This window comes from Lissotriton vulgaris, chromosome 12 (genome assembly GCF_964263255.1).
Source record: "Lissotriton vulgaris chromosome 12, aLisVul1.2, whole genome shotgun sequence".
Taxonomy (NCBI): domain Eukaryota; kingdom Metazoa; phylum Chordata; class Amphibia; order Caudata; family Salamandridae; genus Lissotriton; species Lissotriton vulgaris.
The window spans coordinates 26,724,445-26,841,220 of NC_141700.1; the positions used below are offsets into that span (position 1 = coordinate 26,724,445).

The 116,776-nt window shown below is 46.5% G+C and overlaps 2 protein-coding genes across 7 annotated transcripts; one reads left to right on the top strand and one right to left on the bottom strand.

Annotated features, from left to right (window-relative positions):
- Positions 1-36,152: 36,152 nt before the first annotated feature.
- On the bottom strand, positions 36,153-50,598 carry LOC147673110 (uncharacterized). Of its 3 annotated transcripts, none has more exons than XM_086946825.1 (4): positions 50,490-50,598; positions 48,115-48,313; positions 47,491-47,628; positions 36,153-36,358 (listed from the first exon to the last, which is right to left on the bottom strand). In XM_086946825.1, the coding sequence occupies exons 2-4, from the start codon at positions 48,302-48,304 to the stop codon at positions 36,255-36,257; spliced, it is 432 nt and encodes a 143-aa protein (XP_086802951.1). In that variant the 5' UTR covers positions 48,305-48,313; positions 50,490-50,598; the 3' UTR covers positions 36,153-36,254. The 3 variants fall into 3 exon arrangements, with proteins under 3 accessions (XP_086802951.1, XP_086802950.1, XP_086802952.1); XM_086946824.1 differs by having other exon boundaries at positions 48,115-48,316; XM_086946826.1 differs by lacking the exon at positions 48,115-48,313 and having other exon boundaries at positions 50,490-50,571.
- A 27-nt stretch (positions 50,599-50,625) lies between these two features.
- Positions 50,626-98,084, top strand: BABAM1 (BRISC and BRCA1 A complex member 1). 4 transcript variants are annotated; one of them, XM_086946820.1, is made up of 9 exons: positions 50,626-50,760; positions 64,915-65,239; positions 65,960-66,018; positions 76,119-76,239; positions 80,694-80,772; positions 84,882-84,906; positions 85,347-85,476; positions 92,806-92,892; positions 96,683-98,084. In XM_086946820.1, the coding sequence occupies exons 2-9, from the start codon at positions 64,967-64,969 to the stop codon at positions 96,881-96,883; spliced, it is 975 nt and encodes a 324-aa protein (XP_086802946.1). In that variant the 5' UTR covers positions 50,626-50,760; positions 64,915-64,966; the 3' UTR covers positions 96,884-98,084. The 4 variants fall into 4 exon arrangements, with proteins under 4 accessions (XP_086802946.1, XP_086802947.1, XP_086802949.1 ...); XM_086946821.1 differs by having other exon boundaries at positions 50,628-50,760; positions 64,932-65,239; XM_086946823.1 differs by having other exon boundaries at positions 50,635-50,672.
- Positions 98,085-116,776: the final 18,692 nt, after the last annotated feature.

Here is a 116,776-nt window from a genome sequence, read left to right on the forward strand (position 1 = left end):
CTTTTTCTCTGAAACTGACCATTTGCCGCTTATTTGTAATTCCTGCAGGAAGGCTCCCCAACCGTCCAAGGAGGCGTCCGTTGTTATGACATGAGGAGCTGCCGGAAGGAGGAACGTCAACCCTTGAGATAGATTCCGCGGCGACATCCACCAGCGTGAGGCCTTGACCATTTGCACTGTTACCCTTATGCGGTCGTCGAACGACCCCGTGCTTTGTGTACACTGTTTTGACAGTGCTTCTTGCAGAGGACGCATCCTCAGGCGGCAATTTGGGTATTAGCAGGATGCACAATGACATCATCCCTAAAAGGGACTTGAAGAGACGAACTGTAAGCACTGTTTTCGAGGCCACTGTCGAGGCTAGAGAAAGGAGATTGTGCTTTCTCTCCTGAGATGGGAATGCTTTTGCGGAACCTGTGTCCAGGGTTGCCCCTAGAAAGGTGATGGATTGGGAAGGCTGCAGAGTTGACTTCTCTCGATTGAGCGTAAGGCCTAGATAGTCGAAGAGACTGAGACAGGTGTTGGAGGATCTGGAAGCGCCTGTGAAGGATGGTGCCTTTACCAGCCAGTCGTCCAGATATGGGAAGACTTGGTGACCGTTTTGCCTGAAGTATGCTGCCACTGGGGAAAGACATTTGGTGAGTATGCGTGGCGCCGATTTGAGACCAAAAGGCAGGACACGAAACTGGAAGTGCCTGCCCGCTACTGCAAACCTCAGGTATTTTTTGTGAGTTTTGTGAATTGGGATATGAAAATACGCCTCCTGTCAATCCAGTGACGCCATGAAATCCCCCTCCTCCAGAAGATGTAAGACTTCTTGGATCGTGACTGTGAGAAGTTGGCCTGATATATGATGCTCACTAGTTCTAGTGATCACCTTGTATCAGTCCAAACAACCCTTATGGTGATTGGTTGTAAACTCAACCTTATAAACCAGCTATCCTAATGGTAGCCTGGACAAAGCAGTCTTTAGGCTAAACTCTTTTGGCATGTGAAGCCAGCTGTTTTACCACATATAACCCCTTGAATACCAAGTGAAAGGACACCACACAGGTTGTTATGAAAATAAACAATATATTTATTAACTAACATACACCTCTGAACTCTTTATGAGATCAGAGGGCTAAGCACATGACAATCTCTTAGGAAAAATACGTTTAAGTTGCACAAATTACAATGGTGCCCTAGGGGCACGACAAACCATATACTAAGTAAGTGGAATGTGAAAGTCGATAGGAGTAATGGAGCTGTCCAGAGGCTGTAGGATCGCTGGGACCACGCTACACTGACTTGAGGTAAGTAATAGGAGGCCCACGGAACGCGTGTGCAGAGTGTGAACTCCCACACAAGATGCGTAACAACGTCTATGGACAGTATAGTTCAAGAAAAAGGTGAGTACGGACAATCCTGACTAGGTAGGACTAAAACGACAATGGAACTGGACACTAGGAGAGTCAAGCTACCCTTGAGCACAGAAATGCTCGTGTTACCTCACCCACGGGCTGCGGGTGCATAGGTGTCAAAGTGTGTCGGGTTTCCGCGTCGAAGTCTATGGAGCCTTGAAGAAAGATGCTGCAGACGACCAGGAGGAAGATGTCCGGTGCGATCCAAGGGTGGATCGGTGAAGAGGAGAACCTGAAAGCAGAGGGGACAATGTTCAAAGTCACTAGCCAGTGACTGGAGTGGAACCAGGAAGGAACCAGATGTCGTTGTTGCGATCAGGTGAAGAGTGGACGCTTGTCTCTGCAGCCACGTGGACCAGGAGGTGTCTTCGATGACCAGGATGGAGGCACGAGCTGTCCCACGCAGGCTCTCACTGTCGGCGGTGTCGGATCCGGCTTTGGAGTCAACAGGCCCTGGCAAGGCAACCCACGCGGTGAGTGGAAACGGCATCTGGAGTGGACCAGGAGGGTCCGGGGTGCTCCTCTTTTGGAAGGGAGCAAGGGCCAGTCTGGAGCAACCAGACCAGCAGTGAAGATTTCAGGGTTCGTCGTCTAGGAGGCCACTAGCCAGCCGGTGTGAGAAGTTGGCCTGATATATAATGTTCACTATTCTAGTGAGCACTTTGTATCAGTCCAAACAACCCTTATTGATGATTGGTTGTAAGTCAACCTTATAGACCAGCTATCCTAGTAGCATGGATACGAGCAGTCTTCGGGCTAAACTCTAGAGGGCGTGTTAAGCCAGCTGTTATACCATCACATATACCCCTTGAACACCAAGTGAAAGGACACCACACAAGTGTTATGAAAATAAACAGTGTATTTATTTAGATCACAACAGCCCTGTACTCTTTATGAGGACAGGGTACTAAGCACACAACAAAACTCTTACGAAAATACTTTAAGTTGCACAATTTACACAAATGCCCGAGGGGCACGAAAAACCATATACTATGAAAGTGGAATGCGAAATACTAGCAGGTAAGTAACTATTCTCAGAGGCTTTGGGATCGCTAGGACTGGACTACTGAACCTTTAGATTACGAGCAGGAGGCCTAGGGAACTCGGGTGCAGAGTGTGCACTCTCACGCGGGATGCGGGACAAAGTCTGTGGATGCTAGGAAATGCAAAAGTTAGTGTTCTCGGGCGAACCCGACTAGGTAGGTCAAAAACGAAAGTGGATCTAGACACTTAGAGAGTGGATCTACGCTGGAGCACCGTGGTACTCGGTTTACCTAGCCCAGGGGCTGCGGCTGCATAGGGTTCAAGTGTCGTCGGGAATCCGCGTTGATGAACCAGGAGCCTGAAAGAAGAAGTTGCTGGCAGGCGACCAGTGAAGATTGTTCGATGGATCCAAGCCTGGATCGATGAAGATGGATACCTGTAAGCAGAGGAGACCAAGTTCTGAATCACTAGCCAGTGATTAGATGGGCACCAGGATGGCACCGGATGGAGTCACCTCGACCAGGTGAGTGGGCGACGCTGGGCTCTGCAGTCTCACGGACCAGGAGGCGTTGTCGGCGACCAGGATGGAGGTGCGAGCTGTCCCACGATGGTTGATGCTGTCGACGTCGCTGGACCCAGGATTGGGGCAACAAGTCTTGGCAAATTCAAGCCCACGCGGTGGACCTAAAATGGCGTCTGGAGTGGACCAGGAGGGTCCGGGGTGCTCCTCTTTTGGAAGGGAGCAAGGGCCATCCTGGAGCAACCAGACCAGCGGCGGAAGAGTCGAAGTTCGTCGTCAAACAGGCCAGTAGCCAACGGGCCAGTGACCTGGACAACGCGGTGAGCAGCAAAGAGCAGAAGGGCCCCACGCAGATCTCGTGGATGCTGGGGGGCTGGACTTCAGTGCTGGAGCTGCTCAGGGTCGGGGCTTCTCGGACCCCAAAGCACTCACCAGAGGATCCCTCGGCGGTCGTGCTGGTTAGAAGTCGTGCAGTTCTGATGATGGCCGGTCCCTCGAGGTCTCGTCGCACCTACGGTTCTCAGCTTAGCTGTAGAGGTAGGTAGAGGTCAGAGGTGCCAGGGAAGCCGGGTCTCACCGTGCTGGTCGGTCGGATTCCGGAGGAAGGACGTGCAGCAAACCGCAGTGTTTCTGGATGGTGCCCGCGGATGCAGGGTGACTACTCCTTAGTCACAAGGGAGAAATCTTAAGAAGAGTCTTGAGTTCCTTTCGTCGAAAGTTGGTTCAGGATTCAAAGATGATCTAGTTTGGAAGGGGGCCTGCTCCTACCTTTATCCTGCAAAAGGGGGCAGGCACGCGACTAGGTCCTGCCCATGGGTGGGACCAGGAAGGGGGGTGGTTACATCCCTCTCCCATGCCGGACTTCCCCCAGCTCAGGGGCTGGTGTGCCCCTAGAACTGGTTTCAGCCGGCCTATGCATAGTGAGCACCGGTGTGCCACTTGCAGTCACCTTCCTCTAAAGCCCTGCCTACCCAGGATACACAAAACCCTGTCTGGGATGGTGCTAGCACCGCCCCGGACAGGAAACCCTTTGTCCAAGCTCTCCTCGCTGGAAGGACTCCCAGCAGCAGGAGGTCAGACTCGTGTCTGTGGTGGCAGCGTCCATTTTGTGGAGCTGAGGCTTGAGTTAACTTTAACCGGGGTTCACAGTTACATCCATGCCGTGTCCCTCTAGAAGGGTGGAATGCTAACCCCGTCGCCAGAATTGGCGAGGGGTTAGTATTCCAATTCGTATAACACCTTACTCGACATGTTTTGATAAAGCGATACCAGAGTTGGCATATTACCGCGAGGATTATAATGCACTTAAGAGTATATGGTACGCGTTATCATGGAACAGCTATTAGGACTTGGTTCCGCAAGCTGCAGACAGGCTCAGCTCATGCCAGAGCACCATCTCACATGATTCCAAGCACTCTGCCTTCAGGATTGTCAAGGCCTGCCATAGGAGTGACTGATAGGAATCTATGTGTCCATTTTAGGGTTAGATATAGGTATACTATATCTACAGCAACGGGTGATTACACCACCTTGCCCCAGCTGTCAGCCAGTTGTGTCAGATTTAGATGGCCAGCCAGGGGTGGCATAATACATGCTGCAGCCCCTGGTAGGCCCTGGGTACACCTATGCCCTGAGTTACAGGGTCTGATAAGGTGGCCCAGTACCAATTAGATATGTACTTAGGGTACATGGAATCCATTTTACAGAGAGAGCAGTAGGCCTGGGGTCCTGATTAGCAGGGTCCCAGGTCAACTAAGTCAGAAAACCAGCAAAACACCAGGAAAAAAGTTGGGGGTAACCATAGTCAGGTACCTACCTTCCTACAGCCGGCAAGTGACCAGACAACGCGTTGAGCAGCAGGCAAGCAGAAGGGCCCCACGCAGATCTCGTGGAGGCTGGAGGGCTGATCTTCGGCGCAGGAGCTGCTCGGGGCTGGGGCTTCTCAATCCCCAAAGCACTTCGTCGAGGTTACCTCAGAAGTCGTGCTGGAAGCGAAGTGCAGTTTCTTTCAAGATGGCCGGTCCCACGTGTCTCGTAGAGGTCAGAGAGGTCTGGGAATCCGGGTCTCGTCGGGCTCTGAAGTCTGGATCCTTGAGGGAAGACGACAAAGGGAAGCCGCTGGACGCTTGATGGTGCCTGCAGTTGCAGTTGCAGGGTGGACACTCCTTGCCCACAAGGGAGATTCTTCAATCTTCTGGGGAGCAGAACGGCGAAGTCCAGAGTTTCTTCTTGTAAAGTTGTTCAGGATAATATAATTTGGAATGGGACCAGCTCCTACCTTTATCCGGCTAAAGGGGGCTGTACTACGACTAGGTCCCTCCTCTGGGTGGGACCAGGAAGGGGGGTGGTTACACCCCCTATCCTTTGTCCGGTCTTGCGCCAGAGCTGGGTCTGGGGAGCCCCAGGAACTGGTTTAGACCGGTGTATGCACAGGGACACCTTGTGTGCCCCAGGCACGTCTCATTCCTTTCAGCCCTGTCCTACCCAATACACAAAATCCTGTCTGGGGTGGTGCTAGCACCTCCCAAGGCAGGAAACCCTTTGTCCAAGCCTCCCTCACTGGAAGGACTCCCAGCAGCAGGAGGTCAGACCTGTGTCTGTGGTGGCAGCATCCATTTTGTGATGCTGAGGCTCGAGTTAACTTTAACCGGGGTTCACAGTTACATACATGTCGTGTCCCTCTAGAAGGGTGGAATGCTACCCCCGTCGCCAGAATTGGCGAGGGGGTAGTATTCCAATTCGTATGACACCTTACTCGACATGTTTTGATAATGCTATACCAAAGTTAGCAAATAACCGCAAGGATTATAATGCACTTAAGAGTATATGGTATAGCGTTATCATGGAAACAGCTAAAGGACTTGGTTCTGAAAGCTGCAGACAGGCTCAGCTCATGCTAGAGCACCATCTCACATAATTCCAAGCACTCTGCCTTCAGGATTGATAAGGCCTGCCATAGGAGTGACTGATAGGAGGATATATGTCCATTTTAGGGTTAGATATAGGTATACTATATCTATAGCAAAGGGTGATTACACCACCTTGCCCCAGTTGACTGATCAGCCAGTTGTGTCAGATTTGGATGGCCCGCCAGGGGTGGCATAATACATGCTGCAGCCCCTGGTAGGCCCTGAGTGCACCTATGCCCTGGGTACCTAAGGTACACTGTACAAGGACTGATAAGGTGACCCAGTATCCAATTAGATATGCACCTAAGGTACATGGATGTCAATTTAGAGAGAGACAGCTAGGCTGTGGGTCTGATTAGCAGGCCCACAGCCAGGGAAAGTCGTAAACCAATCAATCAGTGACACTTATAAAGCGCGCTACATACCCGTAGGGTCTCAAGGCGCTGGGGAGGGGGGGTGCCGCTACTGCTCGAACAGCCAGGTCTTCAGCTTCTTCCTGAAGGAGAGGTGGTCTTGGGTCAGGCGCAGGTCGGACGGGAGGGAGTTCCAGGTCTTGGCGGCCAGGTAGGAGAAGGACCTTCCTCCTGTAGTCGCTCTTCGGATGCGGGGGACGGCGGCGAGGGCGTGGTTGGCTGATCGGAGGTGGCGTTTGGGCGCGTAGAAGTTGACTCGGCTGTTGAGGTAGCTCGGGCCTTGGTCGTGTAGGGCTTTGTGTGCGTGGGTGAGGAGGCGGAAGGTTATTCTCTTGTTGATGGGGAGCCAGTGAAGGTCTCTCAGATGTCCGGAGATGTGGCTGGATCGTGGGATGTCGAGGATGAGTCTGGCTGAGGCGTTTTGGATCCGCTGGAGTCTCTTCTGGAGCTTGGCGGTGGTCCCGGCGTAGAGGGCGTTGCCGTAGTCCAGTCGGCTGGTGACGAGGGCCTGGGTGACGGTCTTCCTGGTCTCTGAGGGGATCCACCAGAAGATCTTCCGTAGCATGCGTAGGATGTTGAAGCACGCCGAGGAGACGCTGTTGACTTGCCTGGTCATGGAGAGGGAGGAGTCCAGGATGAAGCCCAGGTTTCGTGCATGGTCTGTCGGTTTGGGTGCGGTGCCCAGGGCGGGAGGCCACCAGGAGTCGTCCCAGGCGGAGGGTGAAGAGCCCAGGATGAGGACCTCCGTCTTGTCCGAGTTCAGTTTCAGGCGGCTGGTCGTCATCCACTCGGCTACCTCTTTCATCCCTTCGTGCAGGTTGGCTCTGGCGGCGGCGGGGTTGTTGGTCAGGGAGAGGATCAGCTGGGTGTCGTCGGCGTAGGAGATGATGCTGAGGTGGTGTTTGCGTACGATGGCCGCGAGGGGGCTCATGTAGACGTTGAAGAGGGTGGGGCTCAGTGATGATCCTTGGGGGACGCCGCAGATGACTTCAGAGGCCTCTGACTTGTACGGTGGTAGGCGGACTCGCTGTGTTCTTCCGTCGAGGAAGGAGATGATCCATTCCAGCGCCTTGTCCTGGATACCGATGTTGCTGAGGCGCCGTGTTAGGGTGCGGTGGCAGACCGTGTCGAATGCCGCGGAGAGGTCTAGGAGGATGAGGGCCGCTGTTTCTCCATTGTCCATCAGGGCTCGGATGTCATCGGTGGCGGCGATGAGGGCGGTCTCGGTGCTGTGTTTGGCTCGGAAGCCGGACTGTGAGGGGTCGAGGGATCCGTTCGTCTCGAGGAAGGCGGCCATCTGCTTGTTGACGGTCTTCTCGATGACTTTGGCTGGAAACGGGAGGAGCGAGATGGGGCGGTAATTCTTGAGGTCGGTGGGGTCTGCTGTTGGTTTCTTGAGTAGAGCGCTGAGTTCGGCGTGTTTCCAGCTTTCGGGGAAGATGGCGGTGTCGAAGGATGTGTTGATGATGTCTCGCAGGTGGGGTGCGATGACAGCGTCGGCCTTGTTGAAGACGTGGTGAGGGCAGGGGTCGGTTGGTGATCCGGAGTGGATGGAGTTCATCGTGCGGATGGTGTCTTCTGTGCTGATCGGGGTCCAGGCGTGGAGGGTGGTGGTGGGGGGGGGTGGCAGGTCGGTCGTGGTGTGCGTTGGTTGGTTGTTGAAACTGCTGTGTATGTCCGTGATCTTGTTGTGGAAGTATGAGGCGAGGGAGTTGCAGAGGTCTTGCGATGGGGTGATGTCGTTGTTTCCTGCGCTGGGGTTGGAAAGCTCTTTCACGATGTTGAAGAGTTCCTTGCTGTTGTGTGCGTTGTTGTCCAACCGGTCCTTGAATGCTGTTCTCTTGGCGGCGCGGATCAGCTGGTGGTGTTTCCGGGTGGCCAGTTTGTAGGAGGTCCTGTTGTCCGGTGTCGGGTTCCTTTTCCAGACTTTCTCGAGGGCTCGGCAGTTCTTCTTGGAGCTCTTGAGTTCGTCGGTGAACCATGGGGCCTTCTTGCTGCCGGGTCTGCTGGGCGGGGTCCTCAGCGGGGCGAGTTCGTCTGCGCAGTTGCTGATCCACTTCGTGATGTTATCGGCGGCCTGGCTGGGGTTCGCTGAGCTGGCAGGAGGGTGTTGGCTCAGGGAGGTGGCGAGCTGGTCTGCTGTGATCTTGTTCCAGCTTCTGCGGGCGGTGTGTTGCTGGTGTTGGTGGGTCGTTGTTCTCTTGAAGGTGAAGTGGACGCAGCTGTGGTCCGTCCATTGAAGCTCTGTGGCGTGGCTGAAGTTGATGTCTGTGCTGGATGAGAAGACGGCGTCGAGTGTGTGTCCGGCGAGGTGGGAAACCAGTGAAGCAAAAAGCAAAAATCGGGGGTGACCACTCTCCTACAGTGACCATGCGAAACGACTGCTTTCTTAAGAATTTGTTTAATGCCCTGAGGTCTAGTATGGGCCTCCATTTCTTTTTCTTTTTCTGTATGAGAAAGAAGCAGGAATAAAATCCCTGTCCCTTCTGCACTGATGGTACCCTCTCTATTGCTCCCTTCCTGAGCATAACAGAGATTTCTCGCAGAAGCAGTCGCAGGTTCTTGTGGTGCATTGGGCGAGGAGGAGTCTTTGGAGGAGTACTCTCGAATTCCATGGAATGGAATGGCCAAATTGTATCAATGAAGGACCCAACGGTCCGTAGTAATTTTCTTCCAATTTTGTAGAAAGTGGGTTAAATTTCCTCCAATTTTTAATGATTGAGATAAGGTTTGGACTGGCTGGGTAAACAAGTCATTGTCGTCCCTCGTTGTTCCTCTTTTGACCCCTTACTCTAAAGGATGACTTTCCGTAAGAGGATTGACGGCCCTGTTGTTGTTGCCGCTGCTGGTATTGAGGTCTACTCTGATTGGAAGAGTAGGATGACTTATTCTGGTAACTACCTCTGTACGAGGGTTGTCCTCGTCCTCTGTTCCCTCGAAAGGACTGATTCCTATACTGGAGCGTGCCCAGCACTCTTGCAGTGTCAGTGTCTTTCTTAATATTTTGGAGTGCCTCATCAATTTTTGATCCAAACAAAAGTTCGCCGTCATATGGCATATCCAAAACTTTAGACTGCACTTCTGGTCTGAATGAGGTCGCTTTGAGCCATCCTTGCCGCCTTAAAACCGCTGCCCCGGCTAGTTGGCGGAATCCTGTCATTTCCACATCCATTGCGCAATCTATGATCTCTGAAGCTGAAGTCTGACCCTCCAGAAGGATACCTTTTACTTCCTCCTTGGAGGCATCCGGTAGTTCAGACAGGTATGGGGCTATATCCGCCCATAGTTGTCTGTTATAGCGCCCAAGAAGCGCTAGGGCATTTGCCGCTTTTACAGTCATCGCTGACATAGTGGAAAACCGTTTGCCTATGTTATCCAATTTCCTTCCCTCGTTATCCGGTGGTGCCGATAAGGGTGACGAGGGATTTCTGGAGTTCTTTTGTGCTGCCTGCGTTACCACTGAATCAGGCTTGGTATGCCCTGTCAGACAGGCTGGTGCAGAATTTGGGGCTTTGTATTTTTTATCCAAATGCGGGACCACTGGGGAAACTGATGCTGGATTTTGCATCACTTGAACTCCCTGCGTCCACAGATAATCTATAATTGGAATAGATATTGACGATTTCTTCATAGGTTCTTTAAAATCGTACAGGAAGCATTCCTGCTCTGGGATTCCATGGTAATCTGAAAGCGTTTAGCGGCCCTTTCCAACACATTGTGGAACCCACCGATGTCCACCGGCGGAGAATCTGAGGTGGCGGGTACTGGCGAAGCTGGCAAAGGTATAACATAATTGTCCCAGTCTTCATGTACAGATTGATCATCCTGTACCTCACCTTCCTCTTGTTGTTCTTCCTCTTCTTCGTCCGAAGATTGAGGTATCGGCAACTGTACTCTCTCCTGCTGGATAACCAAGGGCGGCGGTCGTGGTCTTGGCGACGGAGCTGCCGTGGTTGACGTAGGAGCTGGAGATTCTGGGAATCTCTTGTAGTCTTGGATAAGAAATCTTAAATCCGACACCAAGAATGCTGGTAGGCAGACCATAGGTGTAATATGTGGTTGAACTACGTGTTCTTGTACTTCCTCCTCATCTGAACTTTGACATTTCACATTTAGGTCTGAGGGGCTCGTTGCCTGAAACATATCCCCTTCGTCCGACTCCTCATCTTGAAGGAGACATGCTGGTGGTAAACTCTGCACACGGCTAGGAGAAGTTAACTCCGGCGTCAGTGTCCTCTTGGAGATTTTAAGGCGCACAGAAGCTGCCTGAAAGCCAGAATCACCCAATGTCGATTGGGTGATGTAGTGTCGCCAGTTGTTATAATCTGGGCGTCTGTCGTTGACGGGATTGGCGTTGTCGACTGTATAAAAGGATTCGTCGATGATGTTGTCGTCGATGGTATTGATGCAGCCGTCGACGGTACTTTCGTCGACGGGGTCGTCGTCGTCAGTGTTCTCGTCGACTGTGTCTTCGTCGACGATGCTTTCGTCAACGGTGTCTTCGTCGACGGTGTCTTCGACGACGAGGTCTTCGTGGATGGGGCCTTCGTCGACGGTACCGATGTCGACGGTGATGATCTCGTCGGCGAGGTAATCGTCGACAGGATCTTGGGTGTCGACGTCGACTTCTTATTGGTAATCGTCGACGATAAAGTCTTACCCGCTGTCGACGATGGAGTAGTCGTCGTCGATGATGAGAATGACGACACTGCTGTCGTCTTCGAGACTGTCGTCGTCGACGTGGAGACATGCACAGGAGACACAGCTTTCCTGGACGCTGATGAAGTCGTCGACGAGGTCGTCGTCGTCGACGGCGCAGGCTTCTTGAAGGTGTGAACCTCCTTGTCAGAAGCTGAGTTTGACATAGCCTCTGAAGACTTTCTTGATGTCTTCTTTGGAGGAGCGTCCAGAGGGTTAGGGGAAGCTACCCTTGGCCTTTTAAGAGACATTTTTGAGAAGACTGAAGAGCCCTCATCAGATGATTCCAAATTGTCTCTGTCCTTAAGCCTTTGGAGCCAGATCAAAAGGCGTCCTTCACGGTCTTTAACCACATGGATGCTGCACTTATTCCTCTGCTGTGCTGGGCAGCAATAAAAACGGATCTGGTCATGACGAGGAGCACCTGAGAGGTGTACCTCATGATGAGCTGAGCTCGTCATGAGCATCGAAGGGGTTAAAGGTTTTTGTTGAGAATGTCCGACATACCTTGCAGTCCTTAGCTGAATGATCAGGGTACAGGCAGTACAGGCAGTCCTTGTGCTGGTCATCTATGTGGAGCCTTTTCTTTCCAAAGGAGCTGCAAGCTTTAAAAAGACCCTTCTTAGGAGTGTCAGCCATAGTATACAGCTTTCACTTGACTGGAAAAAATCCAAAAGGTTGAAGAAAAGCTTTGAATAAACAATCCTGAGCAGAACTCAGGTGGAGACTCCCTTAGCACAACGTGCAGTAGAAAATCTGAGGGACTGAGGCTCCTGACAGGAAGGTTCTAGAGGGAGGTGGCAGCTGATTGACTGTTCTCTACAATTTGGTCCTTTTTACAAAAGGACATGGATATGTTACTAAGGTGAGGCCTCTAGGCCTACTTTTCTACATATAGGTCTATAGGACATTACTATTTTATGTACCGGGGACTCCCATCCCGACCACGGGGAATGATTCAGGCATGTGAATCTATGAAAGACACCCATAATACTGGATAATGCCATTTATTTATCTGTTTTCAAAACCAACACATAAATAAAAATGTTGTCATTTACAATGCCAATAGCTCTAACTTTTGCAAAGGCGAGACCGTTGCATTGTAAATACTTGTTCAAGACCTAGTTACCTAGTTACCTTTGTAGCACTTTTATCACTTTTTAATATCAATGTTCTTCACATATTTTTGCACATAGTCAATTTATAGTGGGATGTGTATGTAAATGTAAATGTACATGTATTTATATAGCGCAAATCACCGAACCGGTATCTAAGCGCTTGCTTAGGGAACCCGTCCTGGTATTCCCCTGTGAGATACCCCGGCAGGGTATCCACAAGGTGAAAGCCAGGCATCCCGCCGCGAGGGGCCGTAGTGGAGATTAAGCAAGCTATTGCCCAGAGTCGCAGAGTGTGACCCCGTGAGTCGAGTAGGCACCGGCGCGAGAATTGTCGAGTCCGTGGAATGTTTTTTTTTAGCTCAAGACCCGCCGAGGCGGGGAATCGAACCCTGGTCCACGGCCGATCTCAGCTTCCGGGTCTGCCGCCTCTAACCACTGAGCCACGCTTGGGCAACATGGATTCTAACTGAATAACACAGAGTATCCCACGGAGCTCAGGCCCATGCAGAGTTTGAATGAAGACAATCTAAATATAGAATCAATTATAGACTAGCTCATACAGGGTCCTATGGAAATAGGAGGTATCTCACATATGATTTATTAATCATTGGGGGAAAAGGGGAGGAAATGAGGAAAAAAGGTAACTGGGAAAATGCATTTGACATAAAATGTAATGACAGGCGCCTGTTGTAAATACCAAACATTGGGAAATAACGTGGTCATTACATGATGTACACAAGCACAAACTGTCTTTTTAAATCTCTTAAATGTGAATTAATAAAGTATATATTTATGTATTTATATATTTATTGAACTAATTTTAGATACTTTTAGATACATTTAACAATAATGTATACAGACTGGTTCATTAAATAACAGCATTTGGGATAAAATCAGGCATCAAGTAATTTCTTTTGGACCATTATGCTAGCTTAAAATGGCAGTCAACTTCATGTAATTTTTCATAACTGGTTTGACTGACTCCATCGTTGGTTTACCATGTCAAAACATTCCGCCCAATGATATCACAAATTGCTTTTAAAGGGGGTGATGATGTGACTACATTGACAAAAGCCAGGGGACCGAAACGCGACTGTTGGTTTTTAAAAGCTTTGTAGCAATAATAAATTAAATGAATAATTACTGTCCCTGGAGTGCGCAACACTTTTTGAAAGAAAGACAATATGGCAAAGTGACTGGAAAAGAGCCATTTAACTGGTTAAATCTCTTTCACAAACCCTTTTTTAAACAGAAAAAAATGAGGAAGGGAGGTAAGTGTAGCCCTTTAGGCTGCCATTATGTAAATATGAAAAGAGTGTCTGTGCCTTTAAGTAATCAAAGACAACCATTAACCCATCATGCCATGCAGGTGGCTGTTGCTTCAGTTCTTTTTGCCGAGACAGTGGCAGAACTAGGTAGGAAAATTGTCCAATAATCGTCTCTGTTTGTGAGGAAATCAGGAGAGTTGCGGCAGAGAGCAGTACGTTACCTGGGCAGAGGGAAAACAGTAGGGAGGGGAATAGAGGGAGGCTCATTCTCGCGGGTGGCTTTTCTGTATCCATTTGCCTTCACAAACGGCATGCCCTACACCAGACTATCCCCACTCAAGTAGAGTGAGCCGAAGAACGGGGCGTTACTGGTCACCCTACTGAAGAACTGTTGGTCGCCTGACCCTCCTTCCTTTTTAGGTCTCGCCTATCCCATTCCGCAAGGAATGGATAGGGGAGAATTTTGGTGGGCAAAATAGGTTCTCAAACCATCGGGCGGATTTTCAACAGTTCACGTGAACACAAGCACGCGCTTTTCCCTCGCTCCCGAGCCGCCTGCCTCCGAGAGCTTCACTTCAAAGTGCCCCGCTCCCCCGCCCACTGCTTCACACTTCACGGCCGCCAGGCCGTGTCTTCCATTTCTCCTTAAATTAGTTAGTTTCTTTTTAACCGACCACACACCTTTCTTTAGCTTTGCACAGTGCTGCACACCTGCACGCACTATGCTGCTTCACAGCCGGCCCACGTGCTTCATACTTGCTCACACTTTTACATTAGTTTCTTTAAGGGACCACACGTTTTCTTTTCTTTTATTTGCAGCCAGTACAAGTCATCTGGCTTATCAACATACCCGTCCTATTTTCCAGACTCAAGTGCGGCGATCAATGATAGACGTAGCCACACTTTCTCTTTTAACCCCTTCCATGCTCATGACGAGCTCAGCTCGTCATGAAGCACACTGGAGCTGTGCTTATGACGAGCTGACCTTGTCATGAACAATGGGTTTTTGCATATTTCAGCACAGGAGGAGAATTCCATCAGCAGGGATGTGGTTAAAGACACTCCCTCCCTGCTTTACGGCCGACCGCTGCGCTTCATGCTTGGTAAAAGTTTGACATTACTTGCTTTATCTTTAAGCAACTGCAACCCTTAAATTTTAATCGCTAACACAGTCTAAGTGCGAGACGCTGTGCTTTCTTTTTTATAAACACATCCTCCCTGCTTTACGGCCAGCCGCTGCACTACATGCTTGGTGAGTGATTAAAGTGATATGCACTACACTGATCGGTATTACCTGCAGATTCAGCAGATACATGGGGAACAAGTTGCTGTAGCAACGTTATCACAAACTGTCCCACATTTAATGTGCTGGCATGTGCCTTTGTTTTTTGTTTTGCATGGCGCGGCACTCATGCATGCTCTCTAGGGTATGGACGTTACTCCAGTATCACCCAATCACCGCCTGTAGTCTTGCAACTGCAACCGCTCCAAAAAGTGAGATCAGTGCTTACACAGCCGTACCCATACGCTCTACGCACCAGGGTCTTCTTCTTTTTTTTGCTGCTGAAGGAAGCGAGCAACTGCTCCCTCACCGCAGAGCTTTAGGAGTGGGACATGGGGAAGATACTGCGCTCCTCAGCCAGTCCCATATGGGTTAGCTCATCTCCACTATACTCGGCTGCTCAAGGCTTCCCCTGGCGTCATCATAGCTCCTCATCCCGGCCACCAGCTGTCCTTTGATATTTCCGCATTCGATGTCTGCAGGCTGGCTGCTATCCCCGTGCAACACACAGCCTGGTAGAGATGCCCTTCCTTCTAGATGTTGTGTGACGTGTTGTGGTGTTTTGGTGATTAGGGTAACTTAAAGGTTTTGTACAGCACTATGAGGGAGTTTAAAAAAAAATCTATATACATAAAGTACATTCTTCAAAGCACTTTGAGTGCGTGCGTTTGCTCCACATGTGTATCAGTAGCTGCCACTGCGGACGCACTGTGACATATCTGCCCGTCAGACCCCGCCCATGTACTTTTTGTATATGTCAGTTTTTGTTGACTCTATTAGCGTGTTCTGGGTGTGCATCAAGTGCACTTATGTATTTTTGAGGGGCCAGAATCTGTGTATGTGCTCCTTATGCTTGCGCGTCTCAGTGCATTTTATTTGTGAGAGCGCATCGGAGTTCCCATTTTTATGTCGAGACTATTAAATCCCGCAGGGATTAATAGCTCGACCTATTGCAAGGGAAACTAACTCTCTTGAACACTATGGAATCCATGCAGTTCACGTGAAATGCGCGTGCACAGAAATCCGCTCCCCCACCAAGCAAGACAAGCCAAGAACATCAAAGCGACCAGCACTTTGAGTCCATTTGCCACCAGCCACTTCACGCCTCCGCAGGTCATAAACAGAACCATCTGCTGCTTGCCCAGCCCCCTCACAGCACTCGTGGCACATGCATTCCTTGATTGAGGACTTTTGTGAAGAAACACTGCCCCCAAGCGGTTACTGCTATAAACAAGCCTAATCCTCGTCTGTGTCCTTCATAGAACTTGTTTTCTTTATTATTGCCATCTTATCAATTGTGTGGAGCTTGTTCCTTCCTGCGTTTTTTTTTTTGCTTTGCATACAGGAGCGGGCTTGATGACTTCTGCACGGCATTTCTTCACCCACCGGGTGGCTGTGTGATCCTCTTTGTTATTTTAATTGTAAAACAAATGCAGCTGTTGCCTCCTTCACTCTCATGAGCGGGAGAATGGAGGCTTTCGCGCTAGAACTAATACGAAGGACACACAAAAACCTCTTTGAAGTGGGTGTACTCTTCCTTATCTTTTTGGAAGGTTCCCTTCTGTAAACCGGTCTGCAATTATTGGTGTAATATCGTCTGAATGCGTATTTTATCCACATTTTTGAAAGCCAATAAAGCTCGGATATATTCTGAAATCGAGCTGAACTTTTTCTGAGGAACTTCTGCAAAATCGTTTAAATATACATTTTATCTCAAATGAATCACGCCGCGTGCTGTCATCAGTGTTATCTAGCGTGTTTTTTGATTTGCTCGATTATATACATTTTACCGCTTTGCAGATGTGCTCTATTGACTCTCCTTCCACTTTTTCGATTTCACTCGTCTTTTTGAGACATTTTTATTGGCATGACGTTATTTTCGGAAGGCGCCTGTACTGTCCTCGGTCTCCCAACACCCTCCCGCTTTGCAGCTTAACCCCCCCCCCCCTTCCTGATCGCTGCTTCACCTTTCCTGGTTTTAGGCGATTGCTATGACACACCACGGCACTCTAGCAGCACAGTTGCCTTGCTGCATGATAACAAGGAGGCCGTGCACACTACTAAAAAGCCAGTGGTCTCTTACTAATTCTGACGTAACGAAAATGTATACTCTCATAACTGAATGTCAGGGTACCGCACCTCGGGGAATGTTATTGACTCCACTGACAATGTACATGTACGTTTTAACCAAATCTTAAAGAGCTTAGCTAGTGAATTAAAAGTTATATTAGCTTTAGCTTAAGGTTTGCAGTTATCAAAGTGAGTTTTAAAACATGAAGCCTCCATCTCAGGGGGACCGGCAATGAATTCTACATGCATTATCGTCCTTTTGTTTTTTTGTTTTTAAATCAATGGGCTAAAGTAATGTTTTGGAGTTTCTGTTGTGGCTTTAAACCCTAAATCACGTATCAGAATGTCCGACAGTGATATGTCAAATTTAAAACCATTGACGTGTTTGTACTTATTCTAAATTTGGCCCTTCTTCCCTAATATTCCCAGTGAAGCACAGCTTTTCTGAGTGCTTTAGCAATAATCACTCAAACACTTTCGCTGGTGCACCCTGGAGATGCCTACAGCAGTCTGCGCATGCTCGAGTGACTTCAGCATACAGGCGATCTACTTAAGTGTTCTCTAAAGAAGCTCCACATCACTCCTGAAATGCTTCAGACATCTCTTCGTTTGTTCGGAGGTGAAACGTCCCCTGAGTCAAAGAGGACTTTTGTCCCATTATAATGCCCCAGACTAGCGTGAAATGACTTGCAGTAAATCTAAAGTAAACTGGTCATTCAGGTATTCTTCTCTCTGTCAGAGTAGTTCAGTGGCTGCATGCATTAACAAAACTCAATTACTAGTCATGTGGCCAGGGCTTTAAGTGGGATGAAAAAACTGGGGGTCTCTCAAAGGGCGTGGCCAATGTAATTAGGGGTGTGGCTAAAAACGCATGAGCTAAAATCTGTGCTCAGCATAGTGTGCCGCCTGACTTGTATTTTGCTGTTTCTGTCATTGCATCCAGATATATAATACAACAAGTGCATCATAACGACAAGTCAGGACTATTGGCGTTGTCAGCTGCCTGTGTTTGTAATTTACTGAAAGGTTGCTTGGAGAGTGTGTCTGCCTGCTCTATTGAGGTCTGCTCTCCACCCACAGCATCAGAAGAAAAAAGCTGCAGATTGGGGTCTGGCAAAAAGAAGGTGAAACTGGGGACAAGTGATCGGCTTTACAGCGCACATGTACAACATAGTGGGCAAAAGCCATTGGTTGTTCAGGTAGTTCCAAAATTTTCCAAAATATCCGGGTCTGGCACAGCACCAAGGAGCTTCATTTCTCTGCAGCAGCAAATCTTATTTATGGGTGTCTATTTTCAATGTAGATTTGGAATTGACATTTTCACTCCCAGCGCTACCACACTATTGCAAGTGTACTACATAAAAATAAACCAAAATGTTAGACTCGTTTTTTGTGCCTTTCTGCCCTCTGCATCACCACATCATCACTCAGCACTACCCCAGCATCACTCAGCACCACCACATTATCACTCAGCACCACCACATTATCACTCAGCACCACCACAGCACCACTCAGCACCACCACATTATCACTCAGCCCCACCACATTATCACTCAGCACCACCACAGCACCACTCAGAACCACCACAGCACCACTCAGAACCACAACAGCACTCAGCAGCACCACTCAGCACCACCACAGTACCACTTAGCACCACCACATTATCACTCAGCACCACCACATTATCACTCAGCACCACCACATTATCACTCAGCACCACCACATTATCACTCAGCACCACCACATTAACACTCAGCACCGCCACATTATCACTCAGCACCACCACAGCATCACTCAGCACCACCACAGCATCACTCAGCACCACCACAGCACCACTCAGCACCACTCAGCGCAACCACAGCATCACTCAGCGCAACCACAGCACCACTCAGCGCAACCACAGCACCACTCAGCGCAACCACAGCACCACTCAGCACAACTACAGCATCACTCAGCGCAACCACAGCATCACTCAGCGCCACCACAGCATCACTGGTTCAAATATGTTCTCTCAATGTTTCAAGCTTTATTCCAAATGTCACAAAAAGATGTTAATATTTCACTTCTGTTCTTGGATTTTCGTCACAATAAAATACACTGAACATAATCTTCACAAAAGTTATTTACAAAAGTTTAAGCTGTTGACATTATAAATTACAATCACTTTTATTTAAGTATTAATTATTTAAAAAAATTAAAAACCATTGTTATTTGTAATATCAATACATCTAAGTCATGTAAATACAAAACATGTTGCATTACAAATGCTATAGGTGTCACATTTGCGAACGTTATAACTATTGGCATTGTAAATGACAAAGCTATTAATTTAGCTATTTTCAAAAACAAAACATAAATAAAAAAATTGTCATTTACAAGACCAATAGCTCAAACTTTCCTAATGCGAGACCTATTGCATTGCAAATGCTTTTTTAGTTGATAATCTTCCCCTATGCTTTTGTTCCCATGTTTCCTCAACCTTTTGGCCGGTTCTTCACGTGGTGTGGTGGAAGTTGTAAAGGTCTGGTAGGACCTGTGTGCTGACCGCTGCTTTTTGCTTTCTTTTGAGAGAGAGCGCTGGAACTTCGGGAGCCAACCAGACTTCCTCAAGAAGCGACAAGGAATCCCTCCCATGTCCCGGACCACAGATCCAGGGTGGACCCCGTCCAAAGGATAATATATTACATTTGCCTGTGCTGACTCAACTGGACACTTTGTTTTTTAGGTCTCGCCTATTCTATCCCGTAGGGATTGATAGGCGAGATTATAGAAAGCAGTCCGAAAAGTCTACCTAGCTACGGAATGCGTACAGTTGATGTGAGGCAGGCGCGTGCACATCATCGCCAGCCACATCCCACACCATGCCTCGGCATCAGACTTCAAAGGAAGCCACTCGCACACCACCATTTGTCTGAGCCTCGGCATCAGACTTCAAAGGAATCCGTTCCCAAGCCGCTCCCCCCCCCCATCAGACTTCAAAGGAATGGGCACCCCCGCCCCGCCACAGCAAACACAGTCTCAACCTTACTTTCCCATTTGGTGTACTCTAACACTGTTCTCATGAAGATGTACCATGATGTTTCTGGTGTTGTGATGTGGTGGTGTATGCACCGAACAGTCTTGGTTGCTGCAATGCCCGTTCGTATATTGCTCCAACTCGCTTTTCTGTGAACCATCCCTTTTAAGATCTGTCATAGTGCATCCCTACTCTATTGCGTCCCAAGCCGCTCCCCCTCCCCCCTCCGAGAGCTTCAAATGCACAACAATTGTCGTGCTTTCACTCGCTCCCTTTCTCCTCCCACCGAGCATGTCTCTGTCTTGCTGCCCCCGCCCCACACCCCTCCATACCGTCACCACTGGACCCTACCTACAAGCTTTTCCAGCCTAAAGCTCCGAAGCTGCGCCGCGTTGCATGACCCACTCTATGCCAGTCCTATCTCAATTCAAATGCTTGTTTTTTTAGGTTATGGTAGTCGCAGATGAACGGATGCCTTCAAGCATGCAGCGTCAGTTTGAGGCAAAGCTGCTGAAGGTGTGCTGCAGGCTACAGTGAAACAAAAACATCACAGAGACTTCTGTCTGCTTAGCTTGCAGAAGCAGCAGCCAAAAGCTTAAGGTTTCATGTGACACCTCAGCCCTGAAGACAGTCGGGATGGAGTCCGACACAAAAGAGGGTCCAGTCCAACAACCACCAGCACTGACACTAGTTGTCACCGGGAATTATTATTGAGGGATGTGTCATGACACACAGGGAGCAGAGCAGTAGTGTTTCCCTGTGTGTTTGGTATTACGGACATGGCAGCGCTGCTCGGCGCACCGCTGCGTGGCTGCTGTACATTTACAATTTTTTATCATGATGACCGTCCAAGCCGCTCCCCCGCCCCCCCCATCAGTCTTCAAAGGAAGCCGCTCTCCTGCCCCCCTCCGAGAGCTTCAAATGCACAACAATTGTCGTGCTTTCACTCTCTCCCTTTCTCCTCCCACCCAGCATGTCTCCGTCTTGCTGCCCCCGCCCCACACCCCTCCATACCGTCACCACTGAACCCTACCCACAAGCTTTTGCAGCCTAAAGCTCCGAAGCTGCGCCTTGTTGCATGACCCTCTCTATGCCAGTCCTATCGCAATTCAAATGCTTGTTTTTTTAGGTTATGGCAGTCGCAGATGAACGGATGCCTTCAAGCATGCAGCGTCAGTTTGAGGCAAAGCTGCTGAAGGTGTGCTGCTGGCTACAGTGAAACAAAAACATCATGGAGACTTCTGTCTGCTTAGCTTGTTTTGTTTGCTTCCCTCCATCCTGACGTCGCCCAACTGAACTCTGTTTTGCCTAAGTTCTTAAACCCCTATTTGTGTCTCATATCAACAATAAACACCACAGTATTGATCCCATACTGCCTCCTCGCTTCTGTTTCCGACCGACCCTCCAACACAGTTATTTCTACCGAGAAAGGGGCAGGGTTCTTATGAATTGAATGGAGACTCCCCTGAGATGGAACTGGGATTACATGTAAGAAACCATTCCTTCTCTCTCTCTCTCTCTCTCTCTCTCTCTCTCTCTCTCTCTCTCAATAGAGTAGCAAGCCTCTCCCTACAAAATTGTGGGGGAAAGGGAAGAGACACAATTGACAGACCAGATTAAGCAAATAGATTCCTCAAGAAGGCCTGTCCTACTTGAGCATCTGTTCTAGCATCTGAGTTCAAACAATAGTATTTGATAAAAATGTGAACAGATCTCCATATTGCAGCTTTACAGATCTCAGTGATGGGTATATTTCTCATTAAAGCTGTAGCTGCTTTCCCTCTAATGGAATGAGCTTTAGGTCTACTGGACAGAACCTTATTTGCCTTCTGATAGCATAACAGAATGCAAGACACTATTCACCTGGATATAGACTGCCTGGACGTGGCGAAACCCATACGGACCTGCCCATAGTTTAGAAATAATTAGTAGGGTTTTGTCCAGATAATATTTTAAGACTCACCTGACATCTAGAGAATGGAGAGTCCTTTCAGCTGGTGTAGAAGAGTGTGAAAGAAAGTAGGCAAAGAAATGGTATGATTAATGTGAAAATCTGAATAACTTTTGGTAGGAATTTTGGATGAATCCTCATGACCCCCTTATTAGAACGGAAGACCGTGTACGGTTCGTGAGAATATAACATCTGTATCAATATAACGTGCTGAAGTGATGGCTACAAGGAAAGCATATTTCCAAGATTTTATGAAGGGCCTGCATGAGACATGGAAGCTCTATATTCAGGTTTTTCCTATCATACGGCGGGATGGACGCCGTATGATAGGAAAAACCTTTTTCAACCCTCTAAGAAATCCTTGATAATAGGAATTTTGAAAAAAGAGTTTTGTGAAAGAAATGTTTTGTAGGCAGTAATTGCTTCCAAATGAACTTTTATAGTAGAGAACTATAAACCTGAATTGGCCAGATGGAGCACATATGGAAGAATCGCTTCTTCTTGACAGCTTTTTTGTTCAAATTTCTTGTCAGAACACTAGATACAAAATCTCTTCCATTTAAATGAATAAACCGAATGAATTGAAGGTCGTTTAGATTCTTTGAGAATGTTCATGTATTCTTGTGGAAGGTTTGAATGCTCTTATTGTACTAGCTCAGGAGCAATGCTGCCAAACTCAAAGAGGAGAGGTTGGGATGAACTATCTGACCTCTGAGCTTCGTGAGAAGGTTCGGTCTGCACAGCAGCTTCACATGTGAACACGCTAACATGTGGAGAAGGTATGTGAACCACCAATGCCATTGCCACTCCGGAGTTATCAAGATCATTCTGTTCCTTGAGTAAGACAGCTTGATAGAACTGATGTAATAAGGGGGATCAGAGGAAAAGTGTAGAGAAATTTGCAGGACCAGTTGATCCATAGGGCATTACCCAGTGACCCTGGTTGGAAGTATCTTGAGGCAAAGTCTGTGTATTGTTTGTTTTCTGCTGTGGCAAATAAATCTATGTAGGGAGTACCCCACCTGCTGAAAAGACTTTGCACGATGGTCCAGAAGGATCTTCTTATGGCTTTCCTGTAGAACCCTGTTTAGGGAGTCTGCCTGAACATTTTGAGCACCTGGAAGATCAGTTGCAGTGATTCGCAGGTCTCTGGCTATCAACCGATTCCAAATTGTCTGGGCTTTGTGAGACAATGGCCTGGACCTTGTTCCTCTTCCATGTTCAAATAGTACATGGTGGTCGTGTTGTCTGTCTGACCAAACAGGGACTTTATCTTAAAGGACGAGAGAAAAGCTTTTAACGATAGGTAAACCGCTCAAGGGGATTGATGTGATAAATCATTTCCCTAGGAGACCATGTTCCGTGGATTTGAAGATGATCCAAATGAGCTCCCTAATCTAACAGAGGCATCCATCTGTAAATATTGTCTGAGAGGGAACATCCTGATGAAACATCATCCTTTGAAGTAGGCTTGTCGGAGGGCACCATCATTTCAGGGACTGTTTTGCTTTGGGAGAGAGTGTGCTCTTGCCCTCCCAATTGCCTGAGTATTGATCCCACTGATCCTCAAGACATTCTTGTAGTGGGCTCTTGCGTGGAGTCAGAAAAATGCACAACGCCATTGAGCCAAGCAAAGATGACACTGTTCTCACATTGGGATGAGAGACTTTCATGAGAGAGTGACACTTCAGGCAGATTAATAAGAGTCTCTCATTTGAAGGATACACTCTTGAGTGTATGGTGTTGATGGTGGCACTTAGGTAATGCAAAGACTGGACTGGAGTAGAGCTTGATTTGCTCTGATTGATATGCAGTCCGAATCAGTGGAGAAGATTGCTTGTCAACTGATAATGAAGTGGGGCTTGTTGTGGTGTTGGCCCCTTGATCAGCCAGTTGTCTAGATATGGATAAATAAATATTCTGAGTTTTTGAGACATGCATCGATCATTGCCACACATTTAGAGAAAGTTCTGGGGTGAGAGGCCAAATGGAAGCACTCTGTACTGGTAGTGACTGTGACCTACAACAAACCTCAAGAATTTGCAGTGTTTCCTGAATATTGGAACGTGACATTACACATCCTGAAGGTCTATCAAACAGAGCAGGCCCCCTTGGCGGATTTGGGAATAAATTTGATGCAGTGCAAGCATTCGGACATTTTCTCTCCGAATCCATTTGTTGGGTAGCACATTGGGATACGAAGACCGAACACATACACTGGTGCTGCATACACCATGGATTTTGGTGCCACAGTGGGGTAGATGGATCCTCTGTTGTATGTCTCTCTAGGATCCTAAGCTCAGAAAGCCACTGACTTACTCAAAAACAGGTTCACTACTTCTCCCATCTTGATACACCCGGATCCTGAATTGCCCTTTTATGTAGAAACGGGTGCTTTCCAATACGCTGTGGGCGGGGTTTTGTCCCAATGTGATAGTGACACAGGCTTCATGCATCATTGTTAGACTTGGCATCTTTTCCCTGAGTTTTTGCTTTCGGACCTTCCGGTTTTGGCTCCGTTTTTGCTGTCGTAGTGTGTTTGCACACTTTTTTCACTGCTGACCAGTGGTAAAGTGCAAGTGCTCCTGTGGTAAAATGTGTTATGGATTGGTGTTTCCATGATTGGCCTGTTTGATTTATGTGTCAGTTCCTAGTAAAGTGCACTGAGTGTGCCAGGGCCTGTAAATCAAACAATGTTAGTGGGCTGCAGCATTGGATTGTGCCACCCACACAAACAGCCTGTAAATGTAACTCGGGCCTGTCATTGCAGAGCCTGTGTGCAGTCTGGGACTGCCATGTCGACTTGGCAAGTGCACACACTTGCCAGGCCTTAATTTTCCATTTCTTTACATGTCAGTCACCCCCAAGGTAGGCCCAAGGTACCTCTGTGGGCAGGGTGCACTGTATGTGAAAGGTAGGACATGCCCTGGTGTGTGTGGCATATCCTGATATTGAATTACAGCCGTTTAGTTTTTCACTATTGCAAGGATAACTGTTCCCCATAGAACAGAATGGGAAGTATGTTTATAACATCTTATAAACATAACTGGCCCCGGGAACTAGGCAGAAAAAACAAGTTTAGTACGCCTGGACTCAAAAACTAAAGATGCATCTTTTAGTAAAGGTGATTTTTACATTCTGTGTTTGAAAATACAATTTTTAGAGAGTAGGTATTTTCTTACCTAACCATCCAGTATGCCTCTGCTGGGTTTGTGGATTGACTGTCTGGGTTTTGGATGACAGGGGCTGGGGAGCAGGAGTGGCTCGGGATAGTCTAGGTGGGTCAGGAAAGGGCTGAATAGACCTGGGCTGTATTTAGAGTAGGGGGAGGAGATTTCCTTGCACCTGAATGGCCTTGTGTGCCTCTGACAATGCTGTCTCCACCTCCTGCCAGGAAGCCACACCAGAGAGAGCAGAACTGGTGTTGACCAGGTACAGATACTCTCTGCCTTCAGAGATCAAAGAATTTTGTGGTATAAATATTGCGGCCCAAACCACTGAAGCTTTGAACTCTTCTGGATCAAGAAGACTGCCAAGAAGACGAGCCAGCGAAGCTGTAAGGAGGAACAACCATTCTGCTGTGTGCTTTGCTTTGTTGACCTGCAGTGGCTGCTTCTGTCTTGGGCAGTGAAAGGACTGGACTTTCGGCAATCTACTTTTGTGAGTTTTCTCCAAGGGCTTGAGGTAGAGCTTGCCCCCCCTTTTCAAGAAGTCTCAGGAACAGCAAAGACTTCAAGTTCTTCTGCCCTCAGCACTGGGAACTGTTTGTTTTGTGCTGCAACAGAAGAAAAGTATAGAAAACAAAGCGGTCCTAGACACAATTTATTCAACATAATTAAATGTAATACTCATTATAAGTCTGAGTTATTTCTTGGGAATTAAACCTGAAAAATAAGAAGAAAAGAGAAACAGAACAACCAAATGCGTTTTATGTCTTATGGATGATACCCAAAACACAAAAATACAGAAGTATATAGCAATTTAAATTCACAGTTTATTTCATATACATATATACATATTCATTAAAAACAGAGGCTGGAAGAATTTTTGCCAGGTGCAGTAGAAAGTGCAAAAGTACGTGCTCAAGTGAAAGAGAGAGAATAAATGATAAAATAATCCAATGATTAGAAAAGCTAAGGTATAATTCCCTTAGTGTAGAGCCTGCCCCACGTATATCAATCATACAATTTGTTCATAGTCTTTCAGGGAGAGGGTGGGAAAAAGGGGTACAGGCATCAAAAATGGGGGGAGATCGTCGACGTTTCGACCCTTGCGCTGTAGAGGGAGGATCAACACCTCAGCTACTGGGTCTTCCTCAGGACGGACAGAGGGTGAGGGGTAAGGGGGGGAGGACCTAGAGTTCAGTAAGAAAATGCCCCAGCAATGAGGTTGGCCACCAATGAATGGTGTGCTCCAGTGTTCCAAAGTTAAACAACTGGTCTATCACTCATCCATAAATGGAGAGGTCGCAAGCAGGAGATGTATCCCAAATAACAGTTGGTGATTCTTGATTAAAGCAACCCAAGAGATATATTAATTAGCAAGCACACTCAGTCCTTAAATTCTCTGCGTGGTTCTGTACAAATGACAGTTTGCCTCCTCTCACGGGTGCCGGGACAATAGACAGAAGAAAAAGCAACTTGACGCTATCTACAACGCCGCTGCCAACTCCGTGTCCTGAAGGCACTGCCGCAACGCCGCACAGCGACCCTGGTCTTACTGACGACGCCTGCTGACGCAGCCACCGAGCCGCTGCTCACACCGCGACCTGTGGGCACCGCACTCAACACTGCCTCAATTCACGATAACGCCTTGGGCTCCCCGACGACACAGCTCCATGCCGAAATCGACGCCGCTGCTTGCACCGTGGTTCGAGGGCACCGCTCGTAAAGTTACACGACGCACCACCCTCATCCCGCACTGCAGCCTTGGTCTATCGATGCCGGTGCCATCGACTCCAGTGCGTCAGCCCACGACAACGCCTCAGCAACGACGATGCTGCTGCTTACACAGTGACCTGCCAGCACCGCGACAAGCCCTGAATCACTTCGCACTGTGACCCTGGTCTCACCGACAACGCCATCGGACGCCACCACCAAGCTGCTGCTCGCACCGTGACCTGAGGGCATGGCACGCCGCACCGCTGCACTTCGCACTGCAGTACCCGACCCCTGCCGACGCCAGTGCTCCTGACTTCCAGAGAGAGGAGTTTGAACTGCAAAGCGTGTGACTTTGAGGGCCAGACGATTCCTGCACCGACCTCCAGAACCGACGCCGTGCTTTCGGAACCTCGAGAGGTTGCCTACACCCTGCATTTCTACAGGTACTGTTTTGCGGGTCTTTCTGACACCGTTGCTGACCTACGATGCCGCAGTCAGCCAGAACTGTTTCGATTTGTTTGTTCACGATGCCGGGATAGCCCCCGAAGGAGCTATCGACATCAAGGAACTGTTTTTTAAGGATATTTTGATAACTGAAGATTTTTAAGTACTGTATTGTGGATTTTTATCGTTTTTGGTCTTGTCTTATTGTATATTTTTCTAAACTGGTTGGGTGTCCTTTTTGTAGTACTATGTAGAAACAAGAGGAGGTCTCCTTACAAATCCAGTGGGGGACAAGGAGAAACAGGTTTAGAAAATAAGAACGTCCCTAAGACCCTCAATGGGAAAACAAAGATACACAGCTGATTGGAGAGCCCACTAGTGTCACCTAATACAATTATAACATTATATCACAAAATTATACAAGAAGGATTATTCCACAAAATTGATTATTTAAAACATCTTCATTTAATAGTTTATAAAAACACACATTTTATGCATATAAGTGCCATTACACAAAAACATTAAAAACTGTGTAAATCACAGTAACACAAATAAAAACACAAAATGCACTTGAAAGAAACAAAATGTCGACGCAGCGTTTCGGTATGTTGTAATAACACCTTCTTCAGGACAGTTCTCTAATCAAAGAAAACATACAATTAGTATTCACATTTAACAAGATCTATTGCCTACAGTCACATAGGTTTTTTTTGTTTTGTAAAAGTGGATTTTATTGAATCTGAAAAAGGAAAAAGATAGTACAGACAGAAAGGAAAACAAGCGGCATTATTACATCAGTACAAATAAGAGCCCCGCAGGAGCATCTATTACAACATTGGGAGCTTCAAGCACCAGCGAGTCACATTAAGCAAAGTCCGCGATGACAAGGCGGTAAAGAGTTCCAATCGCTAGGTATCCTTCAATGGCTCTGCCGAGACGACCCTGAGGAAGGGTTAACCTGTCACACGAAATGTCACGGGAAAGACCCATGCGGGTAAATTCCTTCCCCAGTCGTGCAGTGCCGCAACAAGAACAAAACCCCCCCCCCAACTACGCACCCCTCCCGCTCCCCCATAGTCCCTCCCCCCTTCCCCCCCAGGTGGCGGCGCCAGCCTACAGTCTCATTCATCGCTACACATTCATATCAGTCGGGCAATTAGATTTGGAACAGGTGAAGTGCTCTTAGGGCCGATGGACAGACAGCAGATGGCAAACCGTGGGACAAAAATCTAACTAAGGGCCCCCAGCGGAACATAAAGTTCTTAAAGTTGCCCAAAAAGATGTCCGCCATTCTCTCCATGCTCAGTAGTCTCCATAACTTTGCGTGCAATAAAGATATTGCTGGGGCCGTGGTTTTTTTCCAAGCCGCAGCTAGTGTTAATTTAGCCGCCCCTAAACACAGCCACATAATTTGTTTATCTGCTTTCGTCTGATGTTCCAGTAACGGATCTAGGAGACCCAAGACAACAAAGGACAGAGAATCCGGGATCGGACACCCCAACATGTCTTTGATATGTGACAGGATTTCGGTCCAAAAAGGTCTGATGACTGGGCAGTCCCACCAAATGTGGCGGAAGTCGCCCAGTAAGCCACAGCCCCTCCAGCATCGATCCGAAGCCGTCGGGAATATGCGATGAAGTTTTGAGGGGTAGAGATACCAATCAAACATGGTTTTGAAATGGGCGTCTCTCAGGTCTGCTGAGTGATTGTGGGTCTTAATGTCCCGCCAGAGACCCCTCCATTCAGTCTCCGCCACGTCTCTACCTAGCTGACTTTCCCAATGGTCCATATAGCGGGGACGAGGAGAAACCACCGTGGCAAGCAAAAGCTTATATAAAAAAGAGATCGTTCCTTTCATCGTAGCAGTCCGCAATAGAAAGGCCTCGAATAGAGAGGGCGGTCTCGTAGCTGCCTCTCTCAGGCCGGGCGAGGTTGCCCAGTGAAGCAGCTGGGCATACCTGAAACGTTCTGTGGATGGTAGGCCGTAATCCCGCGTGCAATTGGTGAAGGTGAGGGGCTCCGTGCCATGGAAAAGATGTGTAAGGGCTCTACAGCCACCCTCTCTCCAAGGCCGAAAGGGCCCCTCCTGCATCGCCGGCGGGAAAGCCGGGTTGAAGTGTAGGGGAGTGAAGGGGAGGGGAACGTCGTCCAGCGCTCGTCCCCTGAAACCGTGTCCCAAACCTTTAAGACCGTGCTCGTAGGGGTGCTAAGGTACGCATTCCTAGGTCTATCTGCCTTGGGTTTCCAGGCCAGGTCCCAGATCGACCTCCCAGCCACACTCTTGTCAGTCACATAGGTTTTATGTTCATAGCATTTGAAAATTTCCATCTGGCATGCATTACCAACTTTATTTCAAATCTCTTTTATCTATAACATGTTCTAGGCACTCTCCACGACAAGCTAGTGGGTCTCTTAGACTACAGCTGTTAAAATTTCAAGACACGGGGAGATTCTTTTAATAATTAATTCAAGGTAATCGCAAATTACCACGATAGGACTTTTTTCTTTATTGGAACATAATTAATAAAGACAGGAAGTTCATTAGTGATAATGGGCCGTTCAATACCTCGTTTGAATTTTATGCCACTTCTGTAATTTGGGGCTTTCTTCTTTGTTAAGCCTGGTGTACTCTTGGGGCCAGCTAGGACTGGTGTTATTCCAGGTCCTAATGAATAATTCCACCTTTAAGGACATAATCAGAAACATCCCCTGTTATTTCAGATCTGTCTCTTTTTAATTCATATTTGTGCTGACTGTAGTTAAAAGCGTGTTTACCTGTGAAAATCAGTTTCCTATGTTCTCTTTATCTTTATGGAGAAATCAGGTACTTGTATTTTCTTTTAGATCAAAAGTGTTGAAAATGAAAGTTCTACACGAGAGAGGAAAGGGAGAACTTTTGTTGCACTATGAACCCAAATTCCTCTGGTTGAATGCAGCACTGTAAAGGGTCATACAATTACCTTAATATTACAGTTTCTTCCTTCTTTTTATGTACAGAGGAGCCACCGATTTATTACTTAAGATCCCTTGACTGTAAATGAAATCAAATGAGTGTGTTTTAATTCATGATAAATGGGAGTTTTATCTATATCATATACCCAAGGTTCTCCCAGTTTGCCAGCTTACCAATTTCATCGTCAATGGCCGAAGATCCAATCGTGGTTGTCTGTTCCACATCTAATTAAATGGATATCTCATGGGCTTATGGTCTTTAACCCCTTCCATGCTAATGACAAGGTGAACTCGTCATGAGGCACACTGGAGCTGTGCTCATGACAAGGTCAACTCGTCATGTATAATGGGTATCAAGGATCTTCAGCGCAGGACGGGAAAACCCTCTAGCAGCCAAGGTGTTAAATCACCATCTGTAATAGATGTACAGAATTCTTTCAATGATCCATCTCCCTTTCATTCTTTCCTTGTTAAAAGTAACACTGTTTCTATCTGTTTGTTGCAAGATCTATTTTCTTATTCTACATATTGGTGTGTCCATACCTCTGCACCCTCTCTGTGATTAAAGATAGTAGTTCGTTACGCTTTTTATTTCCTATTACGGTTTTATTAAAATTACCTATTTTTTATATGATATTTCATACCGAAATCGATAGAAACTAACCAAATGGAAACGTCTGTCTATGTGTGGATTTACGTGAACTCAACAAGTGCCTGATAGTGGAAAAGTTCCCTCTACCTAGGATCGAAGAAATGTTGGCGAGAACGAAAGGAGTATCATGGTTTTCCACCATTGACCTCACGTCGGCATATCACCAGATCGACCTGCACCCAGCGAGCAGAAAGTACACCTCATTCATCACACCATTCGGGTGCAATCAGTTCCGCCGCATGCCTTTTGGCCTGGCCTCTGCGGCCGCTGTGTTCCAAAAGCTAATGCATCGCCTGTTCAAAGATCTACCAGGAGTCCAATATTTCCAGGACGACATCCTGATAATGGGATCTAATCAGGAAGACCATGACAGCAAACTGTCCAAAGTGCTCACGGTACTGCAAGAAAAAGGTCTCACGGCCGAGTGGAGCAAATGCAAGATAGGCATGTCATCTGTCACATACCTAGGACACGAGATCGGGAGTCAGGGCATACTCCCTAAGCAGCAGAATGTGAGAGCCATCAATGAAGCCAGAGCCCCAATCAACAAGAGGAAGTTCGGTTGTTTCTCGGAATGGCCGAATACTATAGTAAATTTGTAAGACACTTTGCCACAAAAACATATAAGCTTCGCCAGCTCATCAGAGACAAATCTAAATTTGAGTGGGATGCAGAAGCACAGTGCGAATTCGTTGCATTGAAGAAAGACATCAGCGAAGCGGTACCTTTGCAAGGCTATGACCCCCCTGGCAGCACCATCCTAACGACAGACGCCAGTGACAAAGGCTTAGGAGCAGTGCTTGCTCAGGAGAGAGTGGACGGCACCGTTGAGACCATCAGTTTTGCATCTCGGGCCCTATCCCCCACCGAACAAAGATATAGCGTCATCGAAAAAGAAATGCTGGCTGTCACATGGGCTATGGGGAAGTTCAGGCAATTTATCTGGGGAACCAGGTTCAAACTACAAACCGACCACAAGCCTTTGGTCAAGGTCCTAACGTCATCCGGCCACACCACGCATTGCCAAGATGACACTCAAGTTGTTAGACTACACATACGATGTAGAGTACCTGCCAGGGACACAGAACAAAGTTGCAGACTACTTAAGTAGAGCTTCCGCCATGGAGGAGGCCCCGGTGACCTCACCGGACACGGACGAGATGGTAGCAGACATGGTTGACACGGAGACGACGATAAGCAAGCAAGAATGGACCGAGGCGTACACGCATGACCGTGAGATAGCAGAAGTCAAGCGATATCTCACCTCTGGGTGGCCGGACAAGCGGAATCTAAAGGCGAAAATGAGAAAGTACTATGAGGTTCGGGAAGAGCTGTCGTTGAGTGATTCAGGCATATTCCTGTACCGAGGGGACAGAGTAGTACCGCCGGGGTCCATAATCCCTGCACTATTGAAACAACTCCACGAAGGGCACCTTGGTATCGTAAAGACAAAAATCAGAGTGAAACAGATGTATTGGTGGCCGGCCATGGACAGCCAGATAGAAAGGCAAGTGAGAGAATGTGTTCAGTGCCAAGGAGCGGACAAAATACTCTGGCCACTGAGACCTGCGCTGGGAGAATTTGACCGTCCCCAGAACCCGTGGGAGGATATCGCAATGGACATCCTACGACCTGTGCTCGACAACAGAGGCATCAATAAGTACCTGTGTGTGGTCGTGGACAAATACTCTAAATGGCCAGAGATAGATGTGCAAGAATCCATGGACACTGAAACAGTTCTAAAGTTCCTCACCTCACTGTTCTTGAGGGAAGGTATACCGAAGACTATACTGAGTGACAACGGCCCACAGTTTGTCTCGGACAAATGGGTCCGGTACATGAAAAGAAACGGAATAAAATCGAAGCACACAGCAATCTATCACCCCGCATGTAATGGACAAGTAGAACGGTTCAACCGAGTACTGATGGGGTCTATACAAGCAGCCATAATGCAAGGCAAAGATTGGGAGACCGAAGTCCAAAACATGTTGTGGGCATACAGGATTACCCCGACAGTACTAGGGTACAGCCCTTTTCAGATCCTAAGGGGCCGCCTTCCTTTCACGAGAGACAATGTAGTGTGGAGAGAGAAAACTGTGACCAGTAAATGGTCTCCAGCGGTGGTACAGCACAATTTGGAAAAAGCTCAAAAAGTGTATGCTGAGCACTACAACAGACGACGCAACACCAAGGATGTCTTTCTAGAAAAGGGAGAGTGGGTTAGAGTCAAACTCCCAACTCTTCAAAAGAAAGGTGAGAGCAAGTACAGTCAACCCTTACAAGTTAGAGAAGTGCGGGGTAGAGCAGCCTTACTCAGCGATGGGAAAGTATGGTCCCAAGACCGCATGGCAAGAGTCAACAGGATCATGAAGTGGCCGGTGATCAAGGAGGAGGAGCTGCAATCCGGAGGAGAAGAGGAAATACCGAGAGATGAAAGTAATCAGGAGGAAGGGCTTGCGAAAAGGCAAGAAGATGCGAACGAAGAATCACAGACACCAGTGGAGGCAGGAAACAACGAAGTCCCGACTGGAGACACGGAGAGTGGGAGCCAGGTGGACACTAGGAGTCTCCTTGAGGGAGGTAACTGTGAAGAATACAACCTGGTAAGGCGCACCCCCACAGGGAGGACAGTAAACCTGCCTTCCCGATTTAAAGACTACGACATGAGTGAACATTGAGATAGACTCTAGCAGTTGTTATTGTTTGTGTTTAAAAGGGGGGAGATATGTGGTGTTGCGCTCTAGCCTACGGACGGTAACGCGATGACGCGTCACGCAGTAGCTAGAGCGCGAGACGCGCGCATGCGCAGAAGCTACCAACTGAGAGGCGCGAAAGTTATCTATCGGCAGTAGCGACCGGAGCTTGTCATGGTTAGACGCTCGGCGCTCTATGGGAGGGTATATTCTTTTCTAGTTTAATAAATCTACTCCACAACGACAACCAGACTCAGTGTGCTGTGTGAGGACCAAATAGCATCATTACATACACGATATATATTTTTCCCATTACAAGATGGCCGCCATAGTCGCGCACCACGTGATTTGCGAGGGTGCGCGCTATGACAGCGTCTGAGCCTGCCCGGGAGAGTCTTAATAAGACCCGTGTTTGGGAGAGATGCTGAGCGGGGAGTTCTACGCTGAACACGCTGGTAACAGGTCCAGTAAGAGGGTGTTTGTGTACTTAGAGAGAATAGTTTAAGGAGCATAATGTGGCCGTCCTAAGAAGCATACATGGCATGTTTTTGGTGCAATATTGTGACATGAATAGGAGGGAGTAAAAGCACACGGCAGAACTAATTATTATACGAATCATGCACTATGAGTAGGCAGTGCGTGGGAGTGATGGACCCCTTAATGAGGGTGTTATAACCAGAGGTGGGGTGAATTTGAACACTAGTAAAAACATACAAAACTGGTGAACATACAGAAACGCCGTGGGCCTTGAGCTGGTAGTACATGTATGTATTCCATCTACAGGTTGACGGAGTGCGATTGGGACCAACAGACGTGGATGCGTACACGTTCTGTATACTTGTAAAAGGGTAATAAGACAACCAGTAACCAAAGACCCTTTTGTGTTGCCCGGCGGTGTCGCCTCTATGACCCACCAATATTAATCAATGAAGAAGCAGGCGCTGGAGACTGAAAGGCAGGAAACGAGGGTTTATTCTCTCCGGAGAACACATCAAATCGGACAGCAAGTATCGTCACGAGGTGCTCTAACCACGTCTCTGAGGCCTGGCCTCTTATACACAGGTTTATGATCTTTATTGCACGTAACACATTCTTGCAACACTTTGATATGTGAAAGAACATCCTCGGAATCTCCCCTTCAGGCCCGTTCCCACATACATTTACAGTTGAATTCCCCACCCCGGTCACAACAGGTGATAATTATCGCGCAGCTGGACATTCCGCCGATTCACGGAATGTGTGGAGTTTGATCGGATCTCAGAGTGGGGGCTTTTGATCGGCTCGAGGGTCTTTTGATGGGGAGGGGAGGTTTCCTACTGTACGGGGTAATAAACAGTATCCGCAGGGCCAGGTGGTGGCTTGGGAACAGAGAAGACAGACGGGCACACAGGAAAAGGGGGGGTTTGCATCAAAGGGCCTGAGACTATGAAAGGAATGAAGGGAGGTGTCGCGCTGGGAACAGGATGGGATTCTGAGGCAGATCTGCGCTGAAGAGGGGTTTATGACCCAAGGCATGTGAGAGCGAGGGGGTTGTCAGCGTGCGGGGTATGTCTGTGAGGTTAGGAGGGAGAGAGAGAGAGAGAGAGAGAGGCGCGCTGGCTATCAGCGAGGGGCAGAGGGGCCATGGTGCTCAAAATGGCTGCCGCTTACGCGCAAGGCATGTGAAAGCGGGAGTGATCAGTGCGTGGGGGTGCTTGTGTAGGTGAGGAACCGTGTTGGGGGTCAGGGGTGTGCAGAGGGTGGTTCTGGTCAAGGCAGCTAAAGTGGTGGGTGTGTGCGACAGAGTGTGGCATCGGGGCAAAAGGGAAGATGGCGTAGATAATGTTCACCAAACCGTATTAATTTTCCACAGTCCTCCCTTTAACATTTCTAAGACATCTTGCTGGCCTATTTCCTATCTAGGTCTACTGTTGTGGTCATAAGTAAGGAAGTGATAACCCAGGTGAAGGAACTGTACATAAACATCACATTTTTAAAATCTTTTCATCTGGTGGGCGGGCTCGTCGTTAAGCTTTGTTGCAGGAAAGTCATAGTAATGCAATATCAGACAAAAATTATGCAGTGAGAGCGTTGGGTACAGATCATAGATGCTTGTAGTCATTCGGAATAGGAGCCGATAGGTTACCACGTAAGTAAGTTCTTTTTGTACTCGGTTGGAGCATAGTCAATTCAATGGTGGTTGGGAGAGAAATGAGACATAGTAAAAACAATAATCAGGGTTCCCAGTGTCTTATGGTCGTAGACCATTATTAGTGAGTTCTCAGCATTCTTTGTCGTCTTCTGTTGGCACTGTTGAGCACCTGTACTACAATTCGTTCTTTAGTAGGAATGTCCATGTGGGTTGAGCCGTTGGAGGTCTGCGGGCAGGAGAGTGTCTTTGTTTTGTTTCGCCAGACCTCATGGGAGAAATGCGTTACGGTTTTGGAGCAGATGCATTTTCTTCCATAATCCAGAGTGTGGTCATTAGAAGGAGACAGAAAAGGATTGTGGTGAAGGGTGCAATTGTCTTTGAGTTGTGGAGTCTGTCTGTTCTTGGGTTTCTGTGGTGGGTATTTCCTGTTGCTTCCATCATCTTCAAGGTGCTCGGTACCGGGCAGAACCACATACTTCGTTTAGCTTCTCTTTGGGGTGACCCTTGGTGGTGTTTTTAGGTCACCGTTCTGAGATTTAACACAGTTCGTGGTCTACTTAGTCGGGGCTCCCTCCCTTTTGACGCAGGAAATACCCTTCTCCGGATGGCACAGTAGGATTTAGAGGATTTTGAAAGTTCAGGTGGAGGGAGGGGGGTGTGTGAATAGTCCTTATGGCAGGTCGGAGGAGGAGGGGATGGAGCAGGGCCAGATCGGGAACAGACCAGGGGGACGGAAAATTTTAGACAGGCGGGTCCATAATCACGTTCAGAGAGCGGGACTTTTCGGCACACGTCCGATCATAGAGCAGGGGCCTCAGGTCAGCCCTTTCCTTTAGTTTTGTCGAAAACAGTGCCTCTTCCTGCGACTCCTTACTGTTGTGGTCTCGCCTTGGCCTCCGTCGCCGAGGTTCCACGATCTGCAGTCAGGCCGCGTGCTCCCACATCCGGTCTCTTTCTCCTCCGACAGTGGTACCCTTAAATGAGTTTGAAAAGACAGTCTTTAGAGATTTTGCAGAGGAAGGTAATTACGTAAATCTATTTCTCTCCCAACACCAAGCAACTGGGGTAAACATCCGCTACATTGAGGTCTACAGCCAACGTATAAACAATTGATGATGGGTTTGCTGGGTTCCCAACAACTTCCCTTTGTGGCTATTTCTTTGGCGTTTTGTCGGTTTATTACATTCATTTGTCGTGGTACGAGGTCTGATACCCATTCATTGCATTAGTTTATTACAGTCATGTCAGTTCTCCTGGTAGAGACCCATTTACCTAGTACGAGTCTTGCAAGGCTAGACCGGTCTTCAGGGCTTTGTATTTTACGGAAAAGTGCAACGTGTTATTCACCATAGTCTGATAGGCATCCTTCTGAGGAATGAACATAGGCTAAACGATTCTCCATTACATCAATGCGTCCTATCTTTCAGCTGAACATCTTATTTTCAACAAGGTTTACTGCAACAAGTTCTTTCATTTTTCGATCTAATTTTAGCTTTGTAAACATCATTCTAAATTCTACATAGTTTCTTACAACCTGGCTACTTTATTAAAAACTCGGACTCGTGATGACTGTTCAACCCATCCTTGGGGTGAGCGAGGTCTAATGGGAAACAACTAGGAATATAGCGAACTGGGGCAAGGGACATTTTTTTTTTCAAACTCTCGTCCCGGGCAGTTGATACAAAACTGGGGGCATTCTGGGAAAACGGGGATGTCTCGATCACTTTTACTGTTTGGGCGTTGAGATAATTTCGGGACAGGGAAGGTCGCGTTTACCGGAGATATTTTATCATGGAGGCCACTGACAAATAGTTCCCTCAAAATGGGTCAGATTAGAGAACCTTAGTCGTCTTACCTGTCCCTTTCTTTTCGGTCAATCTAGGTTTCATCAATATTTAGCAGAAAAGGAGAGGTAGTCACGTGGTATCGATGCAATTTTTATTTAAGACAAATTTGTGCAAATACTTGTGGTATTTGGAGCCAATCAGGTGGTGCACCAGGGGTAGTGGTTCGCCAATTAGGTGCCAGTCGCTAGGAAGAGTGAAAGAGTGGAGGAGAGAGAGAGAGAGAGATAGAGAGAGGCAGATAGAGAGAGACAGATAGAGAGGGAGAGAGAGAGATCAACAATAGGCTAAATAGTACACGTGGTATGGAGAGTGGCCATGTACTATTTAGGCTATTCAGTGCATTACCCAACATGAGACATTTTGGGTTTGTGTTAGAATGTAGAAAGCATGCAGTTTGGGACGGAAGAGCATTAGGCCAGGTACATAAGGACATGCATTGAGTCGGGTGTCTTTAGGTGCCATCTTGCAGCGTAGGTCCGCTTCATGTATCGGACATGGCGTGGCTCCAGATCTTTACTATACCCTGGTCGTTATTCCAATGTAACCTGTAGAGGGAGAAAAAGGAAGAAAAGGGAGGGGGGACAACATTCGAGCATATCAAATGTACGGGCACGGAAGTTATTTACTTACCACATACTCGTACTTATCTTCTCGGGATATAATCCCTAGGGATTTGGTTTCTGAAGTCAAGGGGGCGGGCAGTGTGATAGGTTGTTCATGGGGAGTTCGAGGGTGGCATTATAGATCGTGTGTAGGGAAACGCTAAAAAGAGGAATCAGAGGCGCCTAGCGCGAGGTACCTGGTTTTGTAGATGTATCTAGCCATCGGGATCCTTAAATCATTAACAAAGCTGTGATGTTCTAAGGCATATCAGTTCTTCGGTCAACCCTGTCCCTTAGTACCTTCGAGCACCGTACCTTTATAACATTCTATCATTCACACTGCTTTACTTTACCCATTCTCAGAAGTCGAGGTCCTTCTTCATGCATTAGTTCCTGAGCCTAGTCGCATATTTGGAGGCAGCGTATCATACCTTTTGATTCGATCATCAATCCAGGGCCGAACAATCATTTTCTAATAACCTTGAAAAGAGAGCAAAACGGTTGCGCACAGAATAGCCCTCCCGACGATTCCCACATTTACAAAAGTATGCGATACCCGTTCATAGTTTGGAAAACCTTCATTTGCATAATCGTTCAGTAAGTAAATATGTGAATGCAATCGTATTTGGTCGGACACGGCGATGGCTGAAGCACATACAGTAGGGGGGCTATTTTGCAGTATTTAAAAACATTGAAAAACGTCTACTTAGTTATTTGCAAGAAACTAAAAACGTCTTTTAATGATTGAGGGATCATAGGGTATTTATTTCATAAATTGAAACACAGTCAGACTAATGGCAATCACATTTCCTAGATGTATACCGTGGGCGTGCGTCGCAAGCTACGTTATGTATCGGTTACAATAAATATCATAATAAATCGTACACTGAAATCAACATTTTAACGGGATCCTTTCAAATGTTCGCCAAGTGAACCCTCCTCCCTTTTTCGTCAAGTGTACAAACGTTCACATACATAACTCAGAACATCAAGTCTTGTTAGTCAAAGAACACCACGAGGTGTCCGTAAGTTCCTATTGATACCGGCGCCATTTTGGGCGATGCCGGGTTGGTTGCACCAGAATCCCTTTCGGCAGTTCAAAAACCTGTGCTAACAGAGGGCTGGTAATGTGGACCGTCGATCAAAAGGGGAGGGAGGTAGAATCTTCCCTACCAGGTCACGTTGAGGTTCAGCCGGAACTCACTCGAATTCGTTAGCCCACAATGTTCCCGGATGGTTCAGACTGAAGCTGGTGCTGACACGAGAGCACCACCATCTTGTGGCTATGTCGTGGTCGTTTCATTTGTGATCAAGGCAGTTGTTCCCCACCGGAAGCCTGTAGAGGCCGAGGGCTTCTGGGACTCTGGTAGAATCTTCAAAGCTGTGGGGATGTTGTCGGAGGTGGGGGCTCGTGCCCAGGCGGGCAAGCGCCCGAGTTGCAATACCGGACAAAGTTACTCCAGCGGCCTAGACCCGCCTTCCAGAGGGCCCAGACGCCATTTTGAGACCCTGCAGCCGCCGCCCTTCGTCGTGTCTTTCAGGAGTGGAAGAAACTTCTTGTGGCGACAAAGACAGAACACCATGCTGTTGGAGCAGGACATTTGGTTCGGGGCGTCAGGGTGCAGCTGTGGAGCCTCCACCTGGGGAGGTGAGGGAGGCTCGTTCGCACCGCCTCCCTCTCCCAGCGCATCCCACGCCGTCCCTTCGAATCAGGGGTGCACATGATGACCACCCTACACCCCTGACTCCGACTCTTGGGGGACCATTGTATGTTCGGTGCTGCACAAGTATGCCCGTCGGACATTGTATGTTCTGTGCTGCGAAAATAGATCCGCCGGACATTGTACGTTCTGTGTTGCACAAGTATATCCGTCGCCCGGCTGGAGGATTTCGGCGCCGGGCCAGGGCTGGGAAACCTCCTACCTGTGGAGGTGGGAGAGGCTCGTCCGCGTCGCCTCTCCCTCCCAGCCCCCCCTGCACCAGTTCAGCGGAGGAATTTGCGATGGCCGGACCAGGAGATACGAGGGAGGGGGTCATCTGCATCCGCCCCCTCCCTACTCGTGGCCCAGGGACGTCACCCCAGGAAGGAGAGTATGGGAAGACCATTTCATGTCGGTCCATGGAGCCTCCTGTACCTTCTCGTCGGCGATTTCCTTTGGTCTATGGCTGATGGCTGGCCCCGCCCCACACGTGCTGTGTGTTTCACCTTCCGGATGGGCGGGACCGTTGACTTGTTACATTTTGAGAACTTCCGGAGTGAGCGTAATATGTTTTGTATTGTTCCTATTAGTACAGTTTACTTTAAAGAATGTTTTTACTAGTTTTTCTATTTATCGTTGGTTGTGTGTTATCTTTATCGTAATTAAATCCTAAATTATATATCAGATGCTTTGGTTCCTGGAGTCCTTTTTCTAACGGGGGGTTGTCTACGCAGGCCTGTAATTGCTTTTGTTTTTCAGAATGGTGGGGGGCAACAGGGAGCAATCAGTCCCAGAACTCAAACATGTAGTTGAAATTGGTCTGACGAAATCTGTGCCATCGAGCATAATCAAACGTGGTGGTTCTATCCGTCCTGTCCGTGTTAGTCTGATTTGTTTTTATCTCGCGCCTTTTCCCTTTCTGCCGGCCTGTTATTTCTGTCGGCCCTCCGCTCTTACCTATGTTCTGTAGAGTCGGGCATTGGGCTTTCCAGTGTCCGAGACATTTACAAAAAGCACATTGGTTTTGCCTTAAATCTGTTCGTCCTGTGCATAGTGTCGGGGGATTACTTTTGGGTCGTTGTGTCTCGGGGTTGTCCTGTCGGCACATCCCTTTACACCGTTCTCTTTTTGTGTCTAATCCTCGGAACTGTGTCGTCGCTGGCCCTTCCTTTTGCCTACCAGACGTTTGGAGGGTTGTCTGCCGCGTTTCTTTACCTACTCTGACTTCGTCTCTTTCCTTTCGTTGCGTAGCTTCTTTGCGCCACATACCGAGACTATCGAGCATAATAGGCGTTGTCTTATTATTACGAAGGGCTATTTCTACCGTTTCTATTTTGTCTAAATCGAAGGATCCTATCAGTGGCCACTGTTTCTCTTGGTTTGCTTTGGTATACTTGTGCCATAGCTTACTATATATAGGCTATGGTGATTAATCCATACTTTGTGAACATGTCTTCATTAGGGGTGCCTTCCAGCGGGGCTAGATGGTCCACCTCTAATAAACGGTCCGGGCTGAACCAGCTATCCATCAGTGGGGAGAAGACAGGCATGACGGATCACAATGGGGATAATAGTCAGCACTACCTATCTTATCACTGCGTGCAAAGACTAAACAGAATATTTCTATTCTACGTTGTTTGCAGGCAGTGAATACATCAAGAACCAATATCGGGCAATCAGTGTTTGGTCAATAAATAAAAAATAAAAAATGGTCAATGGGGAGAATAAGTAGGCCCGCAAAGGTCTGCGTCACCTACCCTTTCACTATCTGCAAAGAGGGGGACCTATTCTTTCCTTTTTGCAGACAGAGAATCTCCAGAAAAATGATCCGTAACAGTTAATCAATGGGGAGGGGCAATTGATCAGTGGGGGAGAAAGATAGGCACGACGGGTGCGTTACCTATCCTTCACTGCTTGCAAAGAGAGAGCCGGTTGTTTCTCCGTTTGCCGACAGCGAAACTCCAAATAAATTAACAAAGAATAATACTAGTATTTTTCATCAATTATCAATCATTCCGCAATTCGTCGTGTTTATACGACCTTACCCGGACCGTATGGACAGTTTCTTGTCTTCCGAATTCAGTGCCCGATCGTCCTCTTCTTTTCGTACTCCTCGTGGCACTCCTGATGGTTCCCAGTCAGGACCGTAGATCACTCGAGAGAGGTCCGTTCGGAACCAGTGAAGTTCGGATGATCGGCTGTCAGACGAGGGTCTATCGGATAGGGTACCTTCCGATCGTTGCAGTCGTTCACTCTGTCGTCAGGACCTCTCCCGCTGGATCCACGAGTCGCTGATGGGCCCCACACTTGGGACGCCAATTGTAAAAGGGTAATAAGACAACCAGTAACCAAAGACCCTTTTGTGTTGCCCGGCGGTGTCGCCTCTATGACCCACCAATATTAATCAATGAAGAAGCAGGCGCTGGAGACTGAAAGGCAGGAAACGAGGGTTTATTCTCTCCGGAGGAGAACACATCAAATCGGACAGCAAGTATCGTCACGAGGTGCTCTAACCACGTCTCTGAGGCCTGGCCTCTTATACACAGGTTTATGATCTTTAATGCACGTAACACATTCTTGCAACACTTTGATATGTGAAAGAACATCCTAGGAATCTCCCCTTCAGGCCCGTTCCCACATACATTTACAGTTGAATTCCCCACCCCGGTCACAACAGGTGATAATTATCGCGCAGCTGGACATTCCGCCGATTCACGGAATGTGTGGAGTTTGATCGGATCTCATAGAGTGGGGGCTTTTGATCGGCTCGAGGGTCTTTTGATGGGGGAGGGGAGGTTTCCTACTGTACGGGGTAATAAACAGTATCCGCAGGGCCAGGTGGTGGCTTGGGAACAGGGAAGACAGACGGGCACACAGGAAAAGGGGGGTTTGCATCAAAGGGCCTGAGACTATGAAAGGAATGAAGGGAGGTGTCGCGCTGGGAACAGGATGGGATTCTGAGGCAGATCTGCGCTGAAGAGGGGTTTATGACCCAAGGCATGTGAGAGCGAGGGGGTTGTCAGCGTGCGGGGGATGCCTGTGAGGTTAGGAGAGAGAGAGAGAGAGAGAGAGAGAGAGAGAGAGAGAGAGAGAGAGAGAGAGAGAGACGCGCTGGCTATCAGCGAGGGGCAGAGGGGCCATGGTGCTCAAAATGGCTGCCGCTTACGCGCAAGGCATGTGAAAGCGGGAGTGATCAGTGCGTGGGGGTGCTTGTGTAGGTGAGGAACCGTGTTGGGGGTCAGGGGTGTGCAGAGGGTGGTTCTGGTCAAGGCAGCTAAAGTGGTGGGTGTGTGCGACAAAGAGTGTGGCATCGGGGCAAAAGGGAAGATGGCGTAGATAATGTTCACCAAACCGTATTAATTTTCCACATACTGGTGGCTGCAGGTATGCCAGAAAGTGGCAACCACCAGGTAAAAATTCAATGTCCAATGAGCAAATTGCAATGCATTTTTGTTTTTTGGGGGCAACTACTGATTAGGGTCACTCTGTGTTTGTTGTTCTGGGTTACGTTTGTGTCTGTGTTCCACAGGTTCTGTGGCTGTGAAGTCACAGTAGGGTGTGGACTGACCCCTAGCCCTGAAGAAGTTGCCAATAAACACTGATAGGCAATGAAACATGTTAGCTTCATATATGTTAAAACGAAGCTCAACAGTAGCTTTTGGTTTTTAATATGAGCAGACACCCAGCAGCGAATAAAATTGATCATAGTGCTAGTGGTGCCTAGCTTGTTTTTAGTGGGTCGGAACATCAAATTCAGGTGTTTCAGCCTAGGGGGTCGGGTTGCAGTTATTTTTGTGTAGTTAGTTTCACTCTTGAGTTACACACATTATTCACACATTATTTATTTTTAGGTGGGAAGGCACCGATGATGAAAAGTGGAACACACTGACGAGTACCTGTCAGCAGTTCCCTGGTGGTCGCTTCCGTGAGGTTCCTTCCCTCCTCGCACACACTTTTTTAGAACACCCTTTTAAGTTGAAGGGGGTTTGAAGTTGTGGTCACACAGACATAGTCAGGATTTTAAGAAAGGAGATAGGCACACCTTGTTAGTACTGCAGACATGTCCCGTACTATGAACATCCTCACTAATTAAGGAGGTAGGTGGTGTTTGAAAGACCCCATCAGACAAGGGGCAGGTTTTGTTGATAATAGTAATGTGAGTGGAGGGCAACCTGCGCCCGTTTTCTCTCTGTGCTCCTGTTGTGGAATGGGCCATGCAGCATGTCCCTTGCATGGGTACCAAGCCTCAAAAGTCTGCATGCTGACACATGCCAAGGAGCAGCTGCTGCTTTCAAATCTAACCCCTTGTCACATCAAACTGAAATAACCAGTGTCCGTAAACTAAGCTCGCATTGGCACAATTGCTGTTAAAGAACTGCCACCGGTTTCCTGGCGCCCCCCGTGGGGCTGACAGCCCTTGTTGAACCTCAGAAACGTAGGCAGCAGGCACTACAGCCCGCCCAGCTGTCAGTAGGGCACAGGCGGTGACGGGGACCACCCACTGCTCAGTCTGCTCACCAAGGCCCTACTCTGGCTGCCCATGGGAAAGTATCATGGCCTACCCAGCCAGATACAGCCTTCACCGACACCTGCACGACCGAGACACCCCTGGTTAGCCCCGACCAGAGTACCGCCTGCTGTAGGAGAGCTCGCAGAAGGGACGTGTGGACTCCGCAGCCAATCAGCACTTCAGACTCCTGTGCGGTGGCCTTGGATTGGCTGAGAGCACCGCAAGGCTCCAATCTTCGCCCCCCCGTACACATAAGGAGTACCGCCCAGAGTACGTTCAGCCGTGTCATTGGTTGTTATGCGACCCGGAAGTGCTAACACCTGTTAAAATATGAAAGTGAGATATTAAACTGGATTCAGGGGGTCTGTCCGTGCAACTAGCGGACCTCAGAAGCCGGGATTATTGGAGGTGAGATCTTCAGCCACTGCCCGGGGTGGGAGCGGACGGGGACTATAGCGCCTGCTGAAGCACCGATGAAGGCACTAGGGTTACCAAAGGGAGGCGTGTAGGCACAGGGGGATAGGTTAGTGGGTATTCCGTGCAGAAGTGTCCCAGTGACCTGCACCCCACACCTCTAACGCCGGCCCACCTCCAGCTTCTCATTCGGGCCAATAATGGGACTGCTCCCAAAGCCTGCGCAGTAAACACTGCTGATAACTAGTGAACCGAGCATGAAACCACACATCCAACTCGGCTGCTGTTATTTTGTCTTTTACTACAATGTCTTTTATTCACTTATATTTATTTTCACCCTAACATTTGTTTTCCAAAAATTAACACCTGATGATTTTAAGCATCCCTTTTACTACATACTTTCATAACCACTTTTCAGTAGTTATAGTGGGATAAAATACACCCTGTGGCATAACGATGCAATTCAGTGAGTACATAGAGGAACGAGGTCAAAGGCCGAGCTCATTTATAAGGTGAAGGAACTCCGAGGAGACTTGCAATATTCCTAAACTGTACGGCAGTGGTTATTTATACAAAGTAATACGCCGTGACTGCATTTCCCTTCCTGGTAACCGCCTCAATTCTTGCTGTCTTGCTTTTTCCTGTCCATCACAGACAAGAAGAATAAGAAGCATTTGCAATGTAACGGATCTCGTATTTACGCGAGTTTGAGCTAACAGCATTGTAAATGACAATGCCTTTTATTCACGTTTTGGGTTTGAAGCATAAATAAAACGCATTGTCATTTACAATGCCAATAGCGCAAACTCGCGTAAATGCGAGACCTATTGCATTGCAAATGCTTGTTGAAAAGGGAACAGCTTCTGAAAAACGTGTTTAAAACAAATTGCATCTGGATGGGCAGCATGGGGGTGGGAACAATTCCCATGTCAAAAAGGAAGATCATCCTGGAGTCATTCTGGACTCATCTGATGATTACAGGCAGGTTATTCCTGCAATTATCTGGGGAAGTCATCCCTAGCCATCCTGAAGTATGCCTATAGGACGAAAAATGTAAATGTGACGACGAACCTAGACTCATCACAAAAACTATAGTAGGATGGTGTTCTGATGACTTCTACTGGCAGGGAGTGATTACCTTTTACAACTCCACGAATACTAATTGACAACTTCAGGATGAGTGAGAATTACTCCAGGATGGGTTCTAGCTAATTTAAGGATGGCTGTCAATTATTCCAGGATGATCCTATAACCGCTCCAGGATGGAAGTGGATTACTCTGGAATGATCCCATGACAATTTCTGGATGAGTGTGGATTATTCCTGGATGATCCTATGACAGCTTCAGGATGGCTATTGATTACATCAGAATGGCCCCATTATATTTTCAGAAAGAGTGTTGATTACTCTAGGACATGGGTACTCACAAACTTTCTCTCGGGGGCCAAATTTACAGTGTGGTTTGTTTCCGAGGGCCGCACCGGTGGGGGCGGGGTCAGTGGGGGAGGGGGCGGGGCTAGATCAACAAAAAAACCTATGACCATGAGGTTGATCACAGGTCCCTGCAGCGGATGCCTTCTTCGACTGCGCCACCACACCCGGCATACACACATCTATCTCCCTCCCTCCCTCTTTCTCTCCATCCCTCGCTACCTCGCCCTCCCAATCCCTCGCTCCCTCTCTCCCTCCCTCTCTCGCTGCCTCTCTCCATCCCTTGATCCCTCTCTCACTCCCTCCCTCCCTCTCCCCCTCCTTCTGTCTCCCTCCCTCTGTCTCTCTCTCTCACGCCCTCCCCCTCTCACTCCCTCCCACTCCCTCTCCCTCACTCTCACTCTCACTCCCTCCTTCTGTCTCCCTCCCTCTGTCTCTCTCACTCCCTCCCCCTCTCACTCCCTCCCCCTCTCACTCCCTCGCCCACACTCCCTCTGTCGCCCTTACTCCCTCCGTCGCCCTTACTCCCTCCGTCGCCCTTACTCCCTCCGTCGCCCTTACTCCCTCCGTCACCCTCACTCCCTCCCTCCGTCACCCTCACTCCCTCCGTCACCCTCACTCCCTCCGTCACCCTCACTCCCTCCCTCCGTCACCCTCACTCCCTCCGTCACCCTCACTCCCTCCGTCACCCTCACTCCCTCCGTCACCCTCACTCCCTCCGTCACCCTCACTCCCTCCGTCACCCTCACTCCCTCCGTCACCCTCACTCCCTCCGTCACCCTCACTCCCTCCGTCACCCTTTGTCGCCGCCCTCCCTCTGTCTCCCTTTCTCTGTGTCCCTCTCCCTCCCTTTCCCTCTCCCCTCTCTCTCCCTCCCTTTCCATCCCTCCCTCTGTCTATGTCCCTCGACCTCCCTCTGTCACCTCACCCTGCCTGTATGTCAGACCCGGGTGAGACAGCTTCCTGACACACAGCCGCACCCAAGCACTTCACAGGTCGTTAAAGGCCATTTGAATGCTAATGAAGCTTTGTTGTATTCCACCTCATCTTAGGCCCCTGCAGCTCCACTCTGGCTAAGTGAGAATCGCCTGGCCCCCACAGAGCAGCAGAGACTCTCAGAGTCGCGCTGCAGCAGAAAATCTTTAAAAGAAAAAAAAAATACATTGGTAGGATGTCTGCAAGGTCCGCGGGCCGCCAGGGAAGGCTTGCCGGGCCGCCCCTGCCCAGCGGGCCGTACTATGAGTACCCATGCTCTAGGATGACGTGGTGAAAGGGAGGCATGTTTTTGTCCTTGATATTTGGATTTAAGCGGGGACTCCAAGACAAGTTCATTTTCACGGTCTGATGCGTCATTTTTAGTTGTGGATTTTTGATGAAGGACACTAGCCATCCCTGCTAAAAGGGCCAGGTTTTCAAGTTTCTGCAAACTCATCCGCGAACTTGCATCACCAGGCTGAGAAGTTGTGCTTTCAGCATGAGCTTTGTTACCAACTCTTATATAATCCAGTCCACTCTGCTTGGCTTTTTTGTCCTTGCATCTTTTCTCTGCAATTTCTTCCTCTTGTAGTTCGCGTAACCCCCTCTTAAGTCTACCAGTGCTTACCCGATTGCCACAGTCCATTAACATCTGCTTTTCCTCCAGTGCCTTGAAGTAACATCTGTTTTAGACCCTCTGTTGTGGCAGAATAGCTTGCAATTAGCTCTTGAAAAATATCCTGAATCATTAGACACAGTTTCTTCACTAAAAAAAAAAAGCAAGAGAAAAAAAATATATATTTACATATAAACTTCAAAACAGATAAAAACACATTGACCACTTGCAATATATATTCACGCTCTAGCCATAATATTTAAATAAAGAGGTATTGATAATAAAGGACAAATGTACAATCTATCCATAACCAAGTAAGTTTTCCTTAATAGACAGTACACATTGTAAGCCTGAACTTGAACCTCCTGAAAAAAGTTGCCTAAATAAAATAGTTTATCCAAAAATGGCTGCCTTATAGTAGTGCCACAAGCTAAACGTTTCAGTCCTTTTCATAAGTGTTACATTTGTCTCTGGAGAGCAATCCAATGCATATGTGGGGACATTGCATGTTCATTTTTACTGTCCATTATTGGATTAATTAATCACAAATGTAGGTTTTTACTGAAACAGGTTGGTAATTTGTACCGTTATCCTGCAGTTGCAAACTTATTATAAAGGTTTACTTATTGTGCTTACCAGATGATTGGAACAGAATCATAGCTTTAAAATCTCTCTCTTCAGTGATCGGCCGACCAGCTTCATCTAGATTTTCTACCAGCCATTTACAAAGAACTTCCCCGGGATTGTCCAAAAGCAGGAAGTCACCATCTTTTCGAACACACACAGAATGATCGCAAGTGAAAAACAGGACGTTGAATGAAACCATGATTATGTCCTGCTAGATATAAAAATCAGGAATTAGTTTGTGTGTGGTTTAAGTTTCAGAGGTAAAATACAAAGCATATCAAACTGATTAACAGATTTAATTGGAGAAAAGCACCCCAAAAAGTACACTGACCTGGTGCAATTTCTATCTAATATGCCTAGATGTTGGACTACAAAGAAGAAGTGTTTGAGCATGCACTGAAGGCCATTGAGGAAATTACCTAATAATCAACTTTATTTTTGGAGAGCCAGAGTGTATGCTTAGGTCTTGCTGCTCAGGGCAAATAGTAATAGCAAAGTAGAGGCATTGTGAGAGAAATAGAAGAACTATCAATAAGTGAACTTTCACACGGGGTTTTGTGACGGGAAAGTTACCTATCCCCACAGATGCATAGGGAGTCAGATGCCTGCTACCCTCTGCCCACCAGCACCCCAACATGAAAGGACAAGCGTTAAAAATGCAATAGGTTTCACCTTTTATTAAGCTAAAGGTATTAGCTTTGCTAGTAGTATTGTACGTTAATTGTGCAATATGTAATGGCTTTATAAATGAAACAAAAAGACATTACAAAGGCAAATACATAAAGCAAAAGCATTGGCATAGCCAATAGGTCTCCCCTCTTGGACCTTATAAGTGTTTTGCCAGAGGTGTTTGGAAGTTTGGTAAGAGATGCAATTTAACAAAGGGATCCCATACCTCGTTGACACATGCAGTACCCGCAGTTCAAACGAGAAGAGGGCATGGGGAAACCTCTTAAAAAGATCTCAATCAATGGGGAAGGCACGCGTTACTGCAACTTGTGCGTGCTTTCACCGTATAAATATTTAACACATGATCCTCCATTAAGGCAGATAGATGATTTACCGCGTCTCAGCCGCTGTGTAAACACCGCCACCAGGACACGCAGGCTCCTGGGGCCGAGTGCCGCTTGGCCATTATTGAAACCCAATGGGTGGAATTAATAGGAAATATTAATGCGATTTATCTTAGGGCTCGATCCCTCTGCCTCAATACTTTAGCAGTAGGTCAGGTTGTAACTGGATAATATATGGCTGGGATCGATAGTGGCAGATGTAACAAGACCGGCTTCATTTTTACAGAGATCTTAGCGGTCAAGGTAAATTAGCGCAAACAGGGAATACGTAATTGGCCCTGTCTTAATAATATACACAAACGAGTTAAAAACATTGCATGCACATGGAACGAAACCAGAATGATAGCCAGTTTTGCGAAAGTAGATATTGCAAGATGTTGGAATGCGTCTGACTACGTTTCCTAAATAGGGGGTAAACCTCAATCGCCACAGGCAACCAGCCCTTTCAATTACACAAATAGCAAACAAAATAAGGAACCAGCATTACAACGGCCAAGTTATTTGAAGCATTTATCCTTATGCTTTGAAACGCATCCATGAACACTGCCAGTGTTTTAGAAGATGTGCTGCTCTGCACACTACACAACTTGGGGAACGTGACCAGGATTCAACAATAGAGCACACATTCATTAAGTAATGAAAGCTCACTACAAGTTGCAAGGACACAAGTAATGCTCAACAATATACAGTATTAACATAAATAAATGCGTTTAGCCTTCTTTGATTGACAACTTTTAAGTTGATCGAAAACTGTTCCATTTGGTCGAGAATCTAGAATACACGCAGGTGCACTTGGAACCAACATGGGACCTAGAATACACGGGCAGTGATTTATTTTTCCTTACGGCGAAGAACTTGCTGTAAAACACATTATTTATCCTTTTTTGCAATTTTCCACAACTTACACAGGCACGCACTACGTCACACATACACAAAAATACACATGCTCAAACACAAAAGGTGCATATTAAACAAGCAGGCAGGCTGATACAGACAAACATCAAACACACATAATGCACACACATTGCAACACAGGCATTCATTATAACACGTACGAAGCACACACATGCAGGGAGCTGCGTCTGAATTTGGCCCCTTAATGAAAACTCGCGCTTTCCGAAAAAGGAGGAAGCTGGTCTGGGACGGAAATTGAGCAGCTGGGACCGAGAGCGGAGGATCGATGCTGCTCTTTTTTAAGAAAGGCAGCGCTATGCATGGGGGCTCTGACCCAGGATGGGCGCGTGCAGATATAGCGTGGAGCTTGCACCGATGGACTAACATCTACCCCCTGGTAGCAGCTGCAGCACTTACCTGAGTATACGCTGGAATCGATGAAGGAAGTGGAGTTGGAAAAATAAAGAAACCGATGCCAATCCATGTGTCCCTTTTCCATTGCACTCACGGCGGTCTTCGATCTTGCCGCAGAACAATGACGTAACTTCCGGCGCTCCCGGATGTGCGTAGGCTTTTGCAAGAGGAATCCTCCGGCTTCAGGTATATTTATAAGCAAATGGGAGACAGCTGCTCTCCATTGAGGACCTGCGGTTCGAGTCCCAGCCGGCCGGCAGACTGTTGGTTTACAGTAGGTGATTTTGGCATTGTGTTCGAGGCAGCTGTGCTTTTTAAAAATGTATTTTAGTATTGTGATGGAGTGAATTCGGCAGTCACCATGACGACAAAGCTTGTTTTCCTTTGCAAGACCTATTCCTCGGGCCATGAGAAGGTCTGTCCGCAGTTGTTTAATGAGTCTAACAATTGGATTCCACTAAACTATGAGGCAGATTTACAAGAACCTTGCGCCACTTTTGCGTCACTTTTCCCATGTTAAAAGTGACGCAAGGGGCTTGTAAATCTGCCCCTATGTGTTTATGGTAATACTCTATGAAGGAAGTGCAGCCTGGGGGGTACAGAAAGTATCATTTGCAATCACAGCAGCGCCTCCCGGCATTCCGCATTCATAAACAGTTTGGGGGTTTGTAGGGCTTTTGGATTTTAGGGCGTACATGGTCATTTTAGGGTGGGTTTGTGTTTTGGGGGGCCAGGTGTAATTTAAGGGTTTAGAGCATGTTTGGGTTTGGGGTGCGAGGGTTAATTTTAGGGTTTAGGGTGTGTTTGGGTTTTAGGGTACAAGGGTTAATATTAGGGTTTAGGGTGTGTTTTTGTTTGGTGTGCAAGGGTTAATTTGGGGGTTCAGGGTGTGTTTGGGTTTTGGGGTGCCAGGGTTAATTTTAGGGTTTAGGGTGGGTATGGGGGTTCAGGGCGTGTTTGGGTTTTGGGGTGCCAGGGTTAATTTTTGGGTTTGGGGTGCAAGGGTTAATTTGGGGGTTCAGGGTGTGTTTGGGTTTTGGGGTGCCAGGGTTAATTTTATATTGGGGATCAGGGTGTGTTTGGGTTTTGGGGTGCAAGGGTTAATTTGAGGGTTTAGGGTGTGTTTGGGTTTTGAGTGCAAGGGTTAATTTGGGGGTTCATGGTGTGTTTGGGTTTTGGGGTGCCAGGTTAATTTTAGGGTTTGGGGTGTGTTTGGGTTTTGGGGTGCAAGGGTTAATTTGGGCGTTTAGGGTGTGTCTGGGTTTTGGGGTGCCAGGGTTAATTTGGGCGTTTAGGGTGTGTCTGGGTTTTGGGGTGCCAGGGTTAATTTGAGGTTTTTGGGTGTGTTTGGGTTTGGGTGCAAGGGTTAATTTGGGGGTTCAGGGTGTGTTTGGGTTTTGGGGTGCAAGGGTTAATTTGGGGGTTCAGGGTGTGTTTGGGTTTTGGGGTGCCATGGTTATTTTAGGGTTTAGGGTGTGTTTGGGATGCAAGGGTTAATTTGGGGGTTCAGAGTGTGTTTGGGTTTTGGGGTGCCAGGGTTAATTTTAGGGTTTAGGGTGTGTTTGGGTTTTGGGGTGCCAGGGTTAATTTTAGGGTTTAGGGTGTGTTTGGGTTTTGGCATGCAAGGGTTAATTTGGGGGTTCAGGGTGTGTTTGGGTTTTGGGGTGCCAGGGTTAATTTTAGCGTTTAGGGTGTGTTTGGGTTTTGGGGTGCAAGGGTTAATTTGGGGGTTCAGGTTGTGTCTAGGTTTCGGGGTGCCAGGGTTAATTTGAGGTTTTAGGGTGTGTTTGGGTTTTGGGTGCAAGGGTTAATTTGGGGGTTCAGGGTGTTTAGGTTTTGGGGTGCAAGGGTTAATTTGGGGGTTCAGGGTGTGTTTGGGTTTTGGGGTGCCATGGTTAATTTTAGGGTTTAGGATGTGTTTGGGATGCAAGGGTTAATTTGGGGGTTCAGAGTGTGTTTGGGTTTTGGGGTGCCAGGGTTAATTTTAGGGTTTAGGGTGTGTTTGGGTTTTGGGGTGCCAGGGTTAATTTTAGGGTTTAGGGTGTGTTTGGGTTTTGGCATGCAAGGGTTAATTTGGGCGTTCAGGGTGTGTTTGGGTTTTGGGGTGCCAGGGTTAATTTTAGGGTTTAGGGTGAGTTTGGGTTTTGGGGTGCAAGGGTTAATATTGGGGTTCAGGGTGTGTTTGGGTTTTGGGGTGTAAGGGTTAATTTGGGGGTTCAGGGTGTGTTTGGGTTTTGGGGTGCCAGGGTTAATTTTAGGGTTTAGGGTGTGTTTGGGTTTTGGGGTGCAAGGGTTAATATTGGGGTTCAGGGTGTGTTTGGGTTTTGGGGTGAAAGGGTTAACTTGGGGGTTCAGGGTGTGTTTGGGTTTTGGGGTGCAAGGGTTAATTTGGGGGTTCAGGGTGTTTTGGGGTGTCAGGGTTAATTTTTGGGTTTGGGGGCAAGGGTTAATTTGGGGGTTCAGGGTGTGTTTGGGTTTTGGGGTGCAAGGGTTAATTTGGGGGTTCAGGGTGTGTTTGGGTTTTGGGGTGCAAGGGTTAATTTGGGGGTTCAGGGTGTTTTGGATTTTGGGGTGCCAGGGTTACTTTTAGGGTTTAGGGTGAGTTTGGGGTGCAAGGGTTAATATTGGGGTTCAGGGTGTGTTTGGGTTTTGGGGTGCAAGGGTTAATTTGGGAGTTCAGGGTGTGTTTGGGTTTTGGGGTGCAAGGGTTAATTTTAGGGTTTGGGTTTTGGGGTGCAAGGGTTAATATTGGGGTTCAGGGTGTTTGGGTTTTGGGGTGCAAGGGTTAATTTGGGGGTTCAGGGTGTGTTTGGGTTTTGGGGCTCCCAGCTGCAGGAGGTCAGACGTTTATCTGCAATTCATTGTGCAATTATCCAACAGTTTGCATTTTTCTGGAAAACTGAAACCAAAGTGGTGGACGTGCTATTTAAATAGACAAGCAATTCCTGTTAAAATCACCAGACGCAAAAACATCTTATTGAAAACACAATAGTACCTTTGAAGTATTCAGATGCTTATTTTCAAATCACCCCAAAGTCATCAGGAACAATGTCATCTTGTTAAGTTATCGGAGAGTCATTTAAAAGTCATCCTCAGATCATCAGGAATAATGACACCTTCTGAAGTCAGCAGATACTAATTTTCAAGACATCCTTAACCACATGCGTGCAGGGGTTATTTTTGCGCTGTGCGGCTGTTTTCGATTAACCGCGATACATGACGAGCTCAGCTCGTCATCAGCACACGAGCATCGAAGGGGTTAAATCATCACGAATAATGACACCTACTAAAGTCATCAGATACTCATTTTCAAGTCCTCCTCAAATCATCAGGCTGAGCTTCTGCAGCTTGCTGATGACTTCAAGAGCTTGATGATGTCTGATGACGTGTAAATGACTTCTAAGGTAGTTGGATGATCATCCAATGACTCTGGGATGGCTTCTAAAGTAATCCTGTTTGACCTGGGTTGGGAGGTGGGCAGGGAAGCAAGAGAGCAGCTTGAGGAGAGTGCGGTGGGGACAGTGGTCGAAGTGGGGAAAAAAAGTAGGGGAACTGTGGGTGGAGAATCGGGGCGGGAATAACCGAAGATTGAATCAGTGGGCGGAGTCAGGGACCTGGCTAGAAATAGCAAAACATTCCAATTTTTAGTACGTTTAGCATTTCACTGACCAGTTACAGCTTATAACGTTGTTTAATTAAAACAATGGATAAACATGTTTGAGGTTTAATTCAGGAAAAAGCAAACACTCATAGGGAATACAGGTTTATGTAAAGCGTGTGAAATATAAGCAGGAACAACATGTTACCTTAATGCTTTTACTCAATGTTCAGAAATCCATGATTATTTTTTGTGTCCAAACATTGAGGTCATGAATACAGGGCTCCTCATGTACACATGGGTTAAGCAGGGCTCAGAAGAGAAAGGAACTCTTCAGGAGAATCTAGACTCACGGAAACCCACAAAGGCTCCTTCATATTCACGTCAGCCAGCTAGCTGCTCAATCATAATATAGCAAAAAGAACAACTGGTGGGCAGAATGCAGAACAATATCAGACATTCACCCCAGTACAGAGATCTGGGCCTAAATCCATTGTTTCTTTGCTCACCATGCCATTCCAGTTTGGACCCAGCCATATGCAAATCAGTCTAGATTCTGCGCCCAATGGGAACAGTCCTGCCCCCTCCCTTCTCCTGCCCCCGTCACTTCTCCTGCCCCCGTCACTTCTCCTGCCCCCGTCACTTCTCCTGCCTCCGTCACTTCTCCTGCCCCCGTCACTTCTCCTGCCCCCTTCACTTCTCCTGTCCCCTTCACTTCTCCTGTCCCCTTCACTTCTCCTGTCCCCGTCACTTCTCCTGTCCCCTTCACTTCTCCTGTCCCCTTCACTTCTCCTGTCCCCTTCACTTCTCCTGTCCCCTTCACTTCTCCTGTCCCCTTCACTTCTCCTGTCCCCTTCACTTCTCCTGTCCCCTTCACTTCTCCTTCTCCTGTCCCTTCACTTCTCCTGTCCCCTTCACTTCTCCTGTCCCCTTCACTTCTCCTTCTCCTGTCCCTTCACTTCTCCTGTCCCCTTCACTTCTCCTTCTCCTGTCCCTTCACTTCTCCTGTCCCGTCACTTCTCCTGTCCCGTCACTTCTCCTGTCCCGTCACTTCTCCTTCTCTTGTCCCGTCACTTCTCCTTCTCTTGTCCCGTCACTTCTCCTTCTCTTGTCCCGTCACTTCTCCTTCTCTTGTCCCGTCACTTCTCCTGCCCCGTCACTTCTCCTGTCCCCGTCACTTCTCCTGTCCCCTTCACTTCTCCTGTCCCCTTCACTTCTCCTTCTCCTGTCCCTTCACTTCTCCTGTCCCTTCACTTCTCCTGTCCCCTTCACTTCTCCTGTCCCCTTCACTTCTCCTTCTCCTGTCCCTTCACTTCTCCTGTCCCGTCACTTCTCCTGTCCCGTCACTTCTCCTTCTCTTGTCCCGTCACTTCTCCTTCTCTTGTCCCGTCACTTCTCCTTCTCTTGTCCCGTCACTTCTCCTTCTCTTGTCCCGTCACTTCTCCTGCCCCGTCACTTCTCCTGCCCCGTCACTTCTCCTGCCCCGTCACTTCTCCTGTCCCGTCACTTCTCCTGTCCCGTCACTTCTCCTTCTCCTGTCCCTTCACTTCTGCCCCGTTCACTGCTCCTGCCCCCGTCACTTCTCCTTCTCCTGTCCCCGTCACTTCTCCTTCTCCTGTCCCGTCACTTCTCCTTCTCTTGTCCCGTCACTTCTCCTGCCCCCGTCACTTCTCCTGCCCCCGTCACTTCTCCTGCCCCCGTCACTTCTCCTGTCCCGTCACTTCTCCGTCTCCTGTCCCGTCACTTCTCCTTCTCCTGTCCCTTCACTTCTCCTGTCCCTTCACTTCTACCCCGTTCACTGCTCCTGCCCCCGTCACTTCACTTCTCCTGTCCCCGTCACTTCACTTCTCCTTCTCCCGTCCCTTCACTTCTCCTGTCCCCGTCACTTCTTCGAGTGGAGGATGGGCACATTTACTTATTTTGCTTGGTGTGCATCAGAGGTTTACTGCAAAATGGGGGGCATTCTAATTTTCTGACTACTCCCTTGGTTGGATGGAGCAATGAAGGCCGCTCTTTTAGGGAGTGCAAAGCACACTCTCATCACGTGCTGCTTGCCATTATAAGTGTAGTTCAAAGTTCGGGGCATTTTGATTTTCTGGCTTCTCCCCTGAGCAGAGCCTCACACCTTAAAGGCCACAGGTTCGCAGAGGAGGGCTTAAGATCACGTTGTCCTCCAGTTAAAGGGGTCTGGCAGTTTAAAGGAAAACCCCGTTCTCTTTATCAAGACCTGTATTTCGAACAATCCCCAAAAATAGGCACCCCACGATGTTCCCTTGTTCAATTACGTCTGCTGGGTGTTGAGACTAATGTAATATTCGCCGGATTTCCCCTTTAATACATCACGTACCGAGCAGCAAAACACACGTATAAAAACACAGCTTAGAGCACTCAGCAAAATATATATTCCATGAAACGCATTAGAAGAAGCAAGCACCCTCGGGCACGCCTTTGACAGCCACAAGTGTTTTTACAAGTATACTGTCTATAAAAATAGCTTGATCGAATGTAATGCTTTTCCTCGCCTCCTCCGCGTCGTCGACGTCAGGGTTGTGTTTTCCAAACAGCAGACTACATTGCCCACAGCGCACCTCTCACGCCCCAGCGGGATTGTTTTAAAGTTTTGACTACACATTTGCGGACCCATCTCGTATATTTGTTGCACAACGAGCCATGGCCTGACCAGAGACACCTCATGCAGATCTCACTGGCATGTGCTAAAGGCAGGCAGCGGGTGGCGCATTGTCATTCCAAAGGGGATAATCAGCCTCAATCGGAATGACAATGGGCCTCCCACAGTCTGTGCGAGCTCAGGGAGGGGCTGCTGCAGCCTCTGGAGTTCAACAGAGAAGTGCGAGCAGCCCCTGGAAGCAGAAAAAAAAGTTATAGTTTTTTAGTAGGACTATTCTCTCCGTCCCGGGATGCTTTTTTCAAAGAAAGAAGTAGGGGAACGGGCTGAAATTATTTTTAGAAGTAGGGGCACGCCGTGCCCTTCCGTCCCCGCCCACTTCTACCGCTGGGTGGGGAGGAAATTGATTTAAAAAAGCCCATGTCATGGACAAAACGGAGCTCTGGGCTGGGGGAAGACTTAGCAAGACTGAATGGGTGGGTTTCGATATTTGAGGGGAGGAAGCCAGAGAGAACTAGATAACCTATGCAGGCTTCCAGGTATCTCTTTTGGTAGACGGGGCAACATGTAGGCCTTGTTTTTCAGTTACTTGCTCAGTTCCTTGCCTAGTGGGTCAATTGGCTGCTACAAGAGGCTTGAATGTCTGATCACCTGCAGTGATCTGGCAGTGTCAACTGCTGCCAGATCACGTCTTGTTTCTTACTCTCCTAATGGACTAAAGGTAGAGCAGCTTTCCTTGCGTGCAGGGCCCATGGCACTCTGGCCACACCACAGGGATCTGGAGCAGACAAGGACTTTGGAGAGTCAAGCCATGCATGTCCATGTAAATTTGAGGATGGCCAAGAGAGGTGTTATATATTTTGGATATTCCGTCGGTAATGGAGATGTGACTTTAGCACAGAAATGTTTGTTTTGCTTCAATGACTCTCCCTTGCGTCCTACTTCTCACACTTTATTTCATTAGTGGGATGCTTGTTCGCTGAATATAAATGTTTACCTTTTACCACGTGCACCCTGGATCTGGTCTTGAGGTCTTTTATGCATTACCATAAGTTCACAGTGTTATCTGCCATGATATTCTCAGAGTAGGTAGGATCTCCTGTCTCCAACAGGATCTGGGTATGGGAGCCACTGTATGCAGGGTGTGATGGAGAACACACATCGAGTAGCAAAAAGTATTGGCAAAGCAGATCCGTCTCACCCTTGGGACTTATTCGATTGCCAATGGTGATGGTCTGCAGCATGGATAAAGTGGACCCCACTGTGCCCCCACTTAAAAAATGAAAAGCTGCACTCATCAAGGGCGGTTCAACACAGAGGGCAGGGAAGGGCAGAAGGAACACGGAGGGAAGGGCGGAAGCAGCACAGAGGGCAGGGAGGAGCTGAAGCAGCATGGAGGGCAGAGAAGGGCAGATGCAACATGGGGAGTAGGGAAGGGCTGAGCAACACGGAGGGCAGGTAAGGGCGGAAGCAGCACGGAGGGCAGGTAAGGGTGGAAGCAGCACGGAGGGCATGGAAGGGCGGAAGGAACACAGAGGGCAGGGAAGGGCGGAAGCAGCACAGAGGGCAGGAAAGGGCGGAAGCAGCACGGAGGGCAGGGAAGGGTGGAAGCAGCACCATGGGCAGGGAAGTGCAGAAGCAGCATGGGGGGCAGGGAAGGGCGGAAGCAGCACGGGGGCAGGGAAGGGCGGAAGCAGCACGGGGGCAGGGAAGGGCGGAAGCAGCACGGAGGGCAGGGAAGGGCGGAAGCAGCACGGAGGGGCGGAAGCAGCACAGAGGGCAGGGAAGGGCAGAAGGAACACGGAGGGCAGGGAAGGGCAGAAGGAACACTGAGGGCAGGAAAGGGCGGAAGCAACAGGGAGGGCAGGGAAGGGTGGAAGCAACAGGGAGGGCAGGGAAGGGCGGAAGCAACAGGGAGGGTAGGGAAGGGCAGAAGCAACAGGGAGGGCAGGGAAGGGCGGAAGCAACAGGGAGGGCAGGGAAGAGCGGAAACAGGGAGGGCAGGGAAGGGTGGAAGCAACAGGGAGGGCAGGGAAGGGCGGAAGCAACAGGGAGGGTAGGGAAGGGCAGAAGCAACAGGGAGGGCAGGGAAGGGCAGAAGCAACAGGGAGGGCAGGGAAGCGCTGAAGCAACACTGAGGGCAGGGAAGGGCTGAAACAAAACGGAGGGCAGGGAAGGGCTATTTTGTATTTTATTGTAAATATGCGGACACAGAGGGATGGAGCTAGCCTTGCGCGAAGATGGCTGCGCTCTAGGCAAGCTCCTTTGGCTGCTACCTAATGAACAGCAATATGCTGCGGCAAACAAAATAATTAGAATTTAGAGAAGCTGACCTGTGCTTCGTAGGGGATTGAGCACACAAAATAGGCTTGCCACCGTACATGTGAAGCAGGCGTTGTCCCGCGGCCTAGATGGAAGCGGCAAGGACCGCCCTGCAGAGGATGTGGGAGGCCGCTGGCTGTGAGCTGCTCCTGTGCAGGCGGGCACTCTGTGGAGCCGGTCAGCGCCTGTGACGCTGTGCTCTGCAGCTGGAGGACGGGCGGCACCGAGGGAGCTGCGACCGGCCTGCGGGAATGACTGGCAGGATCAGTGTGCCTGCAGCCCGGTAGATGAGCATGGCTCGCGGCGGACTGAGACGTAGTCTTGCTGTAGGCTGCGGTTGCAGGGCCAAGGGTGAGCCCGCAGTGCTGCAGACGAGATGCTGAATTGTACCGGGCCTGGAATTTACCGCGCGGGAGATCTGCTGCAGATCAAATATAAACGGCGCCGGTCCCTAGTCAAAACAATCCGCACTGAAAGTGATCGCAAAAGCGATCGCTATAGTAAAAAAAAAGAAAACGCGCCGCGAGTGGTGTGCGCGCGCCACTGTGAGGCATATGTTTTCAATTATCGCGCCCATGTCTGGGCACGATAATTGAAAACATATGGGCTTTGGTGCACGTAACAGACACCAGTAGGCCGTGGGCGGAGCAATGCGCCCGCCATTGGCCTATTTGCGTGCTCTTTTTAAAAAATACACGCACTGAAAGCCCAATCACAGAAGAGCTAACTAAAAACACACGCACAAGCGTGTACAATTCCAGGGTCCATTTCAGAACCCCAGACAAAAGGACTCTCGCTGCGCGAGCACTGCTGTGCAGTGCATCGCCAGGCGCAAGACCTAAAAACGGAGTCTGCACTGCAAAATTAAAAACCCTAGAAGGCAGTTAGTAATTTTTGCTAAATCTTATTTGAATCAGTTTAATGTGAATCTGTTTAATGTAAGGGTAGCTTCCAAAAATGCTGTAGCTCAGATAGTGTAGAAACATGAAGAGATTATATCATTCCTATAAAGACCCAAGGAAGGACAAAGTAGACATTTTGCATAAACATCTACTTCCTTCTGATCACTTTTTTATCAGAAAAACATTTCAGAAGAAATAAGACAATTCCCATTTTCCTTGTTTAAACTCCAGCTGTAACCAGGCTTAGTGACATGCCTATCTCCTCGACTGTTGGCTTTGGTAGCAGGCATTGTGATTTCTTAACTGTAATAACATATTGCACTGGAGCAGGTACATTATTTCTTGCTAAGGGTCGACAAGGAGCGTCAAACCTCGCCTGTAACAATTAAATTAGAAACTGGCTTTTACACAGGTAATGCAGGCTCCCATGTATTATTATTTTATTATTTTTATTTACGACACTTGTAGAGCGCACAGCTACCCCCGTCGGGGGTGTCCCGGCGCTAAAAACTGTCAGCAGGAAGAGGGAGTGCCTGTCTAAATAGAAGAGAATAGCCAAGTTTTCAAGCGTCTACGGAACAGTGCTTCAGATGGGGCAAATCGGAGGTCTAAGGGAAGGCTGTTCCAGTGTTTTGCGGCAAGGACAGCAAAGGCTCTGCCACCCATACGAGCGCGGCGAAAACGTGGCACCACCATAAGACGAAGACTGTTGGACCGTAGGTCTCTCACTGAGTGAGATAATGTCAATCTCTTTCTCAGGTATTCGGGTCCAGATCCGTTCAGAGCACGGAACGCAAGAGTAAGTATTTTAAACTTAATGCGGCAGGCTATAGGAAGCCAATGGAGCTGTTTACGAAACCTTGAGATCGGGTGTCGGAAAGGGATATTGCCAATTAGTCTTGCCGCCGCGTTTTGGACTACTTGAAGGCGTTCAATTTGGTACAATGGGGCCCCTGCGTACAGACTGTTGGCATAATCCAAATGTGAGGTTATTAAGGCCTGAGTAACTGTTCTGCGCGCGTCCATTGGCAGAAATGGAAAGATTTTTCTCATCATTTTTAATTTTCCAAAGCAGGCGGCAGTGACTTTATTAATTTGTGGGCTACAAGAGAGCGTATCGTCAAACTGGAATCCCAGATTACGCGCAGAATGCACCGGAGTTGGGGGGGGGGGTTAAGAACCGTAGGCCACCAAAGTGAGGGGGGTATTGTCATTTTTTGATTAAAAAACAAAACTTCCGTCTTGTCGGTGTTGAGACGGAGATGGTTCAGAGCCATCCAGGAGCAGATTTCACCCAAGCAGTAGCGAAAACTAGAGAGGCTGGAGTCAGAGTGATCTCTAAAGGAGAATATCAGCTGTGTATCATCAGCATAAGAAATCACTCTGACTCCGCATGCCTCCACTACCCTGGCCAACGGGGCGAGGTAGACATTAAAGAATAAAGGACTCAAGGCCGAGCCCTGCGGGACTCCACAGGTAAGAGGTTTGCACTCCGATTTAAAAGGTCTGAGCAGAACCCTCTGAGATCGACCCTGGAGGAAAGAAGTGATCCACAGTAGTGCAGAACCACTCAGTCCAATCTGCTGTAGTCGATCTAGAAGTATTTGATGCGACACCGTATCGAAAGCGGCGGACAAGTCGAGGAGAACCAACATGGCCTCCTCGCCCTTATCCACACACTCTCGAACCGTCTCAGATACCTCTAGTAATGCAGTTTCCGTGCTGAAGCCCGCACGGAAACCGGACTGGGAGTCGTGGAGTAGGGAGTTAGTCTGGAGATATTCTGCAAGTTGGAGTTGGACGGCCTTCTCCAGAACCTTCGCTGGTTTCGGAAGGAGGGAGATAGGCCGATAATTACAGAATTGTGTGGGGTCGGCATCTGTTTTCTTCAAGATAGTCACCAACAAGGCTTCTTTCCAGGCCGAGGGGAATTGGCCTAATTGTAAAGAGGCATTCCATAATGAAACAAGCGGCTCTAATAATAGAGTAGCCAGGTCACTCATGATCTTAGGGGGAACCGGGTCCAAAGGAGAGCCCGATTTGCACTGTGTAAGAAGTTTAAGTGCAAGATCGGGAGTGAGGTCCTTGAATGCTACTAGGGTAGGAGCAGTATCGTGGCTGATTGAAGTAGGGGAAATGGAATGATCAGACTCCACAGCTGAAGGAAAGGTTGCGGCGATTCTCTCAATTTTTTCCTGAAAGAAGTCTGATAAGCCGTTGCAAAGAGACTGGTTGGCAACATTGTTGGGTGTCATTGCAGGAGGTTTGACAAAGTCTTTGACAATTTTAAACAACGTTTTAGCCTAGTTGTCTGCGTCTTTTATTTGCGAGGCAAAGAACTCTTTCATGGCAGATTTTTTAAGCTTAGTAAATTGCTTTAACCCCTTCGATGCTGCCGCGATTTTTCCCATGTGCGGCCGCCGGCCGAACACGGGCGGGCCATGACGAACCCCAGCCGTCATCAGCACACGAGCACCGTAGTGCATGACGGCTGGGGTTCGTCACCAGCATGGAAGGGGTTAAGGCCGTTTTGTAGATAAATTTCGCCTCTATATCATAAGTTAATCTCCAGCTGCGTTCTAATTTTTTGCAGCTGCTTTTTTCTTCACGTAAGGCAGCTGAAAACCAAGGAGCGGAGGGACGAGATCTTGCAGAAGAAACCGGTAGAGATGGCGCAATGCTGTCTATCGCAGATAATAGTGCAGCATTGAACTTGGAAACACCAACATCAATGTTGTCTATGTGAGGCTCTAGAGGACAACTAAATACCGACTCTAGGGCTGTGCAAGTAATATTGTGCCATTTCCTCCTGTAGTCTGTTCCCTGTCCCCCCTGAATGGGTGTCTGGGGGAATGAGATATCGACTGAGAGAAGGTAATGGTCAGTCCAGGTAAGGGGAATGGAGGGGTGGGTGATGATACCTGGGAAGTTAGAGAAAATTAGGTCTAATGTGTGGCCCGCCTCGTGCGTAGGACCTTGGATTAATTGTACCAGGTCCAGGTTCTGAAGGGATTCAATGAATCGAGTGGCTAAGGTACAGGTAGGGTCATCCACATGTAAATTGAAATCCCCTAATACTATGAGATGCGGGTGCTTGAGAGACAGATCAGTTATGATGTGAACCAGCTGAGTTAGAGAAGAGGGAGAGGCTTTGGGAGGGTTATAAACTAGAATGCCAGTTAGGTAGGCTGATGCAGAGTCGGCAATCGAAAAATATAAGGCTTCAATCAACCCAATGTTCGTTAATTTTTTAATAGTCAAATTAAGGTGAGATTTAAACATGATAGCCAATCCACCCCCAGTTTTACCTTCTCGGTTAATACCCAGGAAGCGATAGTCCGGGGGGTGGCTAAATAGATATCCGGGTTTGAAGTATCCTTAGTCCAAGACTCAGTAAGGAATAGAATGTCCCAGTTGTGATGATCCTATTTCGTCAAGTGTTGTTTACTCCCTGCCTTCATAAGCATGTCACACAGTAGTGTGCTGTCGTAAGGCACTTTTGACTGCTAGGACAAGTTTTTGCAAGTCCAGGAGTACTTGGGCGAAATATGGGAGATGCTTTGTTCCACCCTGACCAGGAGACTCCAAGCGCCTGCAGTACTTTTCAAAGTTCTTGCACCATCTACGTTGTGGCTGAATGGTTTCCACTTACTGTTTGTATCTTTTAAAGGGACCATTCATACTTACAGAAAATAAAACTGAACTCTTTGCCCATTCCTGCATGGCTAACCATCCAGAATGCTCCATTGTTCGATGTCTGCTTGGATTTTGGTACAAACTGTGTCTTCATCCACTGGCTGGACCCTTTAATGGGGACAGATACCGCTGTGGGTCAGCAATCAATAGGAAGTTGGCTGAGGCACCCATCTGACTGGGCAAGGTGGCTTAATATTACATGGGTGTACTCCTGAGGAGTCCCTGAAAAAAGGTAGGAGTTCTGTCTTAAGAGTTGAGATTTCATACCTCTGCAGCACTGTATGAAGTTGTCGGTGTCAGGAAGTTGTTCTGTAGTTTAAGTGGAATGGCAATGCAAATTCCCCTGGTGTTGGGCTTTTTGGATTTGAAAATATATTTTTTTGGAAGCCTGGCAAAGTGACTGGCCAAGGCAGAAGCAGACGCTAGATGGCTGCTTTGCTGTGGTTTCACATTTTTTGCTTTCCACTGAATTGCTCCAAGCAAGTTCTACCTCAATCTCGACCACCATAAAAGTTTGATTTCAATGGCAAATTTGTGTCTTTTATCCTAACTTTTAGGACTTGGATCAATTTAATTGCTCTACGATTTACTGCATAGAATAATTCACTTGCAATCAGATGAGCACACATTTGTAGCACAATCCTTAAACATTTACCAGTGATGCTTTATCAAGACTGTAGATGGTACAATAGTTCAAGAGATTCTTTTCTCTCTGGGCCTCATAGACTGAACTCTTTGTAAGAATCTCTTTCTAAGAAACCTAATTTTGCTCCAAGGGACTGCAATTCAGTACTAGATCTAAACATTGTCACCACTATCAACAGTTAGATCAGCAACTGTGTGCCTAGATGAGAATTTATGGAATATCTTTAATTGAATTCTCCAACTGTGGCCTTGGTCTTTCTTCGTTACATCAATTATAAACACGTCCACTTAGTGATTCTTTTCACTTATATCATCATTGTCACTACGAGTATGTAATACTTGTTTTCTATTGTCAGGTGCCCTAATTGAATTAAATTTAAATTTGAAAATGGAGTTAAGCTGCGGTTTCTATTTATCTAACAGATTATTGCTTTGAATGGCAAGAGATGATAGATTTACCCTCTAATGATTTAATTTGTGTTTGTTTTGAATGTGCCTTTCTCAGGCAAGATTGAATCAAGGATATTACAGGAGGTATGAGATGGTGAAAGATGTTAGTCACTGAGTTAGGCAGCCTCAATAGGTTTGCTTATACGACCAATCCAATCACATTAGTTTTTGTGCTGTTTATAAAAATAGGATTTCTGTGACGCTAGGAAAGCTGGAGTCTGCAGAGGAGCCCGGCTGTGCCATGGACACTTCAGAACCCGGGAGCGCCCCTGACGGTGAGGAGCAAACCGTGGAGCAGAGACTGCGAACCCGATCCAACCCTGAGGGGGCTGAAGACCGGACCGCCAATGCTCTTATCAGCGTGGGAAACCGGAGTGAGGGTGAAGGAGAAGCTGCTCGGGTCAGTGATGGACAACCTGCTGCAGCCCCTTCCAATGGCAAGGAATGGCAGGTGCCTGTGCAGACCCTAGATTTTCAAGTCCGGACACCCAGGGTGAACTGTCCAGAAAAACTGGTAAGAAAATTGCATAGATGGAGCACAGCCTCTTAGGAGAAAAGATTTCAAAGCATCAGCTTTGATGTTGAGTGAAAGTCCCAACACCCAAAACACATATGTAACAGTTCTTTTACGTCGATCAAAACCCAATTACACGCCCTTGCGCTGATGGGACTTTAAGTGAACACATTAGAATTGTTCACATTTGAAATCAAATGTTAATTTTCCTGAGATCTTTTCTATTGTGTTAGCAGTGAAACAATCTTCAGCGGGTATAAAAACATAGTTCAGTGTACATGCTGAACCAATACTTTCCTGACCTCGGATCAAAAGTTATAGGTCATAGAGCAGTGAAAAGATCCCTGCATTTCTTAAGTCAAGCATGCATAAAGTGAGCGAGAGAGAGCTTCCCTGTTAAGATCTCGGTAACACAAGACTCTCAAGCAAATGTCTGAAAAAGAGCTCGCTATAGAATTTACAGTAGCACAAGTCATACCACGTTGGGTAGAGAGCGTTTCTTTTGTAACAGTAACACTTCTCATGCAGGATTCGCATCAGCAAGACATTTTGCTAGGAACGGAAGCGTGAGGAAGTTAGTTGTCTTACACAGTTTAAACACAACATATCCCACTGTAAAAGTGAGAAAGCACCATGTTGCCGTCCAGTGTGTGCAGTAACTTGTGTATTAAAGAACCCTGACAAAGCACTCTTACAGTGACTGCTTCTTGCTTTTTACAGGTTATCTGCCTGGACCTGTCTGAAGAAATGGCTTCCCAGAAGTTGGAGTCTTTTAATGGGTAATCTAGGGTTTCTCGTATGCATCATGTTTGGGTAGTTTGTTGCACAAAATGCAGTTGTATAAAAACCCACACTTCACAGGGACACATGGATTCAGGAAATATTTCACAGATGAAAGTGAAATATGGAAAATGTTTCATGGTTCCATGCGCAATATGGATTTCGCGAATCTAATAACGTTAAAGAAAGCCTCACCATTCAATTTCTGATCATGGCTTATTTTAGCTACACCTTGCACTGAAGAGCCTTACAGTCTCGCCCTTCTTTATCAAAAAGTATTAGGGAAAACATGTTTTTTCCCCTAAAATTCAACATTTGAATTTACAAAATTTTTTTTTTTTTAAGAAGACAACCAAACAATATAGTTCATTAATCCATTTAGTATTTTCAGCAACATTTTCCTGTTTAAAAATGCACATATTTCAAGCTAACTGCTTGAAAATAAACATATAATATAAAACCATCCATAACTGGTAACTTGTAACTTCGTGCTTTATTTCTGTCTCTGCATTGGTGATGCATACAAGCCACTGATCTGTCACCCTACCAAAAATAAATATTGTGCATGCTCTGTCTTCTTAGCTAATTGTTCTTTTTAATTGATGGATTTTCCCACTAGTAGTCGAGGGTTTCTACCAATTGGAGCTGCCAGTACTGAGAGCATGTTTTTTCCCCCCATCAACAAATATTTTAGGTGCGAGGCCTGAAACGACAAAAACAGAGCCTGTCCACAGTGGATTACTGCAGAAGTTGCCATACAAATTACTGGGAAAGAACTAAGCAAATTGTTGTATCTATGTCTTTAAATATGTGCATTCTCAAGAGAGAATGCAGCCATGTCACTAGCCATGTCACTCTGGAATTCATGATCTGTGTCAGTTGTTGCTTGATCTCTGATGTGGACGACTTGCCTCCCTGTTGGGCTAATAAACCCGTTTTAACCAGCTTCCTGTGTATTGATCCTTACAATACTGGCGACGATGAGCCCAGCAGGTGAAAATGAACCCAGCGCCTTGAAGACGAAGACCTTATTTTAATTGGACCTCCGTTTTTTTTTTGGGAGAGGAAATATCGTCTGTGGAAATATTGTTTTTCTGTGCTACCTTGTGCTCTTCGTGAGGGAACATTGTGTATTTCGTTGGCGGCGCCGGCACCAAGCAGAAGGTACATTTCTGTGATTCTGTCTGAATTGGGCCTATTTAACGAAGTATCCCTACCTCCGTTGCTCGAGACTTTTTCAAATCCTGCTCGAGCTGTTGGAGCGTGCCTGTTTGGAACGCGGTCTTCGCGAGCTGTTCCATTGAGCGTGCCTGCCTGGAGTGTGCTGCCATTGTCTCGGCGCGTCTTCCTGCGTGATCTTGACTGGCGTCACGTCACACGCAACGTGCCTAGCGTCCTTCAGACCTCACGTCACACGCTTTGCGTTGCCAGGTGACAAACGAACAAACGCGTTCTTGTTTCCTTACGCGCAGTTCCATCACCTAGCAACCAATTTTTTGCCAGCGCTTCGTGTTTATTCCTCGGACTTTCACTTAAACGCGCTGAAGATTTTCCCCAGAGCACGGTATTTTTTTTTCCTTTTATTCTTTTGTTTGAGGCAAGTCACAATTTTGTTTGATGCAGTGGGACTGAGACTGTTTACTCTCAAGATTGATTCTATTTTACCTTTTTGATGTGCTTATCTGACTGAAGTCATAGAATCTCAGCTCTGAAGCAGTTCCTATTTTCGAAGTTACCGCAGTACACAGTGTGCAGTGAGCAAAGAAGCACACTAAGGAACTTGTGTATCCTTTTCTTATTTTAACTCCTTATTTTAGGTTGTTATTTTAGATTGTTGTGTTAGCTTGTTTAGTTAACTTGTTATTTTAGTTTGTTTAGTTGTTTTTCTTTCAGCATGTCATCTTCTGCAAGTGGTATGAACCAACCTCCCCAGTTTTTAAGCGAACAGGGCGAACCCATTTTACCTTGGAAGAAATGGAAACCTATTTTTGATTCTTACCTTCTTGCAATTGGCGGAGAGAAGTTTTCTGCTGTCAGGAAACAGGCTGTTTTACTTAACAACCTCGGAATTGAGGGAAGAAACATTTATGACAGTTTAGATCCGATACCGATTGGCAGGGGTGCTGGTGAACCATCTGATGTTTTTGAGATGAGTGTTCTTCTCCTTAAAAATCATTTTGGTGCACGCATTAACGTTGTTATGGAAAGACACAAATTTTTCATGCGTGTTCAAGCCAAGAGTGAGAGAGTTGGAAATTATGTTGCAGCACTTAAATCCCTTGCGCAGACCTGCGAATTTGAACTTTTAACGGATTCCCTCATTCGTGATCAACTGGTTCGTTGCACAAATGATCTCAAAATCCAAGAGAAACTGTTGTCCAAGAATCCCAATTTAAAAGAGGCTATACTGATTGTTGAGAGTGTTGAACATACCTCTACTTGGGTCAAGGAGATTAGGAAGGGCCCCGCTCAGAATGATCCGGTTTCCAGTGTTGGTCTTGAGCACCGACAAACTCCCCAAGCTGAGTGTAATGTTGCTGTTGTTGGCAAAATTTCTCCCAAGCAAGAGAAAACCTTTGTTAAATCTGAAAAACCCAAACAGAACTTTAGCAGTAATAATCCAAATAAGGACAACAAATTTAAGTGTCCCAGATGTGGTAGTGAGAAGCATGGTCCGAATTATCCGAATTGTTTTGCTAAAAGTACTGTTTGTAGAAATTGTGGGAGGAAGGGTCATTACGCAAGAATGTGTAAAAGCAACAAAGTCAATTGTATTGATGAGGATGAAGCTTTCTACCAAGAATCGATCCATTGCATTACGGATGATGTTATCAATGGTGTGAATCAAGTGGATGATGACATAGTAGTTATGCCCTCTTGTGACATCCTAATTGCAAACAAAGTTGTTCCCGTGTTAGCTGACTCTGGTTCACTGTTCACCCTCATCAGTGATAAGTTTTGGTTTGCAAATTTTGATGGGGATAAAATTAAACTTACAGTCTCTGACATCAATCCTGTGGGGTATGCCAAACAGAAAATTGAGGTACTGGGATATTCCATCCAAACCATTTCTTTCAAAGGGAGGGAAACTGTTGGCAAGGTTTATATTGCTAAGAGGGGAGATAACCTCCTTGGTTGGCGTCACCAACGGAATCTGGGCATCACCTTGAATCCCAATGCACCTGAGCAGGTTATGCTAGTATCTGAAGGGGGTGATTGTTCAGATGTTCTTGGGAAATTCCCTGAAGTTTTTACTGAAGATCTGGGGTTACTCAAAGGTTTCAAACACAGGATAATCTTGAAAAGTAGTGCCAAGCCTGTGGTGCATAAGGTCAGGAAGGTGCCCAACCTCATGTTACAACCATTGCAAGTCGAGATTGAGAGGTTATTGAAACTTGGTGTTGTTGAGGAGATAGAGTCCTCAGAATGGCTTGCGCCGATTGTTTTGGCACCTAAGGACAAGGGTACCAAAATTAGGATGTGTGTGGACCTCAGGAGTTTGAACAGTTCTATTTGGGTGGACAGGCAGCCCTTGCCCAATATCAATGAGATTTTGACTAAGTTAGGTGGTGCCACTTTGTTTAGCGTTATGGATCTATCAGCTGCCTACCACCAGGTTCTCTTACATGAAGAGTCAAGACACCTGACTTCTTTTGTCACTCCCATCGGTGCATTTAGGTTCATTAGGATGCCTTTTGGGTTAGCCAGCGCTGCTGCTTGTTTCCAGAGAATCATGAAAAATGTCCTTTCAGGTATTGATTGTGTCCTCTTTTTCCAGGATGACATTTTAGTCCATGGTGTTGACGCAAATAGACATGATGTTACTCTTTTTGCTGTTTTGTCTAGGCTTAGAGATGCAGGTCTGACTCTTAAACAAGAGAAATGCAAATTCAGGGTTAGGTCTGTATCCTATTTGGGACACAACATATCTGGGGAGGGCATCAGTCCTAAGCTTGATCTTGCTGAGGCCATTCTCCAAGCTCAACCTCCTTCTAATAAAGATCAGGTTAAGTCTTTTAATGGATTATCGGAGTATTACTCCAAGTTTATTCCCAATTTTGCCAGCGTTATGCAACCCATTAGACTTCTCCTTAAGAAGGGTGCGGTTTTTGATTGGAACCAAGATTGTTCGAATGCCTTTGACACAGTCAAGTCAGTGATTGGTAAGATGCCTACCTTAGGACATTTTGATGTGCGCAAAAAGACCATTCTGTCCACTGATGCCAGCTTACGTGGTTTGGGGGCTGTTTTGGCCCAGCTCGTGGATGGTTCAGAGAAAGTTATTGGTTTTGCGTCACGTTCCTTGAAGGGTGCGGAGGAGCGCTACTCGGTCATTGAGCGCGAGGCTTTGGCCTGCTTTTGGGCCATCAAACACTTCAGATTCTACCTGTGGGGTCTACCTTTTGTAGTGAGATCTGACCACAAACCCCTTGTGCAGTTGTTCTCGTGTAGGAATGTCGAATGTACCACCCCCAGAATTAAAAGATGGGTTGAGGGTCTCATGGAATATAATTTTTGTGTTGAATATTTACCTGGTCCCAAGAACGTTCCCGCTGATTTTCTTTCTAGGTTGCCTATTGATAAGTTGGTCACGTATGACCCGGAGGTTCCCACTGTTTCATGGGTGAGAGAATCTGCTTTGAATGAAGCGGAATGGAAAGGGTGTTTTCCTGATGATCCTGCTAGGGATTTTATCTTGGAGGCCACGGTCAATGGTTGGCCTGTTTTGAGAGAAGTTCCTGATTCTGCCAGAGGTTTTTGGAACGTTAGGGATGAATTGAACATAGTTCAGGGTGAATTATTTAGGGGTAACAGGCTAATTCCTCCCTGTGGTATGAGAGAGAAGATAATCAACCTTGCCCATGAGGGACATTTAGGTCGTAGTCTCACCAAAGCAAGGGTGAGAGAATCTTACTGGTGGCCCGAGTTGGACCATGAAGTTGAAGCTGTCGTTAAAGACTGCCACATTTGTGCCAGTAATGATAAATCAAGGAAGGTGAGCACCGCTCCGCTTTCTCCCATTGCCATTCCTGAACGACCTTGGTCCAAGGTTGCCATTGATGTAGTTGGACCATTCTTGAATTTGGGACCTTCCGAAAGATTTGTTGTTGTCCTTGTAGACTACACTTCAAAGTGGTTGTCTGCTGCCTGCATGGGAACTGTTTTGAGTAGAAATATCATTGAATTTCTTAAAGATGCCTTTACCTGTGAAGGGATTCCGGAGACTGTGGTTTCCGATAATGGTGTTCAATTCACCTCTCAGGAAATGTTTGTTTTCCTTAAAGACCTTTCCATCACCCATCATAGGACTGCCCTCTATGCTCCACAGGCGAATGGTTTGGTGGAGAGTATGAATAGGCTGATTAGAGCGTGTGCTCAAACTGCTTTGGAGAGAGGACTTCCCCTGAAACCTATCCTCAGGGAAAAACTCTGGGCGCACAGGAACACCCCAAACAGTGTGACAGGCATTTCACCTTTTGTGAAACTTAGGGGACGTGTGGCTGGTTCTAAGCTCAACCCTTTGTGGTTGTCTACTAAGGATAGAGGTGTAGTTCTCAACAATCCCAGATTAAGTGATTACCAGGATGGTTACAAGCGCAGATATGATGCTTTGAAGGGTGTGAAAGTTCCTTTTTGGAAAGTGGGCGATTTAGTCTTTGTCAAAAAAGGCCTTTGGTCTCCCAAGGGTGTGTCCAAGTTCTTTGGGCCAAGGCGAATTGCAAAAGTCATGAAGAACGTAGTTATGCTTGAGGGGGGGGATGTGTGGAGCATGTCACGTTTGTCAAGGTGTGTGGAGGGGGATAATGCTGTTATGCAACCTGCTGCTGCTCCTGTTGGTTCAACTCCTCGTGATTGTGTTGTTTGCCCGTCATCTTCTCAGGATGCGTGTGTTTCGCCTCATGGAATGAACCCTAGAGTCAGGAGGACACCTTTGTATCTCCAGGATTACTGTATCTCATGATTTCTTCTTTTCCAGCGTTTTTTCTTTTCCAAGTTTTTTCTGTTCCTCTTTCATTATCATTATAAGGGAGATGTGTTGTATCTATGTCTTTAAATATGTGCATTCTCAAGAGAGAATGCAGCCATGTCACTAGCCATGTCACTCTGGAATTCATGATCTGTGTCAGTTGTTGCTTGATCTCTGATGTGGACGACTTGCCTCCCTGTTGGGCTAATAAACCCGTTTTAACCAGCTTCCTGTGTATTGATCCTTACAATACAAATATTCTATATCATGGCGTTCAGAAAAATTAGATTCAATGTCTGCAAAGGCTGCAGAATGCCCAGGCCCGCTGTTGCCATGAACTCTGTTTAGAGATTACACATCTGGTCTGGTGGACCTTGGTTTGCCATCATGTAGGGTTAAGATCCTCTTGCTTACATATCAGACCTTTTGCAAACAATGACCCATATTTATGCAACATAAGAGTAGTCCCAATCCTTCAGTGAGGAATGTTATGCCTTTTCAGTCCATTTCCCTAAAAATCTTCAGGATCCTTAGGGCCTGGTTGGAGGGTTATTTTAGGCCTTTGCTTTTAGCTCAGAATAGTCTCCTAGCACCACATCAGTACCGCCCCAAGGATATATTTATTAGACCGCATCTCTAAACACAGGTAATGATTAATTCAGCGGCATGAATCTCTGTGGTACACAAGTGCTCTCTGAATTGCATAAAAGTAACTAATCAGAGCAGTGATGTAAAGCCTATGGTACCAGCGAAAGGGCCTAGTGATATTGGGGACATCTTTACTACCTTCACTTGTGCCCTGGGGCTACTCGTGAACCTCTTTGATGTCAAGGTGAGCACTCATCAGTTTTTAAAAAGTTATGCTGGTTTCTAGTGGGAGCCAATGAGGCTTAAGAAGGGTTTTGTATATTTTGTTTCTTAACTCCTACTATACAACAGGCTGAAGCGTGTAGGTTAGCTTCCACTGTTCTAATAAGGATTTCTGAATCGCTAGAGGAAGCGAATATTGAACAGCTGACCAACCTATGATAGAACTGCAACTCTGGAACAATGATTGGGTAGAAGGTAGTTCATGATTTTTTTTTTTAAATAGGGGTGAAGAGAGAGGCAGGAAGAATCCAAGGCAAATAAAAAACCTGAGTAGGTATGATTCCAAATGAGGCATATTATTGAATTAAGGTTTCGTGGGAGATTTGTCAGCTGATAGAGAGAAATCTGTTTTGCATAGGTTAAACTGAAATGAGAATGAAGCATCTATAATAATCTGTTCTTTATCTGGACCTGAGTTGAAAGCGCCATAGGGCACGCATGCACACCAAAGGACTCTGCATTTACTGTGAAGGTTAAGAGGAACGTTAGAAACAGCCTGCAACAGCAAAAGATTTCCTAGAGAAACAGCTTTCTTTACGCATTTTGTACTTAACTCGTCAAAACACACTGTTGTTCTGTGACTCCAGGACCGTAAAATAAATATGTAATATTTAGCATGGTTTGTACACTCAATATGGTATGTTCTGCTATAATTCTACCATCAATACTTTTAGCACATCCAGCCAACCCACCAATAGAAACTGAAGAGTTTGAGAAGTATTTGGAGTCCTTAGATGGCCAAGATTTACATCCCAACAGAAAAAGCATTATTGGTTAGTGTACTTGGCAAAGAGAGGCAAATTGTCTTTAAATACTTACGATTGGCTCCTGACCAAGATTGTCAGCGATGCTTGTTGTCTACAAGGAAACAAAAAGTTGGGAAGACGATTGTTGAATTTGTTGCAAGGATGCGTGAACTGTCGGTCAAATGTTATTTTGGAGTTATGACAGGTGGGCTAATTCTGTTAATAGTACAACGCAGGAGACTGTTGGTGGCAAAAAACATAATTAAAAGATGTCATTGAAAGTGAACGTAGTTGAAAAAAGAGAATATTGCATGAGGGAGAGGCAAAGCAGTATGAGGAGTGAAGGTGAAATTGCAATTTAGAATAAGAGTGATGGTAGTGAAGCAAGTATTACGTCAGAACTATTAGTAAGCCTTGAAGAATTTAAGTACAAACAGAACAACACAATCTGCAGCAGTAGTTACCATGGTTCAGACTCAAAAATCGTTAACCTACAGAGCGTGCAAGGAATGGGGACCAAGGAATACTGCATCCATGTGTAGGGAAAAAGCCATACAGCAGTAATATTAGAGTTGTCAAGTGAACCTAAGTCTGACAGAACATTAAGCCTGGGAGATGATACTAAGGATAAAGGCAGGTGATGTAAGCCTACAGCTATTGATGATCTTGTCAAAGGAACAATGTTTATTTTTGAACAAGATTTAAGTGAACGTATTTGGTATGTACATAACACTGGGGTGAATCGAGATGCTATTTCAGGTCTGTATAAAGTTGGGAGAATATTGACACTAGTATGGGCTGAAATAAAGAAAATGTTAAATGACATTGTGAAAGAGGAGATGATTGAACTGACAAACGTCAAATTGGATTTCACCAGTGATCTTCACAGAGAAGGCTGACGGAAAGCCCAGCTTAAAAACAGTGTAGGAATTAATTTACTTTGGGCAATGTGGCTAGGAAGCAGTGGATCCAAACTTGAATGGACGAGTTTTCCTTAGAAAGGAAGCTTGGACAAAGCTCTCTGGTTTTCAAGGCGGGTTGCAGTCATACGTTTTCTTGAGTTTGGAGCTGCCCAAGGAATTTGTAACTGAAAGTCTAGGTCCCGTAGATTAAGATGACGTCAGTGCTTGATAATGCAAGGAGCAGGAACACCTATCAGCTGCAAGGCTGGGATGATTCATCAGTAAATGAGTATGGTTTAATAGGTGAGACGAATGGCTCAACGTCACTGGACCGCAATACCATGAAAGTGGACCAACAAAAGGTACAGTTGGGTGGCACAATCTGTGGCTAAGTCTGCCCAAAGTACAGTCATTGTTTTCTGAGATCATCTTCTTAAACTTTCTCTTAACCCCTTCGCTGCGGGGGATATTCCCCCGCTGTGCTGGGGGGGAGGGGGGCACGCACAGCGCTCACATGCTCATGACGAGCTGAGCTCATCATGAGGCACGGCGCTCCTGTGCTATTTTTAGAATAATTGTACTATTCATTTACAAGCTATTTAAATGTGATAGAAAAAACTGACATCTTACAGCCTTTTGTTTCACAATGATCGTAAGACCGCTAACTTGACAAAAAGATATAACTGTAATAAGAGAAGGAAAAATAAACACAATTTTCAAGGATAATTTAACAATTTGTAAAAAGACAAACTGACATTTGACCTATGTCCTTGAACAGACGGCAAATGTGTTCAGATAAAAATAAAATTTAAAGGTGTCTTCATTGCTCATTCACTTTCTGAATGAACAGAACACCTGTTCCTTCCAGCTTAAATTCACTTTCCATCATGGACGAGTAGGTGCTAAAAATAGCTTGCCCTGATAAAAACTGAAACGCCCTAGCGAGTGGGTGAGTAGATTTTTCAAGGCCTGAGATGGTGAGTGTTTGATTTTCTCAAGCGCTCCGTCCATCATCCCCTTTGGTATCGCTTTGTTCACCCTAAGTTGGCAGGGTATGCCCAGACGTGGGTCCCTTGCTGACTTTGCCACTGGATTCAAGATAGCCTGGCTGATGAGAGTTATGAACCCGAAACTGGTCCCAGGATGCTTGTTTCCGGTCCAGGGAAGACCTGGCTTTGCAGTTCGGGCTGGACTGTTCCCATGAAGCACAGAGTCAGACTGATTTGTATATGGCCATGTCTGAACTGGGGTGGTGGACTGAGCTAAAAAATTATGATGGATTAAACCCAGATCAGTTAACTGGGGGTCAGTGGTTGATTTGCTCAAGCGCTCTGTCCTTCATCCCCTTTGGTATTGAGATGGTGTTAATGGCATAACCTGCCTTTCCAGGCCCCTTTGATTCTATAGAACCTGTGGCTTCACCAAGCTGCTTTAGAACACCTGCTCTCCTTAGAAGTATGTTGGCTCTCTACGGCCTCTCTCTTGGAATATTGTGTTGGATGCAGTCTTGGGCTGCTTACTTTATAAATGGGTTTGAAAACTAGCTTAGTTTTTTCAGAGCATACAGTCCAATCTTGGGTCTCTGTTTAAGTCTGTTTTTATTTTTTCACCAGGTCTAAAAGCAATGCCCTTAATGTCTCACAGAAGATGATTGAGATGTTTGTGAGGACCAAGCACAGGATAGACAAGCGGCATGAGTTTGCCCTGGTGGTGGTGAATGAAGATGCCATGTGGGTGAGTAAGATTGACTAAACATTGAGGCTTGGCACTGTTTTTGGCATATTGAACTCCTAGTTTGAGCAGTTGTCAGGATGGCATCTTCCTGACGCTTTGAGGTTTGTTCCTTATTGATGAGGGATTGAAAATGACATTGAAGATTTAATTTCCCATCAGTAGATCGCTATTGCTTAATAAGATTAAGCAGGTGGTGCAATTATCATTGCACCACCCGCTTAATCTTAAACCAGAGTATAATGCGGAATGTTGTCTTTCTGTCAAGAACTAGCAAAATCCTGTACTACCTGGCATGTCACCTTTGCGGAGGTCCTCAGAGAATGGACAGAAGAGTACCAAAGTGCATTTATTACCAGTGAGATCTGTTCACTTGCTCCAGGAGTGTGCAAGATAACTCAGAGGATTAAAATGGCTTAGCAGAAATCAGTTAGTTAGCTACAGGAAACCGGATTGCAGCCTAAGAGGCACTTTCAGATTTACATCAATCTTGGGCCATTAAAACCAACTGTTAGGGCACATGAACACCAATTACAGATAGTGTCTGAAAGCAAATACGAGGCTGCAGCAACTGTATAAACTGAACATATTCAAAGAAAAAAATGATAGGACAAGTTACTTAACTACGGTAACGCCTTATCTGGTAGAGACATGGTCTAGCCGCAGATTGCCGACCTTTAAACTTCCTGGTGTCAGGCTAGATTCAGAATATTTTGATTAGCTGTACCCCTGTGTGTCGGTAGGATGTGTTGGTCAAATCTGAGTGATGTCGTCTGCGTCGTGACCTCCGGGTCGTCAATATAACATCCACTCTGGAGTGCTGACGTCAGTACTTTTCACAACTTTCCACGCCAGAAGCGCAGAGCCATGAGGTTACTGACTATGGTGTGAAAAAATGTACTAGAGCCCTGAAGGGAAGTAGCCCTGACACTAAAAGACAAGTCCGTAGTGCGGGGAATATGGGTGGGTCAGTAAAGAATCTGCGGCTACATCATGTGTCTACCAGATAAGGCGTTCCCAAATGTAAGTAACTTGTCCATCTGGTAGAGACATCTAGCCGCAGAGTCCATACCTTTGAACAGATAACCAAGCAATACCTTCCCAGGATGTGGAACTGCGGAAAAGCTTTAAACCAGGAAGTCCTGTAAGACGGAGCGGTCAAACAGGCCCTCATGGCGAACCTGAGGATCAAGGCACTAGTGTCTGGCAAATGTGTGCAGAGATGCCTTTGTGGCCACTTGGCAGATATCAGAAACACTAACACCACACTGGAGGGCTGTGGTGGCTGTTTTTGCCCTGGTGGAATGGGTGCTAAGGCCTTCAGGAGACTGCTTCTTTGCCAAGGCATAACCTATTTTGATGCAGAGGATAACCCGTTGTTAAATGGTTCTCTTTTGGACAGCACGCCCCTTCTTTGCTCCCACGTATCTTATAAAGAGTTGACCATCCACCCGGAACTCTTTAGTGCGATCAAGGTAGAACAACCACACTTTTTGGGTCCAGACTGGAGAGGCTCCTCTTCTTAGGAAGTGTGTGGAGAAACATAGAAAGTGGCCAGAGTAACAGACTGTCCCAGATGGAAAGGAGTTACCACCTTGGGCAAAAAAGATGTCCTAGTTCTTAGTACCACTTTGTCCGGGAAAACTGTCCGGTAAGGAGGCTGTGATGACAGTGCGGGTAGTTCGCTTACCCTCCTGGCAGAGGTAATTGCCACCAACAGGCTATTTAGATAGTGGACCTGCTAGGCCTAGAAAAGGACAAAATAGAGAATATCGGCTAAAGAAGCAGATATGGGTGTCAATGGACTGTTGTGTACAATATTTACTAAATTTGTTCATCATCAGGCGTATACAGATTTCATGGAGAGAGGCCTGGCTGCCAGAATAACTTCGCAGACTTCGAGAAAAAGGTCAAAAGATGTCAACTGTCACCGCTCAATCCCCACGCAAGGAGGCAGAGAATGGATGGGTTCGAGTAGAGGACCCTCCCCTGCTGCTGCAACAGGAGATCCTTCCAAAGGGGTAGCCTGATTGGAGGATCGATGCTCATTGCCAGAAGCTCGGGATATCAAATATCAAACTCTCTGTGCCCAATACGGAACTACAAGAATGACTTGTGCCCGGTCACTCCTGATCTTCTTCAGCACTCTGGGCAGGAAGGCGTACAGGTGGCTTGAGTTTTACTCACCACGAAAAGCGCAGCCCAGCAAGAGCCCCCTTGGAAACTCCAACGTGCAAAACTGTTAACCTAGCACATTCTGGTTGGAGGAGAACAGATCTAACCAAGGTTTCCCCACTGCTGGAAGAGAACTTATCCCACCTCCGGATGGAGACGCCACTTGTGATCCGCAAAGCATCTTCAGTTGAGTTGGTCTGCTCTGGCGTTCAGAAAACCGTCCAGTTGTTGAACCACCAGGGAAATGCCCTGTTGTTCCAGCCAAGTCCAAAGGTGCAGGCCTCTTGACAGAGGGTCCACGACCCCACTCCGCCCTGTTTGTAGCAGCACCACATGACGATAGTGTTGTCCGTGAACACCTGAACCAGCCTTCCCTTTATGGATGGTAAAAAGGCCTTCAGTGCCTGTCGGATCGCACAAAGCTCTAAGAGGTTGATGCGGAACTTGGCTTCTGCCGGAGACCAGAGTCCTCTGATCTCCACCTCCCTCAAATGGCCGCCCCATCCGCCACAACTGTTAGATCCAGGTGGGGAAGGGAGAGGGGTCTGCCTCTAACCCAATCGCCGTTTGTCAGCCACCACTGCAGGTCTTTCGCAGTGTCCTCAGATATCTGAACCAGATCGGTGACATTTCCTCAATGCTGTGCCCATTGGAACTTCAGGTCCCACTGCAGAGCCTGCATGCGCCACGGTGCACTGTCCATCAACAGGATACATGAGGCCCAACCGCCTCAGTCATTCTCACTGAAATCCAGGATAGAGGCTGAAACATCAGTATCATAGCCTGAATATCTTGGACTCGCCGTTCGGGAGGATAGGTCCGAAACTGCACCGTGTCCAGAACCGCCCCAATGAAAGGGAGAGTCTGAGGGGGAGTCCGGTGTGACTTCGGTACATTGATAGTGACCCCAGCATTGGCTTCCTGCAAGTCCAACGCTACCATCCAGTCTGCCGGGTCCAGGGCAGACAGGACCTGAGCTAAGGTGAGCATCTTTAACTTCTCCTTTTTGAGGAAGTAGTTGAGGGCTCTGAGGTTGAAGGCCTCAGTCCTTCTTTAAAACCCGAAAATAGTGGGAATAGCAAGCACAGCTTATTTCTGGCCCGGGAAACCTCTCTGTCGCTCCCTTGGCCAAGAGAGTTTTAACTTCCTCACAAAGTGGAGCAAGGTGGTCCTCCGCCAGCTGATTGTACATAGACATAGATGGAGGAGTAGTCTCGAAGGGAAGGGGGTAGCCCCTTCGGACTATTTGCAACACCCACCTGTCCGAGGTAATATTTTGCCAGTGGTCGAGATGATGGTGTATTCTGCCACCAACTGGGTGAGAATGATCCTTGGGGATCAGACTACAAAGGTTTTGCGGTGGAGGAGGGGATCTGGTTTGGCTCAACTTCTGGCCTCCTGACCCACAAGGCTAGGGTGAACCGCAAACATGGCCCCGCAGAGGTTGTTTAAATTGCTGGGTCTCTGGCACACGTCGACTTCTTGTGCTTTTTGAGGTGCCTCTTACCTGACTTCAAAGAAGAGGACTTTCCTCTCGGCCAAAACCTGGACCGGCGAGGTGACCTCTGTGGTGCCGGATGCCGGACCGCGATCATCTTTAGGGACCGCTGCCTCAAAGCCTTTGGCGCGATGGGCTGGCAATCGGAGCACAACTTTTTGTTGTCGTTGCGCTTCAGGCACCAGAGACACACTGACAGACACGGCACTGTGACAGGCGCTACACTGCTTGAACCCCCAGGTCTTCTTACTAGACATCCCTAGCACACCAAATGGAGTCGACAAAAATTCGAAAAACGCGGATGTCACAAAGACTAACATGATGCCACGCAGAGTCGACTGACTCCACCTACCGGTGCGCAGGGGTACTGATCAGAAAAATCTTCCAGATCCAGCCTGATGCTTGGAAGTTCAAAGGTAAGAAATCTGCAGCCAGATGCCTGTATCAAATATTATGGCTCTTTACTAGAATTGGAACATAATGCAAGTTACAGGAAGCCATAAATATTCATGTCAATCAACTTCTCTATAGGAGTGTGTGATTGCTATCTAAAGCAATAGCCTCTGAAATGTGTATGGTATACTGAACTAGGCCACCATAGCCCTTGCCCAAAACACTGCTTATATCACAAATGACATCGTCAATTACATTACTGGTAACCATTGACCTAATCAATGACATCACGGAAGTCACAATGCTTGTTGCAAGATAAGTATGCAGTCTGTGATCCAATTTTCTGTGTTTTATTTTTATCTTCCTTGTTTAACATGTAGCTCTCTTGCAGCTGTCAGGATTCACCTCAGATCCACGAGAAGTTTGCAGCTGCTTATACGACTTGGACACGAATATCTGTGATCACTTCAGTATCCTTTTAAGACTGGGCACAATGGAGACACAAAAGACTTAGCATTTCTGGATTTCATAAGAGTATGGAATTGCCTGTATACTCAATTAAATCTATTTTAAATTCTGGTATTTATGTCATTGTTCACATAGGGGTGGTGCAATCTTCTTGCTGCTAAAACCTCTTCAGATGCATTGATTAAATGTGGTTAGTCAATGTATGTGAGGGTGTAACTGTGCGTTCTCTCAATCCCATGTCATTGTTAGGTTTTCAAATATGAGTATTACCAACATAAAAATAAATCTGAAAAAGAAAGAGGATACTCCCAGGCAAATATAATGAGTCACACAACTACTTGTTTGTTCAGAAATGTTTAATTGGCAAACAGCATCTTGAAAAACCTCCAACACAATTTAGTACTTTTTTTGCGGTTTTAAAGCTTCTGCATTGTACAGATTAAGTATTTATAAAGGACAGTGTGGTATCTGAGAATGGAAGTCTAGTCTGTGCTATTAAGGAATGTTTGTATGATCTAGTTGGAGATTCTCTGTGAGAACAGTAATGTTTGCTTCTGAGAGGGCTGATAGATGGAGCCTCTTGTAAATAAATGAAATACCAGCATTTGTAAAGTGCACAGCTACCTCCGGAGAGGTGTTCCAGCGCTGGGGGCCGTCGGGAAGATTAAGCTAGCTATTGCCCAGTCACATGGTGGTGGGCTAACCGGCCACCGGCACCGGGGATTGAACCTTGAACCCCGTGGTCCAAAGTCAGGCACCCTGGGATGCGCCACACCTCTTCCACTCTTGTATTGAATAAGTATCACTTAATCTCTAGTGAGAAGGACTTGGATGCGGTCTTTAAAGTCGAGACGAGAGAGTAAGCGTGTAACTTTAGTGTTTTCCTCATGGGCAGTTAGGAATACAGAGTGTAATTGCTCCACGATTGTAAATGAGGCATTGGCTGTATTTTGGGCAATCAGAAAGTTTAATGACTTCCTGTAGGAAGAACATGTTTGTGTTTTCTCTGAGAATATACCCTTCAAGAGATGTTTTTCAAGAAAGGGGTTGGTTTCCTCTAACTTGTAAATTTCCAGGATTACCAGTTTGATTCCAAGTACATTCCCAGTGTCTCCAACAATGGTGCTGCCTGGCAGTGCAGGACAGTTTATTCTAAAGAGGAACAAGACTAGTTGCTCCTGTGAATTTGAGGTTGAGATTGATTTATGTGACACCGTTGATCATCAGGTAGTGTGCAAAACTAAGGAGTGGCCTTCAAGGTGTTTATAACTGAGAGGTTCAGGAGTATTTACTTTTGGCCTGGTTTTGGATCTTCAGGTAGAGAAAGTGTGGTTAGGAAGTGTGTGGATTGCAGCACGAGAATGCGAAAGAAAAATAGGCCATTGCTTCTGGTGTGCAGTTAAGTTTCCAAGGAGCCCTGGGAAAAAACTGATTTCAAAATTGTGGGGCCTGTGTCTTAAAGTGCTATGCCATTGTTTTTCAAGGTTTTGAAGGATCTTCATTCTCGTTGTCCTGAGATCGCTTATGGTGAGAGAGGTGACTGCATGTGTGGTGATTAGGTTTTTAGAACATGTATTCTGCCCTGAAAGCAATCCCAATGCGATCCTGCAAGGCAATGGAGTGCAGTTGACCTCTAACAAAATGGGATCTTTCCTTAATAATAGGAATTGTGCCCAAGAAGTGTGCTCTATTGCTTTGGATGAGTAGGCGCATTGGTTGTTAAAAGCCATGTAGTCAATGCAAGCATGCTTGCAGGTCCTCTAATGTGGAAGGTGAAATCCATGAGCGATATATTTGCGGTTTGTGCTACATTATGGTCTGTAAAGGGATAGACTGGGATGTGGGAGGCGGTTTCAATCTGACCAATTGATGGGTTATGACTGTCAGATGTTGAAAGACGTCTTGTGGTCCATACCTAAAACTTACAGTGCGTTTGTGTCAGAACATTTCTTAGTTCTTAATTCTTCGTTTCTCGTTTGCTGTCTTGTAACTTATTTACTTGCCTCTTATTCACTGTTTCCTTCCTGTTTTGTGTTTGTCCCACCCCATGAGACTAGTTTCTTAAACATCCTTCTAATGTATGACTGGTATCCTTCAACTGCTCAAATCCAGGGAACAGTTTTTCTTTTTCTTTCAGTACTTCATGAGTGTTTGTAATTTCTTTCTCGTCCTTATGTGCTGCCCCAGCCCCTCATACCTACCACCAAACTTTCAGTGGTACTCTCCACCCTGCCAAGCTTGTCTGTAAAAGCACAGCAAAACTTATATTTTTGCCGTAGTTTGAAAAAAGAGCAACCTTTAGCCTTTTTTCTGTTTTATCCTGGGCTTCCTACATTTTGCATGAAAGCCCACTGCCTAGCTCACTAATGCCTTTATGGCTCATGAGGTAGGGGCTGTCTGCTGCTATCTCTCAGCCGCTATTTGAGGCAGAAGGTATATTTTGCATGAATAAAAAAAAAATATTTTTTCATGGGGGCCTAAACATCTGCTCCCTGGGCTACTGCAGAGGACCAAATGGATGAGCATTTGTTTCAGTTCAGAGTCCTTTTGAAAATAAATTAGACATCGGCAAGCATTTTCTTTTACGTTTTCACACTTTTCCTCTATTCTTTTTAAATTCTGTTCAGTTTCCGGTGTGAAAAGTATCTGAAAAGTAAACAGTGTCTTATACAAAGATTGAAAATAGTTAATCCAATGTACAGTTTTGAGATATCTAAAGGTGTTTTTGCTTTTTCTCTTGTATTTTGAAATGTTTCTTTTCTTATACAAGCTTTACAAAAAAGATCTTATAAAGCCAATAGCTTGGCTCTCGCTTTATAAGGCAATACCGATTGTTTTGCCACTGCCTGTTTTATAGTTTCCTATCCACTGCTTTTTTGCAGTCTTAGAAGAAATGAAAGATGACTGGTGAAATCGGTAGTTGGTAAAGTCATCGGGGTCCTGGTCATCTTCCTTCTGAAGTGAGAACTAATCTGTAGAACAGGCTTCGTCCATTGTAAGCAGCCAGCTTTGAGGATAGTAATGAATCAATCATCTTCCGCTATTAGAAACCTTCGTGGGCGGCTCTGCACTACCCATATTGTACATAAAATGTATAACTGTTGACACTGCTTTATTAAAAAAATGTGATTAAATATTAACCATTCTGTTGCATTACCCAGTGATCCAACTTGCTAACATTATACCTGTCTGAACTGAATAGCTTACGTTTTGTGGCAGCACCTTTTTGATACACGGGATACTTTTTTTTAGTGTTGACCTTTGAATGCTAGCTGCTTTGTATAGTAAAAGCTACTGCACATAGTTATCTTTTCATTCCAAGAGGCATCTCTTAAGGTGGACTTTACAAGTCTTTCCTTTATTGAGATAGCTTTCTAAACATTAATCGAAATTAGTTGATTTTTGTCCTCGATCCATTACTGCTAAGTCAGGCTTACCTTCCCACAGGTTGATGTACTGGAAGACCTGGAATAATAATCACAGTACAAAAGTAAGGGTGGGCATAATATGTTGTAGCTCATTACGGCAAAAGTATGCAGAATTAGGCACAATTATGAGAGGCGCGTAACCCAGTATTTAGCACAATTTTCCTAGTGCCAAATGCACCTTTGCATACAAAAAGAAACAGAGGATGCATTTTGCACTAAGAAAATAGCGCTAAATGCGACAGAACAGCTGCTCATGCTCTCCAAGTTTGTTGTTCCTGTGCTCCTTAAGTATGATTTTTAGGCCAGAGTACTGATAATGACGCAAACGGGCTTTATCCCGCTATTTTAGGTAATTACCTGTCAAGAGTTATGAAAAATTCCCGAAATTACTCATGCATAATTCAAATTTCCCCCTGACCTATACAAAAGTCGTTAAGAAGAGTAACAGGCATAATTATTGAAATGAATGTTCTATTTACCTGCAATGTGTGGCTTTATCAGACATATTTTTGTACATATCCAAAAAACCCTCTCTAGGCATATGTAAGGAAGGGGGTTCAATAACAGATGCTTTCAATGCAACGTGTGTGTATTATGAGGAATACATTTTCCGTGGCCTGCAGGTATTCCTATTGATCAGATTGGTTGATTACATTTTCTAACCTTAACTTCTAATTAACAAGATCTGGAAGGCCTGTTCAATTTAATGTAAGCATGTGTGTTTTTCAATTCCTTTGAGGGATGCCTGTAAGAGCAAAAGCAATCCAAATGTCTGTTTGTTTAATATGCACCATGAAATGTGTAATTGGAGGACCAGCTGTGTCAAAGCACAAGTGTGTTGGTCATATGTTCTTAAAGCGAACAAAAGGGTTGTGCCTGCTTGCTCTGTGTCACTACTTTCAAGAACATTTGTCACCTCCCCTCTCTGACTGGCCTCTTCTTGTCCTTTTCTCCCATCCCTCTCTGTTTAGTCACTGTTGGGCCACCACCTCATTCTCTCCCCTCTGCAACTCTGCCTCTATTCCCCATCCCAGTGAGACTTTCTCAAACCCAGTAACGTTCAAGCTCCACGCAGTGTCCCACATCGGTCGTCCTCTACTGTTACAGTCCATTGCCTTACTGAAAGATGTTCTTTCTTCCCTACAAAGACAGCAGAAGAGTGAGTTCCCGGTCACAGAGAATGTGCAGACTATACCGCCGCCCTACGTGATACGGATGATCCTCATATACAGCCGCACAGCCTCTCAGCCACAGCTCTCTCTGACCGAACCCATGAAGGTAATTTGCTACTCTGACGTAAGCTGCAGGGTTATTGGAGCGTGGGAGGTAGCGCTGAGCAGAACTTCTTGGGGGAGGTATTAAATTACATCTTTAAACTTAATTCACAATTCAATCCAAATGCACCATACCTTAAAAAGTAAAAAACAGCAGATCTGTATAAATGCCCTGAAAGAGCTAAATAACACGTAGTCCCATATATAAAGTGCCAGGCATATGAAGTGGACTATATGTACTGTTTATACTTGCCTACATAAATTAATAAGTATTGAGTTTTATCACTGCTTAGTAAGTATTATTATTCCAGATGTACTTTAGACCATTTAGGGTCTTTGTCCTTTTTAGGTCGAGCTGGAGTTGCATCCGAAGGATGCTCCAGTTCGACAACTTTAGTCGTCCGTCTCGGGGGAATTAGGGACAGGAGGGTGCCACGCGCTTCTGCTGCTGGATTTGCCTGCGTGAACGCGCACGTCGGCTCCGTCCACATTCCCAGCAAGTCAGCCTAACGTGCGTGCATGCACACAGACACACACGAGCGCACACGCACTTACACACACACACACACACACACGCAGGCACCCAGACGCAAGCACACACATACAGGCAACCCCCTCTCCCCTCCCCTCTCTTACCTAACTGGGCTTCGGGCTTCTCGGGAGCCTCGCAGAGCACTCGAGCTCCTTTGTCATTCCAGCAAGAAGCGGGGCTCTCCCCTTAGGCTTGGGGGTCCCACAGTCTCCCCGCTGGTCTTCGCCCGGGCCCCCTCCTGGGTCCCGGGACTTCAGGTACGGTTCGGCACTTCGCTGTCGCTCCGGGCTCGCGCTCCGACCTCAAAACGAAACTTTAAAATGTTGCGCATGCGCAGGCAGCCCCCGCCCTCCCACTCCTCCCAGCCCGGATACTAAGCTTGTTATTATAGACGCGAAGAGCTGCGATGTTGCTGTTACTGGTGTCCTCGATGTGTATGTTTGTGTCAGGTGAGTCACGAGTACATTTCTTTCTTATTGAAGTTTATTGAAACACTTCTTTTATTAGAAAAAAACGATTGTTTTCTGTGGGTGGGAGCGGCCTATTCCCTGGGCAGTCGTCAGTCAGCCATCACATCAAGGAGGAAAAAAAACATTTGTTAATGGTTTTTTTTGCTACCCTTGCATATACGCTGCAAAATGCGTCTATGATATCTTAGGTTAAGTAACTACAAATGTCTAATAAGACGAGAAGTTGTTTTCAGAATCGATAACAAGATTATCTCACTGTCCCCTCCAGCAAAACCTGCCCTGAGCGCGTGGGATTAGAAAGACACGATAAACATCAGAAGCAGCAAGCAGCTGGGTCTGTCACGGGTGACAGGAGACAGACAGGACAGCGGTGCCTGACGTGTCGCTGCTCACCTGAGCTAAAGACGCACGTGCGTGGTGCAGAAGAGAAACAACTGAAAACACGTGGCAGATGATCAGGGCAATCATTTAGAAACCCACTCCCAGAATAACAGCCCCGCACCCTGCGGGTTGCACCGTCACTGCCTTTCATTAGTCACCTACTCTAACATCACCTCACCACCAATGTAATCAGAAAGTCGTAATGTGACTGCGGGTTGCTTCACAGCTTCGAGGACGACCGCTCTAGCGGTTATGCCACATCCTCTTGGAGCCCTCACTCCCAGACAGACTTTCAGGGCGAAGGTAATAGGTGGCTGACCCCCACCCTTGCGAAAGACCCGGTGCTTGGTGGAGAGGGGCTACCCCCGCGGTAGGGTCCTTGCATTCAGCGTCAGTAGCGCATCTCTTCTCCAAACCACTCCTACTCCCCCACTCACCCTCCCTCTGCACCCCACCCCCGGCCTCAGGGATGACAGGTACCCTCCTACTGGCTACCTTGGACGCTGCGTCCCACTCCCCTATTTATCTGCCCTTCTCTCCTTGGCTCCTTCCCGCCTTCAGTGCCTGTTGCTTCCTGCAGCCCCTCGCTCCACAGAAAGCTACTGGTCCCCGCACACAGCCTGCACGCAAGGTGAAGATGCGGTGCAGGACATCATCTTTTCCGAACTTGACGCTGTTTTAAGACGAGGACCAGCATGGAGGTGGACGCAAGATTCGTGTCTAAGTTGCACCCGGCAGTGGATTACGCAGATATCTCAGGCAATGTGGGAGCATGTATGATGAGAGCTCGCACGGTCGCACCCTCTTCCTGGGAAGTGCTGGTTTAAGTTTGCTCGTCCCCGGACGTGTTGCAGTCTCACTGCCGGGCAGCAAATTTTGGTGGTTTTCATATCTTCTGCTTGAGGCTGACTTGGGTGCAGAAATAAAACTGTACCCCATGGCCAAGCTCTTCCTCCTTCTCCTCCTCACAGCGCTTCAAAGCCGAAAGACAGCAGGGGTTGAGACCACCGCCCGCTGGCAGCATGCTGTGTGGGAGCGTTGCCCTCGCCCATTTCAGCCTGGGACTTGTTGTTTAAATGTAAGTCATTCCATATCAAGCCGTGTGCTTCCAGCCTGCAGGCGGCTGCACCGCTCTGCGACCAGCCGTTTGAAGCCCATGTTTTGGGCTAAGCAGTACCACGTCACATTTAAACACAGCCACGTGTATTGGAAATGGATAAAATAAAAGAATGCGTCTTGTGACCCTAGAACTGGATGTACAGACGATTCAAGAGCTTCTAAGGGGTTTATAATTCTGCAGTGCCGGTCTAAATCTAGCTGCTATGAAGTGCAGGTGCGTCATTCATGCTGAAGTAACCAGGGCCTTCCACACATTGGACACTGCGCTGCCTCACACACACTGCGCTGCCTCACACACACTGCGCTGCCTCACACACACTGCGCCGCCTCACATACACACTGCGCCGCCTCACACACACACTGCGCCGCCTCACACACACACTGCGCCGCCTCACACACACACTGCGCTGCCTCACACACACACACTGCGCTGCCTCACACACACACACTGCGCCGCCTCACACACACACACTACGCCGCCTCACACACACACTACGCCGCCTCACACACACACTGCGCCGCCTCACACACACACAATGCGCCGCCTCACACACACACAATGCGCTGCCTCACACAATGCGCTGCCTCACACACTGCGCTGCCTCACACACTGCGCTGCCTCACACACTGCGCTGCCTCACACACTGCGCTGCCTCACACACTGCGCTGCCTCACACACTGCGCTGCCTCACACACTCTGCACCGCCACATAATTACACAGCTCTCAATGCAACATACACTACAAATACCACTCAGTGCCACATAATTATATGTGACATAATTACACTGCACTCAATGCAACATACACTACAAATACCGCTCACTGCCACATAATTACACACCACATAATTACTCTACTGAATGCAACCCACACTCCACACAATACCACTCAGTGCCACAAATTTACACACGGGGAGAAAATTACAAAAAACAATTTGATGGACAGAATGTAGATCAATGTCTTACATTCACCCCAGTACAAGGATCTGGGCCTAAATCCATCGTTTTTTGCACTCCACACCACCCTGGGTCAGATAATGGCTTTATGCAAATCAGCTCTGACCCTGTGCCCCATGGGAACAGTCCAGTCCGAACTACAACAGCCATATCTTTCCCAGACCGGAATCAAGCATCCGAGGACCGGACCGGTTTCGAGGTAACACCTCTCATCAGCCCGGCTAGCTTGACTCCAGTGGTGTGGAGGCTCTGGGACCCACGTCTGAGCTACCCCAGTACACTCAGGGAGAAAATTACAAAAAACAATTTGATGGACAGAATGTAGATCAATGTCTTACATTCACCCCAGTACAAGGATCTGGGCCGAAATCCATCGTTTTTTGCACTCCACACCACCCTGGGTCAGATAATGGCTTTATGCAAATCAGCTCTGACCCTGTGCCCCATGGGAACAGTCCAGTCCGAACTACAACAGCCATATCTTTCCCAGACCGGAATCAAGCATCCGAGGACCGGACCGGTTTCGAGGTAACACCTCTCATCAGCCCGGCTAGCTTGACTCCAGTGGTGTGGAGGCTCTGGGACCCACGTCTGAGCTACCCCAGTACATGGGTAGGGAAGGACATGGCTTTTGTAGTTCGGACTGGACTGTTCCCATGGGGCACAGGGTCAGAGCTGATTTGCATATCGCCATTGTCTAACCCAGGGTGGTGTGGAGTGCAAAAAAACGATGGATTTGGGCCCAGATCTTTGGACTGGGTTGAATGTGTGACATTGATCCACATTCGGTCCATCACCTGTTTTGTTTGCAATTGCCGCCATAAGTGCGCTGGGGATGCTCAGACGTGGGTCCCAGGCACTCCACACCACTTGGAGTCAAGCTAGCCGGGCTGATGAGAGGTGTTACCTCGAAACCGGTCCGGTCCTCGGATGCTTGATTCCGTTCTGGGAAGGACATGGCTTTTGTAGTTCGGACTGGACTGTTCCCATGGGGCACAGGGTCAGAGCTGATTTGCATATCGCCATTGTCTAACCCAGGGTGGTGTGGAGTGCAAAAAAACGATGGATTTGGGCCCAGATCTTTGGACTGGGTTGAATGTGTGACATTGATCCACATTCGGTCCATCACCTGTTTTGTTTGCAATTGCCGCCATACGTGCGCTGGGGATGCTCAGACGTGGGTCCCAGGCACTCCACACCACTTGGAGTCAAGCTAGCCGGGCTGATGAGAGGTGTCACCTCGAAACCGGTCCGGTCCTCGGATGCTTGATTCCGTTCTGGGAAGGACATGGCTTTTGTAGTTCGGACTGGACTGTTCCCATGGGGCACAGGGTCAGAGCTGATTTGCATATCGCCATTGTCTAACCCAGGGTGGTGTGGAGTGCAAAAAAACGATGGATTTGGGCCCAGATCTTTGGACTGGGTTGAATGTGTGACATTGATCCACATTCGGTCCATCACCTGTTTTGTTTGCAATTGCCGCCATAAGTGCGCTGGGGATGCTCAGACGTGGGTCCCAGGCACTCCACACCACTTGGAGTCAAGCTAGCCGGGCTGATGAGAGGTGTTACCTCGAAACCGGTCCGGTCCTCGGATGCTTGATTCCGTTCTGGGAAGGACATGGCTTTTGTAGTTCGGACTGGACTGTTCCCATGGGGCACAGGGTCAGAGCTGATTTGCATATCGCCATTGTCTAACCCAGGGTGGTGTGGAGTGCAAAAAAAAAAAAAAAACGATGGATTTGGGCCCAGATCTTTGGACTGGGTTGAATGTGTGACATTGATCCACATTCGGTCCATCACCTGTTTTGTTTACAAATTTACACACAACACAATTCCACTCTACTGAATACAACATACATTCCACACAATACCACTCAATGCCACATAATTACATGCTACATAATTACACTGCACTCAATGCAACATACACTCCAAATACTACTAAGTGCCACACAATTACACACCACATAATTACACTGCACTCAATGCAAAATACACTACAAATACCACTCAGTGCCACATAATTATATGCGACATAATTACACTGCACTCAATGCAACATACACTACAAATACCGCTCACTGCCACATAATTACACACCACATAATTACTCTACTGAATGCAACCCACACTCCACACAATACCACTCAGTGCCACAAATGTACACACAACACAATTCCACTCTACTGAATACAACATACACTCCACACAATACCACTCAATGCCACATAATTATATGCTACATAATTACACTGCACTCAATGCAACATACACTCCAAATACTACTAAGTGCCACACAATTACACACCACATAATTACACTGCACTCAATGCAACATTCACTCCAAATCCCACTCAGTGCCACATAAGTACACTCTACTGAATGCAACACACACTCCACACAATACCACTCAGTGCCACATAATATGCTACATAATTACACTGCACTCAATGCAACATACACTCCAAACAATACCACTCGGTGCCATATAATTATATGCTACGTAATTACACTGCACTCAATGCAACATACACTCCAAATACCACTCAGTGCCACATAATTACTCTACTGAAAACAACATACACTCCCCATATTACCACTCAGTCCCACAAAACACCCCATATAATTACTCTTCTCAATGCAACGTAAATACACTCCACCAAATACCTCTTAGTGCCGTATAATTACACACCTCATACTTACACTACTCAATGCTACTTAATGCAACATAAATACACTCTATCTATCGCCGTCACTGTATCTATCTATCGCCCTCACTCTATCTGTCTATTGCTTTGCCACAGCATCGCTCAGCACCACCACAGCATCACTCATGGGAAATACAACATCCCTAGGCGCTACCACTGCATCACTGAACGCCACAGCATCACTCGTCGCCACCACAACATCACTCAGCGCCACCACAGCATCAATCTGTGCAACCATTCAACAACTGGTTCAAATATGTTCAAGCTTTATTACAAATGTCACAAAAAGATGTTAATATTTCACTTCTGTTCTTGGATTTTCGTTACAAGAAAATACAATTTACATAATCTTCACAATTTTTGTAACAAAAGTTTAAGCTATTGCTATTCTAAATTACAATAACTTTTATTTAAGTATTAATTATTAAAAAATGTAAAAGCCATTGTTATTTGAAATATCAATACATCTAAGTCACGTAAATACAACACATATTGCATTACAAATGCTATAAGTGTCACATTTGCGAAAGTTAAAACTATTGGCATTGTAAACGACAAAGCTATTAAGTTTGCTATCTTCAAAACCAACACATAAATAAAAAATGTGTCATTTACAATACCAATAGCTCAAACTTTCCTAATGCGAGACCTATTGCATTGCAAATGCTTGTTTTCCTTCTAATCATTCACTAGGAAAGAAGATAGGAAATATATTTAGCAGAAGACCTGAATTACCAGAGTCCCACTCAGTGGTTTCTGGAATACTGCGTGTTAACCCCAAAACCACTTCACTCTGCAGTGTCTAGCTCTTTGTCAGTCACGGGTCCAAACAGGTGTGTCAGACGTAGCATGTGCTTGGCAGGCATGAATAAACAGGTGCCTAATCTTCTCGATCTGTGATCAAAAGTTATCTACTACAGCAAGATAATTCATAGTGCTATCTTAAAGAACAAGAACTTAATTGTAAGTGCTGTGAAAGTTGTCCTTTTGTTTAGTTGTCCTTTCTTCATCTGATATGAAATTCCTTTAGATTCTGAGCATGATGGCTGCACTTGGACGCCGCCTCTGAATGATGTCTGTGGGTGTGCGATTATTTGCACAGTTTGAACTGGTGGAATATACAAATCCTTGTGCTCTAATCAATCCCTTTTCATTTCTTTACAGAAAATGCTCCAGTGTCCATATTTTTTTTTTGATGTGGTTTACATCCACAATGGCACAGAAGAAAAAGAAGACGAGATCAGCTGGAAGGTAAGGGATCCATATTTTTATTGACTTATTCTAGCATTTAAACAGAAAAAAACAGGTTGGTAAATCGCTGTGATGACCCCACGCCTCCATGAAGAAAGACAGTGCATTCCATTGAGAAGGAATTGCTCCACTTGGCACTTGAGATGAGGAGCCTGAGAGAGGACCTGCCGCCTCCCATAGAGCATCTCTTCACTTACCTTACAACCATCAATGAACTAGTTGTCTGGAAGACCAACCACAAACCTGTAACAGGATTTCTTACCACAACAGAAATGTTCACCTATCTAAGATGGATACACTGGCTGATAAAACAGGTTGGAGCAGAATCGCCATGCCAGACAAGTAAAACCCTATCTTTATGAAATAGTTTGAAGAAAACAGTTGCTTACGTCCGAAGGCATTCCGTGACCCCCAAATAACTTTTCAAATGATAAATGTGGCAGTCCTTTTTTTTTTTTTTTTTTCTGAACCAGAAAGTCAACTAGCTAACTGATGAGGCACTGCAGCTTCTGCAAGCAAAGGCAGCCCGGTCCCTCTAATTAAAATTCCCAGATAGTGAAAGTCTGGCCTACGTGTGGTGCAACCTTTCAGTACAGACTGACATGGTTAGGAACACTTCCAAGCCCTGAATCAAAAGCTCACAGTCCACTGCGAATTCTGAAGAGATTTATAGACATGGCTTTCTCCTTAACTCTTTGAGCAAACGAAGGTTAGCAATTACACGACTAGGCACAAGAGAAGGTTCTGTGACAGAAGAGCGCTTTATGCAATGCTCCTTACCTAAACATATGTATGGTATGTACTAGAAACTCTCTTCCAACTCCCACCAAACAGGTCCCGCTGGAGGGTGCAACTCAACTTTTCCCTCTGCTGTGACAAACATGTCCTTTGTGTATCTCTAAATTTACAGTGACACGATAGGAGCATCTCTCAGGTTCTCATGCACAACACCCAAAATTCTAACATTTTTCACATGACAACCATATCCTCCATCAAGCATGCAAACTCCCCTACCCATCAAAACAGAAACTATGGTTCTCTCATGTAAAGCACAACTGGAGTACTACTACTTACTGCTGCGATTAGTGTCAGTAGGCAGTCTAACTCCATGGGAGAGGGACTGACGAGGTGCAAAGGATTACCACGGACAGCTCGCCACCAGGTAGAACAATCAGTGTGCTAACAAGATACACCAGGTACGTTTATAATAATTAGTTTTCTTTTGCAGTTTGATAATAAGGATGGTAGAATAGTTGGCTACAAAGCATTATGACTGCGATTTGAATAGCTTATCGCTATATTAAATGATCATTTATCACTTCTCCTTTGCCTCAAGTTCAGAATGTGTTACTTCATCCGGTTCCTGGTAAGCAGACCTGCTAAAGCCACTGCTGGCTGCACACCTACATAGTTGTGTGAAGGAAACCACACACCTCTTGTAGTAATCCGAGGGGAAAGGGAGAAAGAGACACACTACACTGGAACCTGCTCTCAGAATTGATTTGTCATGGGAAAGGATTGCTCTGGATTACCTCAGTGGTAGAGTACTGTAAAACACTGAACAGTCTGTAGGAGGCAACAGGAAAATACACTGCATAAACAAGATTGAGAGAGCATTAAAAACTCAAGCTTACTAGTGTTGATAGCAGAAGAAGCAGCGCAGAATAATCCTGAGGAGTATACTCGACATGAACCCAAGTCTGTCATTGCAATCAGACCGTACAGGATTTGAGAATGTAAAACAAGATAGGATAACTTGAAGGTGTCTAGCACAAGCACAGCGAGGGAAGGAAAATATTGGGAATACTGAATGTGAGGTATCCAAGAAGGATCAAAATCTTACGCATGAGGGACTAATAAAAAGGTGCAAACTAATGTGCAGCAAAGAACCACAACTAACACCACTTTGTTAGACAGACTCCATATCAGTTTTGCCTTGAAAACTGGCTCTACCTATCATGCCCCGGAAGTGTACTGGAAACAAAGAAGGGAGCGTGTAGGTGTACTAGTCTTTTGAGTGATGTACTGTTCAGGACTTTTCAGTTTCCACTGTTCCTTTCGCTAAGTCTCGAAACCAGACTAGTACTAAGCCTGCTGTGTTGAACCTGAAACATGACACCTCGGCGTTTTGAAACCGTGTGTGCTTCCAGTGCTAAAAAGGAAAACTACCAGTCCTCAAAATTTACTATTTTGGTTACTAAAAAGCAGATTCTGGTTGACAGTGTTGTATACGTTGACTTTGCTAATGCTTCTTGTTGATGATGAATGACATTGGTAGAAAACAATATTTTTTTTAAATCAAGAGAGCTGGCCCAGTGTGCTGACATTTTCGTCTCCAAAAGTTTTTGTATGTTATTATTTTTAATTTACTGTTCCAAAATGGAGAATGTCAATCTTGGAGCAATAAATTAAAAAGTGTAAAGTCTTTCTTCTGAAAGGAAATATTCCTTAATACAATACCAATACTATTTCCCAACCCTCCCGTCAATCTGCATAAGTGGGAGGGGGTTCGGTCTAAGTCATACCCCCCAATGGCACAGCCTTACAAAACTCGCTCCTTCAGCCAGACCCGCCCTTTTGGACAATACTTTTTGCATTACATTACATAAATACTTCATGGATGTTGCAGGTGTAGTAAGACTATATTGAGACTTTAAAAGTAAACAAAAGGCGTTTATTTCTGACGTTATTGCTTTTCTGTACTCAAGATAAAGTTTCACTCTGTCAAACATAATACATTGAAATAACTTTGAAACCTGGAAATATCACACACAGGCAAACGGACAATTTGGCAGCTATAAGTAAGAGCAAGGCTTGAGACTGCCATCTAGTTAGTGAGATACTGCCCAAACCAGGGGATTCACAAAGATGCGGAGTAAGGTGTGTCTCATGCCAGTTGAGTAAGACTGCTGGGAAGCGCGCACCAAATGAGTGAGACTATTCTCCAAAAAGTAAGACCTATAGACAGTAACTAAAATTGTGCTCCAGCATATCAAACTCGCACCCAATGTGAGATTGAGTGACACTATGTTTAGTATATTAAAACAAGTGAGTGTCCTCACTGAGTGAAACTCACTGTTGCCCCCTTCTAATGTTTTTCTTTTGCCAGAACCAGAGAGTTGCACATTGCTGCCGGGCCACTGGATCAATTATTTTTTGCACTCTTTGTGTTTTGGTCATTTCATTTACTGTTCAAAAATAGCCAATGGCCATCTATGAATGGTAAACTAAATTAACGAAGACAAGCCAAAATGACTGCTAGTGCATTGTGTACGGATGGGTTTTCAGATTATTTATGCACACATTTTTGGCCATGTTGGATGTTTTTTCATCCACGAGCCTGCTTTAAAACCACTACCCAAGGCAATTATATATATATAATATATATATATATATATATATATATATATATATATATATATAATCTCTTTTTTTAAATCTTTTACAGCTGCTTTACATATGAGCATTGCCAAAGGCCAATATATCATCCCTCACATTTTATTGATTAGCCCTGTTGGCTTTGCCAATGCTTGTACTCTGATCTCTTGCCTGCCACCTCTGAACTCCTGCCTAATGCTTTTGCTGCTTTCGGAAGCAACTGGACCTAGGCGCAGGCCCATAAAAAGCTTTTTTTTAATAGATGATTTTGTATTCATGCTGTGATGTGGAAAATAATTGTGAATGAGCATAGGTATACTAATTGCCCAAATGGGTATATTTCCATTAAGAAATTCATTGTGACAGGCTAATCCACCAGCCTTTTCTGAAAATAATTTCTTTGTATTCCCAGGATATGTTTAGTTTTTTCGGGAACTTGGACACTAAAGGCACCAACTACAAATACGAAGTGTCTCTGAGTGGCCCTGCAGTGGAACTCCATAACTGCATGGCCAAGCTGCTTGCACATCCTCTGCAGAGGCCTTTCCAGACACATGCCTCTTATAGCCTCCTGGAGGAGGAGGAGCCAAGCGAAGTAGAAGCAACAGTCTGATGGCCGGGACGCTGCAGCCAGAATGCAGCGCGGATTGGCACACCTGTGGACTCTTTAAGCCTTAGAGTGAAAGTAGCTTCTTTCTGGCGTTTTGGGCATAGTTCAAATTGTTGGAGATATGGATTGTTGGTAAAAATTCGATGATGCACCAAAAAAAAGCAATGACTGAAGCCTAGAATGTAAAGAACTTACTGGGAACAAGGTGTCCTTGCACTTCTCTGAAAGGACACATTGTTTTGCATTTAGTACTTACCAGTCTGTTTTGCTCATTCAGTAGTCACCACGCCACAATATTGCTCCTCCCCCCGGCTATTTTACCAAAATCTCTTTTTTTTTTTTTAAACAGACTTGAAGCAGAAAAGATTATTTTGCCACCTCTGGCCTGCAAAAAACTGCCTCCCCTACTAGCCCCGTATTCGGAGTTTGTAAAGAGCTTTTATGTGGCACTGCAGCTTTATCTTAAGCCTCACCCTAAATAACAGTTTGCATTTGTACTCGCCAATCTCCATCTTTGCTTCTCTCCAGCCATGGGCAGCTGCTGTTACGCCCGACAGTCTACACTGCTTGATTCTAAGCTAGTGGCAGCTGAGAAAGAAAGTAGACACACGTCCACTAGAGACTGAGAACACAGAAAATGGCCATTTGAGCACTTAAGACATATTTAAACCCAATTAAGAGAGATGATGCCCACAACTGTGTTCCAGTCTGTTGAATTTTCCGATTGATCACAATTGGTCTTCTCACATTTTGCAGGGTTTTTTTTTAAATAGGACGGGCATGCAAATATACATTCAATGTTCTCCTATGTGGGCATAAAAGGCATTACATTTGTGTGAAGGGATATCTGTGATTCTTCTTGAAGTCTGGAAGATGTCCAAAGATATAATAAAGTTAAAGAAAAATCAAGAGCATGATAGTAGGTGCAGAGACAATATGTAACAAATGTAAAAGACTCCAAAATCCCAGTAACTCATTTCAAGAATACCGATGGTGTTCAAGAACACAAGAACCGGTTGGTACCATAATGAAAGGGTGATGTAAGCTCATGTGACACTGAAGCAGATGTTTGGAAGTCAAATTCAACCGTATTTAAAGTATCATGTGGCAATATGTACCGGCGTCTGAGGAGGATCTTGTTGATGAAAAGTTCTGTTTTGTTGGTTTCAGACTGAACCAATAAAGTTTGGATGTTTTTGTAGTTTGTTACCTTGTCTTATTGGCTAATTAGGATATTTTGATAATGCTTCTTAGTGTGGTAAGAATACACCACTCACACTGCGTTGTGACTTTGTCACATTGTTTTTTTTTCTGTGAAAGTGTTTCTTTGGTATCACATTGTGTCCACAGAACGTTGCCAGTTTAGCACCTGGTGAATGCTATGCTGATAGCAGATGGTGTCCTATGTTTTCTCCACTGTTTAGAAGATCATGTTCTTCTTTGGTTTAACATTCTAAATCTTTGAAAACATCCAAATATTCCCCCTTCACATCACTTCTTGCATAGTGCACGTATGACTCACTATATGACGCTAGATGCTCAACCAGCCAAAATTCACATCATTTATGCTTTTATTGAGTCATTGGCGGGTCTAGGCGTATTCTGATGCTGTTTATAAACATGTGCGTGCCTATACCACTTGTACATGTGATAGGCACGCACGTCATGCCACCATTTTGATGTATATGAAAGCCATTGGCAGTTTTCATTTTGGAAACCACGGATCAGATTGCTTCTCTCACATTCAGCAAATTTCTTACGTGGGAGAGAGCCCTGACTGTTGACTCTCCAGTCCATGCCTATTACAGCTTCTTCTGGCACAACTCTGATGTTAGATGCCAATTTGCTGTCATTCAGGCTTTACCAGCCAGCCCTTCTGTTTCCCAGCAAACACATTTTTCAGATTTATTTCGATCCAAGCCTGTAGCTAACTCCTTCTCTTTCACTGGAAGGCAAACTGGAGATGCTACAGTGGGATGTGAAAAACAAGCCTCTCCCCGATCACCCAAGAAGTCCCCTGTACTTTCTCCCAGACCAGCCATCTTCCTCCACGCTATTTCAGCAGTCCCACTGCCTTGGGAGGGGTATGGGATTTGCATTTTTTTTTTTTTTTTTTTTTACTACCATCACTGTACCTAGAGCCCTGACTAATGAGTGCTCTCAGCAACTATGCTCTGGAGCCTTCACTTCTCTTCCAGGGGATCCTCATCAATAGTCATAAGCATTAGAATATTCCCGCCCATGCGCGGGACCCCGGAAACAATATATTAATTGTGCCCCACCTATATATAGACATATATATATACATATATAAAAATAAGCAATTGCAGCCAAATAAAACAGTAGAGCTGGAATATGCTGTGAAGAATTTCCACCATACATGTGTATTTTGCATTAGAAACATGAGAAACAACACCAATGCTTGTTTAGAAACTGTTTTAATGCTTAGAAAGCAGTAGAAATTCTTATAACACACTGTAAGCATATACAGCTCCCAGGCTGCATTGCAAATACCCAGTCTAAAAAGACTGAAAAGCTAACTTGTAGCTGTATGTACTAAAACTGACGCTGTGCCTTTAAGGCACCTCTGCCCCTAGCTTCCCATCATGCATCAGGGGTTACAGTTAGGTCAGTTGTTCTTTCCGGCTCCTTCAGGAAGGACCCTGGATTCATAGCTCCACGTTTTTCTGCCTTTTTCAGTCAGAAAATCTTCTATAGAACAATTTTTTTGATTTACTTTGACTTTTAACATCAAGGTCAAGTAAATAACTGCTTAGCAGTCTATTTTTGTGAGGTTTTTCCTGTCAGGATGCCCTCATTATTTGATGATTGTCCTTCTTGTGGCCACAAGAAGGCAAAAACAGACTCTCATGAGGTCTGTATTTTATGTTTGCCAGAGGATCATGATCCTAAAGTCTGTTCACATTGTAAAAATCTGTCTGACAGAACTCTTAAAGACAGAGAGAGGAACAGGCTCTTTGGTCTGGCCCAGAGATCCATGAGAGGAAGATCTACAGAGAGGAAGAGTTCAAAGAGACCCAGAACTCCCTCCAAAGGCAAGTCAGAGCGTCCATCAACCTCAGCACCGGGCTCGGCGCTGAAAAAACAGCATCTGATGGACAGTTCGAGAGAAAAAACCCCGTCGACATCGGGACCGGCGTCGATGAGGAAGTCGTCGTCGAAAAGTTCACCGACGTCGAAGAAAGCTCCGCCGTCGTCAACTAGGCGACGATCGGCGTCGAGAGAAGCCACGAGATCACCGTCGACGAGAAGATCGAAGTCAAGATCACCTCCGCCGCCGTCAACCAGGCGACGGTCGGCGTCGAGGCACAGATCACACCCGCCGTCGTCTCAACGTCGACAGGCTTCTAAGAGTGTGACACCTCCGCCGACGCCTCCACGGAGACGCTCGGCGTCGAGGAGTAAGAGCCCCCTCGGACGCTCGGCGTCGAGGATGTCCGATCCTCCGCCGTCGCCACATGTCAGGTCGACGTCGAGGGCATCGTCGACAAGACAACGTCGATTGACATCTCCGTCGCCGGCAGACCAAGGTCGGTCGACGTCGAGACCTCCGTCGACGGCAGGGCAACGCCGTTCGACGTCGAGACCTACGTCGACGGCAGGGCGACGCCGTTCGACGTCGAGACCTCCGTCGAAGGCAGGACGACGCCGTTCGACGTCAAGGGAGAAGACTCCGTCGTCGGCTCATCATCGCCGATCGACGTCGAGGGACCACAGGTCAACGTCGAAGCATTCAACGTCGAAGGTTATCGCTCCGTCGACGCCGCAGAGGCGTTCGACGTCGAGGGAAAGACTTTTGAGACGTCCTCCAACACCGGTGAGACGGAGATCTCCTTCAGTGCCTTCGACAGTCCTAGTGACACAATCTGCTTCGCACCATTCCTCCTTAAGTACCTCTGATTCATCGAGGTCCTCTTCTAGGGGTAGAAGTCCTGTGCAAAAGGCTCCCCAACGGCGGTATATCACTCAGGCAAGACTCTCGCCAAGATGGTATGGTCCGTTGAGTAAATGGAAGGATTCTGGAGCAACAGAGAGACTACAAAGGTACTTGAGTCCAGACCACAGGTCCCCTCTTCAGCAGCTGGCAGAAGAGGCAGACCGACAGAGTCCTACCAGTCACCGATCACGCTCACGAGAGAGAAGAGCGGACAGGTCGCATACCCCCAGGGTCTCCCGATCACCAAGGAGGGAGCAACCCAGATCTAGAACACCGAGAAGGGAGGTACGGACTGAGAGATCGAGATCTCCACGAAGGGAGCATCAAGAGTCACGTTCTCCTCGAAGGGAAGAACGGCCTAGGAGATCACCAGTGAGGAAATCTCACCACAGGAGAAGGAGAACTCCATCATCCTCCTCTTCGTCTAGATCTTCTAAAGGGGATTACTCTCCAACGCTGGCAGACAGCCCTCGCTCCAGAGCTTCCCCGCTTGACGACGTCAACACGTATCTGGACGTCTTGCAAAGGGGTGCTCACAAACTTAATATAGAGATGGCTGTTCCAGAGGTGTCCACTACTGTGATTTTTGAGACCCTTCATCACAAATCATATGCACGACCTTTGCTCCCATTGGTTCCAGGGATAATGGACCCAATCAAAGAGGTTTTCCTCACGCCAGCAACGATCAGGGCAGTACCGGCACGTATCCAGAAGAAATATAGGCCGGCCGACTCAGATCCTATCTTTGTTAAAGGAGAGCCTGCGGCGGACTCAGTTATAGTAGCCTCAGCTAAGAAGAATCACACAGTCGCTCCTTCTTCGTCAGTTCCTCCTGACAAAGACAGCAAGACGCAAGATTCTTGGGGAGCAGGGTATGCAGCACAGCAGCTTCATCCCTGAAAGTCTGTAGTGCATCAGCCCTTCTGGGAAGGTACGATAGAGCCCTATGGGACTCCATGGAACGATTCAAGGAGAAATTGCCCAAGGAGGACCAGAAGGACTTTGAGGAGACAGTGACGGAGGGCTGTTTGGTGGCAAACCAAATGATTAGTTCGTCAGCAGATAACGCCCTTCTAGCAGGACATGCCTACTCACATGGGATATGTGCGAGGAGATCCTCTTGGCTGCGTTTAACTGGACTCAAACCAGATGCCCAGCAGCGCATCCTCAATCTACCTTTTTCCGGATCTTCACTCTTCGGGGAGCATGCCGATCAGGAAATGACCCGTATGAAGACTGAGTTAGACACAGTAAAGGCGGTTGGTCTGGAAAAACAGAAAGGGCCGTTCAAACGACGCTTCAAGACCAACAAGAACCGGGGAGGCCAACAGAGGGTTCAAACCCCTCAGTGGTCTCAAAACAAGCCACAAGGAAAGCCGCAATACAGAGGAGGAAAGTCGGGCAGAGGCGGACATCATCAGTCCTCTACCACGCCTAGAGGAGGCAAGGCCTGAGCAGGGGCTTCCTCTGGCGCCGTTACCCACTCCAGTGGGAGGAAGTGCTGCACAACACCTTGTCGCAGGGTTTCCGTTCTCTCACAGAACTGTGCACAGAGACCTAGAACCTGGGTGAGTCAGGGTGACCCACAACTCACCTAAGTTTCAGAAATCCCCTTACCAGGCTAGCTACAGTATCTCATCAGCAGTGAAGACTTCCCGATGTCTTAGACAATCCAGAACATGAACTTAGAATACCTCAGGTATCGTGGAACACATGAACACTCTTTCGTTATATTATCATTCCAAACCGAAACTGGGAGGCAATGAGAACACGTGCAAGTTTGAAATGTTTATTTTTTCAATGCAACATTCTCAAACGCAGTATCTTGTATAATATCAACATACATATTATAAAAATCAGAGTCAGCAGCATAGTCACTAATCCATAGTAAGCAAACTGTGATAACATATTATGATGCAAAATCTATAGAATTCTGTATCACCTATATTTCGCGCACCCTAATTAGCATATTATATTATATCTAAGAAGGTCTCATTTGGGCTTTAGCTGGGCGAACCCATACCTCAAATTCTCAGTAGTAGGAGATCACATCAACAGCTACCAGCTCTCAGCATGTCCAGCATCAAGTGTGTTTTCCAATTCCCTGTAACTGTATCTTGAACTCACGTAAAGCCCAAAGTTGGCACAAACATTATTTGTGTTATGACTAACGTAGTGCGAGGATCAGGCCTACAATAACCTTGTGTTAGAGTGTGCAGCTCTCAGTGTGCAGCCAGTTGTACCAAGTGTTCCAGGCACGACTGATACCAGTACAATAATATATTATTCTGAAGTAAATCACATCTTTCGTCTAGGTTAAAAGCTGTAATAACAATTAGGTGTCGTGTGCAAACCGAAGCAGAAAGAAAAGATGGCGTTTAAACTTTTAACAAGCACATGCTAACTTAACACAACCTATGGAAACGTAATAACCATATGACACCCCCCCAATGGTCCGAGGACGGTCAAGAGACAAATATATAAGCCAATACTCTATGAGAGGCAAGACTTGAAAGCAGAGTTCAATGATATTGAGCCAAGCTAAATGAATGTAATGTATGTAAAATTTAAAAAATACAAAAACTATGTATGAATGCCTATAGTGGCCACACAAAATATAAAAAGTCGAACTTGAGGCCTAAATATAATAAACAGCCCTTGAACATATGAAAAAATCGAATGTTCGTATTGAAATTGGCACCATTCAGAATTACTAAAAAGTCACGTGCCATATAGATGGAAGTATTCAGAGTCATTCCTCATTGAATGAATAGGCAAAATATGTAGCAACAGCTTCCAACATGAAATCACTGTCATCATCCGAAAACAGTTCAGCCATCCAATTAAGCAATGGGAAAGAACATACGTGCTCCTCCAGTACTGAATCCTCTAGCATCATCAGAGGACAACTCAGTGGGTTCTCGAGAACGCTTTGTGCCAGAAAGTCATGCGCTGCTGCGAATACGTCCCACTGACCCATTAGTCCATGCATCGCTGCCACAGCCATAACCCTTTCGCCAGAACAGACCAACTCATGAGCCACTACGGGGGACATCAGCTGATCAAAGTCGACGTCAGGAGAAGTCGGTAAACAGAGACACAAATCAATGGCCCAGTCGAAATCACAGCTCAGGCAATGAAACACAGGCTGGACACAGGTGAAATAGGAAAATCTGAAAGATAATCCAAAAGCCGTGCTTAAAGTCGCAAGCGGCAGGGATCCATAATAATCAAGCATCCGGTTGCGAAACTGCATCAGTAGGTGCTGTGCGTTTCCTTGCGCAGGATGGGCATCCATGTTTTATGAAATAAAATATCACCAGAACGCCTGCAGCCAAAGCCAGCAAAACAGGAAATCCGCCAAACAGACTAGCGAATATAGAATGAAAGAACGCAGGGATAATACCAAATGCTTTTTCAAATGTAGTCACAAGACCACTGCTAACCATTTTTAAAAAATGAGCGAGGTTGGATGTGGAGGAGGCATTAAAGATTTGATGAACCAGCTCGCAAAAATGAAACGGCAAATCAGTACTTAAAAGAGCTTGTACTTCTGTGCGTGTGTTTGCTATGTGAAGGACATAAGTTTCACGGGCAGAGCTCAGGGCCACCTGTTTTTGAGACAAAAGGGCTCTTATACGGCCTAAACCATTGAATTCAGCTCTCAAGGTTGGTATTCTCGGCCAAATTAAAACTTCTGAATTCCCATGCGTGGGTGGATACAACACATTCTTGCAGCAAACGACCCTTTCAGACACGGTAACCACATATCCGATTCCAGCCTCTAACCCACAACAAAACTCGTTATTTAAAAGTAAATAACTACCGTTGGACAACAACGTGAACGTGGGAACTATTGCAGGAACTGGGGTCCCTTTCAAAACACAGGCCAAATTCGGTTTGTCCTGATTACAAGAACCATGCAACTGGATGTGTCTGCAAATAAGTGAGCGGTCAGGGGACTGTGTACATTCTTCACCATTCAGATTCACTTCATTCCCATCCTTAAGGCATCTGTAAGTGTATGGTAAAGACCATGTCTCATGGAGGAAAGCGCTGCCTAATGGTTCATATCGCCCAATGGCAATATATTTCATACAATTTGTAAATTTATACAAAGCAAAAGGTAACGTTATAACACCATGAATAAGCCATGTTGCTGCAGTTACTTCAGCCACCGAAAATGGCAGGGATTCTAATTTTTCAATATGTAACATAGAAAATGTAGCATCTCTCATTGACAACATGCGCTGTTTTTCAGTCAAATTAAACGGGGCAAATAATGATGATATGTTCAAAAAAGTCCATGGCACTCGACCAGACTTAAGAGTCTGTAGTGTCCACGCAAACTGCATCACAGAACGCAATTGATTTTGACCATGATACAACACGGATACTTCATCATGTACTATGTCGACAACAGAAGACACAATATTATTTAAAGTGTAAATTCGGGAAGAAAGCGTGTTAATGCTGTTATCAACCACTGCAAGCACTTTTTCCAAATTAGCTTGATCAATAGCCCTTAGGCGTTTAGCAGCCTCAACCAGGTTAACTTTCCAAATTTCATTGTAAATTGCATACAGGAATCGTTTAGATCTACCTTTAGCAGGGCCTTTTATAAAATCGTTTAAATCCACATTATCATGTAATTGAGACAAATGTAGTTTAACTGCAGCTAAAGTAGAATGCTGTAACCAATTTTGACATAGCTTCCCCACAGAATAAGTCGTGACAGAATAGTCACCCTCAAAACGTGGATCGGGCCTGAGTTTTGTGAATCCCTCAGCCAAACCCATAAAACGGCGCTGGCAAGAATCAGCACTTTTTTGCCATACCAGCCAACCCTTGGAATCCAAACTGGAAATGTTAAAGGACGAATTGTGTAAAAGAGTTTGCAACCCTTGAATGGAGGAATCAGTGAAATTACCCCAACCTGTATATTCATTTAAATCTGGGATGGTCGGTGTATTTAATTTTTTAGAAGTAGCCAATCCAAAGCATGTTGTCTGGAAAATGGTTGAATTTAAAAACAACATGTGATTCCGGATGAGACATGCACGGTGCAAAGCCTCAGTGCCTTGTACCTGCCAATCTTTGGTACCCCAAACCGATTTAAGGTCAATTGTTCCCTTCCAGAACTCGTAGCCATCTACAGCCAACCTGTCTAAAAAGGACTTCGAATACAGCAATTTTGTATCGGTAAGTCTAACTTTGGAAATGGGCTTTTGTGTCATTTTAAAATAAAATGACTCGGGATTAGACTGATCAAAGTCTGTAAAATATGTATATTTTTTCAGAAATGTATTGGAACTGCCACTGAATGGAGCAGGGCAATGTTCCCATTGTGTATAATTTACAGCAACCCTCCTGGAATTCGTCTTATGTAAAAAATGATTACCATAATGTTGAAAACAAAACAAATCACCATAATTAATAGAATCTGTATACAGATCCTCAGCATCGAAGGCAGCATAATACTTCAAATCCGAGAATAATGCTTCTACGGCCTGAATATCCCAATCATCAGAACGTACATTTTGTTTAATCACATCTCCCATGTTTACTCTAAGCACATTTGGAACATTAATCATTTCAGTAGGCCCATGTATCTGAAACCTAACCGCATCCCACACAATCCCATCAAGGACAGGCCATGCTGTAATGTTAACTGCCTTTAAGTTTCGTTTCTGTCTGTGCGCAGAATGTGAAGAGGAGAGAGGGTTCAATGTTCCATTAAGGTACCGAATTCCTGTTCTTTCTTTAACGTAGTGACCATCAATCAGGCGGAAAAAATAAAACACAAAACCATTTGACATAAAAAGATAGAATGAAAATAGGATCAACCAAATGTAAGTCCAAGGCGGAATTAAAAAATGTTTTTTGAACAACGTGGCATATCTTGCAATGTTTGTGGGTTTCTTTGATGTTTCCGAAACAGAGTCAAAAGAGAATCTGGACTGGCCTGTCAAACGGGTCTGCAAATCAGGCATCGATAAATCAGCAGGATAAGTGTAGTTTTGCTCATCAATGTTAGTATCAGGAATAGTATTTAATAAAGGACTGGATACGGCAGGCATCTCGAGGGACACCTCCTGTTCTGCACCAGATGTAATAGCCAGCACAGAGTGCCTCACCATGGAAGGACAGGATACAGCCGGTGTCATGCTATGAAGAATCGGCCACCCTGTGTGTCTTGACATTGTCAATAGAAATAAATCTGTTTTCCTTACGACCTGGAAGTGGTGGTAAAATGACTGTTCTTGTGCCCTTCACTCCAAGGACTCGGACTGGTGCTCGATATGAGGGACCAAACTCTTTCTTGTTAACGATCTTCTCTCAAACCAGTTCTCCAACTTGGGGTAGCCAGCCAACTACCGGGATCTGCAACGCATCATCCGATGTGGAGGGCAAATGTTCCTTTGCAAGACTGTCTCTGGTCTTTTGTAGATTCTGTAAAACATTGCAATGTTCATCTACGTCAAAGGCCCCGGCCTGGGCCTTGTAGTCCGGCCCATCAAGGTCAGGTACATACATCTTGATACCAAAGAGCATTTCGTATGGGGTCCGCCCACCCAGAGACCTTCTAGGGAGATTATTAAGCGCACGCTGCACGCCTATGAGGTGGGCTAGCCAGTTTCTACCAGTACCTATAACTCGGGCTGTCAAAGATTGCTTTAAGTCGCGGTTCATTCGTTCTACTACACTATTACCCTCAGGTCTGTAGGGACTTGAAAATTTGACTTGGACTCCCAACGAAACCATAGCAGCCTTGTATGCCTTAGAGGCGAAAGCCGGGCCCTGGTCCGAATGGAAAGTACCACAGGCAAAAATTCCCACAAAGACACGCAAATCCTTAATGACAGTCCGCGAATCAGCGCTTCGATGCGGCCATACCCATACAAAGCGTGTGCATGAATCAACTGCTACTAAGATGTATTTAAACGCAGTATCAGAAGAAAAAGGACCGCAGTGATCCAAATAAACGCAACCAAGCGGTTTATTAGAGATGTACAACTGTGTCTGAGGCGGACGCGCAGCAGTAGAAGGCTTTATCTGCTGGCAAATGTTACATTGAAGAACATATTCACGCGTCTGTTTGTACAGACCCCGCCACCAGAATCTCTGTTGTAGCTGAGTTACAGTGGCCGAGACGCCCGCATGCGCAGACGCCACACCTTCATGTGCCGCTGTAATCAGAGCAGCTCTGCGATCCGAGTTGGAAACTAAACGCTCGCCAACTTCCGGGATTTTCACATAAGGAACCTTATCGGGACTTAAGTGGTATGTGTATTTAGAAGGGAATCCCGCAGGATATTTACCTCCCTTCTCCGTTGCAGCTACAGCTGCCAAGATGTCATCATCGATCTTGCTTTTGGACCTCGTGACTGCTGCAACTAAAAAATTTGATACCGCTGACTTCGCTGCTTCATCAGCAAGCGAGTTGCCAACAGCGTGAACCCCCACGCGCTGATGACCGAGAGTATGAATCACAAACACGAGTGGCAGCTTATCTTTAAGTTCCGCCACTCGGACCCAGATTGTTTTATGTTTTATTGTGCTACCTTTGGAGTCACGAAAATCATTCTGAATCCAAAAGAACAAGTTTTCATTGTAAGACTGGACACAGTAGTAAGAATCGCTTACGATTAAAGTCGTCACACTAGGATCTGCGTACTCCAATGCAAGCATCAGAGCACGAAGCTCTGCCAATTGTGCGGTGCAGTCTCCAAGCGTCTGCGTGTGCACGACACTGGACTGGAACTCATCGTTCACCATGGCACCGACCACAATGGCGCAAGCGGAAACGTAGGCGTGTTTAGAGCCATGCGCAACCTGCGCCGAACCATCAGTGTAAATGATGCAATGGAAATCCTCCAACGGCCGCATTGCTAACGGAGCAGGATGAACAAACTCATACTGTAAATACTCCTGGGACCGTAAGGTGGCGTCAAAAATAAACGTGACATCCTGGGACGTCAAGGACGCAGCCCATTGAATCCACCGAGGGTGCAAAGCTTTGGAATTAGGTACACTGGCTTTCGTAACCGCCTCTAAGGCAGGGCACGGGGTAACAACCAACATGCGCTTTCCTTGTGACAGGGCACGTTCCTTAAGAATTGCCATCTGCACAGCCGTTAAAACTTTCTCCACAGTGGAAAAACGCAATTCAGCCGAAGTGTACAAGTGTGACTTGTAAGCAATAGGTACTGTATCTCCTTCATTAAAAGTCAGGTACGTGAAACCCACCGCCCCAGGGATAATTCTTATCACCAGGTTGGTCTGGTTATCACGAGTCTGTAAGTATTCAGAAGCGAGCAAATCAGCCTGCAAAGACTGCAGAATGGCCGAATGCTCAGGCAGCCAGCATGATTTGGAAAAAGATGGTTGTATCAAAGCATACAACGGCTTGATACGCTGGGCATATTCCGGAATGTAAGTCCTCCCGAAATTCAGAAAACCCAGAAGAGATTGTAATTTTTTCAGTGTTGTCGGAGAGCACAACTGTGCACATTTCTCCAGGAAATGGGGTGCTAAACCCTTCCCTTCATGGTTAAGCTCGTAACCTAGAAACAACACTGTGTACTCTGCAATGTGCGACTTTGCAAAGTTAAACTTGTAACCCACATCAGCAAAGTTACAAATTATGCTATTTACTCGACACAGATGCTCCCAAAGATCGTCGTCTGTGAGATAAATGTCATCCACATACGAACAAGCAACTGGGTCGAAGCTCTCCAAAAGAGAGACTATGCGCGCGGAAAAAACTCCCGGACTGTTCTTGTAGCCCATTGGGAGTCGTTTAAACATTTTTTGCACTCCGGCGCATGTAAAACTGGTCCATTGGGAACTTAGACCATCCAATCTAAGTGCATAAAAACCATTGGAAATGTCAAGCGTGGTTTTGAACCGTTTACGCTCAAGACTATTCACTAACGCAGAGCCGTGCGTATTCTGTACTGCACAGTTACGGCAATGCGAGTTCAAATGCCTATAATCCAAAACCAAACGATATGATCCGTCCGGTTTGTTAACAGTAAAAAGTGGGTTATTCATCGGTGACACACACGTTTCAATTACACCTTGATATTCCAATTGTTCAAGGATAGCTGCGACTGAAGCTTTCGCTTCACGCCGTATGGGATATTGGGGTTGAGGCTGTGGCTGTGACCGTAAAGGAATCTCATGGCTTGGTGACAATTTATCCCAGCCACACTGATTGCGGTACACAGCCGGCGCAAGCGCCAGGGCCCACTCTTCTGCAAAATGCAGCGCCTCCACCCTCGGCACAGTGTGCGCGAAGCTGGGCAGGATTACCTCCTCCCCTCGCGGAGCTGCGAGAACAAAAGGTGGGGGCCAGTCAGCCTCCGAAAGCAAAATGTCATACGTAGACGAGAGATTTTCCCAAAATACCCCTTTTACAGTTCGCTGCATGTCACCTTCAATTAACAGGACAATTTCAAAAAGTCTTTCAGGGGGAGCAACATGCGTATCTGCAGTTTCAATCACAACAAAAGTTTCAGTCGCTGTCACCTTCAACAGTGGACGGAGGGCCTCTCTCACTATGGTAATCTCTGCAGCGCTGTCCAGCAAGGTCAGAGCCCACGTCAGATTCCGAAGCCGCGTTCTCACTATCTGGGGCATAACGATGCGCGGTCAGGGCAGCGACTTTCTTCGTGGCAAACTGAGGTCTCTTGGGCGTAGAGCCTTCCTGCTGATCTCCACTGGAACGCGGGCGGGGCTGACCACGTCCTTGTTGGCCACCCCGGCCCTTGCCGCCCCCTCCACCACCGGTTGACGGAGCCGATGAGTCCTGAAAGGAACGAGGAGAGCGTTGTTCAGAAGCCTGAAACCTCTCAGGCGATTTAATCATCGCGCGGTCGCGCAAATCATAAACACGATCCGACTGCGCAGGCAAAGGAGACGCAGGAGCAGAAACCTGTATTTGTTGTTGTTGTTGCTTACCCTGATTCTGCTTTTTAGGCCAATTTTGTTTCTTGGACTTTTGTTGACCACTAGTTTCCGAAGTCTGACTCTGGGGCTGTTTCTTCTCCTTATCAGGAAAAGTTTTAACCCCCTTTGCATTGCGGCCCACCATTGCGTAAGCGTGCACAATAATCTTTGCTAACTGTCGGGGTCGGTCGGGCTCGGGAAGCAACGCTAACGCGTTAGCAACTTGAAAGTTCACTGCATCTCCCTTGACATTCGCAAGGATCACACCGCAAACTACTTCAAAGGAGCCACACAGGCGCATGCCCAATTCAACAGCCGCCTCCGGTCCATGTTCGTCCTGAACACGTTTAAGGACCCCACCTAGATTGGTCACAGACGGGGAGCCATAGCACCTCGAATAGACCGCTGCAAAAGTTTTTCCCCAGGTCTCACAGTCAGCAAGGTCAGGAGCCAGATCTTTCGGCAAACTCAGTGTAAGAATCCGGTGTTTATCACCCGGACTCGTATTAGGAAACACAGCTTCCAGCTGGCCGAATTTCTCAGCAAGCCAGAACGGAAAATCGTCCTTTTCCAGGGGCTTCTTACCCATCACAGAATTAACCATGACGGGTTGATTTTCAGACCAGCATGTTCTGCTCGAAGCTGTGCGCCTCTAGGGGCCGCTTCTTGAACATTACGTCCAATGTAATGAACAAGCGCTCTAATCACTCCCACCGCGACTTCATGAAGCTGCCGCAGGTCTCCTACGTTACAAGCGTTACGTCGAGGGTGAGGAGTAAATCCACCCAAAGCAGGCCAATTAGTGCCCGGAATGGACAAAGGACCTAACCTCGGAGCGGTCATAGCGTGCGGTAGGGCGCCACCAAACCAAACTCCATGCTGCCAAGCGTCTATAGGTACCTCCAGTGCTCTGTACGGAGCGTATTCTGCCGGTACAACCGTAGCAGTGTATGTGTGAAACACACCAGTAGTTGCGTCCACCTCCGGAAATGTCACCCACGAATAAAACAATTTGTACGGGTAAGCATGTTCCGCGCTCACCACTAGAACCACAGCCAAGCCCTCCAAAGGAACATCATACATCCGCAAATGGTCACGCACCGCAATGCGACTATGCTGCGGGATGTCCACAGGCTGAGCCATGTTAGCACAGGAATTAGAAAAAACAAATTATACTTTGTAGCACAACTGGGTAGTAATTCAAAGAAACCGTTTTAGATAGATTCAAGCTTGAAAATGACCTATTTCAAAAATAGGTAGGTTTTTCCTACACCGCCGTTTTCCGGAAACGGGAATGTAGGCTTTAAGGTTTGAATGATATACTACTCGAGTGTCATGTTATAGGGCCAACCAACGTTGGGCGCCATGTCGCAGGGTTTCCGTTCTCTCACAGAACTGTGCACAGAGACCTAGAACCTGGGTGAGTCAGGGTGACCCACAACTCACCTAAGTTTCAGAAATCCCCTTACCAGGCTAGCTACAGTATCTCATCGGCAGTGAAGACTTCCCGATGTCTTAGACAATCCAGAACATGAACTTAGAATACCTCAGGTATCGTGGAACACATGAACACTCTTTCGTTATATTATCATTCCAAACCGAAACTGGGAGGCAATGAGAACACGTGCAAGTTTGAAATGTTTATTTTTTCAATGCAACATTCTCAAACGCAGTATCTTGTATAATATCAACATACATATTATAAAAATCAGAGTCAGCAGCATAGTCACTAATCCATAGTAAGCAAACTGTGATAACATATTATGATGCAAAATCTATAGAATTCTGTATCACCTATATTTCGCGCACCCTAATTAGCATATTATATTATATCTAAGAAGGTCTCATTTGGGCTTTAGCTGGGCGAACCCATACCTCAAATTCTCAGTAGTAGGAGATCACATCAACAGCTACCAGCTCTCAGCATGTCCAGCATCAAGTGTGTTTTCCAATTCCCTGTAACTGTATCTTGAACTCACGTAAAGCCCAAAGTTGGCACAAACATTATTTGTGTTATGACTAACGTAGTGCGAGGATCAGGCCTACAATAACCTTGTGTTAGAGTGTGCAGCTCTCAGTGTGCAGACAGTTGTACCAAGTGTTCCAGGCACGACTGATACCAGTACAATAATATATTATTCTGAAGTAAATCACATCTTTCGTCTAGGTTAAAAGCTGTAATAACAATTAGGTGTCGTGTGCAAACCGAAGCAGAAAGAAAAGATGGCGTTTAAACTTTTAACAAGCACATGCTAACTTAACACAACCTATGGAAACGTAATAACCATATGACAACCTGTAGAGCGGGTCAGCATCACAAAAGATCGGTGGGTGCTGAATATACTGCGCAATGGATATGCGCTACGTTTCCGGAAGAAACCACAACCGATTCCTCCAAAAAAGACTCGCTCGTACCAACTAGAGCTCCTCAAAAGGGAAGTGAGCGTCCTCTTAAAGAAAAACGCAATCGAAGAGGTACCCCTATCCCAAAGGGGGAAAGGAGTGTACTCAAGATATTTCCTTGTCCCCAAAAAAGATCAAAAAGGCAAATTCAGACCGATTTTGGATCTTCGACTCCTCAACAAAGTGGTGGTCAAAGAGAAGTTTCGCATGTTGGCACTCCACCAAATATGTCCTCATCTACAAATCGGAGATTGGATGTGTTCGGTGGATTTACAAGACGCGTACTTCCACATTCCTATTACACCAGGTCATCGAAAGTACTTGAGGTTCCTGGTAGGGACCAAGCATTACCAGTACAAAGTGCTTCCCTTCGGACTCAAATCCGAACCAAGGGTCTTCACCAAGTGCATGGCAGTGGTAGCGGCGTGTCTACACAAGAGAGGTCTCTTTGTGTACCCATATCTAGACGACTGGCTCCTGAAGAGTCCGTCCCCTCGTCAAGCCGCCAAAGACTGTCACCTGTGTCTCCAACAACTACACAGGCTCGGCCTCCACGTGAACACAGACAAATCGGTCCTGCAGCCCACGCAGTCTATCCACTATCTGGGAGCAGTTCTAGACACAAAGTTAGGAAGAGCGTTTCCTTCGCAGGAGAGACTATCTTCCATGGGGCAGAAATGCAAAAAGTTACTTCAATTTCCTCGTCCAAAGGTGCGAGAAGTAGCGTCTCTATTGGGCTCCATGGCGTCCTGCATCTTCCTAATACCGAACGCCAGGTTGAGGATGCGGCCTCTACAAGAGTCTGTGGAAGATCAGTGGGACCAAGCGACTGGAGATTGGGAGGATCGAATCATCCTGGCTCAAGCAGCACTGACCTCAATACAGTGGTGGACTCGCCCTCGGAATGTCCTGCAGGGAGTCCCTTTTCAGCAACCTCTTCCTTCGCTGTCTGTGGTAACGGACGCATCTCTGGAAGGCTGGGGTGCTCACATGGGTCATCTTCAGATTCAGGGTCGCTGGTCGACCAACCTTCAGACATACCACATCAACATGCTGGAGCTTCGAGCAGTTCATCTGGCGCTCAAAGCGTTCTTTCCAGCAATAACAACGGACAAAATCCTGGTTCAGACGGACAACACTACAACTATGTTCTATCTGAACAAGCAGGGAGGGACTCGATCTCGCCCTCTGTCTCTGGAGGCCCAGACAATCTGGCACTGGCTTCTGGCTCGGGGACTGTCGGTGGTGGCAGTGCACCTCCCAGGCGAGCTAAACACAAAAGCAGACGCGCTCGGCAGGCACTTCGAAGATCAGCCAGACTGGGTGCTAAACGACGAAGTAGTCGAAGAACTCTTCCGTTGCTGGGGTCGTCCAGACATAGACTTATTTGCGGACGACGAAAACGCCAAATGCCACGCCTTCGCGTCCAGGTTCCACCGGCCAGGGACGCAAGGGAACGCTCTCCTGCTGGAGTGGACAGGAATGTTCGCTTATGCGTTTCCCCCTCTGGCACTGATTCCGAAGGTGGTGGCCAAGCTCATCAGATCGAGCATGGACATGATCCTGATTGCTCCGGATTGGCCACGACAATGGTGGTATCCAGACCTGTTACATCTGTCGCTGTGTCCACACAGACGCCTGCCGTGCAGGCCAGACCTGTTGAGCAAAATGAACGGGAGGATCCTGCATCCCAACCTCCCGTCACTGAACCTGACTGCATGGCTCCTGAGGTCTTGCAGTATGGACACTTAAATCTGCCTCCGGAATGTATGAATATTTTAAGAGAGGCAAAGAGACCTTCCACAAGGGCGTCTTATGCGTTCAAGTGGAAAAGATTTTTCATTTGGTGTAAGGGCCATGGCTTTGATCCCACCAAAGGACAGGAAGAGGTAGTCCTTCCATACCTCCTTTACTTAGCAACATCAGGGTTGAAATACGCTTCTATTAGAGTTCATCTATCCGCCATAGTAGCGTACAGAAAATTACCTACACAAACATCGTTTTTTCAGGTCCCAGTGGTTAAGGATTTCCTTCAGGGATTAAAGAAGGTCTATCCCCCTGTGAGAAATCCTTCTCCTCCCTGGGAGTTGAACCTGGTTCTCTCCAGGCTGATGTCTACACCGTTTGAGCCTATACACAAGGCCTCCTTGCAGCATCTCACTTGGAAGGCGGCCTTCTTGGTGGCAATAACCTCTGCGTGCAGGGTTAGCGAGATACAAGCACTCTGCACCAAGGAACCTTACACTGTGTTTCACCACAACAGAGTGGTAATGAGGGCTCACCCATCTTTCCTTCCAAAGGTGGTATCGGATTTTCATATAAATCAAACGATTACCCTTCCTTCGTTCTTTCCTAACCCATCGACCCCAGCTGAGAGGTCGTTACACTCGTTGGATCTTAAACGGGTGCTAAAGTTTTACCTAGAAAGAACAAAGGACACCAGAAAGACAGACCAACTCTTTGTCAATTATGGTTCAATGAGGACCGGGTTTGCAGCAGCCAAAAGATCCATCTCCAGATGGATTGTCTCATGTATCAAACTGGCATACCAGCTGGCTGGCAAACCTTTGTTACAATCACCCAAAGCTCATTCCACTAGAGGGAAAGCAGCCACAATAGCTTTTTTGCATGACATTCCTATGTCAGAAATATGCAAGGCTGCGACATGGAAATCAGTCCATACCTTTACAAGGCATTATTGCCTAGAGTCTGATTCCAGAGCGGAGTCTCAAGTAGGGCAAGCCTCCTTGAGAAACCTATTTGGGTAGAATGAGGCCTACTTTTGGGCCTACGAATATAAATGTTATCTGTTGATTCCTTTGCCCGCAGGGATGAGGTGAGGCTCGCTACTCTATTCTAATGCTTATGACTATTGATGAGGATCCCCTGGAAGAGAAGGATTAGTTACTTACCTGTAATCCTAGTTCTCTTCCAGGGGTATCCTCATCAAAGTCATAAGCAACCCTCCCGCCTCCCCGGGCAAAGGACTTTGTTTATTAAATAGGAGATGTTTTAACCTGTTATTACCATGGTTTGGTTTTCAGTCTCCGAAAAGAACAACTGACCTAACTGTAACCCCTGAGGCATGATGGGAATCTAGGGGCAGAGGTGCCTTAAAGGCACAGCGTCAGTTTTAGTACATACAGCTACAAGTTAGCTTTTCAGTCTTTTTAGACTGGGTATTTGCAATGCAGCCTGGGAGCTGTATATGCTTACAGTGTGTTATAAGAATTTCTACTGCTTTCTAAGCATTAAAACAGTTTCTAAACAAGCATTGGTGTTGTTTCTCATGTTTCTAATGCAAAATACACATGTATGGTGGAAATTCTTCACCGCATATTCCAGCTCTACTGTTTTATTTGGCTGCAATTGCTTATTATATATATATATATATATATATATATATATATATATATATATATATATATATATATATATATGTCTATATATAGGTGGGGCACATATAATATATTGTTTCCGGGGTCCCGCGCATGGGCGGGAATATTCTAATGCTTATGACTTTGATGAGGATACCCCTGGAAGAGAACTAGGATTACAGGTAAGTAACTAATCCTTTCCAC

Coding starts and splice junctions, on each gene's coding strand:
- LOC147673110 (XM_086946825.1), bottom strand. CDS start 48,304: ATGGTTTCATTCAACGTCCTGTTTTTCACTTGCGATCATTCTGTGTGT. Junction 47,629..48,114: donor GATTCTGTTCCAATCATCTG/GTAAGCACAATA, acceptor TTTTTTTTTTAG/TGAAGAAACTGTGTCTAATG. Junction 36,359..47,490: donor TAATGGACTGTGGCAATCGG/GTAAGCACTGGT, acceptor AACTCATTTAAG/GGTACCACTGTCGGAGGAGA.
- BABAM1 (XM_086946820.1), top strand. CDS start 64,967: ATGGACACTTCAGAACCCGGGAGCGCCCCTGACGGTGAGGAGCAAACC. Junction 76,240..80,693: donor TGAATGAAGATGCCATGTGG/GTGAGTAAGATT, acceptor GCTCTCTTGCAG/CTGTCAGGATTCACCTCAGA. Junction 92,893..96,682: donor AAGACGAGATCAGCTGGAAG/GTAAGGGATCCA, acceptor TTGTATTCCCAG/GATATGTTTAGTTTTTTCGG.